Here is a 121,033-nt window from a genome sequence, read left to right on the forward strand (position 1 = left end):
AATATCGAGCATGTATGGGCCGAGAATGTTAAAGACGTTTGAGTATGTAAAGACCGGGATTGTTAAAGCCGTTCGAGAATGTATAGACCGAGATTGTTAAAGCCGTTCGAGCATGTATGGGCCGAGATTGTTAAAGCCGTTCGAGTATGTATAGGCCGGGATTGTTAAAGCCGTTCGAGTATGTATAGGCCGGGATTGGTAAAGCCGTTCGAGTACCTATAGGCCGGGATTGTCAAAGCCGTTCGAGTATGTATGGCCGAGATTGTTAAAGCCGTTCGAGTATGTATGGGACGAGATTGTTAAAGCCGTTCGAGTATGTATAGGCCGGGATTGTTAAAGCCGTTCGAGTATGTATAGGCCGAGATTGTTAAAGCCGTTCGAGCATGTATGGGCCGAGATTGTTAAAGCTGTTCGAGTATGTATAGGCCGGGATTGTTAAAGCCGTTCGAGTATGTATAGGCCGGGATTGTTAAAGCCGTTCCAGTATGTATGGGACGAGATTGTTAAAGCCGTTCGAGTATGTATAGGCAGAGATTGTTGAAGCCGTTCCCTGTTTTCAGAGTCAATATAGTTTAGAAATAAGCTAAAGAACAGTCACGTATATATTTCACAAGCTATAATGATCTTTTTACCGACATAATTGAACGAGCAGCGCTACTATTTTCTGTTCTGTAAAGATATGTCTGTCTGTCTGTCTGTCTGTCAGTCTGTCTGTCTGTCCGTTAGTCCGGAAAATCAGCTTTCCACACTTTTTTCTTCGTTCTTAATTATCATTGATTTAAATTAAATATTTGTTATATGATTTAATCATGACAAGTTTAGATCAAGTTCGAATTTTGTTCCATTCTGATGATTAAGGCCAAAGTTATGGTCCATAAAATAATTCCATATCCAATGTTAGAGTACTATGTTAAACCATATTTCTATGCAATTCATTTTTAAAAGAAGTTCTTTAGTAAATTGAAAAATTTGTGCAAGTTTGTTTGTTTGCTATTTTGTATAAATTTAACCAATTTTCTGATTGCCATATATATATAGATTCTTACATTGATACCAGTGGATTATCGGATTTATCCAATCGAGATAGTTAAATTATCAATTTTAAAGTCCGAGCCGCGTGGCGAGGACTTTAAAATTTATAATTTAACTATCGAAATTGGATAAATCCGATAATCCACGAGTAATTATGTAAGAATCTGTTTCTCTAATGATTAAAAAAACATTTTCTTTTTTTGTTAACCGAAAATCCCCTTCGAGTGCCTTTCAAATTGCACGAAGTTGTCAATTTCATTAACACCTGTTATCAAATTTTGATTCATCCAGTTAGCTAAAAAGTTCATGACCCTTTAGATCATCCAATGATCTTTTGAGATCACCAGCAACCACACGTTGATTAAATTTTTTTATACAATGGGTTCGGAAAGGGATAAATTTCGATAGAATTAGAGAAATATTTTCATGTTTATATATTTTTGAAATTTACTTACGTCAACGAAAGATTAGAACGTGATATAATTATTTAATAAATTGTTTTACTTTATTTGAGGTGTCGTGACTTATAGGTCCATTGGGTCGGGTGTATTACTATTTATCATATTGTATATGTTTATAATCTGTACATAATTTACACATGTCACTATAATAAATAATTTACTTACTTACTTATTTATAGTTAAAAACTAAATATATATGATATTATTAAGTGAAATCCTTTAATTAGATAATAACCCAGTAAACACACGACGTACTCTCAACGTCGGTTAATGGTCGTCTGAACGTCATGTCTTGATTGTACGTCGTACCAACGTTGTGGGAACGTAAAAACCCACCGTTGGCTGCAGACGTAGAGACGACGTTATAAAATTACGTCGAATTTACGTAAATTTAGTACCCTGTCAGGACGTAACATTTTATTACGTTGTGACGACGTACTTATAACTGTCATAATCCGACGTAACATTTTGTTACGTTCTGTCAGCATTATAATAACGTAGTGAACAGACCCTGTAAATACCAGCTAACACATTAAAATCTGGTTTTATGGGAGAATTTTGTGGTTATGAGTCGTATTAGATACATCACTCACCTTCATTGAAATGTGCTAACGATTTTTTCGATTTTCAAAATATCCCCCCTTTTTCCCCGCACAGACATAATTAAAATTATTTGCACCAAAATATCCAAGAAAATATTACAAATTCAAATTAAATGTTCTCAGATAAATATTTTATATGAATATTTATTATTTAATATATACCATTATCAAGTTTTGTCATTTATTATTTTTAATAATTTTATAAAACGTTTTATAATAGTGCACGTTCAGCCGTCCTCGGGTTTTACCACCGCATACTACGAAAACTCTGAGCATGCGCACTTTTACCGCCTGAATTTTGAAAACAGTGATAAAAGTTGCAGTGAAATATTTATCTCGATTCAGATATAATTCAAGAAAATATAACATCTGTTGCCGTGTAGGGCGCCTCGTTCAAATCTGTTGACCCATTGACTGGTTACCGAGTTGAAATATGATACTTCTTCTTTTAATGTCAATATATTATTGCAATGGTACATTGTACAGGATATTTAAGCCAACATATGTGTTATATGAAACCATTTTTCAAACTTCTCCATTAACTTGTGTTGTTTTTTTAAGATATATTAAGCAATTGACTATAGAAAGTAAAAAATGGGGAGGGCAATTGTTTTCTCTCCATGACACCTCCTATAATCCTTATATTTAAAAGCTGTAAGGTTTTTTTTGCACTTATTTTTAAATATTGTTGGAATCAAAAAAAGTCTGATCAATATCTATTCTTATTAAGGAATATATTTAATAACATTACAATGTGTGAGTTGAAGTTGTTGACACCTTTTAAATAAGGGAGCTACCATTTGATTTTTAGGGGGGGGGGGCTAGGATGAAATTTTTGAAAAAAATAGGCAGGACAGGAGTTTTGAGTAAAAAAAAAAAAGGCAGGGATGAGACACTTGCAAAAAAAAAAGTCAGATGACAATTTATGTAAAAAAGTCAGGATAAACTATAAAAAAAAGCAGGACCGGATAGAGTGAAAAATAAAAAGGCAGGACAGAGATTACAAAAAAAAAATGCAGGACAAAATTTTTCATCCTAGCATTGTATTACATCATATCTAATTTTAGAGAACTATTTATCATGACAAGTTACAGATCAAGTTCTTTTTTTTTTGTTGGTCTGAGTCATTTTGTGCATGTAAGCCTGAGGGTCCTTGGACTTGAAAGATTCACTCATAATCAGTTATTCACACTATAACGTTTTTAGTCTTGCTTAAATATAATGACGAAATATGTCATATATTCTGTTTGTTTACATTATGGCAAGTTATATAGAACAAGTTAGCATTTTGTTCCAGTATTTAATGTAAATTATTGCCAGCCGGTAGGGGACTGCATGTGTGCCATGCAATACTCTCAGAATGCTTGTTATTTTTAGCACGGCGTTGTCAGTTTATTTTTAATTTATGAGTTTAAATGCCTTTGGTATCTTTTGTCCTTCGTTTACACAATATCAAAAACACAATGTAAAGTCTATGTAGGAGTGCACTTAAATAAAACGGCGATTTGTATCCGTTGAGGAGGTGTTCCATAATTGGATTGAAATATGCATATGTAAAGATGATAACGTTCGTTTCTTTCCCTTGACTTATATTCTACCTTCAAAAACAAAGTAAGTTTGAGAAGATGACGATTTATCTTAATATTCTTTACAAACTAGATTGTACATTTGTACATGAATCAATACACTAATAAAAAGCACCCATCCATGATAAACAGTTGGAGAAAATATGACTTTGTTCTACATTGATTTGTGCTAAGCCGAAATATTAAGATACTGATAGATTATAATTATTTTGTACACTGAAAAACATACATAATATTATAGTCAAAGATAGTTTTAATAAACATGATGAAGGATACAAATCCATGTTTTAATTGTACTGTCAGAGAGTAAAATTTTTGATGTAAGTAAACACAGCCATATTTGTTAAGATGTGTTTCAGTGGCTAAACAATAGAAAATTCTAATGCAATTTGGATGTAACATTTTATTTCATTGGCTAAAAGTAATAGTTGCCGTCAAATCCACAGTCGACTAGGCGTAACTAAGGAGGGACCCCCATTTTGAATTGATGAATCAACAAATGTTCGATTACTACTATATAATCGAAAATAAAACAACACCTACCTCGAATTCGCTGTTTTAATGTAATTTTATCCGAATTTGAAGCGTACAGGTAACTTAATAACCTCCAGTTGGTAAGTTTTCATTTGTATGATGTCATGTTTAGCCATTACATCTTTGTGCCAAAATCATTCATGAAGTTTCGCGGTTTTATTTTATTTGACAAATTCAGACATTTTTTCAAGTTTTATCGTATTTTTTCTTTTTGTAATGCATTAGAATCGGAATAACAGAACTGTAGTTAAATAGTTACCACCTTCAATTGTTGATACGCGTCGCCAGTAAAACTGCATTTGCGACCATCAAATCTACAATTGACGGTGGCAACTCTTCAACTACAGTACTGCTATTCCTTAATTACCTCTTATGATAAAGTTAACAAAATCAATAGTGAAACAATGCTTTTTACATTGATACAGATTTAAAGGTACATGTATTTCCAGGATAATTCCACCCCATGTAATAATGCTGTATTATGATTGGATGAGAGACATGGTATTTTTTACCAATTTCTATTTATTGAGATTTTCTTTTCTCTGCCGGGAAATTTGTCATTAGGGAATTCCATGTGCCGGGGTATTTGCTAGAAAATACCATGGCAGATGGGGAATACCCTAGCAAATACCATGGCAGATGGGGATCACCATGTCTAAAAATAACTCAATGAATTATTTATATTCTAATATAACAAATTCCTGGTCATTTTAAATAATAGGTTCCAGATGAAATATTTTTAGGATAAAAAGCATCATTTGAATGACGTAAAAATTCCGTGAACCTGTACTTTTAATGACGTCATAAATAAAATTCAACGGAAATGAATTGTCAACTGGTCACATAAACAAGAATCCACTTGTATTACGCTTCACTCAAACTAATGAACTAAGTGTAGTAGTCAGCCGAGAATCAGCAAATTGTCATAAAAAGGTCAGCTAGTGAATGTACATAAAAAAATAATAAGAAATGATTATAGTCACTGCAAGTTGACTGCGCAAATAGCACAGCGGCAGTGTATACAAAAATTATACATTCAAGTAGAAATTACATATGATACCTGATTATAATAAACTTACTGGGGTTGAACATTCGGTGGAATTAAACAATTATATCATGCTTACAAGGGGTATTTGCCAAAAATACCAGTTTCGAGGTATTAAAATTTCCCTCGCCTATCGGCTCTGGAAATTTGTACCTCTCAACCGGTATTTTTGGCAAATACCACTTGTAAGCATGATATATTTGTATAATATACATGTATTTTTACACGACCTAAAAAAAATGAGTCTGTCGAGCTTATTCATGAAGCATCTGTTAACTAACAGACACGTTAACTTAATGGGGACGTTAAAATGGTTAACTGGTGCGTCCTTTAAAGTTTAATGTGGTATTCACAAGTGTCTCCGTAAACCTTGAAGTACATTGTAATGGGTGCACTGTTAAAGGTTGCATTAGTATGTAAATTAGACGTATTTGAAGTGTCGTATGTTTTCATTGGTTTATTTATAAACTAAATGACCAATACCAGTGATATTGTTTGCCTTAAATTAGTGGAGAATACAGGCTTTTTCCCCTGGAGAAGAATCCCAATTTGGAAAAAAAATGGCTCAAAATTATTCCCAAAAAGACAACTTTTTTCCCAAACAGTGCAGTCTCAGTAGTAATTGTGCATGAATAAAAACTGAAAAATACTCATTTAAACATTTTTCATGCCAAAAACTACTATATATGTGCAGATTTGAGGGTCTATTTATCTATTATTACTGACAAAAAGGGGTCTTATGTCAAAGAAGGGTTTGACTCTTGAAAGGGGGTCAGTAAATTGAAGTTTCATTCAAATTCATGATTTATTCTAACTTTCCCAATTAGATGAAAATAACGCATATTTTCCCAATACAAAAGGTAGAGGTAGTTTTGAAAAAAGTCAACAATATCACTGAATACAGAAAAAAATATAGAATGTTTTCATACATGTATCATAATATTGGTATCACACCAGTCATGTCCTTGTCTTTATTAATATTGTGGTCAGTGTTGTCTGAAGACATTTGGTTTCCAACAGTATTTTATTAATAATATTTATGTTTTAAGTAAAAAGAAATCTATGAATTTTAAACACAAGGTTTATAACCACAAAAGGAAGGTTGGGATTGATTTTTGGGGTTATGGTCCTTACAGTTTAGGAATTGAGGGCCAAAAAGGGGCCCAAAGAAGCATTTTATACGCCTGTTTATGGGACGTATTATTGTATAAGGTCTTTGTCTGTCCGTCGTCGTCAACATGTCACACAAAATATAGTGCATTGATCATAACATTCTATACATCCTATCCTTGAACATTTCCATAAATCTTTCGATGTAATACATGTATATGCTCAGATATTCAAGGCACAAAACGATGTTAAACTTGTCAAGAAAATTACATAACTTTTGCAAGGTGCAGGAATCTAATATCTTCTCAAAAAGTATAAATGATGTCCTTGTAAAGTCATCTCAATTTAAAAAATTGGAGTTATCCTTCTTTGTCTAGAATTGCTGTTAAATCAACCTCAACCAATGTAATATTTAATTTTTCTTCCCAGTGATAAATTGAAGCAATCTTTACCCTTCAGAGCTTGGGTGGGGATGGGGCTCAATTTACAACAGCATAGTGTATTGCACAAAAGCAATTTATATTACATTTAATCTTGGCTGCTTATCAATTGATTTTGTTTGAATTATTCCCTTGAACTTCTCTAATCTTGCTAAATACATGTAGGGATAATTGTGTTTTCCAGAGAGGAATATACATTTTTCTTCACTCAAAACTCATGTCCTGCCTTTTTTCAAATTTCGTCCTTAAAGAAGATGTGAGGTATACATCAATGATGCAGTACAGCATATACATGTACTTCTTGTACATGCAGAGAAGGTCAAAAAAGATATGTTTAATATGTGTAATTTGCAAAAACATTGAGAAAGGTATCAGTAGTTTTTATATATGTCTAAATTTGTCTTGGTTCCTTATATAATTACAGAGTCGCACAAGAATTTGCATACTGGAGATACATTATCAATAAGATGTTAGAGGGAGGAGAGGATGTAATCACAATCAACGGTACTCTACAGAGACACATAAACACACATACTGAAGATAAACATTATCAATAAGATGTCAGAGAGAGAAGAGGATTTAATCACAACCAATGGTACTATACAGAAACACATCAACACACAGGCTGATAAAACACGTCATAAATGTGATGTTTGTGGTAGAGAATTTACTAAAGGTAGTCACTTAAAGAGACATGTAAGAACACATACGGGTGACAAACCTTATAAATGTGATGTTTGTGGTAGAGAATTTATTCAAAGTAGTCACTTAAAGCAACATATAAGAACACATACCGGTGAAAAATCTAATGAATGTGATGTTTGTTTTAAAAAATTGAGTCGAAGTAGTGGTATGAAGAGGCATATGAGAACACATACACCTTATATCTGTAATGTATGTGGTAAAGGGTTTAGTCATTCTGGAAGTTTTCAGAGGCACCTGATAATACATACAGGTGTTAAACCCCATACCTGTGATGTATGTGGTAAAGCGTTTAATCAGCTTACTTATTTACAGAGACACATGAGAATACATACAGGTTATAAACCTTATAACTGTGATGTTTGTGGTAAAGGATTTAGTGGTTCTAGTAATTTACAGACTCACATGAGAACACATACAGGTGATAAACCTCATAACTGTAATGTATGTGGTAAATGGTTTAGTCGCCTTGATAGTTTACAGAGACACATGAGAATACATACAGGTGAAAAACCTTATAAATGTGATGTATGTGCTAGAGAATTTACTCACAATAGTAAATTAAAGAGACATATGAGAATACATACTGGAGATGAACCTCATCGCTGTGATGTATGTGGTAAAGGATTTAGTCGCCTTGATAATTTACAGAGACACATGAGACTACATACAGGGGAAAAACCATATGAATGTGATGAATGTGGGAAAGGATTTCGTCAGCCTAGTACTTTAAAGACACACATGAGAACACATACAGGTGATAAACTGTGATGTATGTGATCAACAGTTTAGTCAAGATAGTAGTTTAAAGAGAAATATGAGAACACATACAAGTTATACACCTCATAAATGTTTGTGGGAGTTATAATGGTTTTTTTTTTGACAAAAAATGTTTATTTCCAGGTTGTTGTGAAAAAAATAATTTGTTTTGGAAAAAAAAAAGTTTGCACAGAAAAAACCATAGCCCCCCCCCCCCCCGAAAATCAAATGGTTGCTGCCTTAAATTACTAAGATCATAAAGATGGGGGAGGGGGTTCTATGGGGTTTTTTTTTAAAAAAAGTTTTGTTTCCAGGTTTTTGTGGAAAAGATAATTTGTATTTGACCCTGAGAAAAAAAATTTGTTTGTTTCGACCTCAGCTGCCACTATATATAATGCTATAATTGAAAGACTAAATTGTTTTCTGTTTGTCGCTAAAACAAATAGATAGTTCTTTGCCAAAGGCGAAAAAAAAAGTTTGCACAGAAAAAAAAACATAGCCCCCCTCCCCCGAAAATCAAATGGTTGCTGCCTAAGGAGAGATATGAAAATACAAACAGGTACAACATATAAATCTCATCAATATGGTGTGAGTGTTTAATATTTTACTGGCAGCTAGAACTTATAGAGAGACATGAGTACATATACGGGGAATACACCTTATCAATATGGTGCGAGTGTTTAATATTTTACTGACAGCTAGAACTTATAGAGAGACATGAGTACATATACGGGGAATAAAACCTTATCAATATGGTGTGAGTGTTTAATATTTTACTGACAGCTAGAACTTATAGAGAGACATGAGTACATATACGGGGAATACACCTTATCAATATGGTGCGAGTGTTTAATATTTTACTGACAGCTAGAACTTATAGAGAGACATAAGTACATATACGGGGAATAAAACCTTATCAATATGGTGTGAGTGTTTAATATTTTACTGGCAGCTAGAACTTATAGAGAGCCACGAGTACATTTACGGGGAATACACCTTATCAATATGGTGCGAGTGTTTAATATTTTACTGACAGCTAGAACTTATAGAGAGACATGAGTACATATACGGGGGATAAAACCTTATCAATATGGTGTGAGTGTTCAATATTTTACTGACAACTAGAACTTATAGAGATACATGAGTACATATACGGGGATAAAACCTTATCAATATGGTGTAAGTGTTTAATATTTTACTGACAGCTAGAACTTATAGAGAGACATGAGTACATAAACGGGGAATACACCTTATCAATATGGTGTGAGTGTTTAATATTTTACTGACAGCTAGAACTTATAGAGAGACATGAGTACATAAACGGGGAATACACCTTATCAATATGGTGTGAGTGTTTAATATTTTACTGACAGCTAGAACTTATAGAGAGACATGAGTACATAAACGGGGAATACACCTTATCAATATGGTGTGAGTGTTTAATATTTTACTGACAGCTAGAACTTATAGAGAGACATGAGTACATAAACGGGGAATACACCTTATCAATATGGTGTGAGTGTTTAATATTTTACTGGCAGCTAGAACTTATAGAGAGACATGAGTACATAAACGGGGAATACACCTTATCAATATGGTGTGAGTGTTTAATATTTTACTGACAGCTAGAACTTATAGAGAGACATGAGTACATAAACGGGGAATACACCTTATCAATATGGTGTGAGTGTTTAATATTTTACTGACAGCTAGAACTTATAGAGAGACATGAGTACATAAACGGGGAATACACCTTATCAATATGGTGTGAGTGTTTAATATTTTACTGGCAGCTAGAACTTATAGAGAGACACGAGTACATTTACGGGGATAAAACCTTATCAATATGGTGCGAGTGTTTAATATTTTACTGGCAGCTAGAACTTATAGAGAGACATGAGTACATATACGGGGATAAAACCTTATCAATATGGTGTGAGTGTTTAATATTTTACTGGCAGCTAGAACTTATAGAGAGACATGAGTACATATACGGGGATAAAACCTTATCAATATGGTGTAAGTGTTCAATATTTTACTGACAGCTAGAAAAGAAGGACGAAAGACACCAAAGGGACAGTCAAACTCGTAAGTCCAAAACAAACTGATAACGCCATTGCTAAACATGAAAAAGACAAATAGAAAAACAATAGTACACATGACACAACATAGAAAACTAAAGAATAAACAACACGAACCCCATCAAAACTAGGGGTGATCTCGGGTGCTCCGGAAGGGTTAGCAGATCCTGCTCCACATGCGGCAACCGTCGTGTTGCTTATGTGATTACAAATCCGGTAAATAGTCTAATTCGGTAGGTCAAATTAATGAAATGAAAGGGGATTGTAGTTACGACGTAAGGAACATATCCGATATCATTTGTGAAAGGGTTATTCCATAACGGTCAACCAACTCGTGACGGCGTCCGTAAAATTTACGAAGGGATGATTTCAACTTCACCATTTGGAACTCTTGGTTTAATAGCTTCCTTGTGAGCAGTAACCCTCTATCAAGAAAATCATGATAGGAAACGCAAGCACGAGAATATCGTATCAATTGGGAGATATTGTACTGAATGCCGTCAACCCCCCTTTTTGAATATGCTGTGTTATCAAGTACAAATAATAATACGAAGATGTCTGTGAGATGATATGCTTTGCATATGAATGTATTTGATACGCTGATTACACTAAAATTGATTTAATTCTACTGTGTTTAAAGTGATGTTATGAGTTTAATTTACTCGCGGTGACAAAGTTTGTTCCCGGAGTGCCGGTACCTTTAAATTTAGTTTTGTTGTTTATTTGAGATATTAACCTTTTTCATGTGTTCCTAAGTTATCCTGTTGATGTAATAACCTTCATGATGAATCCATATGTTAGTTCTTAATGAGTTTAAGCTGGAAAACATCTTTATTTACATAAACTGTCCAGTGTTTACATTTTGAATTGCCATTTCGGGAATTCCACTAATTAGAGAGAAGGTTGCTGATTGGTCCGACTTATATAAGAGAGTCGGGGATTGGCTGATTTTCTTATAAAACTAAAATGATCAGCTACGGAAAGCAGTAATTGTTGTGGTTTGGAATAGACCACTTTCGAGTTCATCCGTCACCGTAAAAAACTCGTCAATTATACGCGCCTTTATCACCGTCATTTGTCCGTTTAGGGGCGTCGTCACTTCCCTTCCAATGTTGAGCGAGTGGTTGGAAAACTATAATTCTATATTGTACGAATTATTCGGCAAATTGAATTCTCAAAATTGACAATCAACACTGCTGTCATTAGGGAATTGTCAGTAAGTACCTACAGAGCAACCATTATTTCTAGTTTATCCTGCACAAAGGCGATCACTAAGACGCTTGATGAACGTAAATAGTGCAGGGATACAGGCGAGCCCCTCTATCTGGTAAATGACGTCATAATGGCGTACCTAATTGACGAGTTTTTGCCGGTGACGGATGAACTCGAAAGTGGTCTCAAACACCAAACTTGAAAGCTCGGAGAATTTAGGAGGAAATTAAGGAGACGTATTTGGGAGCTTAAGGAGCTGAGGGAGTAAAGTTAGGAGATAAATTTGGGAGCTTAAGGAGCTGTGGGAGTAAAGTTGGCAGCTTTAGGAGCTGTGGGAGTAAAGTTAGGAGATAAATTTGGGAGCTTAAGGAGCCGTGGGAGTAAAGTTAGGAGATAAATTTGGGAGTAAAGTTGGGAGCTCAAGGAGCTGTGGGATTAAAGTTAGGAGATAAATTTGGGAGCTGAAGGAGGAAAGTTAGGCGACATTTGGGAGCTTAAGGAGGAAATTAAGGAGATAAAGTTGGGAGCCTATATGGGAGTAAATATATTTCTTTAAGTATTAAAGAAATAGATTGTCTTGGTCACAGTAATAACCATTACGGTATTTTTATACAGATAGTTATTTTAAATAGATGTTGTTGAATTAAGGTTACATAATTTTATAGGTGTTCTTTTATTGAGACCCTTTGTAAGCCTGAATGAGCTATATGCTAATGATAGTTTTTAAACTTGTCGACTGAATCTACAGAGTAGTTACTCTGGATTGCTATATATGTAATACGATAGACCAACCATACCAGGAACCCAACCAAACCAGTAACAACTAGAGCTTTCACAGCCATTCTCTCTGCCATTTTAAGATTGTCAAATAAATGATCAAAACTTTTATATGCTTTGTCTTTATTTATAAATAATAATTATATAACATTTGATAGACCTCTGAAGTCTAGGTTAACGAAGCTGTAAAGTGTGTTGGTTCGACGGTATTCCAATTAGACGTCGGGCCGTACATTTTATAGTATTATAATCATACCAGTTAAAGCAATCCCTTTTATTGTAACCTGTTATCTCTGGTGTCCGACTCTACACCATAAAGGCATCGTTATATTTGGTGGCAGCGGTGGGATACATTTATAGAGTCTGTTATTGTTTGTACAATTACACAATTTAATTATAAAACCAAAAATTATAATAAGAATGGATGATTCAAACGTTACGTTTGGCCCACATCTCAATGAGAATGTTGATGCAGATGCAACTATGCATGAATGTTTATTAGAGACACAAAGTTATGAAATTTATAAAAGAACGGAGAAAATGATGGCAGAGGCACGGTCAGAAATGAAACTCCGGATGGACAAATGTTTTTCCGATTTTTCAAATGATATGAACCATATGTTTGCAAAATTTGAAGGGCAAGCTATGAAAAATAGGTCCACCCCAATTTTAGGACGGGGGATTGAAAGTACAGCAAATATCCGGGAACAAATAATCAGGCAAGACAAGACTGATAAAAATAACAGTCATATTTCAGATATCCGACAGTCAAAACCTGATATATCATGCAAAATAAAACCTCAAATCTATGACGGCTCAGATGATTTGGAGGAGTATTTGACACAATTTGATTTATTGGCAGAAATAAATGATTGGGACCCTAAGACTAAGGCTTTAATTTTGGCTAGTAGTTTATCTAGAAGTGCTCGGGCTATATTAAATGAAATCACTGATGGGGAACGGCACGATTTTGAGTGTTTGGTTAATGCTCTAAAAAATCGTTTCGGTTCGATGAATAGGTCAGAAGTTTTTCGGGCTGAGTTGCAAACAAGGGTAAGAATGAAAAATGAAACGCTGCCAGAACTTGCACAAGCTATAAAGAAACTTGCACGTAGGGCTTACCTGGATACTACTGCTCTAGTTATGGACACATTGTCCCTTGATTATTTTATTGATGCAATTCCAGAGACTGATATACGCCTCCGATTGAGAGAGGTTGGACCATCTTCAATAAATGAAGCAGAGAATATTGCTGTTAGACTTGAACCCTTACGTATAGCTGATAGACAGAAAGGACGAAATGTTCGCACGGTCGAGACTGAAACAGTGTAGACCATTGTCTATAAAACAAAACAAAAATCATTAAGTTTTTCTATGTATTAGATTCTTGTTTAACTCTTCAGAATTAACTAAATAAAAGCAGTTTTAGATTTAAAGTTAGATACTCATGTATTTTAAATATGAAGTTTTTTTTATCGGGCGGAAATAAAAGATGTCGCCATTTGTGGAATAGGTTTTATGTATAAATATCATGTTGATATACTTTCACTAAGGATGGCTTATTAGTTATAAAAAAAATATGAGGTTATACCTTGTTCATTTGTTTCAAAATGAGAGTATGAATAGGCCAAGATTGTTAGAGCCGTTCGAGTATGAATAGGCCGAGATTGTTAAAGCCGTTCGAGTATGTATAGACCGAGATTGTTAAAGCCGTTCGAGTATGTATAGGCCAAGATTGTTAACGCCGTTCGAGTATGTATAGGCCGGGATTGTTAAAGCCGTTCGAGTATGTATAGGCCGAGATTGTTAAAGCCGTTCGAGTATGTATGGACCTGGATTGTTGGAGCCGTTCGAGTATGTATAGACCGAGATTGTTAAAGCCGTTCGAGCATGTATAGGCCGAGATTGTTAAAGCCGTTCGAGAATGTATAGACCTGGATTGTTGGAGCCGTTCGAGTATGTATAGACCGAGATTGTTAAAGCCGTTCGAGCATGTATAGGCCGAGATTGTTAAAGCCGTTCGAGTATGTATAGACCTGGATTGTTGGAGCCGTTCGAGTATGTATAGACCGAGATTGTTAGAGCCGTTCGAGTATGTATAGGCCGAGATTGTTAAAGCCGTTCGAGTATGTATAGACCGAGATTGTTAAAGCCGTTCGAGTATGTATAGGCCGAGATTGTTAGAGCCGTTCGAGAATGTATAGACCTGGATTGTTGGAGCCGTTCGAGTATGTATAGACCGAGATTGTTAAAGCCGTTCGAGCATGTATGGGCCGAGATTGTTAAAGCCGTTCGAGTATGTATAGGCCGGGATTGTTAAAGCCGTTCGAGTATGTATGGGACGAGATTGTTAAAGCCGTTCGAGTATGTATAGGCCGAGATTGTTAAAGCCGTTCGAGCATGTATGGGCCGAGATTGTTAAAGCCGTTCGAGTATGTATAGGCCGAGATTGTTAAAGCCGTTAGAGTATGTATGGGCCGGGATTGTTAAAGCCGTTCGAGTATGTATAGGCCGAGATTGTTAAAGCCGTTCGAGTATGTATGGGCCGAGATTGTTAAAGCCGTTCGAGTATGTATAGGCCGGGATTGTTAAAGCCGTTCGAGTATGTATAGGCAGAGATTGTTGAAGCCGCTAGAGTATGTAATGGCCGAGATTGTTAAAGCCGTTCAAGTATGTGTATGTCGAATGAATTGAATGATGCATCACCTGTGTTAAAAAGCCGTTCGAGTATGTATGTATAGGCCGAATGAATTTTATGATGCATCACCTGTTTTCAGAGTCAATATAGTATAGAAATAAGCCTAAAGAACAGTCACGTATATATTTCACAAGCTATAATGATCTTTTTATCGACATAATTGAACGAGCAGCGCTACTATGTTCTGTTCTGTAAAGATCTGTCTGTCTGTCTGTCTGTCTGTCTGTTCTGTTCCGGTCTGTCTGTCTGTATGTATGTCCGTTAGTCCGGAAAATCAGCTTTCAACACTTTTTTCTTCGTTCTTAATTATCATTGATTTAAATTAAATATTTGTTACATGGTTTAATCATGACAAGATATAGATCAAGTTCGAATTTATGGTCCATTCTGATGATTATTAGTCCAAAGTTTAGTCCATAACATAATTCCATATCCAATGTTAGAGTACTATGTTAACCCATATTTCTATGCAATTCATTTTTTAAAGAAATTCTTTAGTAAATTGTTTGAAAAATTTGTGCCAGTTTGTTTGTTTGCTATTTTGTATTAACTAATTTTCTGAATGCCATATATATATTTTTATGTCTATATATTTTTGAAATTTACTTACGTGAACGAAAGATTAGAACGTGATATAATTGTTTAGTAAATTGTTTTACTTTATTTGAGGTGTCGTGACTTATAGGTCCATTGGGTCGGGTGTATTACTATTTATCATATTGTATATGTTTATAATCTGTACATAATTTACACATGTTGCTATAATAAATAATTTACTTACTTACTTATTTATAGTTAAAAACTAAATATATATAATATTATTAAGTGAAATCCTTTAATTAGATAATAATCTATTCTTATTAAGGAATATATTTAATAACATTACATTGTGTGGGTTAAAGTTGTTGACACCTTTTAAATAAGGGAGCTACCATTTGATTTTTATGGGGGGGGGGGGGGTAGGCTAGGATGAAATTTGAAAAAAATAGGCAGGACAGGAGTTTTGAGTAAAAAAAAAAGGCAGGATGAGACTCTTGCAAAAAAAAAGTCAGGATGAGACTCTTGCAAAAAAAAAGTCAGGATAAACAATAAAAAAAAAAGCAGGACCGGATAGAGTGAAAAATAAAAAAGCAGGGCAGAGATTACAAAAAAAAATGCAGGACAAAATTTTTCATCCTAGCCCCCCCCCCCCCCCCCCCCCCCAATAAAAATCAAATGGTAGCTCCCTAAGTTACAAATCTATATTAGTTTGTGACAAATGGAAGAAAAAATATTTGGAACTAATAATTGTATTTGCTTACAATTTGAAAATATATATTCATTGTATTACATCATATCTAATTTTAGCAATGTATTACATCATATCTAATTTTAGAGAACTATTTATCATGACAAGTTACAGATCAAGTTCTTCCTTTTTTTTTTCTTTTTTTTTGGTCTGGGTAATTGTGTGCATGTAATTAAGCCTGATGGTCCTTGGACTTGAAAGATTCACTCATATAATCAGTTATTCACACTGTTTTTAGTCTTGCTTAAATATAATGACGATATATTTCATATATTCTGTTTGTTTACATCATGGCACGTTATATAGAACAAGTTAGGATTTTGTTCCAGTATTTAATGTAAATTATTGCCAGCCGGTAGGGGACTGCATGTGTGCCATGCAATACTCTCAGAATGCTTGTTATTTTTAGCACGGCGTTGTCAGTTTATTTTTAATTTATAAGTTTAAATGCCTTTGGTATCTTTTGTCCTTCGTTTACACAATATCAAAAACACAATATAAAGTCTATGTAGAAGTGCACTTAAATAAAACGGCGATTTGTATCCGTTGAGGAGGTGTTCCATAATTGGATTGAAATATGCATATGTAAAGAAGATAACGTTCGTTTCTTTCCCTTGACTTATATTCTACCTTCAAAAACAAAGTAAGTTTGAGAAGATGATGATTTATCTTAATATTCTTTACAAACTAGAGTGTACATTTGTACATAAATCAATACACTAAAAAAAAAGCACCCATCCATGATAAACAGTTGGAGAAAACATGACGTTGTGCTACACTGATTTGTGCTAAGCCGAAATATTAAGGTTCATCATAAGGAATTGAAAAATATGGCCGTGTTTACACCTCAAAAATTACTATGAGTACAGACAAAAAAAGTAATATGAAGTCTACGTTTCAGAAAATTAAAAACTTTTCTGCATTTTGATGTGCATTTTTTTCTAGTCTGCAGAAGATAGCAAAATAAACAAACACCCGAGTTTCATTTGATACGGTCCACTCAGTTACACAGTTTAAACCTGTTAAATCACCTATTGTTTACAGGTGTCTATTGTCCATCTATTGCCCATTTAAATCAATACTACTCACAACATTGATTATACGAGGGGAGCTTCTCAATCGTTTTCACTACTTAGTTAATTTTTGCACCTTCTGCAGGAACGAAAAAAAATGAATAGCAAAATCTAGAAAAGTTTACAATTTTCTGAAACATAAAATGCATTTAAAATTTATATATATAGTTCCTGCCATCCCTTAAAACTGTTGCAGGTGTATAGGTTAGTCTGTACTCAGAGTAAAATTTGGGGTGTAAATACGGCCATCTTAGCCAAAAGGTTATGTTGAACCTTAAGATACTGATAGATTATAATTATTTTGTACACTGAAAAAAAAAAAAATATTATAGTCCAAGATAGTTTTAATAAACATGATGAAGGATACAAATCCATGTTTTACTTGTACTGTCAGAGAGTAAAATTTTTGATGTAAGTAAACACAGCCATATTTGTTAAGATATGTTTCAGTGGCTAAACAATAGAAAATTCTAATGCATGCAATTTGGATGTAACATTTTATTTCATTGGCTAAAAGTAATAGTTGCCGTCAAATCCACAGTCGACCAGGCGTAACTAAGGAGGGACCCTCATTTTGAATTGATGAATCAACAAATGTTCGATTACTACTATATAATCGAAAATAAAACAACACCTACATGTACCTCGAATTTGCTGTTTTAATGTAATTTTATCCGAATTTGAAGCTTACAGGTAACTTAATAACCTCCAGTTTGTAAGTTTTCATTTGTATGACGTCATGTTTAGCCATTACATCTTTGTGCCAAAATCATTCATGAAGTTTCGCGGTTTTATTTTATTTGACAAATTCAGACATTTTTTCAAGTTTTATTGTATTTTTTCTTTTTGTAATGCATTAGAATCGGAATAACAGTACTGTAGTTAAAGAGTTGCCACTGTCAATTGTTGATTTGACGGTCGCAAATGTCCATTTTACTGTCTATGCTACGCGTCGCCATTAAAACTGCATTTGCGACCATCAAATCTACAATTGACGGTGGCAACTCTTCAACTACAGTACTGCTATTCCTTTATTACCTCTTATGATAAAGTTAACAAAATCAATAGTGAAACTGATTTTTACATTGATACAGATTTAAAGGTACATGTATTTCCAGAAATATATACATGTATTTTTCATTGTTTTTACACGATCTAAAAAAAAAATGAGTCTGTCGAGCTTATTCATAAAGCATCTGTTAACTAACAGACCTGTTAACTTAATGTGGACGTTAAAATGGTTAACTGGTGCGTCCTTTAAAGTTTAATGTCAAATGAATGTGGTAAATTCACAAACGTTTCCGTAAACCTTGAAGTACATTGTAACGGGTGCACTATTAAATGTTGCCTTAGTATGTAAATTAGACGTAATTGAAGTGTCGTATGTTTTCATTGGTTTATTTATAAACTAAATGACCAATACAGAAAAAAATATAGAATGTTTTCATACATGTATCATAATATTGGTATCACACCATTCATGTCCTTGTCCTTATTGTGGTCAGTGTTGTCTGAAGACATTTGGTTTCCGACGGTATTTTATTAATAATATTTATATTTTAAGTAAATAGAAATCTATGAATTTTAAACACAAGGTTTATAACCACAAAAGGAAGGTTGGGATTGATTTTTGGGGTTATGGTCCTGACAGTTTAGGAATTGAGGGCCAAAAAGGGGCCCAAAGAAGCATTTTATACGCCTGTTTATGGGAAGTATTATTGTATAAGGTCTTTGTCTGTCCGTCTTCGTCAACATGTCGCACAAAATATAGTGCATTGATCATAACATTCTATACATCCTATCCTTGAACATTTCCATAAATCTATCAATGTTATACATGTATATGCAGCAATATGCTCAGATATTCAAGGCACAAAATGATGTTAAACTTGTCAAGAAAATTACATAACTTTTGCAAGGTGCAGGAATCTAATATCTTCTCTAGAAATATAAAAGATGTCATTGTAAAGTCATCTCAATTTAAAAATTGAAGTTATCCTTCTTTGTCTGGAATTGCTGTTAAATCAACCTCAACCAATGTAATATTTAATATTACAGTACTTCCCAGTGATAAATTGAAGCAATCTTTACTGTTCAGAGCTTGGGTGGGGATGGGGCTCAATTTACAACAGCATAGTGTATTGCACAAAAGCAATTTATTTTACATTTAATCTTGGCTGCTTATCAATTGATTTCGTTTGAATTATTCCCTTGAACTTCTCTAATCTTGCTAAATACATGTAGGGATAATTTGTGTTTTCCAGAGAGGAATATACATTTTTCTTCACTCAAAACTTGTGTCCTGCCTTTTTTCAAATTTCATCCTTAAAAAAGATGTAAGGTATACATCAATGATACAGTGCATCATATATACTTATATACTTCTTGTACATGTTTGCTATAGTATGGGATTAGAATAGCCTAAACATGCAGAGAATGTCCTAATACATTTGTAGATATGTTATGTGTAATTTGCAGAAACATTGAGAAAGGTATCAGCAGTTTTTATATATGTCTAAATTTGTTTTGGTTCCTTACAGAGTCGCACAAAAATTTGCATACCGGAGATAAAATTACCTTATCAATAAGATGTTAGAGGGAGAAGAGGATTTAATCACGATCAATAGTACACTACAGAGACACATAAACACACATACTGGAGATAAACATTATCAATAAGATGTTAGAGGGAGGAGAGGATGAAGTCACAATCAATGGTACTCTACAGAGATGCCAAAACGCACTGGCTGATAAAACACGTCATAAATGTGATGTGTGTGCTAAAGAATTTTCTCGAGATAGTCACTTAAAGAGACACATGAGAACACATACGGGTGACAAATCTCATAAATGTGATTTTTGTGCTAGTGAATTTAGTCAAAGTAGTCACTTAAAGCAACATATAAGAACACATATGGGTGAAAAATCTAATGAATGTGATGTTTGTTTTAAAAAATTGAGTCGAGGTAGTGATATGAAGAGGCATATTAGAACACATACTGGTGATAAACCTCATAAATGTGATGTTTGTGCTAGTGAATTTTCTCAAGGAAGTCAACTAAAGGCACACATGAGTAAACATAACGGAGATAACCCTTATGGCTGTGATGTATGTGGTAAACGGTTTAGTTATCTTTGTAGTTTAAAACATCACATAAGAACACATACAGGCATAAAACCCCATAACTGTGATGTATGCGGTAAATGGTTTAGTCAGCATAGTAATTTACAGGGTCACATGAGAACACATACAGGTGATAAACCTTATATCTGTGATATATGTGGTAAAGGGTTTAGTCATTCTGGAAGTTTTCAGAGGCACCTGATAATACATACAGGTGTTAAACCCCATACCTGTGATGTATGTGGTAAAGCGTTTAATCAGCTTACTTATTTACAGAGACACATGAGAACTCATACAGGTGATAAACCTTACAACTGTGATGAATGTGGTAAAGGATTTAGTGGTTCTAGTAATTTACAGACTCACATGAGAACGCATACAGGCGATAAACCTCATAACTGTGATGTATGTGGTAAACGGTTTAGTTGTTATAGTAGTTTACAGAGTCACATGAGAATACATACAGGTGAGAAACCTTTTGAATGTGATGTCTGTGGTAAAGGGTTTCGTCAGCCTAGTACTTTAAAGACACACATGAGAACACATACAGGTGATAAACTGTGATGTACATTTGTATGTGATCAACAGTTTAGTCAAGATAGCAGTTAAACGAGACATATGAGAACACATACAGGTTATACACCTCATGAATGTGATGTTTGTGGGAAAGGGTTTAGTGATCTAAGTAATTTCAAGAAACATATGAAAATACATACAGGTAAAACATGTAAACCTCACATTTGAGATGGCAAAGGTTTTAGTCAATTTTAATAGTAGTTTAAAAGAAAGTATGAACATCCATAAGGCCGTACTTTAACCTATAATGGTTTAATTTTTGAATTGTTGTTTGGATGGAGAGTTGTCTCATTGGCACTCACACCACATCTTCCTATATCCATGTACCATGCAATTTACTATATGACACAGACAGAGTTTGACCAGCATTGTAATTTACATATTGACATGAGAACACATAACACATACAAATGTACATGTTACTCAGTTCATGACTATGGTGTATGTGTTAAAGGGTTTAGCTGGCTTAATAATTCAAAGAAACACATGAGAATTTATGATTGTCATGTATGTAACTTGTTGCATATGGTTTAGTCATCTCTATGATCTTAGTAATTTAAGGAGAGATATGAAAATACACACAGGTACACATGACAATTTACAGACATATGAGAACACATACTAGTGATAATTTACAGACATAATTATGAGAACACATACTACATGTACTAGTGATACTTTACATAGATCTATATGCGAACACATACTAGTGATAATTTACATAGACACATGAGAACACATACTAGTGATTATTTACATAGACGCATGAGAACACATACTAGTGATAATTTACATAGACGCATGAGAACACATACTAGTGATTATTTACATAGACGCATGAGAACACATACTAGTGATTATTTTAATACATAGACGCATGAGAACACATACCAGTGATTATTTACATAGACACATGAGAACACATACTAGTGGTTACATGTATTTACATAGACGCATGAGAACACATACTAGTGATAATTTACATAGACGCATGAGAACACATACTAGTGATTATTTACATAGACGCATGAGAACACATACTAGTGATTATTTTAATACATAGACGCACGAGAACAAATACTAGTGATAATTTACATAGACGCATGAGAACACATACTAGTGATTATTTACAAAGACGCATGAGAACACATACTAGTGATTATTTACATAGACACATGAGAACACATACTAGTGATTATTTACATAGACGCATGAGAACACATACTAGTGATTATTTACATAGACACATGAGAACACATACTAGTGATAAGTGATAATTTACATAGACACATGAGAATACATACTAGAAATTAAGTGATAATTTACGTAAACACACACATGAGAACCCATACTAGTGATAAGTGATAATTTACATAGACACATGAGAAATCATATTAGTGATAACTTACATAGATATACAATGATATATGAGAACACATACTAGTTAATAAGTGATAATTTACGTAAACACACACATGAGAACACATACTAGTGATTATTTACATAGACGCATGAGAACACATACTAGTGATTATTTACATAGACACATGAGAACCCATACTAGTGATAAGTGATAATTTACATAGACGCATGAGAACACATACTAGTGATAAGTGATAATTTACATAGACGCATGAGAACACATATCAGCATGATTAGTAAATAATTGATTAATGTCATTCCTCTAGAATACTTGACTGTAGACAAACTATATGTAAATATCTGTTTTTGATTGTATTGTTATGCGTGTGTGGTCTCAGGGAAGATGAGTTTTTTGTAACTAACTATAACTATTTACCCTCTTTAAAAAAAGAATTTATACTATTATTGTTATAATTTTTATTATTATGATTGTATGAGAGTTCATCAGGGTATTTTTCTATGTTCATGATGTTATATACATGATATATATAAATAGAATTAATTGTTTGATGGATTTTGAGTATTTTTCTTCACTTTCATCAAGATCATCACTATCATTGACCTTAATTTCATGGTTCAGTGGCTGCTCGAAATGTGAATTTCTTACTAATTATGCAGTATTATGATAAACTACCAGTATATATATTTGGTATTCTTTGCACCGTCTACATGTCCGTCAGACAGGATTCAACTAACCTCGACCTCATTTCATGGATAATTGCATGATTAAGGTTAAAATTACGTGATTAAAGTATGTCCATTTCTCAAATGCAGTAGGATAACTATATGTGGTGTATAGAATGACTGTAATAGATGCATGTCAGTCTGGCATGTTTCATCTGATATTGACCTTATTTTCTTGGTTCATTGGTTAATGTTTTGTTTGTTTTGGTCTATTTTTTTTTCAAGTACTATAAGCAACAGGTCAACTATAATTGGTGTATTGAATGAATGTATGATGTACATGTCTAGTAGGCATTATCTGACATTGACCTCATTTTCTTGGTTCATTGGTCCATGTTAATGTTTTGTTTGTTTTGGTCTATTTTTTTCAAGTACTATAAGCAATGTTCAGGTCAACTATAATTGGTGTATTGAATGAATGTATGATGTACATCTCTAGTAGGCATTATCTGATATTGACCTTATTTTCTTGGTTCATTGGTCAATGTTAATGTTTTGTTTGCTTTGGTCTATCTTTTCAAGTACTATAAGCAATAGGTCAACTATAATTGGTGTATTGAATGAATGTATGATGTACATGTCTAGTAGGCATTATCTGACATTGACCTCATTTTCATGGTTCATTGCTCAATTATACATTTTATTAATTGTGTCAGTCTATCATATACTATATAAGCAACAGGTTAACTGTTTTTGGTGTATTGAATGATTGTAACATGTGTAAGGCGGATCTAGAAATTTTCATAAGTGGGGGCCCACTGACTGACCTTAAAGGGGGCCCGCTCCAGTCACGCTTCATTGATTCCCTATATAAGCAACACATTTTTTTTCCCAAAAAGGGGGGCGGCGCTCCAGTCACGCTTCATTGATTCCCTATATAAGCAACACATTTTTTTCCCAAAAAAGGGGTGCCCGGGCCTCCTGCCCCCCCCCCCTAAATCCTCCTCTGGTTCTAGCCAGTATCACAACAGTAGGTCAACTATATTTAGTGTATAAAATGATTATATACATTAAGTTCTAGACAGTATCATCTGATCTTGACTTCATTGGTCAATGTTAATTTTTTGTGTTTCGATCTGTTTTTTTCAAATTCTTGATGTAATAGGTCGGCTATATTTGAGGAATGAAATAATTGTAAGGTGAACATGTCTGTTTTGCCTGGGTCATCTGGTCATGATCTCATATAATATCATAGAACATTGATAATGTTAAGCTCCTGTGATACTTGTGGTAAAACCTTCATTTTACAGACTTTCAACATGAATTTAATTAGTGACAAGTAAAACAGGCGAGACTCTGTTATTGGTGGAAGAGGTCTTTGTTCCCGGAATTGACCAATTCAACGACCTTCGGTAGAAAATATAGACACACCTAGTAGTAAATTAAGATTTGAGTGGAATGCATTCTGGTTTTAAACTACTGGTAGTAAAATAGGTGTGTTATTAAGAATTGCGGTTTTATAGAGAACTTATAGTCACGTAAGAGTACACACAGGAATTACGTAACAGCCACTATGTTTCGTCAGTTACTTTGTTCTGGCGGAACTTTTCAACTAGTTATTTCGTTCCGATGGAACTTTCCAACTAGTTGTTTTATTCCGAGTGCAGTCGAAAAGTTCCAGAAAAAAGCAGCTAGTTGAAAAGTTCCGGAACAATATAGTTGAATAGTTCTGCCGGCTGAACAGAGAAGTTAGCATAATTTAAGTTGTATTTCATAGCTTACATAACACAGAATGAGTTGCATTATAATGCAAATTTAGTATTCATATATATCCCCCAAGAGAGGGAAAATACCTCATCATGTGGGTACTTTTAAAAATATCAATTTCAGATTAATGTATAACATTAAAATTGGAACTCATTCCGTTATTTTACTTTGTATCAAATCTTTAAATGGAACGTTGTGCTTGGTTGATAAGTTCTGTTGGAACTTTTAGGCTAGTTTGTTAGTTCCGATTTTGACTAATTTGACAAAAAGGAACTTTCTAACTAGTTGATATGTTCCGATGGAACTTTTCAACTAGTCACTTTGTTCCGGTGGAACTTTTCAACCAGAAGAGGAACAAAGTAACTAGTTAATAAGTTCTTACGGACCTTTTCGGCTAGTTAGTTCTTTCCGCCCTGAACTTTCCAACGTCGGAACAAAAGGGCATTTACAATTACACGTGTGATGAAGGTGTAATCTTATAGTCACTTGGGAGTACACACAGGAATTACACGTGTGATGAAGGTGTAATCTTATAGTCACTTGGGAGTACACACAGGAATTACACATATGATGAAGGTGTGATCTGATAGTCACTTGAGAGTACACACAGGAATTACACGTGTGATGAAGGTGTAATCTGACCGTCGACCGTCAGAACTTACAGCGAAAAGAAAACACATATCTAAGTCACCATACAGCCTCAACAATGAGCAAAACCCATATCGTATAAAAGCCAACTCCACCCATGTGGCAAACTGTAAAAATCAATGCAAACGGTAAAAAGTCCGATCTTTGACAGATATATAGAATATACCGTGGATAGAAACGTTTCTGAACGCCCAACCTTCCTGCTAACCTGGGACAAGTAGTGAAACACTGTTTACAGCAAATACTGGTGATAAAGATAATACATGTGGTGGTATACATATTTAATTAACAGTATAGTCGAAAAGGTGACGTACGTTGCTACATATATCAAATTATTCAAACAATTACTTTTGTAAAATATGAAGTAGCTTGATAAGTCACAGATTATGATGGCTTTTAAAACTAGAGAGAGTTCGTTTCTTGGCTAAGATCTCATACAAATGGGTTAATTGCAGCTTACAAAAGACCTTTGGCTGTAAATGTTGTGTAAATTTTCAATATGTCAATAACAACATTTGAACATCTATAAATGTTACATAAAAAAGCAATGGTTTAATTCATTTCAATTGCGAAACAATTAAGTTTTATCTAAAGTCAATACTCAATAAAAAATAAACTTGAGAACTGAGATGGGGAATGTGTGAAAGAGACAACAACCTGACCAAAGGGTAGAACACAGACGAAAGCCACCAATGGGTCATCATCAATGCGTGAAAAGCCTCATCGCGAGACAGGCTGCAGCTGGCCCCTTAACACGATGTTCAATGAAAGTAAACTACGTAAACACATGTATTTAATATCTAAATAACAGTCAGAAATTACAGACATGTGAACACATATATATAACTGTGTTGCCAATGGTTATTTGATGATGACAGTTAACGCTCAATTACAGACATACGGATAAATGTGCATGGTCAACTGGTAAATAGCAATCAGAGATTACACATATATTAGAGCAGTCCGAACTAACTCAGACATGAGATCAGCCAGAGCTTACATAGACAAGAGAACAGTTAGAGCTTACACAGACATTAGAACACTAAGGACCGCCGTGACCGTCACTTGCATAGAAATGATAATTCAGAATGTACAGAGACATGACATGACAGCTTATATGAATTAAAATAGTCAGGACTTACAGAGGCGATGACAGTTAGAATACAGAGATATGAGAACTGCCAGAACTTACACAGATATGTAAACACGCACTGGTATAATAACCTGAATAATCCAGTACAACCGTTCTTTGATCATGGCTCATCGACTGCCGGGACATATAATGGTAGTATTATATATCTTTGTCTTACATGCATATAGAATTATATGGAATAAGAGTGCAATGTTATACTGAGAGCAAGGAATAACAGAGAGAAATGTAGACACATACTGGTTATAAATTTTATGTGGCATAAGGGTACAAAGTTTTACTGACCATAAGAACTCTCAAGGAGACATGTACATGAGAATATATACTGGTGATTAACATATTAACTAATGTGATACAAGGACTAGTGTTCAATATTTTACTGAGAGGCAGAACTCAGAGTAGACACATGCTTGTGATGGACCTATATAAAGGTGGTGTAAGGGTTCAATGTTTTACGGACTACCAGACTGACCAACAGAGATTTTACGGACAGCTAGAACTTACAGAGAGACGTGAACACATATACTAGAAAGAAACCTTATCAATAGAATGTACAATGTAAGTGTTGAATATTTCACTGACACATAGAACTTATAGAGAGACATGAGTACATATACTGGGGATACACCTTGTCAATATTGGTGTGAGTGTTCAATATTTTACCGACAGCCAGAACTTACAAAAAGACATGTGTACATATACCGGTGATAAACCTATTAAATCATAGTGTATTTCAAAGTTTTCAGTCATTTTTCCTACAGCCCGAACTCTTATAGAGAGACATGTATACACATACCGGTTATACATATAATTCATGTATACACACACCGGTTATACATATAATTCATGTATACACATACCGGTTATACATATAATTCATGTATACACACACCGGTTATACATATAATTCATGTATACACACACCGGTTATACATATAATTCATGTATACACATACCGGTTATACATATAATTAATGTGGTGTGAGTATTCGATGTTTTTAATCAACTGACAGCCAGAGTTTTAAACTTAGAACTAATTTCTTTTACAAAGATATGAAACGAAAATAATGATAAACATATTTAAAGTCCTTGAGGTACGAAATCTTAGTTGCATTGGTCGATAGGGTACGAAATGGTGAATTTTCGGTACGAAATACAAGGCAGGTATCCCTATATTTTATTACCGGCTTTGTTAGTTTTTGTCGAGCCTGCAACTTTTGTTGCAGAAAGTTCTACATAGGGATAGTGATCCGGTGGCGGCGGCGTTAGCTAACTTCTTAAAAGGCTTTATATTTTAGAAGGTAGAAGACCTAGATGCTTCATACTTTGTATATAGATGCCTCATGTTACGAACTTTCCGTCATTCACATGTCCAATGTCCTTGACCTCATTTTCATGGTTCAGTGACTACTTGAAAAAAAGTTAAGATTTTTTGTAATGTTAAATTCTGTCTTATTATAAGTAATTGGATAACTATATTTGGTATGTGCGTACCTTGCAAGGTCTTCATGCCCGTCAGACAGTTTTCACTTGACCTCGGCCTCATTTCATGGACCAGCGAACAAGGTTAAGTTTTGGTGGTCAAGTCCATATCTCAGATACTATAAGCAATAGGTCTAGTATATTTGGTGTATGGAATGATAGTAAGGTGTACATGGCCAACTGGCAGGGGTCATCTGACCTTGACCTCATTTTTATGGTTCAGTGGTTAGAGTTAACTTTTTGTGTTTTGGTCTGTTTTTCTTATACTATATGCTATAGGTCTACTATAGTTGGTGTATGGAATGATTGTAAGGTGTACATGTCTAGCTGACATGTGTCATCTGACCTTGACCTCATTTTCATGGTTCAGTGGTCAAAGTTATGTTTTTTTAGCTTTGCTCTATATTTCTTATACTTTATGCATTTGGTCAACTGTATTTGGTATATGGAAATATCTCATGATCTATATGTCTGTTACGCAGATTTTATTTGACTTTGACCTCATTTTCACGGTCCATTGCTAAGTGGTAAGTGTTTGTGTTTTGGTCTGTTTTTTCTTAATTTATAAGCAATAAGTTAACTATATTTGTTGTATTGAAGAATTGTTAGCTGTACATGTCTGCCTGGCATGGTTCAATCATCTGACCTTGACCTCATTTTCATGGTTCATTGATCAATGTTTCGTTTTCTGGGTTAATGTTGAGTTTATGTGACAGTTGTAATAAAGCTTTATATTTAGGTCTATCAACATAATATCAATGATTAGTAAAGAAGGCGAGACATACCAGCGTGTGCACTCTTGTATGATTAAGACGACGCTTTTTTATCTTGATTTGAAGAAAAATACTTTTTTACCCTATCATATTAAGAATATTGCAAACTGTATTTCCACATTTGTACCTAGTGCTCAAATGTATAGCATTCTGAATGAAAACTGGAATCCAGGCTAGTTCTTTTCCTTTTCGAAAACGTGATATGTACGGGTTAAAAAGATGTTTCTTATATGCGTGGCTGCACTATTTTCCTTGTAACTATTGTCTTTTCAACTTCATAGGACGAAATTTATTGCAAATTTTGCGTTTTGTTCGCTACTGACCATGCCGACGACAACCCCGGACAGTTCAAGTTGTTAAAAAAACCACATCAGAATTGGGTAAAGCAAATGGTGAATGTTATTAATCTCACAAATAAACAAAGGATACCACTAAACAACCTTATTAAATTTACAAAACTTTACCAACACTGATCATGTAAAATATGTTCTGTTCTGTATATGACGTGGCTAGTAAAATAGATGCAAGGGCCGGATGATACGCGGCAAAACGGGTATATACGATCTGTAGTTAAATAATTAAAACTAATGAACAGTTTATTTAGAGTAGCCATATGCCGGATGAACAAAAAATGTGCCATTTATTGAAAAACAAATGGTTTGGTATAACGAGAAAACTTATCTAGTGTGATAATTTGATGGTTTTATGGTTCACCTGGCCTAGGCGAAACTTACAGGTAAGGTAGGTAAGAAGACATGTTGGTTTCTTTCCCTCTACTTATATTCTCCTGGTGAAGAAAAGGTAAGTAAATAAAACATATATACATGATATATATATGTAAAAAGACAATCATTAGACATAAGACTTTAAGCTTTATTAAGGGTCGGTATAAGCATTGCAATTACAAACATTATCTCTAAAGAGCTTTTAAAACCGACGTTACAACAAGTAAAACAAAGTACCGATTATCAGGTTATCTGCATGGGGATATCGTAAAATATCAGCTGCGAGACATAATACAAATATGAAGCTTTTTGTCGAGTGAACGTAGCCAACGAGATCAAAAAGCCTTCATATAATGTCAAGCAGCTGATATTTTACAATATCAATATGCAGATAATCTGATTATCGATTTATCGGGCTATATTTGCGTGTTTCAGAAGTGTTTTCTTTGTTGGCACTGGCTACGGTTACATGGAAATGTAACCAGAATAAAAATATTATTGTTACATTGGAGACTAATTGCCGGAATGCAAAGTTGGGTAAGGAACCGACTAATTACGAATGTAACAATAGTTATTGAGGCTACGGTTACATTGCGTTATTGTTACATGAAAAACAGCAATATACGCTGGATTTATTAAATTTAAGTCTTCTATAGTTTTGTTGCTTATTTTTTTTTCATATGTACAAAATAATACTTGTAATAATAACATATAATTAATATTATTATTCAACAAATTGTGTTTGAATAGTTTTACGTATTAGTGGTTTTGATGTTTTTAAAGATACTGTCCCAAGTCAGGAGCCTCAGGCCTTTATAATCTTATATGATTTTTAATTTAAGTTTCTTGTAAATAATTCGGAGTTTAACGTAGCGTCCATTATCACTGAACTAGTATACATATTTGTTACGGGGCTTGCTGAAGTACGCCTATGGGTGCTCGCTACATTGAAGACCCATTGTTGCCTTCGGTTGTTGTCTGCTCCATAGTCGAGTTGTTGTTGCTTTTAAGTTGACACATTCCCCATTTCCATTCTCAATTGTACCTCAGATACTTAGTGTCAAAGGCGAAAATTATAGTTCAATGGTTTGTTGTTGGATTTGGGTGAAAAATTTAAAACTTTGGATTGGTTTGAAACGAAACTGATTTAATAACAAGACACAAATTTCATACGACTATATACAAACGCAGTTCTGAAAAAAATTTATATAATATTATCAAAAGCCAAGTTTGATAACTGTGAACTTCTGTACATGTATACATGTATCATTGTGTATCCCGCATGGAGGAAGTAATTTCGTTTCGAAATCAGATGGAGCCTAAACCAGAGGTAACTTTTTTCCTTTTTTTTAAATCTTTATACCGTATACAAATATTGTTTGGAGAGGTTTTATAAAAGAAATATGTCGGACTTTGAAATACTCCAAAAACCACTTACTGGATATGTAGAAACTGTCATTGTAACATGTTGTAAATACAAATAAATAAAGAAATTGTTTGTTATAAATGTATGCATTGTAAATATAAAACAAATGTTTTCAACTTTTATTATTTAGTACATATTAGTAGTCCCATCGTACATTGCCGTTTTTTCATGTAACAATAACGCAATGTAACCGTAGCCTCAATATTTATTGTTACATTCGTAATTAATCAGTTCCTTACCCAACTTTGCATTCCGGCAATTAGTTTCCCATGTAACAATAATATTTTTATTATTGTTACATTTCCATGTAACCGTAGCCAGTGCCTTCTTTGTTTCACCAGCACACAAAAGATGACTTGATAAGTTCGGGTCAAATTTATTAACGTCGGTTCAAACATTATGACGTCACTTATATGTCTGGGTCAAAGTTATTAAGGCCGGGTCATCATATTTGACGTCACAAAGACATGATACGGAATAATATTAAGAGCTGAACAGGGTGATCAATATAGACCGTGGGACGACCGATAAATAGAGATTAATACATGGCCTTTTCCATATCAGCCTGAGTATCATCCCGAGACCCCCATATCAGCCCGAGATCAATATAGACTGTGGGACGACCGATAAATAGAGATTAATACATGGCCGTTTCCATATCAACCTGAGTATAATCCCGAGACCCCCATATCAGCCCGAGACGGAGTCCTCCGAACGTAACAAATATGTTGTCAATCAAGAAATCAAGCATCTTGATAAATGAATTTTCCCGCGTTTCGACTAGTAATAGCGGGAAAATGTCTGTATTAACGGTTTGTAAATAAGGTATTGTCCAATCAGGATTTGTTTGTAATCAAAATTGATTACAGGTAAAAGGTGTATCTCACTTTCTAGCCGTCCTTTGAAGTGTACACATCAAAATGGACGCCGAACTTCAAGAGCAGATCAGAATTCAAGTCTCGAATATTCTGACGGTAAACCAAAATGACATGATGAACCAAATGCGTTCGATTATATCCAGTGAAATGGGAGAGATGCATGTGCAACAACAACAGCTTGCAGAAACACAGGTTTCCAAGATAGAAGCTACCTTGACGGATGGACCCAAATTCAAGAAACGAGGGAATGAAGAGCAATTTAAGCAAAACGTGAAGGTGCTCAGCAAAATGAAAGAAGCAGACAGTATATTGGACGGTAACAATCCAACGCCAGATACCGTATGCAAAGCCAAGGAGAAGTTAGCGGAAGGTATTTCTTTAATGAACTATAGACAAAAGTTAATACGTATTGCTGATTCATCCGAGCTGGGCTGGCGAGTTGTACATGAATATGAAACCAACCCGCTTGCAGATGATTCGGAGGATGAAAGGAAATTGTACAAGGCTGAAAACAGAGCGGAAAGAAAGGTGAAAGCTGATAAAACAAAGAAAGCTAGACGAGTGCATCCCTACGTACAACCAGCAGAACAAGCAGTTACTAGTATGACAAGAAAACCAGGCAGATGTTTTAATTGTGGTGTAAAAGGTCATTGGAAACAGGAATGTCCTGAGAAACAGCAAAGAAAAAATGATAAGATAAGTAATATTAATACTTTATATAGGAATAATATAGAAGTACACGTAGATAATTTACGTACAAAGGTTGATACAATTAAATCACCAGTTAATAGTTTGAGAATACACATAAACAAATGGAAAATCATTCAAGCAAGTGATTACATTTTAAATGTTATTGAAAAAGGGTATATGTTACCGTTAAAAACTTTACCTGAGAATGTTTTATTAGATAATAATAGATCAGCTAAAGAAAACAAATCATTTGTAACAGATGAAATCGAGAAATTATTATCTAAAGGGTGTATATCAGAAGTATTTGTAAAGCCTAAGGTTGTTAATCCATTAACGGTTGCAGGTAACAAGTCAAAACTTAGATTAGTGCTTGACTGTCGTCACATCAATCCACATTTATATCAGTTTAGATATAAATATGAAGATGCAACTGTGGCAAGAAAATTGTTTTCTAAGGGTGATTATCTGTTTTCTTTTGATTTGAAGTCAGCTTATCATCATATAATGGTACAGCAGGAAGACAGAACATATTTGGGTTTTCAGTGGGAGTCTAAATTTTACATATTTAATGTTTTGTGTTTCGGTTTGGCTACAGCAGGTTATATATTTTCAAAAGTCTTAAGAGAGCTTATAAAGTATTGGAGATCTAACAGTATTAGGATCCTAATGTATCTTGATGATGGTTTAGGGGGTGCTGACAATTATGATGAATGCACCAAAGATAGCCATAGAATAAGGGCAGACTTAATTGATTTTGGTTTCATTATTGCTGAGGAAAAGTGTAACTGGAACCCGGTTCAGGTGATAACTTTTCTGGGAATGATATGGGACACTTCTGAAGGTAGAATTAGAATAACGGATGAGAGAATTAACAGGATATTAAAATGTATATCCTGCATTTGTAACAGGTTACCAGACAAACGTGTGATATCAGTAAAACTGTTAGCTTCAGTTGTTGGTCAGTTAATATCTACACAAGGTGTGTTGGGTACAACTGTAAGGTTAAGGACTCGGTATGCATATGATTGTGTTCAGGATAGAACATCATGGGAGGCACCGGTCTGGGTTACTCCAGAAGCAGAGGTAGAACTAGAGTTTTGGTTATCAAACATAGTAAGGTTAAATGCGGATGGTGCATTGTTTAGTCAGTTGACAAACGAAGCATGTGATGTAAACATGTTTTCGGATGCCTCAGGTGAAGGCTATGGAGGATATATAGCCGAGGCAGGGAACAGCAAAATGGTAGAAATGTTTGGTGCATGGGATGCACATGAAACAAACATGAGTTCTACTTGGAGAGAACTTGAGGCTGTTCATAGGGTTTTGAAAACTAATTTGCCTACATTGAATGGGCAAAGTGTAAAAATATATACTGATAATAAGAATGTTGAAACTATTTTGAAGGTCGGTAGTAAAAAGACTCACTTGCAAGATATAAATATGGAAATTCAAAATGCATGTGAACAAAGCAATGTTTCGTTTTTTGCGCAATGGATACCAAGAGAAAATAATACACATGCAGACACTTTAAGTAGGTTGAACGATTGCGATGACTGGGGTGTACAAACATGGCTGTTTCGTATGCTAGATAGAGAGTGGGGTTCTCATACAGTAGATCGCTTTGCGGCTTCATATAACAAAAAATGTGATAAATTTAATTCAAAGTTTATGGTGTCAGGGAACGAGCGGTGTTGATGCTTTCAAACAGCACTGGGGTAAAGAAAATAACTGGTTAGTCCCACCTCCTTCGTTAGTTACAGAAACAGTTAAAAAGATGTTGAAAGACGGAGCAGTTGGTACGTTAGTTATACCCGAATGGAAGTCGGCTCCTTATTGGCCGGTCTTGTCAGAGGGTAACAGATTCAAATATTTTGTTGAAAATCATAAGATCTTTCCGGGTTCAGGGATAACTCATAGAAGAAGAGGGCGAAATGGGATATTTGGTATGATTAAACAAAATTTCAATTTCGTTGCTATGCGTATTGAAGTTTAGGTTGTAATATTATCATAGATTGATTTTCTGTTTTCCAGGAATAGGTTTGAGAGACAAAATTAAGGATGATGTTAAAGAAGCCGGAGTAGACGAGGAATCTGAACTTTTCAAGTATGCAGAACATATGTCCAGTTATATTGTGAACAGTAGAAGTGATAATACAGCAAAATCGTACTTTTATGCATTTAAACGTTGGGAAACATTTATTAAAAAACATGGTTTTCAAGCTTTACCAGCACAGCCGGTTCATATAGCTTTATATATAACTTACTTGCTTGACACTGGTGCTACATGTAACACTATTAATTCTGCTATATATAGTATAAAATGGGTGCATGAAATGAGTAATTTTGCAGATCCAACTAAAAATTCATATATTCATTCATTACAAGAATCTGCCAAGAGAGTGGCTACTGTTAAGAAACACAAGAAGGACCCCGTTTCATTAGATATGTTATTGAAATTGTGTAGCATGTTTTCAGATAGCCAAGATTTACTTGTGGTTCGTGATTTAACAATGATTTTACTGTCTTTTGCTGGGTTTTTGCGTTTCGATGAGATTAGCTCTCTTTTGTGTAAAAATGTTGAAGTTAAATCAGATTATTTAATTTTGTATATAGAGAAGAGTAAGACTGACCAGTATCGTAATGGTAATGAGGTTTTAATTTCCAAGGGGGATACCATTGCTTGCCCATATGAGATGTTTTTGAAATATGTAAATCTTTCAGGTGTCATTTTGGAATCAAATTTTTTCCTGTTTAGACCTATTTTTCGTTCTAAAAGTATTTGTAAACTTATATATAAAAACAAAAAGCTTAGTTATACTACAGCCAGAGAAAGCATTATTTCTAGACTGAAACTAGTTTCAAAAGACCTGAAGCTTGGATTGCATTCAATGCGGTCAGGTGGTGCTACTGCTGCAGCAAATTCGGATGTCAATGATAGGGTATGGAAACGACACGGTCGTTGGAAAAGTGACAGTAGCAAGGATGGTTACGTTGTGGATTCAGTTGATAAAAGGCTGCAAGTGACCAAGCATTTGGGGTTGTAAACATTTTTTGTTTTTCATTACTTCCGGTTCCCCCTATATTTGTAAGTTTTCTAGCGTACTTGACGGGCTAGTCGGCAAAATTAATATTGTTCTTAATTTGTATATTAATTATGGTAAACGTACATAGTGTTTATGTACGATATGGTGTAGGCCGGTTAGTAGGTAATAGAGTAAATACATGAATTTTCCCGCGTTTCGACTAGTAATAGCGGGAAAATGTCTGTATTAACGGTTTGTAAATAAGGTATTGTCCAATCAGGATTTGTTTGTAATCAAAATTGATTACAGGTAAAAGGTGTACATGTAAATGTATCTCACTTTCTAGCCGTCCTTTGAAGTGTACACATCAAAATTACATTTTTGATAATAGTTATCAATATCTCAAAGTTGTGGGAGTAGTGTATATTTTTAATTTTTTGAATTTTCAATTTCGAAATGTTATATAGATTATAAGTGTAGTTTTTGATTAGGAATGAAAGTTCATTATCAATGCAGGTTCTCGTGTTGTCCCTATGAGACGGTCTGTCGAAAGATATTTTTGCTGTAGAACACAGGTTTCCAGAGCTTTTATGACCATCAAAGAATGTATGGTTTTATCTCTGGTTTTTCCTGGGCGTGTCTTGGCCGTTGGTACGGGGAAGAACTTTCTTAAGTTAGTTGTAATGATCAATGATTATAAAATGAATGGATGTTTACTTAAACAATGTTTATCATATTTATTACATGTTGTATATCTAAAATAAAATCCGGCGTCCAGCGTACTTGACGGGCTAGTCGGCAAAATTAATATTGTTCTTAATTTGTATATTAATTATGGTAAACGTACATAGTGTTTATGTACGATATGGTGTAGGCCGGTTAGTAGGTAATAGAGTAAATACTATCGGTTTCAGAGAATTTTTTGTTTGAATCAGAGTGATTCTTTACAAAGTAGGATTTATCCCTCCCTAAGACAAGATACTTGTATCTACGTTGGCCATTCTTTTTTTATGAAGCAAAGTAATACCAACTCTTTTAATTTGCCTTTAAGTTTGGAATGTGGAATACTTGTGTAAAGAGTAGATAAGTCAAAATTAATGTTTTAATACTGTTACAAGATGAAAGAGAGTTAGATTGTATGTACTCTAAAAGATCTTTGGAATTTTTAAGTATCCACATCTGACGCCACCTCTAGAATAGGCAGTTTCACAATAACTTTGAAGCCCGTCTTTGATTGCTGATAAAATGGATGTTAATAATTTAGAAAGAGGTTTTGTGGAGCACTTGGAAGACCCAGCAATATACCGCTGTTTGTAAGGACACTTATGTAGTTTAGGTATCCAATACAGTGATGGAAGATCCAGTTCTTCATCTTTGGTTGAAATACCAAAGGAACAAAGAACAGACCTATGATTATCCAGGATTTCCTCTTTGGTAAGTGCCGTGAGGGTCTATGTTGTGTTTCCAAGTGAATTGTCTATACCTAATTCGTTTATCAAGCAATTAATGTAATGACTTTAACAGACAAAAACGATGTTATTTGGGGCTTTGTCTGCGGGGACAACAACATATTTATCATGGAGGTCGGATAGGTGTTTAGCAACATTTGGGTCTTTAAAAATTGATGTAGCATGGGCATTGATGGACCCATTCAGTTTCTTAATTCTGATTTGTATTAAGGACCTCACTGCCTTTATCCATTCGGATAGAGTGTCTACGTCTTCCTTCTCGCGCTTAGCCCATTGCCTGGCATAATCCTCGACTGAATCCATCAAGATTTTAAAGTTGTATTTCCAATTGATGGATTTAGGCTCACGATATTTCGGACCTTTCGATAACACGTTTCGTAGAGAAGTGTTATTAACAATGTTAAGGTCACCGGTAATAACGTGGCCAGCAGGATTATATGTGAATTGGGAACTAGCACAAGTGCAATCAGGAGGTTTAGACTTGAAGTCGTCAATATCGAGATCCTACAAAACGCGTTTGTAATTGAAAATTTTAGTTGCAATAGGTTTGGTATAAGTATAAGAAATTATTGGTACAGACTGGTCTTTGACATAAGGAGGTATTTTCGATTGAACTGATTTATGATGAAGGATATTGCCAAGGTTGACGCCATCGAGACCTTTATTGGCAAAGGAAAGATTTAGAAAAGATCTTTTCTCTTTTTCATCTTTTCCAATGCGAACTGGCTTGAAAAGTCTGTGACTTGCAATATCCGAAATTATAGCTTGAAGTTTGTATTGGTTTGAATGAGGGTTTGTAACAGTGGATTACAAACATAAATTGAACAGAGAATGAAGTTTTGAAAGGGGTAATGAATAAAGTTTCGTGCGAATGTGATGAATACCTAACGATTTTTGTATGAATGGCAGCAAGTCATTAATAGAGACATCATGCAGGGAAGGTGATGTATAATGACGATGACCATGACTGCGTCTACGTCGATGAGTCGAGTTGAAAATATTCACCACATTCACTGAGTTACACGAAGGACTAGATAGAATACCTATACCATCAATTTTATCATTGCAGCCATACGGTGTTGCAGTTCCCAATTGTCTAATCCAGTAGTCTTCTTTTTGTCTATGGAGAGTCGTTGAAAGATTAGGATTGTTAGAGCTATGGTATATCTTTTCGATAATGCGAACTGTCATAGAAACGATGGAATGATCGGGCTGATTGAAATGCTGGTATAGAATGTCGTTAGCATTGAGGTTAATGTCTGATCTATGACCGCACATCCGTTTGTTTAGCCTTCCTTTCGTTTCACCGACGTATACAAATCCGCATAGGTTGCACTCCAATCCGTAGACGACATTTATCGATTTACAATTCAGATCATCGTAACTTCTGGTAAAATATGACTTCTTGGTCAAATTGCTAGTGAATTCAGCATCTGTAATTAAAATAGCACAAGTTTTGCAGCCTTTGGTCTCACATTTTGAAATGCGACAGTGTTGTACTGTGTCATCAAAAACCAAAAAGTCTTTAAGGAGAACTGAACATGGCTGTATATGTGTAATGTTGCTGTTGTCACTAGGACGATGATCTGAATGAGTCGTGTTTGGGATATTTGTCATGTCTGGTGATGAGGGGACACCTGCCGTATCAGACGACACCGTGTCCATGGTGACGTCTGTTTCGGAACTTTTTATACTGGGCGACGTCCGAGCCAGTTTCCTGTTAGTTCTTCGTAAGTTCATGCAATTGTAGTTTTGCTACTGGGCGGATGATGTCCTCGGGGAAAAAATGTCCACCAGCAGAGACATCGACCCAGTGGTACTAAAAGAGGGACGAAAGATACCAAAGGGACAGTCAAACTCATAAATCTAAAACAAACTGACAACGCCATGGCTAAAAATGAAAAAGACAAACAGAAAAACAATAGTACACATGACACAACATAGAAAACTAAAGAATAAACAACACGAACCCCACCAAAAACTAGGGGTGATCTCAGGTGCTTCGGAAGGGTAAGCAGATCCTGCTCCACATGCGGCACCCGTCGTGTTGCTTATGTGATTACAAATCCGGTAAATAGTCAAACAGGCAAGTGCCTGTGTGCAAAAGCTATCATATTAATGCTAAGTTTATGATAAACATACATATCATGCACACAAAATTAAACATATAAAACAAGTATCAGCTTCCGGCTTTCCACAGGCACTTGTTTCTGTCAATGTGGGATTTACTATCCATACCAGTACAAAATTTGTACAGATATAGATATCATAGTAAATCCACATTGACCATGATGACAGAAACAAGTGCCTGTGTCTTCTTCTCAGACTGTACGTAAATTCCTCTGCAATGGAGCAGCAGTGTCACACGGTAAATAAGCCCTTATTTTTGTTTGATATTGTTTAAAAACATGGAACAGACTAGATTGGTATAGATACATGTACAATCCTTACAGAAATATTGTTGTCCTAAAATTATGTAGTAATATACAGTCTATTATAGAAAAAGTAAGTTACACCTACAATTTTATGTACAGCATACATATTGTCTCTTAAAATATATATCTTAAAAGCACAGATTTAAAAGGAGTGAAATAGATTTAATAGTAAAACGCAAAAGGACACACTTGACAGAGAAAATAAAATGATTAATAAGAATATATTATAGATTCGAAGTGGTCCTACTAAAAAGCTCCTGGGAAAAGAAAAAGCGCCCTGAGAAGGAAAATTAGCGCCGGGAGAAAAAAAGTATAATATAATAATATTTTATAGCAATATTTTTTTTCCTGAAAAAAATCATCATTATTTGTTTTTTCCTTAATATAAATGGGGATATATATGTAAGATGCTACATCTAAAGTGACTGTGTTGTTGCACTTTTATTACATTTTGATTTCAAAATTGTATATAAGTAAGTATATAAATACAAATAAGAGAATTTAGAAGAATCATGAACGATATTGTCCTCGATAAAAACGTGTATATTTTGTTATTAAAAAATAATCAGTGCCAGAGGTGTTATATTTTCGCAACTGCAAGCATGGTGAACACTTTTTTTATGCAGATACTGTTACAGATTTATTATATCTTTATATATATATATATATATACTTTATAAGTATAAAACTTAAACTGTTTCAATGGATTTGCTTAACAAGGTTGTAATGCTAAGTTTTAAATTTAAAACAAACTCCTGCTCTTTGTCCCCTTGTTTTAACTACGGTACATGTATAATAGTATTGCTTTATCATGTGTAACTCTTTTAATTGTATTTAAATTAATATTTTTCAGTGAAATTAAAGTTGTTTTTTACATTTTTCATTTTGATATCGTTTTTGAAAAAAAAAAATCTTTTTATGTCATACATTTTAAAAATCATCCGCATAAACTGTGATCCAGTATTGTCTGTCTCTCGAAACAGTATTCATATGTTATTGTTAAAATAGAAACATTCATACCTGTTTTTGTGCTTTATTCATTTATTACAAATGTCTATTATCTGAATTTGCAAAATACTTGTTTAAAATTATTAAAAAACAATGTTCTGCTTCATAACTTATTTCATTGACACAAAAGTGTCTTGCGCCAAGAAAATATTTTTTTTATATTACCCCCAGGCGCTATGAGTGAATGAGTCGACCTCTTTAAATTCGTATTCATGTAAACTTCAATTTAACCCATAGCTAGAGATTGACAACGCATGCATTGTACGTGTACTAGTTATTTAAAGAAAAGAGAAACTACGGTAAATAATTTGATAACTAATTCAATGCACATAAAATCATTCTTATACCATTAAAAGCAATGAGAAACATGTATTTTTAATCTATAAAATAAAATCAAAGAGACCTATCAAAGTCCAATTGAAAGTGTTGGTTTAATCTATTCATATTTATAATTTTCCGCGTTTCGAAGTATAGAAGAAAATTATTAGGTGTTTCCACTTTTCGTGGAAAGACCTTTTGTGTTTTCTTCTGATTATTTTTTCTTCTTCTGCCGTCTGAGATGCTTTTTTGTTTTACAACATATCGAATGGATGTTTGGCCAACAGTGTTGTTCAGTAATGGAGGTTTCAAAACTCACCCTGTGTGAACGAACACTTATTCCTATAGGAGTTATCCCCCCGCATCCACTTTTTCTTGTTATCGCTATATCCATAAAACCGTATAAGATTTTTACAAACTGTTTTCTCCAAATTGTTTGTCTACTTGTAATGCGGGAAAAGGGGGAAGAATCGCTGCTCTGTCGGGTTGTCTCCCCTTTTCCTCGAAAACGTTAGTAAACTTAAATGTCGGGGGACTGGCATCATTTACTGGGGACTATTCTCGCTTATATCGTATTCTCGGATAAGGAATCTAAATTAGCCTCGGACAATATCTTCGCTCTGTAATCTGGGGAATACTAGCTCGCTCATATTCAGGTCTATGTAATACCTTCTGCTGTCGTGTCCCTCATCTCGGACACTTTCTCCTTTCGAGGCCTGGCGCTGGTGAATAAAATACAATGATGTTTCTATTATTTATTCCAAACAGCTATCTACATTTAAGTGTGATATGTGATCTGTGATCAAAATAGTAAACTTTGCTTTAACTTATTTCTGTTAATGAAAATCTTTTATAAATTTAAGTTAAGTTTTAAATACGAAACTAAGTTATTAAATCAGAAGCTAAATTCTTACTTTTAAAATACAATTTGAAATAGTTTATACTTTAATAATTTACATACCTGGTGAATAAAATACAATGATGTTTCAATTATTTATTCCAAACAGCTATCTACATTTAAGTGTGATATGTGATCTGTGATGTTGGGAGTTTGCGGTGTTCCCTTTTTAACCCCAAAATCACGTGCTGATTGGAATTATTTTATTCACCAATGAAATTTAAGCGTCAATTTTGAATATTATAAAGTTACTTTTTATTGGTCAACTATTCTCTTTTTATGTTATAGATTTATATGATTAATATATATTTTATTTAGTTACATAAAAGCAATTAAAGGATTATCAAAATCTTAACTTACTTTACAGAATTATTAAGTGGACAATAGAAACACTTTAAGGGTTATTTTCCTACGGCAAATTACAAACATTTTTATTCTTTTAAAAGATGACAGTTTATTTAATTTATTTCTCAACGTCAGATTAATAGCTTTGATCAAAAGAACTCTAGAAATGAGATTAACTATATTATTTAAAAAAAACGAAACTATTTATAACTTAATCTTACGTCACATACTTTGCCTTGGAGCTTTAGCAATACGATTTAATTCAATTTTATTTATTTATTAGTTTATTTGTCTAAGTTTACTTTATTTTATTTTCCTTTTCCAACATACAATTTTCCATCATTATATATCCCTGTTGTTCGAAAAAAATTGCTCCCGCAATTTTATTTATCAGTTTATATAGCATTATCAATTTTCCATTCATTATATTGTTTTAAGTAAATGATGATTTACATACTTATATTTCTAAGCGCTTTTCATAGGACAGGATTTTACAAAGCTATTTATTTTAAAGATGAATAATTCTATTTATTTTTCTTTCTACGGTGTTCAGTTATTTGACAGGCATAATGGCGTTCGTTCTATGTTCCTTTTATTCATTTTTCATATTTAAGCAGTTTTTATCCTCTATGTATTTAATCAAATTACTAGGTGATAAGCCCACATTCTTGATAGTTTGCTCGAACTCCAAATCTACCTCGGTGTCATACCCATTTTTCGGCGTATGCCCGTTTTCTTTGGTAGTTTGCTCCGACTCCAAATTCTATCGTGAGTCATCCCCTCAAAGTACATGACTTAAATACTCTTTCTCAAATACTACTATACTGCTTTAGTTCTTATTTTAGACACGTTTTTAAACAAAGTGTATTATTACTCTACAACATTTTGATTACCTTGTAAGTTTTTCAATTTATATCAAAATTAATCTTTAAGAGACTATTTATGTTTGATTTGGTCACGTTTTTATATGGATGGCGAATCCATACATAGCACTAATTTTAAGGGTGTCATGAATACCCAAAAATTCTTACGACTTAAACAACCTTTATTTCTCTTGAAGGGAAATTTACATATCAATTTTAACTTAAAATTCAAATAATCGCTGCAGCACACTATGCCAACTTTCAAATTTATTTAACTTTTCTATACAGATGTTTAATTTATGTACTTTTATCTTTTGTAAGTTAAAATTTGAGGCATTATTTTATGGTTATCATCTAAACAAAGGCATTTCTTTTAATCCTTCATAGTTTAATGAATATTAACCGCCTGAACTTTAGCTTCCAAATAATATTACATTTTAAATTCATTAAATGTTCTATTTCATATTTTCATGAACGAATCTTGTTCCTCATTATTTTTCAACGACCATTTACATTATTTGCCTTCCTTGTTTTCTTCGTCTTATTTATTGTTTTCCAACATATTTTTTCATTTTATTTATTTTCATTTACTTATATTTTTCATCATTACTATTTTTAAAGCGTTTTTCTAACCGCTGTTCAGTCCTCACTTATACAAAGGATTTTGCAAATCAACGTTTGCCCATTAAGTAAAAGGAATTTCGACTTCACCTTTTTTTATGAATATGTTATAAGCCTATTTTTAAAACCATTTTCGCTTATTTTACGTTAACTCACATATTATATGATCATTTTCTATTAGTTAAACTAACTTATTCTTTTTAAAGAATTTGAATTATTTTTAAATTTAGCAATTTTTTTTTTTTAACAAATCACACATACCAATACTCACACAATATTTACACATATAAACATTATCAATTCACACAATATTTTGAAAACATAATCACTATGGTCCGAAAATTTCGTTTTTAGTCCAGTTTCTGTATTTTTTTGATTTTTCTCCATATCTTCTCCGCAAGTTTGAATAACGATAGGTTCCGAAAAGCTAATCACATACAACAGGTATAATGTTCCAGGTTCAAACTTTAGAAATTTCCAATTTTTCGGTTTATAACATATTTTCAGGTCCGAATTCTTTTGTAAAGTTTCACTTTAGACTGGTTCTTTGCAATTTTAGTTCACCAAACGCCGGTTTTTGAGTTTTGAGGTACCAAGGATCTTTCCTTTTCCTCCACCATCTGTAATGCGGGAAAAGTTCTGTAATGCAGGAAAAGGGGGAAGAATCGCTGCACTATCGGGTTGTCTCCCCTTTCCCTCCAAAACGTTAGTAACTTTTGAATGTCGGCGGACTGACTTCTTTCACTAGGGGACTTCTTTGACTCGCTTTTATATATATACGAGGCTTCTAGCTTCTCTCGTGAAAATCAGGGGAATAGACTAGCTCACTCATTTCAGGTCTAGGTTATACCTTCTGCTGTCGTGTCCCTCATCTCGGACACTTTCTCCTTACGAGGCCTGGCGCTGGTGAATAAAATACAATGATGTTTCTATTATTTATTCCAAACAGCTATCTACATTTAAGTGTGATATGTGATCTGTGATCAAAATAGTAAACTTTGCTTTAACTTATTTCTGTTAATGAAAATCTTTTATAAATTTAAGTTAAGTTTTAAATACGAAACTAAGTTATTAAATCAGAAGCTAAATTCTTACTTTTAAAATACAATTTGAAATAGTTTATACTTTAATAATTTACATACCTGGTGAATAAAATACAATGATGTTTCAATTATTTATTCCAAACAGCTATCTACATTTAAGTGTGATATGTGATCTGTGATGTTGGGAGTTTGCGGTGTTCCCTTTTTAACCCCAAAATCACGTGCTGATTGGAATTATTTTATTCACCAATGAAATTTAAGCGTCAATTTTGAATATTATAAAGTTACTTTTTATTGGTCAACTATTCTCTTTTTATGTTATAGATTTATATGATTAATATATATTTTATTTAGTTACATAAAAGCAATTAAAGGATTATCAAAATCTTAACTTACTTTACAGAATTATTAAGTGGACAATAGAAACACTTTAAGGGTTATTTTCCTACGGCAAATTACAAACATTTTTATTCTTTTAAAAGATGACAGTTTATTTAATTTATTTCTCAACGTCAGATTAATAGCTTTGATCAAAAGAACTCTAGAAATGAGATTAACTATATTATTTAAAAAAAACGAAACTATTTATAACTTAATCTTACGTCACATACTTTGCCTTGGAGCTTTAGCAATACGATTTAATTCAATTTTATTTATTTATTAGTTTATTTGTCTAAGTTTACTTTATTTTATTTTCCTTTTCCAACATACAATTTTCCATCATTATATACTCTTAAGAATGATTTGTTTTACTTTGACTGAGGTGATCAGAAGACATCTTATGGGAGTTATTTCCCTTTGAAAATTTTAAATAAACGATATGTTGGGTTAATTCATACAGTATAAGTTGTAGAGGCCTACAGTCTTTTGAAATGAAGTCCTTGGTCCATATAAGGGAAATTGAGGTCAAGGTCAAAGGTCACCCTTATAGGAGTGTTCTCCCCTTATGTATTTAAAATCATTATTTCTCCATTATTACTCCACAACCATACAAGTGATTGACCTCAGACTTTGTAATTTGAGTTCACTGAAACATGACCTTGAAATTGAGGTCAAGGTCAAAGGTCAAGGTCATGTTATAAATTTTGAATTTTACTTGTTATCGTTATTTAAAAGAAACTGTAACAGTTAATGATATGATATGTTTGCAAAATCACTGTTTACAATAAGGCACAACTTCGACTTATTCAGTCGAAGTGTTTTTGTTAACCCTTATAGGAGTGTTCTCCCCTTATGTATTTAAAATCATTATTTCTCCATTATTACTCCACAACCATACAAGTGATTGACCTCAGACTTTGTAATTTGAGTTCACTGAAACATGACCTTGAAATTGAGGTCAAGGTCAAAGGTCAAGGTCATGTTATAAATTTTGAATTTTACTTGTTATCGTTATTTAAAAGAAACTGTAACAGTTAATGATACAATGTGTTTTACAACAAGGGGCAACTTCAACCCATCTAAGTCGAAGTGTTTTGGTCAACCCTTTTAGGAGTTTTCTCCCCTTTTGTATTTGAAATCGATATTTCTCTACAACCATACAAGTGATTGACTTGTGGTCTTTTGATTTGAGATCACTGACCTATGACCTTGAAATTGAGGTCAAGGTCAAAGGTCAGCTTGACGTTCTAGATTTTGACCTTTGCTTTAAATTTGTTTTTGTTCATTAAAACACAGTTAAGTCTTCTGCATATACCTATTAATCTTATTTTTCTATATCATTTGAGGTACCAAATTACATGAACAAGGATTGACCCTTTATAACATCTTTTTCTAAATTTTATTTAAATTATCGAGGTGGAAAGACCTTCAATTGTTCTCTGAAGAATTGGTTTTTAATTGTACTAACGGTTCTTTTAATATATGTATGGACGTGATATTAATTATAGTATCACATGAATGGTCATTTTTGGCGGGTAAATTTCCCTATTAGACCATTCTCTCGCCAACTTCGAACAGATCAAGTTCAGATTAAATGTTGGTTCATTAATGTTTGATTTTTTCTTGTTTTTTTTAACTATATATTGGTATTTTTGTTTGCTATTGCACATTTTGATGATATTTTGTCTATGTAAACATGAGCTAACTTTCAGTATTGTCCAAGTACAACTCTCGAGACGATCTTCCGAGCATTAGGGTTTGGACACAGGTTTCCATATCGACTAGGGTAACTTGGTTGTTGATTTTTCTTGGCCGGCGGGTTCGTTTATGACGGAGTCAATGTTTTCATTTCGTATTGAAAGCATTGTTTATATAATTAGATATTATTTGCATAAAATATTATGTTTGTTATGATAGATAATAATAAAATCTGGTGTCCTTCAAGTCTTGTGGGCGATCGGCAATTATAAATTGTGTTTGATATATTTATTGTTATATATGGGCAGGAATTTGCTAATGCTACTTTAGTGTGACATTGTAAGACAAAAATAAAAATCATTATAAGCTTCTAAATTTTTTACAAATTATTGCTACAAATGGTGTCCTTCTATTTGTAACCAAAAAAAATCATTTTTAAACTTGCGTCAGTATGGAACCAAAGCAAATAATGATTTTGGAGCATGTAACATGGATACGTTTTTCAAATTGAGATTATTGATTCCGTAACTCATTCAACATTCAATATCATATATATTGATCACAAAACATTGTCTATCATCTAAACTATAAAATATATATTTTCATTTCTGTCAGAAATTTTGCGAAAACAAGTTTCCTCTTATTTTTTGCCAATGTTACATGCAATGTTTAGAGATAAATACAGTAAGAATCATTTTCTTTCTGAACATGAAAAGGCACGGTTTCATTGTGTTACCCTCACATTAAATAAATGTATCAATATTTTTGCAATTATCTCATTTCTGTCATACAATAGTGACGTAAATGTTGCATGTAACGTGGACACAAAAAATATGAATAATGAACCATGCCAGAATTGACCTTAAAAGATATAAAAAGCCTCCAAACAACCATCTGAATGTAAATTATACAATTATACTCCCACGCTTTTCATATAATATATGATATTATTTAAAAAGTGGTTAATATCGAAACCATTCACCTAAATTTCAGACAGCAGACATATTTTTAACTATACCAGGTCCAGTAGTTATGCTTGTGCATAGTGGTACACTATGGAAGGCTTCAAATGTCAAAATAACCAGAAAAATAAAATTCAGACCAAAGGTAGATCAATTGATGAAGGAGTCATCCAAAATTCCCACAACATTAAACATTTTTATATCAGTAAGTAAGCAACCCATTTTTTTATGCACAGGAATGAGATTGATAAGAAGACAACCACACAAACATCAACATCCACAAGTTTCTCACTCAATAACTAATACTGACAAAGTAAGGGTACAAAATAATTACATGTATCCCTCATTCATGTGACACAGTTACACTTAAAACTAATAGTATGAAAAACCAAGACAAAATATGGACAAATCTATGAGAGGTTGCTACAGCTGCATTTATGGAGAATCTTATTTTCAATGGTTTACATAACTTCTATAAAGAACAATTTGGATTTCATCTTTGGGGTTGTTGTCTGATAGACATATTACCCCTTATCTCGTTTTATTTCTGCTGGTTAATCTTAAAATTGAGAATGGAAATGGGGAATGTGTCAAAGAGACAACAACCCGACCAAATAAAAAAACAACAGCAGAAGGTCACCAACAGGTCTTCAATGTAGCGAGAAATTCCCGCACCCGGAGGCGTCCTTCAGCTGCCCCCTAAACAAATATATACTAGTTCAGTGATAATGAACGCCATACTAATTTCCAAATTGTACACAAGAAACTAAAATTAAAATAATACAAGACTAACAAAGGCCAGAGGCTCCTGACTTGGGACTTACATATATGATAACTTTTTAAGATTTAAACAATAAATTTTATTTCAAACATTCAAATCAAGTTTCTTGTTTCTTGTTTTCTGTCTCCAACATCTTCAACTATCTATCTGAAAAAAAGAAAAAAAACAAAACAGCAATTAACCTACCCTCAATCTGAACCAAATTCCATGCATTGATTATAAAATTTACAATAATATATAGCGTCACTGAAGAGTCTTTTGTAGACGAAAAGCGTTTCAGGCCTACAAAATTTCAATTCTGGTATCCATGATGAGTTTATTATTATTATTTTGAAATCAGGAGGAGCCTGAACCTCTTATAATGCAAAAGATAACCAGAAATGTCAATTATTGGCATAACAATTAAAAAAAATGTAACAAATTGAATTCCTCATGATTTCTATAATGAGCATCAGTAAATACATGTGTTGACTGGTGATTGAAAAGGGATAACTAAACAATTAAGATTTTGAAATAACTATCTCCTACACTGCTGTAGAATGGTCAAATGGAGATCACTAGTATGTCTGCTTACACAGTCATTAGGATTGTCTAGTTTTCTGACACAGACAGACACTACCATCTGACTGGCTGAAAGGACCGTCACCACCTGACTCACTAATAGGGACCTTATCAGACTGGCTAACACAGACATCATAATCTGCCAGGCTGATAGGGTTATCACCATCTGACAGGCTGAAAGGGATATCACCATATGACTGGCTGACAGGGACATCACCATCTGACTGGCTGACAGGGACATAACCATCTGACTGACTGACAGGAACATTACCATATGACTGACTGGCAGGAACATCACCAACTGACTGACTAATATGAACATCACCATCTGCCAGGCTGACTATGTCATCACCATCTGTTGACTGACAGGGACATTACCCTCTGACTGGCTTACAAGAACATCACAGACTGACTGACTGTCAGGAACATCACCAACTAACTGATTGACTGATATGTACATCACCATCTTCCAGGCTGACAGGGACATCACCATCTGTCTGGTTGTCAGGAACATCAACATCTGACTGGTTGACAGGGACAGGTTTTTTTTGCAGCATCTTCCTGAGAATATTCTTCATCACAATTATTGCTGATCATCTTTTTCTTTCTTAGGTTTATATTGCCTGTAGATTTGTTTTATTAAAAATTGCATGTAAATTTTCAAGAACGACACCAATTTTGTTGTCTATGAAGAAAATACACTTCTAAAAAGAATATCTATATTAAGAAAATTATGAAGATGAAGTTTGATGGTGGTAAAACAAGTTAAATTATCAACAATCTCTTTATATAGCAAATAAGTTAGTAAATGCTATCAGTTCGGTTCATGCATGTTACATTGACAGACAGTAAAAGGTTATATGTCAATGTTACATACATGTAGACCATAAGATGAAAGTGGTGTGCTTAATAGTCAACTTTAGAGAAATAATATTATTGCTGCCCAGTTATATCTAATTAATCATTTAGGTTATAAAATGTTATATAAATGTCTGACTTTAAGGAAGTAATACCTTTGCATGTAACAAAATATTGTTGTCAATGTTACTAACTAGTGTTAAAAGACAAACTAAACAGTAAAACATGAAAACGCTTTAATTTTGTAAAATAAAAATAAGATAATAGCTTCATATGGCAGTAAGTTTTGTTTATGGATGAAACACTGGCCTGAAAATGTAAAGGACTAAATATTTAATAGACTCTGTCATTGTTACATACACAATTTCTTAATGAAAAAAAGTTTAATTTGGGTTTACTTTATACATTATTTTTTTTAAATAAGTATCATGATAATAACTTTGAATATTAAAAATTAGATTAACTGTTGATTTCAACACAGTAAAATCTTCTCATGTAACACAAAAAAAGACTTGATACAAAAATTGTTGTCCATGTTACTCATAAAGTTATCATATGAGCATTAAAGAAATTGTGTGATGACAATATTTCAGATGTTAGTCATTTATAAACTCAGATAAATTAATTTTAAAGCTCATAACAGAGGTTTGGAAATCAATGCTTTAATAATTCTTGGTTATGTATTATGTTAATGTAACATTGGCTGGAACACCAACAAATGATGAGGAAAAATGCTAGTCAATCAGGAAAAAGATAAACACAAATAATTAAAACTCATTTATTTCTTTAATATCATTTTTATGAAGCAAATTTTAATTACAACAAGATTTTATTGATTGAATAATTGTATGCACATTTATTAGGTTGTAGCATGTAACCTGGACACAGAAGATGTGTCAATGTTACATGCCTTTAAACAATAAGAATTACAAGTAAATATTGTAAAGTCTAGAAATCAAGAAAGATCAACAACTGTTTCTCTTTTAAGAATTCAGCAAAATTTATATTTGATTTGATATTATGCACTGGCCAATTATGCTTTAAGTGTAATAAAGTAATATAGTTTTTATTCTGGTGTCAATGTTACATTTTATGTTTTCAAATTAAGTGGCCAGTTATCTTTATAATGCTGAGAAAGAATACAAGTACTAGTTAATCAAATTGGCCATCAAATTGGTATTTCATGTAAAAAAATAGATTGATAAGGCAAACCGTACAAAAAAAGCTTTTGCATGTATCATAGACACCTTTCCTTGGTTAAATATTTTCGTGTCAATGTTATGTACAGAAATCTCTCCAGCAATAAAATGAATATCATAAGGGTAAAACCTGTTTAAATACAAGATAAACTTATGTTTTTTGACAAATTTGCAAAGCAAGTCACACATCATTATCAGAGAACCTAATTTACCCAGAAAGTGCATGTAACACTTCATTGTGAGGTCAAATTAACCTGGTCCCACTCTCTTATCATCTGCTTGATCACTGGTAGATGCCAAGTGTGACAGATGACAAAGCCACATTGAATGTTATTGTCAGTGGGTTGAAATGTGGGAAAAATAATTATGGTAAAGCTTTCTTTAAAAAATATACAACTGTTATAAAAAGATGAGTATTATTGGGCAGTTTTGACACGAAAATGAAATAAATTTTCTTACCTTCTATATTTTTCATACTTTAGTTGATTGATGAAAATCATGAAATCCAAGTTGTACCCATTGTTGTCACCTTTCAAAATTTGCCATGCTGGACCAATAACTTGTTTCCAAAGCTAATCAGCTAATGAAAAGGTGCATGTAACATTTGTTGACGGGAAAAGTTACATGAACTTGTCAATTTCGAAACGTATTTTATTTGCAGCAATAATCGGATTCTGTACAAAATGGGGTTTCTAAATGATAGACCTATCATTTTGCAGTTGATTTTCAACTATTATAGTAGAACAATTCTACAGGCATATTCTAAATATGACTAGGGGTTTTGCCACTGAAGAAATGTCACATTTTTTTCTACAGTTTTCAACTGTCAGCACATAAAAAATGCTGATTGTTTGTTGATTTTTTTAATTGGATCCATTTTTTTGCCTGTGGCAATAAAGACTAACCCACTTTGCTATTTAAACAATGTTAATTCTCCATATTTGAATGATTTCTTTATTTCTTTATTGGATAAACCCTATTGACCCTAACATTTCATTAGCGATTTCCTGTTCGTATAAGTATAGTGTGTACCTTTATTTATGTTTACATCGCTTATATGGTCATCTGAGGTCAAATTGATAGTTAATTAGATGGCGTCTGGACTAAAATACAAACGAAACGAACCTTATATATTATCTACCCAATGCTCTGTAAACTGTTTATTTTAGACTTTTGATAGTTTGGATAAATGTTTTACATTGTTATGAATCAAATATGAGAATTTGAGTCAAATCGGTGACCATGAATTTGACAGCTAGTGCCCCTTTAATGGTCTGGGATTTATCATTACTACAAAAATGTATATGACGTACACCACTAAAATAAATATTAATTATTTTACTGAACAGACATGACAGAACATGCAGAATTTATATCAGTATTTTTAGCTCACCGGGTCCGAAGGGCCAAGTGAGCTTTTCTCATCACTTGGCGTCCGGCGTCCGTCGTCCGTCGTCTGTCGTTAACTTTTACAAAAATCTTCTTCTCTGAAACTACTGGGCCAAAGTAATCCAAACTTGGCCACAATCATCATTGATGTATCTAGTTGAAAATTTGTGTTTTGTTACCCGGCCAATCAACCAAGATGGCCGCCATGGCTAAAAATAGAACATAGGGATAAAATACAGTTTTTGGCTTATAACTAAAAAACAAGAGCATTTAGAGCAAATATGACAATGGGTAAAATTGTTTATCTGGTCAAGATCTATCTGTTCTGAAATTTTTAGATGAATCGGACAACTCGTTCTTAGGTTGCTGCCCCTAAATTGGTAATTTTAAGGAAATTTCGATGTTTTGGGTTATTATCCTGAATATTTTTATAGATAGAGATAAACTGTAAACAGCAATAATGTACAGCAATTTAAGACTCAAAAATAAGTCAAATTGACCAAAATGGTCAATTGACCCCCTAAGGAGTTATTGTCCTTTATAATAAATTTTTAACAATTTTCATAAAATTTGGAAATTTTTAACAACATTTTCCACTGAAACTACACGGACAAGTTCATTATAGATAGAGATAGCAAGAGTGTTCAGTAAAGTAAGATGTACAAACACATCACAATCACCTAAACACAATTTTGTCATGAACTGTCTGCTTCCTTTGTTTAATACACATATATCAAGGTGAGCGACACAGGCTCCTTAGAGCCTCTAGTTATATTATGCAAATTGTTCTTTTTTAATTATCCACCAAAATTCAAACGAAGTAGATGTCAATATATTATAATCATATTAGCAATTATAGTCGTTTGAACTTCAACAATGAGAAAAACCTTTGACTTGATCATCAATACACAAATATTCAGACACCCCGCTAGTCCAACACTACACATATAAGTTTCAATACCCAATTGGTCTGACAGCCCAGTAGTCCAACTCTGTCTGTCTGTCCCTTTTCCAGACTTTTTTCCTTTCTGCTTGAAGATATTGATTTGATATTTTTATGTAGTTCACATCATGACAAGACGTGAAGTTATACATGTTATAGATCATGTAGATCAAGTTAGAATTTCGTTCCATTACATTATTCTTTTCAACTGTCACGGCACTATGTATTGTCATGCAATACTCAAAGTTCTGCTTGTTATAAATAAGAAGATGTGATTAGACAGCAACCATTTGATTTTCTGGGGAGGCTATGGTTTTTTTTTTGAAAAAAAGTGTGTTTCCAGGTTGGTGAAAAAAAAAATTGTTTTGGACCCTGAGAAAAAAAATGTGTGTTTCACCCTGAGCTGCCACTATATGTAATGATAAAATTGAAAGAAAAAAATTGTTTTCGGTTTGTCGCTAAATAGATTGTTTCTCGCCGTAGGCGAAAAAAAAAGTTTGCACAGAAAAAAAACCATAGCCCCCCAGAAAATCAATTGGTTGCAGCCTTAGCATGGTTAGTGGTATGAATATAAATGAGACAAATTGGCGGATCCAGAAATTTTCATAAGTGAGTGCCCACTGTCTGCCTTAGAGAGTGGCTGAGATCCCGTTACGTTTTAGTGATTCCCATTATAACCAACCAATTTTTGTCGAGCCTGCAACTTTTGTTGCAGAAAGCTCGACATAGGGATAGTGATCCGGCGGCGGCGGCGGTTTTAGCTCACTTCTTAAAAGATTTATATTTTAGAAGGTGTAAGACCTTGGTGCTTCGTTCTTTGTATATAGAAGCCTCATGTTACGAAGTTTCCGACAGTCACATGTCCAATGTCCTTGACCTCATTTTCATGGTTCAGTGACCACTTGAAAAAAAAGTTCAGAATTTTTGTAATGTTGATTTCTCTCTTATTATAAGTAATAAGATAACTATATTGGGTATGTGCGTACCTTGCAATGTCCTCTTCATGGATCAGTGAACAAGGTTAAGTTTTGGTGGTCAAGTCCATATCTCAGATACTATAAGCAATAGGGCTAGTATATTTGGTGTATGGAAGGACTGTAAGGTGTACATGTCCAACTGGCATAAATCACCTGACCTTGACCTCATTTTCATAGTTCAGTGGTTATAGTTGAGTTTTTGTGATTTGGTCTGTTTTTCTCATACTTTATGCAATAGGTCTACTATATGTGTTGTATGGAATTAGTGCAAGGTGTACATGTCTAGCAGGTAGATGTCATCTGACCTTTTCATGGTTCAGTGGTCAAAGTTATTTTTTTGTAATGTTTATTTCTCTCTTATTATAAGTAATAAGATAACTATATTGGGTATGTGCGTACCTTGCAATGTCCTCTTCATGGATCAGTGAACAAGGTTAAGTTTTGGTGGTCAAGTCCATATCTCAGATACTATAAGCAATAGGGCTAGTATATTTGGTGTATGGAAGGACTGTAAGGTGTACATGTCCAACTGGCAGAAGTCACCTGACCTTGACCTCATTTTCATAGTTCAGTGGTTATAGTTGAGTTTTTGTGATTTGGTCTGTTTTTCTCATACTTTATGCAATAGGTCTACTATATGTGTTGTATGGAATTTTTGCAAGGTGTACATGTCTAGCAGGTAGATGTCATCTGACCTTTTCATGGTTCAGTGGTCAAAGTTATTTTTTTAAGTTTTGGTCTTTTTATCTAATATTATATGCCAAAGGTCAACTATATTTTGTGTACTGAAATATATTATGATCTAAATGTCAGTCCCGCAGGTTTTATTTGACCATGATCTCAATTTCACGGTTCATTGCACAGTGTTAAGTTTATGTGTTTTGGTCTATTTTTCTTAAACTTTTAGTAAAAGGTCAACTATATTTGTTGTATGGAAGCATTGTTAGCTGTACATTTCTTCCTGGCATGGTTCATCTGACCTTGACCTCATTTTCATGGTTCATTGGTCTTTGTGTAGCTATCTTGATTAATGTTGAGTTTATGTGACAGTTGTCATGGTTATAATAAAGCTTTATACTTAGGACTATCAACATAATATCAATGATTAGTAAAGAAGGCGAGACATTTCAGTGTGTGCACTCTTGTTTTTCCCTGGGCTCCTTGAACCCTTAATCTTCCTCTGCATTCACATGATCCAAATCATAATAAATGAAAAGTATTAAAAGTTATGTCATTGTATGTATGTAAAAATATTGCCTTTTAATAGTTAACCATGTTTACATTTACCAACATTATTATTTTATGAATGAAGAAATAGTGAGGTACATGTAGTATGGAATTGAATTACCCAAACAAGTAGATGCATAAAAGATGAATGCAGAGAAAGTCAAAATAAATATTTTATGTGTAATTTGCAGGAAAGCATCAAACGGTTTATGTCTATATTTTATTATTTTGTTCCTTACAGAGTTGTACATTCACATGAAAAAGAGGTAGAAGATTTCGTCACAATCAATGGCAAACACCGTTAACCGAGACACGTAAGAACACAAACCATGCAGACTGACACACTTCATGAATGTGATGTTTGTGGACGAGAATTCAGTAAAAGTGATGATTTCAAGAGACATATTAGAACACATGCTGGTGAAAAACCTCATGACTGTGCTGTTTGTCCTAGAGAATTTGGTCAAAGTAGTGACTTGAAGAGACATGTGAAAACACACACTGGCAAAAATCTTCACAAATGTGATGTATGTGGCAGAGAATTAAGTAAAAGTAAAGACTTAAAGAGACACTTGAGAATACATACAGGTGATAAACCGTATGTCTGTGATGTATGTGGTAAAAGTTTTATTCGGTCTGATAGTTTACAAACACATATGAGAATACATACAGGTGATAAACCTCATAACTGTGATGTATGTGGTAAACGGTTTATTGAACATGGTAATTTACAGAGACACTCGAAAACACATACAGGTGATAAACCTCATAAATGTAAAGTGTGTGGTAAAAGGTTTAGTCAGCTTGGTAATTTAAACAGACACATGAGTACACATACAGGGGATAAACCTCATGAATGTGATATATGTGGTAAGGGGTTTAGTCAGTATAGTGATTTACAGAGACATATAAGAATGCATACAGGCGATAAACCTCACGACTGTGATGTGTGTTGCAAAGAGTTTACACATCCTAGTAATTTAAAACGTCACATGTTAATACATACAGGCGACAAACCTTATGACTGTGATGCATGTGGTAAAGGGTTTAGGCAGCATAGTGATTTAAAGAGACATATAAAGAGAATACATACAGGTGATAAACCACATGACTAATGTATGTTGCCAAAAATTTACACTTCCTAGTAATTTAAAACGTCACATGATAATTTTTTATACATACAGGTGATAAACCTCATTAGTGTGATGTATAGGTGGTAAAGTGTTTAGTCGGCTTGCTTATTTACAAAAACACATTCTAACACATTCAGATGAACAACTTCATGACTGATGTATATGGGAGAGACACATTAGTAAGTCACAACGTCTCATGAAAACACGTACAGGAGATAAAACTCATAAGATAACTGTGATGTCTGTGGTAAACGATTTAGTCGGCTTCGGAATGTCTAGAATCACATGTGAACACATATGGGAGATACACCTTAATTTCTGTGATGTTTGTGGTAAACGATCTAGTCAGCTTTGGAATTTCCAGAATCACATAAGGACACATATATGTATATGAGATAAACCTTATGAATGTGATATGTGTGGCAAGGGTTCAAGTCAGCATAAACCTCATAACTGTGATGTATGTGATAAAGGGTTGAGTAAGCTTGGAAATGTACACAGACACATGAGAAAACATACAGGTGATAACAAAACTCCATGACTGGTTTTTGTGGTGAAGGTTTTAATTCGTCTTTGTAAATTGCAGAATTTACATTAGAACAGAATTGAATCACGTTAATTACATGAAGATACATGTTGTTGTCATATATTGCAGTATTTTTATTATTTTTCGATGAGTGTTTTGTAATAATCAGTATAATGTAAAATCAGTGCGTTAGTTTACTCTATTAAATTGTTTTACACAAATGTTTTACATTTTGACATTTTGTGGCCACTAAAGCTTGCTGTGCGGTTTGTAGTTTGCTCGTTGTTGACCAGTAAATGTAGTTGGAACTGTGCCAGTCAGTAAAATCGTTGTATTATTTTAGTGTGAATTGAAAATAGCTTAGGGATATGAGAACACTAAGTACATGTAAAACATTTCTTAAAATATAAGATTAAGATATTTGAACAGCTGTTAAGACCAGAAGTACCTGTTTCATTCTTATAAACGTCTGGGAATCAGTGCGCGCTTATCGTGCAAATATATGAAATCAAATGTAACTATGTTGAACTTTTCCGTACATGTCAAGGGAAAAAAAACTTGACTCTTTGAACTTAAGACAAAATAGCTATGAATGTTTGAATTGCTAAATTTGACAAAGGAAGCAAGATATATATATATGCAGTCGCTGGTTTTATTTCATAAGATGGTCAAAGGAATAAAAAAATATATAAATTATAATAATGGAACGCATTTGTTTCTGTTTTTCATTTGTCCATGACCTAATTTTTTTGGTTCATCTATTTCTAAAAAAAATAATGAGTATTTCGTCATCTGGATTATTCATTTATTTTGAGTAAAAATAACTGTATTTGGCATAAGTGTCCTTTGCATGGTCTACATATCTGCCCAACAGGGTTTACCAGACCTCATTTCCGTGGTTGATCCAGGGGGAGGATTCCGGGGGTTGGAACCCCTTTCTCGTGGACGATCAGTGCATTTGAATGGGGACATATAGTTGGACCCTCTTTTGTCCTGGGTTGGTACCCCCTTTTTTAAATGACTGAATCCGCCCCTGATTTCATGGTACACGGATGCCCCATCATCACTCAGATCATTTTGTATGTTCTTTGGACCGTGAAATTGGGATAAAAACTGTAATTTGGCATTTAAATAAGGAACATGTGTACTAAGTTTCAAGTTAATTAATTGGATTTGAACTTCATCAAAAACTACCTCAACCAAAAACTTTAACAAATAACTTTGACCTGAAGCGGGACAGACGGACAAAAAATGAACGGTCAGACTGACCAAAAAACATAATATCCATTATTGGACTGAGCATTGGACGTGATTAGGTCCGTCTGTTAACTTCCATAAGCAATTACAGTAGGTTTGGTACATTATAACAAACAAATTACAATTATATGGAACGTCAAAACTGTCTTGATATGCCCAGTTTTGGCCTTCCATACAGTTTAACCAAATAAATATCATCATGACACGGAATAGCCAAAAAATGTATTAAATACATTGCCACACGAGTAAACAATGTTACCATGGTTACAATAATTCCTTCAAATGTGAAATATAAAGTATTTTAATGTACACAAAAGTCATATACTAAAACAAAGAGATAGTTCTCGCACTGAACGGAGTGTGATATGAATAAGTGATAAAAAAAAAACCTCATTATAATATCACTGTGTAACCTGTAACAAGTTGCGAAATTGGGACATCTAGATATTGGCTATATTTTTTGTTCACTAGCGTTTAAACTTTTGGTGTTTTAAAATTAAAAAAAAAAGGCGTCGAATAGCACTTTAGAGAGATGCATTGTTTGGCAAAGTAAGTTTGGAACCATTAATTTTTTATTTAAAGGTCACATTCAAAGGCAACGGATAGTTTGAATTCTCCAGAAAGTAATCAAGTTACTCGGCTGTCATTGTACAATTTCACCTTAAAATGATACGTTTTCAATTCTGAAGCGTACACAATGCTTTAAGTCGGGAGCCCGTAGTTCTGTGGTTGTAATCTTGATGTTTTGCAATATCTTCAATTGTTGTTACTGATTTTAAAAGATTCATATGATCTTTTATGTATGGCGAGATACTTTTAGCACATTCCTTTAGGTCTCTGTTTGGTTTGTTAGCTGGTCAATTTGCTTTCACGGATTGACATAACTAAGACACTTCTTACTCCTGCTACTGTTATCTCTAGATGGTCTATATCATGCGATGGGCTGCCATTTAGTTTTGGTTGACCTGATCATGCTGATGTATGTTCACTCAGTAAAAACAGATACAAATTGATGGTTAAGTGCTTCTACTTTCCCTTTGCTGTCTTCCATTAGTTTTCCATTTGAAATAAGTGGTGCTACATTGCACAGGAGTCTCTTTTGTTTGATTTAACATATTGTCAAAACTTTTTCAAACAACAGCTAAGTGTTTTTTTCTCTCACCCTCTTCGTCTACTTCCAATAGTTGTGATATATAATTTTGATGTGCTTCTTCTAATCTAGTTTAACTTTTTTTCTTCTCATGAGCTTAAATTCTTCCTAGTTTTTTCATTATTGATCATTATTAGTACGTTTTGCCTTGTATTTCATGAACCGGCTATTTCTTGAGAAAAAAAAGATAGTATTTTTGTCATGTGGATTGTTCACTTATTGTTATTAAATATAACTGTATTTGATAGGTTTAACTCACAGAGATCCACGTGGACACATGATGGTTTAAATGTCTTAGAATAACAAATCAAATCTAATCAAATATTTTATTGTCGTATAAACTTTAGTTTGTGACCAACATATATTAACACAATAAACATATAAATATAGTAGGTGGTTTTCTATGCGTTAATGAATAACACCAACAAGAGCTAAGGGTTCTGATGCTTTATTGTACCAGTATGTAAACAAGTCTGAAATAGCAATACAACATATATAAATAACAAGCTATTTCATATAACATAAATATAATACTTTTCAAATATCACAGGTTATAAAATGCAGAAATATTATATAGAATACCTTGAACTGTTATTAACAAAGTAGCAAGTAAAATGTATTGCAAGTAGACAATGTTCAATGTTTACATTCTATGAAATTTACATCGAGTGTCACATTTACTTTTACAAATGCTTGACCTTTGAATATACACTAAATCGGAATGTGATACGTAATTTACGTGTATCTGTGTATTCGTATTCAATACTGGTTTACCTTACTCTGTCGTCTGTCGTCGTCTGTCGTCGTAAACTATTTCAAGAATCTTCTCCTCTGAAACTACTAGGCCAAATACTTCCAAACTTTAACTGAATGTTCCTTAGGGTATCTAGTTTATAAATTGTATCAGAAGTTTTGATCTATCAACAAACATGGTCGCCATTGCTAAAAATAGAACATAGGGGTCAAATGCAGTTGTTGGCTTATATCTCAAAAACGAAAGCATTTAGAGCAAATCTGACAGGGGTAAAAATGTTCATTAGGTCAAGATCTATCAGCCCTGAAATTTTCAGATGAATCAAACAACCCATTGTTGGGTTGCTGCCACTTAATTGGTAATTTTAAGGAAATTTTGCAGTTTTTGGTCATTATCTTGAATATTATTATAGATAAAGATAAACTGTAAACAGCAAAAATGATCCGCAAAGTAAGATCTACAAATAAGTTAATATGACCAAAATTGTCAATTGACCCCTTAAGGGGTTATTGTCCTTTAATGACAATTTTTCACAATTTGTTCATCATATTTGCTAACTTTAAAAATCTTCTCCTCTAAGACTACTCAACCAAATTCAACCAAACTGAATGATCAGTAGGGTGTATAAAATAAAGTTTGTGTTTTATTTTCTATTTCGTCAAAAAACATGGCCGTCATGGCTAAAAATAGAACACAGGGTAAAATGCAGTTTTTGGCTTATATCTAAAAAAATCCAGCATTTAGAGCAAATAAGACAAGAAGTTAAAGTATTTATTAGGTCAAGGTCTACCTGTCCTGAAATTTTCAGCCGAGTTGGGTAACTGGTTTTTCAGGTATAATGCCCTAAATTGATGATTTTAAAGAAATTTTGCAGTTTTTGGTTATTATCTTGAATATTATTATAGATACAGATAAACTGTTATAGCAAAAATGTTAAGCGAAGTAAGATCTACAAATAAGTCAATTTGACCAAAATTGTCAATTGACCCCTTAAGGAGTTATTGCCCTTTAAAGACTTTTTTCACAATACATTGTATGTTCATCATGTTGACTTACTTTAAAAAATCTTCTCCTTTGAAACTGCTGTATCAATTTCAGCCAAACTTAGGCTAAATGAGTTTCAGAGTATTTAGTATAAATTTTATATTTTATTTCCTTGTATGTCAAGAAACATAGCTCCTATGGCTAAAATAGAACAAAGGAGAAAAGATTTTTTTTTTTGCTTTTGAAGAAAATAGGACGATTCAAAGAACATTTAAATAAATTGAAAAGCCAAAATAATCATTGATGAGAGATTTAACCAAAAAAATTAAGGTGAGCGATTCAGGCTCTTGAGAGCCTCTTGTTTAATATAACAGTAAGAAGTGAGTATTAATATTTCGCTAACGTGAATGTCAACTAGCCCCACTTATGAATAGTACAAGTATGAATAGAGTTAAAGGCTACCAACTAGCCCCACTTACGAATAAAATAATTAAACTGAAATGTGTGTTGGCTTTCCAATTGGTCCCACTTATGAGAATGTTTGAAATGCTTCCTTTTCTTTGGTTCTTTTCTTCTGCATAGTTGAAATAAAACAAATAGAAGGTTAGGAACAGCATTTTTGTGACGTGTTTGTCATGGTAAGTATATTTTTAATTTCATATTAATCTAAATATTACCGTTTTCCATTAAGTGGGGCGAGTTGGCAGGAGTAATATTAAACATGATTTTACCAATTTCACATGTGGGGCGATTTTTTAAAAAGTGGGGAGAGTTGGTGATCCAGGTTGGGGCGGTTTTTTTTTAAAGTGAGGCGAGTTGGTGAAAAAGTGGGGCGATTAGGTGGGGCGACTTGCCATTTGGGTGACTTGTCCTGCTTCCTGGTCAAAGTAAGTATTTTGTAAAAATTTTATGAAAATTAAACGAGCCAAATAAATTTTAGTCAAGGTGTTGGGTACCACCTTAAGAGTTTTATTATAATCACAATAGACAAAAGAACCCATTTAATACCCGTGTTATTATTATTTAATCCACATGATTTAATGTTTGCTGGGCTATAGCAGAGACACATAATACAATATGAGAGCTTCATGCTAATTTCCCTGCAACTGATCTGGTACAGTTCAACTGTTTGCAAATTTCGGTATCTGTACAGCTAAGGATATATGTACATGTATCATTGATGCTAACTTGTAATAAATTGCATAAAGTCTGAAACTCAAAGGGATAATGGGAGAAAGGCAAGGTTCTTCATGTTCATTGTGTGTCTCATTCACCGCAAATATCTCAATTATTGTGTAATCAGTTGCTCTGTGCCTTCCAGTGGTGCAAGAAAAAAATCAGCATGACAATCAAATTCAAGTGTACTTATTTTTTCATTCTGAAATGGCTGTTCTTTTGCTGCATAAGTGTGGTCAGAGTGTTCATCTAACAAGAGTTCTCCTTTGTCTTCTTCTGATGTAATAGAAATTTCCTCAGAACGTACAAACTCGACCAGAGATGTGTCATAATAGACCACTTTCGAGTTCATCCGTCACCGGCAAAAACTCGTCAATTATACACGCCTTTATGACGTCATTTACCAGATAGAGGGGCTCGCCTGTATCCCTGCACTATTTACGTTCGTCAAGCGTCTTAGTTATCGTCTTTGTGCAGGATGAACTAGAAATAATGGTTGCTCTGTAGGTACTTACTGACATTTCCCTAATGACAGCAGTGTTGATTGTCAATTTTGAGAATTCAATCTGCCGAATAATTCGTACAATATAGAATTATAGTTTTCCAACCACTCGCTCAACATTTGAAGGAAGTGATGACGCCCCTAAACGCACAAATGACGATGATAAAGGCGCGTATAATTGACGAGTTTTTTTCCGGTGACGGATGAACTCGAAAGTGGTCTATTGGATGATCCTTTTCATCTTCAGTGTGGATTGAGACTGCAAGCCAACATATATCTCCTCCATAATGGTTTCAACAGCTGTCCTTGGTCGAGGATTACCTTTCTTTTTAACTCCTTTTGTTAACTTACTACATCTTTTCCTCTTTTGGCATTCTGAATTAAAAAAAAAAAAAAGTTGAAAAGAAATTTGAATTTGTAGAGCCTATTATACAACATCTATTTGTCTTACTTTAAAACTTTACTTCCTACACGTATGTCATACAACATTCTGCAGGTTTTTATTATGCTAAAACTATTTTAAATTTCATTTTGTCATGTATGGACCTTTCAAGCTTGCTATTAGCAGAGACATATAATATTATATGTCTCTGGCTATAGGCAGTAGAATTTTATGCATAATGCCATTTTCTGTCTACTTATAAAAAATCTTACCCTATATTACATAAATCCTTGATAAAATGAATAATGCACTCGTTTGTTCTGTATCGAATCCCTATCTTCACCGTTATTGTTGTTCGCCTGACATAGGAGGAACTTACAGATAATTAAGGTAGGGAATCTGGAAAGATAACGTTGGTCCACTGAATATTGCGATAAACACGTTGTTTGTTTATGTGTTAACACTGTTTTTTGTTGTTGTTTTTTTTTTATATATAAGTATGGCAGTCAGTTCGTTTTCTCGTTTGAATTGTTTTACATGGTCATTTTATAGCTGACTATGTGGTATGGGTGGGCTTTGCTCATGGTTGAAGACTGTTCGATTACCTATAGTTGTTCATTTCTGTGTCATTTTTGGTCTCTTGTGAAGAATCTTTCTGCATGTACGTTTGCACAATATTTTAAAATGTATATTTCATCACAATACTACTATCATTTATATACGTATTGACATCAATTATACAGTAGCACATTTGGATTGTAAAAGTATAAAAGTTAAAATAAAAATTAAGCCAATACATGGACCCAATAACAGGATTAGGGAAAAATATTATTGAGATACACAATATATCGAAAGTTTGCATGGAACATGTGGAATACAACATAATACTTTTTTCTGTTATATATTTGACTACATTTCTAAAAGGATATATATAAAATTACAATTATACTTCAATTTCAAACAATCAATTCTAAGGAATATTAATGATTATAACGATTAGCATTTTATAAGCTTATTTAAAACAATTATGATTGCATTTTATTAACAATGAAAGTTGTTTTTTTATTTGTATTTTGCTATATAGTGATATACAAAAGAAAGTTACAATAACTATGCATATAAAATAGATAAATAATATCAAATAAAACATGGTTACGAGTTGGTAAAAATAGGGTACGAGTTGGTTGAGTACGACTTGCCGAAAGTACGAGTTGTCGTGTACCCATATTATCCACGTAAAGAAAACGTATAAAGTAAATGAGAAGACAATGACATGAATGATTTAAATTATATTTTTACAAACCGGAGTGAATAATATATGGATAGACTTGATGATGTTATATAACGTGAAAGCCAAACAAGATAGTACTCACTCGTACAGACTTATATTAACTAACTAAGTAGTAAGTACATTATTGCCAAAATTGACTGTTTATTATAAACCCAAACTGGGCTTAATATACAGACAAACTGGACATTAATACAGGGCCATTACAGAAAAACAAGGCCATTATAGAAAAACAGGGCCATTACAGAAAAACAGGGCCATTACAGAAAAAACGGCCATTACAGAAAAACAGACTGAGTGTTAATATCAAATATAATAAGTTTAACATGGCCGCTGATTTTCAAATATAGGGATCACTGTTCATCCAGTTTTTCAACACATAACATCTGTCAACTTAATATCTTGGATATTTGATATATTTAAAGCTTTATGATGGTGAAGTACAAATTATTTTTTCCAACTACACTGTCATTAAAAGAGTAGAGAGTACATCAAGTTGACAGCAAAACATACACTTTTGTGAATCCGGGTCCGTTCGCCCTGATTCTTGTTCGCCATGTTCGCCCTGGTATCTGTTCGCCCTGAATCCTGTTCGCCCAGGGTCCATTCGCCCTGATTTTTATTTTTTTCTAATTGTTCTGATTTCCTAATTTTAAGTATTTGAACAAAATATGTTAAAGTTTGTTGAAAAATTGACAGAATATTTATATTCCCGCAATCAATTTATAATTTTCCCTTTGATTTTCTCTTTATTGATGACTACTCTCAGAGTATAATACTAAATGAACTTGTAAACAAACATGTTTCATGATTAACAGTTGGTATATCATTGTTTTTATTAATTTCAAGCTGAATATTTTATCAAAACAAAACATTTGATTTTTATTAATAATCCATCAAAAGACAAATATCAAAATAATCAGTGATCCGAATTATTTTGTCATTGAACAATTATAATGATCCTAAACAAGCCATACACTTTTAAATATTTCGCTGTTTCCATAAATTTCAAGAATATATATACCATAGAAATATCTGAATAAGTTTATTCAACTTCAATGCCCTGAATATTAATATTTTTTTAATAGGGCAAACAGACTCTATGGGCGAATGAACTCAAGGCGAACATACCCAGGGCGAACATGTTATTAGGGCGAACGGTCCCGATACCCACTTTTGTTCAGCATGTTCAGTTGGATAATAAATGTATTAATGCATGGGTGTTTTTATCATGGCCCTGTTATATGTCCTTGGTAAGTAATAATGGTCTTGGTCGGGCCATTACAGACTTCCTGGACCATTATTACAGACCTTGGACATACATAACAGGGCCATTATAAAAACACCCATGCATTAATACTATAATATATTTGCTATTTGAAGATGGTAAATGATCGTAAATAAACCATTCAATGTTATGACAGAAAGAAACATATTATATGTATCTATAATACTAAAATTACGAGGTCCAATTTGTCAGCCGTCATCACGTAATAACGACGAATCAAAGAATTCAACTTTATATATAACTAATATAGTACAAAGGTGTAGATTAAAAATTACACCACTCCAGGCCCTTTTGTTTTCCACGTAATTAATATTGCCAATAATTAAGAAGTTTCGGGTCGAGTCTGATACCGATACCAATAGTATATTCACCTGTTAATACCTATTACCTTATCTGTACGTTCCGCATCTAACAGGCGCACCAACAAACGGCGTATTCAGGATTAATATGCTATAAACACGGGTCATACTCACAGGGTTGACACTGCTAAATTGTCAAATTGTTACCTATTGTAGTATTTAAATCAGTAAGACTTTCTAAGATTACAATACGAATACTAAAAATCTGGACTAAAAATATAGGTACAGTTTTCAATTGTTTCAGTCACGGGACCCGCGATATCACGGGTGTGTTCTAGTTTATATGTATTTATATGTCAAATGTATGTATATATATGTATTTATCATGTTTATATTTTGCTGGTTATGATTGCAAAATTATAAAACCAACAGTTTATAAGAACATGTGCCATGTGTGCCAATAAGATAACTTTCCATCCAAGTTACAATGCATGAACAGTTAACAAATGATTATCATGATTATCATTATTTAAATGATTAAAGGTCGAATTAGTCCAAATAGTTTAAATACATGTATTATGACGTCTGTCAATGGTATTTTTTTTTCTATTTTTTTTGGGGGGAAAAGGGGGGGGGGGCAGCAATACAATTTTTTCTGGCATGTCTGGGACAGAATCATAATTATTTGGATTTCTTTGACCTGTATTCTTGATTTTAATTAAATTATCAAGATAGTTACTAAATCAAAATAATTATGACATCTGAAAAAGTTACATGTATTTAAGTTTTTCTGTGACAGCTTCTCAGAAAAAAAATAACCATGCCAGACGTCATGATTATTTGGACTAAGGTCTAAGTACAGCGGCCTTCAGTCATGTCAACACTGAGCCCAGTAAATAATGTTGACATTAACATAGACCAGCATTCTTGTCCTTATGAACAATGATGAATAAAGAAGATGTGAGGTATATACATCAATGGGGGCCGGGCAGTAAGCATATGATAAATGTATGCTTCTTATACATATTGTATATCATATATATCATGATAAACAGTTTATCTTATATAATTTTCTTGATTAGATATCCCATAATCTTAAAGATATCTTAAAAACTATCTTATAAACTATCTTATAAACTATCTTATAAACTTTATAAGATATCTTAAATATATATATATACTGTATATCTCATAAACTACAAAATGTATATAAGATATCTAATCTGAAATATATTCATAAGATATCTTAATAACTTTAGGAGATATCTTATCAAGTATATAAGATATCTTATAAAATATATAGTTTATAAGATATCTTGTATAATTTCCTTTATATAAGACATCTTATATAATTTTCTTTATAAGATATCCCATAAACTATATAAGATATCTTAGAAACTATATGAAAATTCTTATCAATTATATAAGATATCTTTTAAATTATAAAAGATATTTATAAGATATCTCATATACTTCATGAGATCTCTAATAAACTTATGAAATATTTCATATAATACATTTGTTATATATATAAGATATCTCATATAATATACATGTATAACACATCTTATGTAAATGAAATTATAGAAGATATCTTATATATTAAATGAGATATCTTATATATACAACATGAGATATCTTGACATTTGATTGAATAGTAAAACGGCTTGCCATAGATTAATGTTAGCTGGTATATATGTTTATGAATATTTATCATATATCATGTATATATAGCGTATAGTACAAAATACAGCAATTTTGTATGTCTAATAAAGGTTCTTTTTTCCAGTCTGTATCACCTACCCTGTATCGCATAATCCGTATCGCATACATGGCGCGACGTCATAATTAGAATGACGTCAAGGTTTGACCTATGACGTCCAGTTGCTGCATTTTAAGGCTTAGTGGAAAAAATAATTTCGATAAGAAAAAAACGTCCTATCACTTCAACTAAAATCGATTTTTTTCCAAATAATTATTACCCAGTAACTGGACGAGCGATGTACAAAAAGATGTAGAAATATGTTTATTTGGTCATAATTTTCGTGAAGTTTGTTTCTGCACAAATGCATTTTTTTACGATTTTAATTTGGTTTTAAAAAATATATAATAAACAGATTAATATTACATGGCACAATCCGTATCACACGCTGTATCACCCTCGATCAATATCATCCCTCGGGCTGATATTGGTATCTCGGGATGATACGGCACATGATACGGATTTTGCCATGTATTATTCTCTATATGATATGCCTAGGTTACTTCGAAGTAAGGGGTCAAAGAAAAAAAAATATAATAGCCTTTCAAGACGTCATAATTATTTGAACTAGTGCATCATGTGCAATGATATTCATGTAATACAACTTCCTTGGTCTCAATCCAATATCTTTCAAAAAATCTGGTGATCTTATCTATGAGATCAGAATCATATATTATTTATCATAATCAGTAGCACATCCATAATTATTCAAAATGTTACAACTTCTTAAATCAGTGTAGAAGTTAAAATTAATATACATTTTCCGTTTTTACAGGAAAGTGATATGATTACGTCTTTGATTTTATGCATAAAAATTTCCCAATAGGGATAAAAATTCCCAATTTGATGTTCAAGGGACCCATTTGAAAACACCTGGAATCATTCCTGTAAACATGTAGATGTCATATATAGTATTGAAGTAGAACTACCCTAACACGTAGATGTCATATAAAGTATTGAAGTAAATGTAGAACTACCCTAACACGTAGATGTCATATATAGTATTGAAGTAGAACTACTATAACGTTACACGTAGATGTGTCATATATAGTATTGAAGTAGAACTACCCTAACACGTAGATGTCATATATAGTATTGAAGTAGAACTACCCTTACACGTAGATGTCATATATGGTATTGAAGTAGAACTACCCTAACACGTAGATGTCATATATAGTATTGAAGTAGAACTACCCTAACACGTAGATGTCATATATAGTATTGAAGTAGAACTACCCCAAAACGTAGATGTCATATATAGTATTGAAGTAGAACTACCTTAACACGTAGATGTCATATATAGTATTGAAGTAGAACTACCCTAACACGTAGATGTCATATATATAGTATTGAAGTAGAACTACCCAAACACGTAGATTTCATATATACTAGTATTGAAGTAGAACTACCCTAACGCGTAGATGTCATATATAGTATTGAAGTAGAACTACCCAAACATGTAGATGTCATATATAGTATTGAAGGAGAACAACCCTAACACGTTGTTGTCATATATAGTATTGAAGTAGAACTACCCTAACATGTAGATGTCATATATAGTATTGAAGCAGAACTACCCCAAGAAGTAGAACTACCCTAACACGTAGATGTCATATATATAGTATTGAAGTAGAACTACCCTAACACGTAGATGTCATATATAGTATTGAAGTAGAACTACCCTAACACGTAGATGTCATATATATAGTATTGAAGTAGATACCCCAATGTTCACGTAGATGTCATATATATAGTATTGAAGTAGAACTACCCTAACACGTAGATGTCATATATAGTATTGAAGTAGAACTACCCTTACACGTAGATGTCATATATATATATATATATATATAGTAGTGAAGTAAAACTACCCTAACACGTAGATGTCATATATATAGTAATTAAGTAGAACTACCCTTACACGTAGATGTCATATATATATATATAGTATTGAAGTAAAACTACCCTAACACGTAGATGTCATATATATAGTAATTAAGTAGAACTACCCTTACACGTAGATGTCATATATATATAGTATTGAAGTAAAACTACCCTTACACGTAGATGTCATATATAATATGTATAGTATTGAAGTAGAACTACCCTAACACGTAGATGTCATATATAGTATTGAAGTAGAACTACCTTAACACGTAGATGTCATATATAGTATTGAAGTAGAACTACCCTAACACGTAGATGTCATATATATAGTATTGAAGTAGAACTACCCAAACACGTAGATTTCATATATAGTATTGAAGTAGAACTACCCTAACGCGTAGATGTCATATATATAGTATTGAAGTAGAACTACCCAAACACGTAGATTTCATATATAGTATTGAAGTAGAACTACCCTAACGCGTAGATGTCATATATAGTATTGAAGTAGAACTACCCAAACATGTAGATGTCATATATAGTATTGAAGGAGAACAACCCTAACACGTAGTTGTCATATATAGTATTGAAGTAGAACTACCCTAACATGTAGATGTCATATATAGTATTGAAGCAGAACTACCCCAAGAAGTAGAACTACCCCAACACGTAGATGTCATATATGGTATTGAAGGAAAACTACCTTAACACGTAGATGTCATATATAGTATTGAAGTAGAACTACCCTAACACGTAGATGTCATATATATATAGTATTGAAGTAGAACTACCCAAACACGTAGATGTCATATAAAGTATTGAAGTAGAACTACCCTAACGCGTAGATGTCATATATATAGTATTGAAGTAGAACTACCCAAACATGTAGATGTCATATATAGTATTGAAGGAGAACAACCCTAACACGTAGTTGTCATATATAGTATTGAAGTAGAACTACCCTAACATGTAGATGTCATATATATAGTATTGAAGTAGAACTACCCTAACACGTAGATGTCATATATAGTATTGAAGTAGAACTACCCTAACACGTAGATGTCATATATATAGTATTGAAGTAAAACTACCCTAACACGTAGATGTCATATAAATAGTATTGAAGTAGATACCCCAATGTTCACGTAGATGTCATATATATAGTATTGAAGTAGAACTACCCTTACACGTAGATGTCATATATATATATATATATATATAGTAGTAAAGTAAAACTACCCTAACACGTAGATGTCATATATATAGTAATTAAGTAGAACTACCCTTACACGTAGATGTCATATATATATATAGTATTGAAGTAAAACTACCCTAACACGTAGATGTCATATATATAGTAATTAAGTAGAACTACCCTTACACGTAGATGTCATATACATGTATATATAGTATTGAAGTAAAACTACCCTTACACGTAGATGTCATATATAGTATGTATAGTATTGAAGTAGAACTACCCTAACACGTAGATGTCATATATGGTATTGAAGTAGAACTACCTCAACACGTAGATGTCATATATAGTATTGAAGTAGAACTACCCTAACACGTAGATGTCATATATAGAATTGAAGTAAAACATGTAGAATTATCCCAACCCCTATTGTCTTGGATTGGGAACCCCCCTTTTTTCAAATGGCTGGATCCGCCACTGCATGTAGATGTCATATATAGTATTGAAGTAGAACTACCCTAACACGTAGATGTCATATATAGTATTGAGGTAGAACTACGGTAACATGTAGATACCATATTTAAGTATCGAAGTAGAACTTATCTAACATGTAAAATGGTAGATGTCAACTCCTATATCATGTATATAGTGTAGTCCGAGATTACTCTGACGTCCAACGGCTGTTTTGCACGACAAGCTGGGGTCGTGGGACACCAGCTTGTCTGGCAAAACAGCCGTTGGACGTCAGAGTAATCTCGGACTAGTATATAGTGTTGAAGTGGAACTACCCCAACACGTAAATGACATACAAAGTGAAGAAGTAGATTTACCCTATACACATGATACACATTTAAATACATAAATGCGAAATATGTTGTGATACACCAAAACAGTGTATACAATATAGATAAACCTTATATCTGTGATGTATGTGGTAACAGGTTTAGCAATGTTTAGTCAGCATAGTAGTTTAAAGAGTCACATGAGAACACATACAGGTGATAAACCTCATGAGTGTGATGTATGTGGTAAAGGGTTTAGTCAACAAAGTAATTTACAGACACACATGAGAATACATTACGATGAAAAACCTTATGACTGTAATATATGTGGTAAATGGTTTAATAGTCATAGTAGTTTACAGAGACACAAGAAAATACATATACAGGTGACAAACCTTTTGACTGTGATGTATGTGGTAAAGGGTTTAGTGAGCAAGGCACTTAACACAAACACTCGAGAATTCATACAGGTAATAAACCTTATATCTGTGATGTATGTGGTAAAGGGTTTAGTTATCCTGGTAATTTACAGACACACATGAGAATACATTACGATGAGAAACCTTATGACTGTAATATATGTGGTAAACGGTTTAAAAGTCATAGTAGTTTACATAGACACAAGAAAATACATACAGGTGATAATCCTTATGACTGTGACGTATGCGGTAAAGGGTTTACTCATCATGGTAATTTACAGATTCACACGAGAACACATACAGGTGATAAACCTCATGACTGTGATGTATGTGGTAAACGGTTTAGTCAGCTTGGTGCTTTACAGAGACACATGAGAATACATACAGGTGACAAACCTTTTGACTGTGATGTATGTGGTAAAGGGTTTAGTGAGCAAGGCACTTTACACAAACACTCGAGAATACATACAGGTAATAAACCTTATATCTGTGATGTATGTGGTAAAGGGTTTAGTTATCCTGGTAATTTACAGACACACATGAGAATACATTACGATGAGAAACCTTATGACTGTAATATATGTGGTAAACGGTTAAAAAGTCATAGCAGTTTACAGAGACACAAGAAAATACATACAGGTGATAATCCTCATGACTGTGATGTATGCGGTAAAGGGTTTACTCACAAACATGTTTAACCCCGCCGCATTTTTGCGCCTGTCCCAAGTCAGGAGCCTCTGGCCTTTGTTAGTCTTGTATTATTTAAATTTTAGTTTCTTGTGTACAATTTGGAAATTAGTATGGCGTTCATTATCACTGAACTAGTATATATTTGTTTAGGGGCCAGCTGAAGGACGCCTCCGGGTGCGGGAATTTCTCGCTACATTGAAGACCTGTTGGTGACCTTCTGCTGTTGTGTTTTTTTATTTTGGTCGGGTTGTTGTCTCTTTGACACATTCCCCATTTCCATTCTCAATTTTACTCATCATGGTAGTTTACAGATTCACATGAGAATACATACAGGCGATAAACCTCATGACTGTGATGTATGTTGTAAACGGTTTAGTCAGCTTGGTAATTTACAGAGACACATAAGAACACATACGGGTGATAAACCTTATGACTGACAGTGTGTGATGTATGTGCATGGTAAAGGGTTTAGTGATCCTGGTAATTTCAAGAAATATTTAAAAATACATACAGGTTAAACATGTAAACCTGACATTTGAGATCACAAAGAATTTAGTCAATTTAGTAGTTTAAAAGTATGTATGAACATCCATACCATTCAATTTACCTGATGACCATGATGACAGTGGTATATATGGTACAGAGTTTGGTCAGCATTGTAATTTACTTATTGACATGAGAACACATACATTTTATTAAGTTCACGACTATGGTGTATGCATGTACATGTATGTGGTAACGTTGAGCTAACTTTTTAATATAAAGAAACACATGAAAACACGTACCTTGTACATGTGATAAACGCCATCAGTGTTGATGTATTTGATAAACAGTGATAAAGGTTTGAGTTTACTAAATGTGATTTACAGGGACACACGAGAACACACACAGCGATAAACCTCAGGACTGTAATGTATGTGGGAACGGGTTTCAGTTTACTAAATGTGATTTACAGGGACACACGAGAACACACACAGGCGATAAACCTCAGAACTGTAATGTATGTGGGAACGGGTTTAGTGATGTTATTGATTCAAATAGGCATTTGAAAATGCATATATAGGCAAAAGGGCAAATCTCACACTCATGACATTCAGTGTGTGATGTGTAACACACAAATGTATACAAATCATCGTATGACTGTAATGTATGTGGTACAGGGTTTTGATGGCATTTTCAGTCACATATTAACACGAAAACATTGAAACTAATAAATACGTTATAATATGGACAATTTACAAAGACAGATGAGAACACATACTAGTGATAATTTACACAGACATATGAGAACACATACCAGTGATAATTGACACAGACACATAACACATACTTGTGATAATTAACATAAACACACGACAACACATACTAGTGATGATTTACGTTAACATGTTTTATAACACATATTAGTGATAATTTATATAGACAAATGAGAACATTTACTAGTAAATAAGTGATATACAATGTATCTTCCGTTGACACATGATAAACTTACATGTACATAGACACATGAGAACACATATTAGTTGATAATTAACCGACTCATGAGAACACATACTAGTGATAACCAGGGTTTCCCCTGGATCAATTATTTTTTTCGCCACCTCTTTCGCAAGAACAATATATTTTTCGCCACTTTATATACTCATAGATGTATGTAAATTAATCACAATTTACATGCGTATATGAGACCCATATTAGCAAGATTAGAAAATCAAATATATTTCATTTATCTAGAATACTAGTAATAGAATACTTGACTGTAAATAAACTTTTTGTAAATATCTGTTTTTGATTGTATTGTGATGTGTGTGTGGTCTCAGGAGAGATATATATTTTGTAAAAAATATAATTGTTTAGCCTCTTTAAATAAAATAAAGAATTTATGCTATTGTTATTTTTTTTTTTAGTGTATGAGAGTTCGTCGCGGTATTTTACTATGTTATAACTACGTGGGACCCCAGCTTGTCTGGCAAAACAGCCGTTGGACGTCAGAGTAATCTCGGACTAGTATATAGTGTTGAAGTAGAACTACCCCAACACGTAAATGACATATATAGTGAAGAAGTAGATTTACCCTATACACATGGTACACATTTAGATACATAAATGCGAAATATGTTGTGATACACCAAAACAGTGTATACAATATAGATATTTTATACGGTAATTTAATTGGGGAGTTTTAAAATGGTTTTACATGTAGCCCTAACTTTTTTTTTGTTTCTTACAATGATAAACCTTATTATACATGTTATAAGTATGAATGTGATAGAGGATCAATCTATGGTATTCTACACAGCCATGTAAGAACAGAGTAATACACTGCGGGAATGGGATGTTTGTGTTAGAAAAAGTAGGGACTTAAAGCTACACCTGAGAATGGAAAATGCCGAAAAATGTGATATGTGTGACAGAGAATTTTCTAGAGATAGTGACCTAAAGATACACATGAGAACACATATAGGTGATAAACCTTATTATTGTGGTGTATGTGGTAAGGGGTTTAGTTATATTAGTAATTTACAGAATCACATGAGGACACATTCAGCCAAAAAACCTAATTTCTGTGAAGTATGTGGTAAAGGATTTAGTAGGGTTGGACTTTTACAGATTCACATGAGAACTCATACAGGTGATAAACCTCATGACTGTAATGTATGTGGTAACAGGTTTAGTCAGCATAGTAGTTTACAGAGTCACATGAGAACACATACAGGTGATAATCCTTATGACTGTGATGTATGCGGTAAAGGGTTTACTCATCATGGTAATTTACAGATTCACATGAGAACACATACAGGTGATAAACCTCATGACTGTGATGTATGTGGTAAACGGTTTAGTCAGCTTGGTGCTTTACAGAGACACATGAGAATACATACAGGTGACAAACCTTTTGACTGTGATGTATGTGGTAAAGGGTTTAGTGAGCAAGGCACTTTACACAAACACTCGAGAATTCATACAGGTAATAAACCTTATATCTGTGATGTATGTGGTAAAGGGTTCAGTCATCCTGGTAATTTACAGACACACATGAGAATACATTACGATGAGAAACCTTATGACTGTAATATATGTGGTAAACGGTTTAAAAGTCATAGTAGTTTACAGAGACACAAAAAAATACATACAGGTGATAATCCATATGACTGTGACGTATGCGGTAAAGGGTTTACTCATCATGGTAATTTACAGATTCACATGAGAACACATACAGGTGATAAACCTCATGACTGTGATGTATGTGGTAAACGGTTTAGTCAGCTTGGTGCTTTACAGAGACACATGAGAATACATACAGGTGACAAACCTTTTGACTGTGATGTATGTGGTAAAGGGTTTAGTGAGCAAGGCACTTTACACAAACACTCGAGAATTCATACAGGTAATAAACCTTATATCTGTGATGTATGTGGTAAAGGGTTCAGTTATCCTGGTAATCTACAGACACACATGAGAATACATTACGATGAGAAACCTTATGACTGTAATATATGTGGTAAACGGTTTAAAAGTCATAGCAGTTTACAGAGACACAAAAAAATACATACAGGTGATAATCCTCATGACTGTGATGTATGCGGTAAAGGGTTTACTCATCATGGTAATTTACAGAGACACATGAGAACACATACGGGTGATAAACCTCATGACTGTGATGTATGTTGTAAACGGTTTAGTCAGCTTGGTAATTTACAGAGACACATGAGAACACATACGGGTGATAAACCTTATGACTGACAGTGTGTGATGTATGTGGTAAAGGGTTTAGTGATCCTGGTAATTTCAAGAAATATTTAAAAATACATACAGGTTAAACATGTAAACCTGACATTTGAGATCACAAAGAATTTAGTCAATTTAGTAGTTTAAAAGCATGTATGAACATCCATACCATTCAATTTACCTGATGACCATGATGACAGTGGTATATATGGTACAGAGTTTGGTCAGCATTGTAATTTACTTATTGACATGAGAACACATACATTTTATTAAGTTCACGACTATGGTGTATGCATGTACATGTATGTGGTAACGTTGAGCTAACTTTTTAATACAAAGAAACACATGAAAACACGTACCTTGTACATGTGATAAACATCATCAGTGTTGATGTATTTGGTAAACAGTGATAAAGGTTTGAGTTTACTTAATGTGATATACAGGGACACACGAGAACACACACAGCGATAAACCTCAGGACTGTAATGTATGTGGGAACGGGTTTAGTGATGTTATTGATTCAAATAGGCATTTGAAAATACATATATAGGCAAAAGGGCAAATCTCACACTCATGACATTCAGTGTGTGATGTGTAACACACAAATGTATACAAATCATCGTATGACTGTAATGTATGTGGTACAGGGTTTTGTTGGCATTTTCAGTCACATATTAAAACGAAAACATTGAAACTAATAAATACGTTATAATATGGACAATTAACAAAGACAGATGAGAACACATACTAGTGATAATTTACACAGACATATGAGAACACATACCAGTGATAATTGACACAGACACATGATAACACATACTTGTGATAATTAACATAAACACACGACAACACATACTAGTGATGATTTACGTTAACATGTTTTATAACACATATTAGTGATAATTTATATAGACAAATGAGAACATTTACTAGTAAATAAGTGATATACAATGTATCTTCCGTTGACACATGATAAACTTACATGTACATAGACACATGCATGAGAACACATATTAGTTGATAATTAACCGACTCATGAGAACACATACTAGTGATAACCAGGGTTTCCCCTGGATCAATTATTTTTTTCGCCACCTCTTTCGCCAAAAAAAAATTTTTTTCGCCACTTTATATACTCATAGATGTATGTAAATTAATCACAATTTACATGCGTATATGAGACCCATATTAGCATGATTAGAAAATCAAATATATTTCATTTATCTAGAATACTAGTAATAGAATACTTGACTGTAAATAAACTTTTTGTAAATATCTGTTTTTGATTGTATTGTGATGTGTGTGTGGTCTCAGGAGAGATATATATTTTGTAAAAAATATAATTGTTTAGCCTCTTTAAATAAAATAAAGAATTTATGCTATTGTTATTATTATTTTTTTAGTGTATGAGAGTTCGTCGCGGTATTTTACTATGTTATAGCATAAATTGATTGATCAGTGTATGTTTCGTCAATTTCATCATGTTCATCAGTACGAAGTCCATTTTGGTCGAATGTCGCAGTATACAGGACTGACATAGGTATTACTATCAGGCGGCAGCGTTAACTATTTGATTAAAGCTTTATATTTCAGATGGTAGAAGACCTGGATGCTTCATATCTTACGAAGATTCCGTCTGTCATAATTATGTTCACATTTTCATGGTTCAGTCTGGTCAATAACTGACCAGTGATCAAGGTTAAAGTTACGTGAAGTTGGGTCATTTTCTCAAATACTGTAAGCAGTAGAGTAACTATATATGCGGTGTATGGAAATACTGTAACAGGTATATGGCGGGTCCGTTTTATCTGATACTGACCTTATTTTCATGGTTCATTGTTCAGTGTATGTTTAGTTTTTTGTATTTTTTTTTTAAGTACGATAAGCAACAATTCAACTATAATTAGTGTACTGAATGACTGTAAGGTATGCATGCCTGTTTGGCAGGCATTATCTGACTTGAACTAATTTTCATGCCCATTGGTTGGTCAATGAATAATTTTCGTAATTTTGTCAGTCTATTAGATACTATAATCAACAAGTCAACTATATATCATCATGGTGAATTGAATGATTGTATGGTTTACATGAATTGCTTGCCAGTATCACATGACCTTGACCTGCTGATTCTCATGATTCTTTGGTCAATTTTAGGTTTTGTCTGTTTTTCAAGTACTATTACATGTAGTATTAGATAAACTATGTTCAGTGTGTACAACTAGTATATACATGAAGTTCTAGGCAGTATCTTCTGACCTTGACCTCATTCCCATGGTTTATTAGCAAATGTTTTTTGTTTTTCGGTTTTTTTTTCAAATTCTTGTAAAAGATCATCTATATATGGGGAATGAAATAATTGTAAGGGTAAACATGTCTGTCTGGCATGTATTATCTGACATTGGCCTCAATTTTGTCGAGCCTGCAACTTTTGTTGCAGAAAGCTCGCCATAGGGATAGTGATCCGGCGGCGGCGTTAGCTAAGTTCTTAAAAGCTTTATATTTTAGAAGGTAGAAGACCTGGATGCTTCATACTTTGTATATAGATGCCTCATGTTACGAACTTTCCGTCAGTCACATGTCCAATGTCCTTGACCTCATTTTCATGGTTCAGTGACTACTTGAAAAAAAAGTTAAGATTTTTTGTAATGTTAAATTCGCTCTTATTATAAGTAATTGGATAACTATATTTAGTATGTGCGTACCTTGCAAGGTCATCATGCCCATCAGACAATTTTTACTTGACCTCGACCTCATTTCATGGATCAGTGAACAAGGTTAAGTTTTGGTGGTTAAGTCCATATCTCAGATCCTATAAGCAATAGGTCTAGTATATTCGGTGTATGGAAGGACTGTAAGGTGTACATGTCCAACTGGCAGGTGTCATTTGACCTTGACCTCATTTTTATGGTTCAGTGGTTATAGTTAAGTTTTTGTGTTTTGGTCTGTTTTTCTTATACTATATGCAATAGGTCTACTATATTTGGTGTATGGAATGATTATAAGGTGTACATGTCTAGCTGACAGGTGTCATCTGACCTTGACCTCATTTGCATGGTTCTGTGGTAAAAGTTAAGTTTTTGAGTTTTGGTCTATTTTTCTAATTCTTTATGCATTAGGTCAACTATATTTGGTGTATAGAAACATTTTATGATCTATGTCTGTTACGCAGGTTTTATTTGACCTTGACCTCATTTTCACGGTCCATTGCTAAGTGTTAAGTGTTTGTGCTTTGGTCTGTTTTTCTTTATTTTTAAGCAATAAGTCAACTATATTTGTTGTATTGAAGAATTGTTAGCTGTACCTGTCTGTCTGGCATGGTTCATCTGACGTTGACCTAATTTTCATGGTTCATTGATCAATGTTTCGTTTTTTTTTTTTGGTTAATGTTGAGTTTATGTGAAAGTTATAATAAAGCTTTATATTTAGGTCTATCAACATAATATCAATGATTAGTAAAAAAGGCGAGACATTTCAGCGTGTGCAGTCTTGTCATTGGTAAACGATACATTTTGGTAATTTTGTCAGTCTATCAGATACTATAAAAGTATCATCAACATGTCAACTATATTTGATGTATTGAATGATTGTAAGGTTTACACGTCTGCCTTGTCTGTGTTATCTGACCATGACCTCATTATCATAGAACATTGATAATGTTTAGCTCATGTGATACTTGTGGTAAAACCTTCATGTTAAAGACTTTCAACATTACGTCTCTTAACAACTCTCTCTCTTACACACAGAAACATACTTCGACCATACATAATGATCATATATATAACAATTGTACAATGTATGTACATGTGACAAGAGCAGACCGGTGTGTTCGATAACTTAGGAGTTTAAAAATACGCATAGTTTGGGAAAGTATAGCATGTTAACGAAATTTTTGGAACACTCAGAAAATTGGTGACCCGGAAAAATCTCTTTAAGATGTACACTTATCATTTAGAAATAACTTTTAATCAGTATGTCACCGGTATTGTGTTATCAACTTACTTGACTCTATTATAAATAATAACTCGAATAAATCAGCGCCCTCTATTCACTACTGTTCTCGAGGAGTGATCGTAATTTAACGACTGGATTATTCGGGTTATCATATATACGTTACAGTGAGTTTGTATACTCAGGGATTTTGAAGATCTATATCAAAAGTAGTGAAAACTAGTTTAAACTAGATATACAGAAACAAAAGTATCATTTATCATATTTACATTTTATAATATTTGTCGTCTCGTCACAGTTGGTATACTACTGTTTTGATTAAGTGCGGACACCCCAACTCAACCCCCAAAGAAAGAGGAATATATTTGTGCAGAAGTGGTTTTTATACAAAAATATGGTTTATCATTTGAAACGTACCTCTCATAAAAGGATTCACAATATATGTCGCAAAATATTGACCACACAACATGGTATCCTGCACAGGATTTTTAAAACACAAGGTTGACTGCTGTACCGTACTCCCTTTTTGACATTTTTACCTATTATGACTTTTTTGTTTTGTTCACACATCGTTGTGAATATAAAGGAATTTTAAATTTATGCCACTGTCATGCAAGTGAAAGATTAATCTAGCTTTGAAAGTAGGTTTAATCCATTATTTCTCCTTTTTGAATTTTCCTCGGAGTTCAGTATTTTTGTGACTTTACTTATACAAGAATTCTGGTTGAGGTTCCTGATTTCCTTTTTTAGTACCTTCAAATATTTGTGAATTTCTTTTGGATGTGCCATCAAAATCTAATTTGATATGTGTAGAACAAAGTTTTTTTAAAATGTGGATGTTGTGGTAAAAGCAGATGTGAATCAAATAGAATAAAAAGATGTGCCTGTAGAAAGCTAATGGTGGGGACTTTAATTTAGGAAACATCAATTGGGAAACAACAAGTGTCATCCCTGGAAAAGCAAACCAAAAACAACATCAACAATTTTTAGATATAATAAATGACCATTCATTAGCACAAGTTGTACACATACCAAAACATACTCGAAATGATAAAACTTTAGATCTTGTGTTAACAAATTATTCAGCCATCATTGGAAAAACTGAAACCATGCCACCATTAGGGGAGGCAGACCATGATATTGTATATATAGAATATTTACTATCACTAAAAAGATGCCAAACCAAGCCACGAAAAGTATATAAATATAAAAATGCAAACTGGCAAAAAATAAAAGAGGATATAGATAACATTTATCAAAAGATCATACATAAAAAAGATAGTGAAGATACAAACACACTTTGATTAATATTCAAAAACTCATTACAAAACACTATCACTGAGAACATACCACAGAAAATGATGAGAAACAGCAAAAATTTTCCTTGGATAACAGACAGTATTAGACGGCAAATGAAAAAGTACAAGAACAAATATCAAAAGTACAAATTGAAAGGCAATGGGAAACTAAACCGACTTAAAAAATTAAAACATGATATACAAAAAACAACCAAGAACATCTTAATGGAAATTCGTTGTATACCAGTTGATGACAACCCTACTGCTATATCAAAAAGCTTCTGTTCAGTTATATAAAAACACAAAAGTCTGAAAGCTCTTACATACCACCACTCTGAAAAGAAGGCTCACTAACATCTGACTCAAAAGCGAAAGCTAACATTTTAAATGAACAGTCCAAAAAAGCATTAACACCTGTAACAGATGACCCAATAACAGATAAGGGCATCAGTAAACATCTACAGATGCCTGATATAAAGATACAAAAACAAGGCATAGAAAAACTCCTAAATAATAACATCAACAAAGCAGCTGGGCCTGATCTCATCCATGGAAAAATTTTAAAAGAGTAAATCTACCACTCCCATCTTATCAATCATATTCCAAACATCACTGAACTCTGGAAAGATTCCAAATGACTGGCGTCACGCAAGTGTATATCCAGCATTCAAAAAAGGTGACAAACACGATCCCATAAACTATCGCCCAATATCATTGACTTGCATCTGCTGCAAACTATTAGAACATATTGTATCTAGTAGCATATTGAAACATCTGGAAAAAAATAAAATACTATATGACTTACAACATGGTTTTTGATCCTCCTGCTCCTGTGAAACTCAGCTAATATCATTTATTCAAGATCTTGCAAATTCAAATAATAAAAACATTCAAATAGACATCATAATAATGGATTTTGCAAAAGCATTCGATAAAGTCTCACACCACTACCTCATGTATAAAATTGGTTTCTACGGTATAAATTGTAATGCATATTATTTGATTCAAGATTTCTTACAAACAGAACACAAACAGTAGTCCTTGTATAGGTAAAACATCAAATAAAATTCCTGTAACATCTGGGGTACCTGAAGGCATAGTGCTTGGTCCAATTTTATTTTTAATCTTTATTAATGATTTGGCAGAATATATTGAACATAGCACATTAAGATTGTTTGCAGATGATAGTATTATTTATAGGGAAATTAAAAAAACAGATGACACATATAAATTACAGTCTGACTTAGAAGCGGCTGGCAGGTGGGAGCAGGACTGGCTCATGCATTTTCATCCTGATAAGTGCAACATTCTCAGTGTAACTCAAAAACGCAAACCTTTAGACTTCACTTATAAATTACACAATCACTCTCTAGAAAAAGTTGACTACGTTCCCTTGTCACCATCTTACGGTGTTTATATATCTCAACTTGTACGATTCGCTCGTGTATGTAACAATGTTTTAGATTTTAACGAGAGAAATTTATGTATTACTGAAAAATTATTACACCAGGGTTTTCGATATCACAAACTAGTCAAAACATTTACTAAATTTTATCATCGGTATAAAGACATCATTCGTAAATATAGCTCAACATGCAGACTTTTTATACGTTCAGGTATTTCACATCCAATTTTTTATGGAAATATTCTTTATAAAGCACAAAGGTGTCAGTATTCACCTCATAAACTTACAAAACCTTTGAATAGACTTATTAAGAAGGGATATAATTACGATACTGTTGTCAAGTCATTAAAGATTGCATATTTTGGCGTTAATATTGAGTCACTGATAAGGTCTTTGCGTCGGAACTAAACACATTTATTCTAAAAACAGTTGTTGGCATGACACGGGTTATGTTCTTCTCATATATGTTATGATGGTATGATACTAAACCCCTTACGGGAAGGATTGTGCCTGATGTTCATATGATGAAATCATAATCTTTCAGTCAGTTTAATTGAAGTCTGGAGCTGGCATGTCAGTTAACTGCTAGTAGTCTGTTGTTATTTATGTATTATTGTCATTTTGTTTATTTTCTTTGGTTACATCTTCTGACATCAGACTCGGACTTCTCTTGAACTGAATTTTAATGTGCGTATTGTTATGCTTTTACTTTTCTACACTGGTTAGAGGTATAGGGGGAGGGTTGAGATCTCACAAACATGTTTAACCCCGCCGCATTTTTGCGCCTGTCCCAAGTCAGGAGCCTCTGGCCTTTGTTAGTCTTGTATTATTTAAATTTTAGTTTCTTGTGTACAATTTGGAAATTAGTATGGCGTTCATTATCACTGAACTAGTATATATTTGTTTAGGGGCCAGCTGAAGGACGCCTCCGGGTGCGGGAATTTCTCGCTACATTGAAGACCTGTTGGTGACCTTCTGCTGTTGTTTTTTTTTTTTTTTTTTTATTTTGGTCGGGTTGTTGTCTCTTTGACACATTCCCCATTTCCATTCTCAATTTTATCTACAAAATATTTAGGCCTAACTCTTCAATCAAATTTAAAATGGGACAAACATATAGATAACATGACATCAAAAGCAAATCAGTCCCTTGGATTTATTCGTAGAAACCTAAAAATAGCCTCTCCAAAAGTTAAAGCACATGCATATAAAGCTCTTGTACGACCAAAATTAGAGTACTGCTCAACAATCTGGGATCCGCATCAAAAACAACAAATTACACAAATCGAAAAAGTTCAGAGAAGAGCTAGCAGCACGCTTCTCATGCAATCGCTTCCATAACACCAGCTCAGTTACTGAAATGATGACAGACCTAAAATGGTACCCACTTGAAATTAGGGGCTTACGTTACAGACTTGTTTTCTTCTACAAAATTATTCATGAAATTGTTGCAGTCCCTACACATAACCTTTTGATACCACTAGACAATAGAACCAGACATAGCAATCCGCACTCATTTAGGCAAATACAAACATCTAAAGACAGTTATAAATATTCTTTTTATCCACGAACAATTATAAATTGGAACTATCTGCCACAACAAATAGTATCATGCAGTACAGTAGAGGGATTTAAGAGTATGATCACAGAATCTGCTCTCATCCCCATATTCTATCCCTAACTACTCTGTTATCAAATGTATATAGTTTTATCAAAATTTATTTTTTTGAATGTACATACGTTATTTTGTTTTTTTTCTTGATATTGTTATTTTTGATTTTTTCCTGCTAAAATGTAAATTATAAATTTTATAGTCGACGCCCGGCGAATAATCTTCAATAATTGAAGGATCGCTAGAAACCTAAAGAAGAAGTCTGCTACAACATTCCATTATCAGTGAGGTCAAAACAAATCACCTAAATAATAACAGGTACCCCATTTAAAAGTCACAAAATCATAGTAAACGATAACATATTTAGTGTAAAAGTTCCGTCCAGTCATGGGAACACAGTAAAAAACTCTGCAAGTAATACATTTCGGATTTTTTTTTTATAATGGCTATGCGGCTTGCGGGGTAGACTCCAGTGCACCGGTTGTGGTTGACCATGACTACTTATGTTCACCTGCCACATAATTCCCCATACCAAAGAACAGTGATAATGACGTTGGTTAAACTGTTGATCACGGTAAGTCATAAAACCCACAGACTAATTCAAAACTAATGATTACCCCCCCCCCCCCCCCCCCCGCCCCATAATTCACAATCTGCACATGTCTGGTTTTTTTTAAGTTGGTTAAAAAACTAACAATAAATGTGCAATTTGGGTACTCTCCGCCAGTAAGCAGAGAAAACATAACACATGTGATCGTTAGAAGGCACATTTAATAATGATCATGAGGCGGTAAACAGTAAAGGGAAATAACCCATCAATCATACATGTATAATCATGACACATGGAGTAAGGGAGATAATACAGATTAATACATGTGACAATCAATACAATACATTGGCGCAACTTCTTTTCTCCTTTAAAGTCTCTCTCTCTCTCTCTCTTTACAATTGTCAACTAATAATCTCTGTTATTATAAGAACATGAATGAAAATAAATGTTATCAATACGCGTAAACTAAACACATAGCTATCAATAAGAAACAAAATATTTCTGACATTTTTTCCTTCTCCTTTAAAGTCTCTCTATCTTCATCAAATGCATATTACTATATAAGTAGTTAAGCAAAAAAATACTTTGCATATACATTGTAGTAAACATAAAAATAAGCAGTAAATGAAAAACAACGTACATTTTGTTGTATCTCTTAAACAATTTACCCAAGGTGACGAGTGAGCATTACATTTAAAAGGAAATGAAATCTTTAAACCGCGCTGGCTTTTTCAATTCGGAACGCTTACGGAGTACGCGCTTATCTTGTTCAGTACTCGAGTTACTAAGTGTCAAGTCATGTTCGAGACTATTATCATGTTGCGCAGTCGGCTCGTCCAGACTTTCAACGTCGTCGATATTTTCGCAAATAAGAATAGGCGGGGGCTCCGCGCGATCTGGTGGTAGGTCACGGATAGGCACAGGAAGGCTATCTTCGTCATGGCCATCTGAATCAGACTCCTGATTGTAGACATTCTGAGAATATCTTGGATTTTGCTGGGCACTAATAGTGTTTAAAACTTTATAACATTCCGAAAGTTTTACTTTGTAGGACGAGGCGCGGAGTTGATTGCCTGAGAATTTTTTGATGAAACACCATTCGCCATCACGGGCTACAACAAGGTATCGATCTCGCGATTGGGTCTTTGATCTGTCGGTATAAAGGTAAACCAAATCCCCTATATTAATATCAGGGGTCGGACGACCGGGTCGACTACATTTAGACTTTTCGCTAAATCCGTGATTTTTATTTCGAGCCTCGTGTTGTGCGCGAATAAGGTTCATGTCAGAAATTGGCAACTGTTCATGAGTAAACTGACTTCTTTGAGTCCATAGTTCGCGGGAGGACAATCCACGCTGGCGAAGCCTAGAATTAAGTCTCGTAGTAGCTATAACTAGTGTATTTTCAGATAGAGGAGAATGATCGCGTTCCTCACGAAGTAACTCGTCTTCGAGCTCAGCGATGGCTTTATCGGCAACTGGATTTTTGTTCCGATTTTTAACACGGCCAATTTCAATTGATATGTTGAGTTGCTTTAAGTATGAATCGTCACATAAAGGGCGAAAACCCGGGGCCGGGTCAACTCGAACGACAACACTTGGACCGTTTAAAGGCTTTAAAGGTATCAATAAGTGTATGAGCCCATCTCGCAAGCTACCAAGTTTTTCGTCTTTGATAAAGCATGTACTAGTGTACGACGTTACAGTTTCTCTGACGACCAGTATGAGTTGACGGTTGCGCTTAAGAACGTCGGCCACGTAAGATATGCCAACCAAGTCCGGTGGGTCTTCTGAAGACTGCTCGACGAGGCTCTTAGGGAACCGTTTTAAAGACGCGCACGTGTGACAGGAGTCACTAGCCTGTTCGGCCGCCTTTGGCATGTCCAAAGCGTAAAAGTGACGCTTTAAGACGAGATTTAATTGGTGTTTTGACGGATGGTCCAACTTAATATGTAGAGCGGTGACGAGTCCGTCAAGAACGTTACGTGGAACAATGATCAATTCGTTGGGTGGAGCAAGAGGATCACAACGCCGAACAACTAACAAACCGTCTTTGGCGATTGATGCAACATTCAGGTAACGTTTGACGTCTTTGATGTTTGTCAGTTTTTTGGAGGGCCGAGTGCCTTGTTTTAAATGAGCGTGAGTGCGTCTAAGATCAGGGCATTCTGATTGAATATTAATCCAGGCCGACCTGGTGGTGAAAGGTAAGCGAAATTCGTCATTGAGAACGTCTTGAATGCTTACGACTCGAACGACAGAATCTTCGGTACGCGATATAACGCAACAAACCTGACAATTAGGCTCTGTACAAACGGGTGCGTTTCTGCTTGCAAAGTCGGATGGAATATTTGCACGACCGGATAAATGGTTGACGCTGACCTGATATCGGCTTACAACAGAAAGAAACGATGTGACACGCGGACTGGCCGAAAATTCACCGCGACATAGTTTTTCAAATCCCTGTACGCATGGTTTACTATCTGTCAACACATTAGCTTGCAGTTTTGACTGAATAATAAAGGGACTGAAATGTTTGACACTAGCGGCAATGGAAAGCGCTTCGATTTCACACGGTAGCCACAACACTTGATGTTTACGCAACTTAGCACTGAAAAATCCTGCTAAGGACACTTTACCGTCACGATTTATGTATAGGGTCGCTCCGATACCGAGTTTAGTGACGGAACCGTCTGTGACTATCCACAGTTGATCACTGCATTTAGGTAGCGTGATGGCTTTACGGGAGCTCAGAGACTTTTGGGCAAACTCGAAATGTTCTCTTAGCGTGTCGGACCAAATAATTTTGTCAGCTGATTTCATACCACTTATTTTCTCTTCTAATGGGGCAATTAAGTTGGAACAATTCGGAATGACGCGGCTTAGCATCTTGTACGCACCGATAAATGATCGAAGACCCCGCACAGTGTCTGGTACGGGACACGAGGCTAGTGTTGCTACTCTGTGTGTGCTAGCGGAAATCGAACCCTGTGACCAAATCCAACCTAGGATTGTTATCGATTTTGGGCAAATAACAGTTTTGCTAGGTGATAGGCAAATTCCTGATTTTTGTAGTGACCGAAGAACGCACTCCCAATTGTATAAAAGCTCCTCCGGGGTATTACCGCCACAAAATAAGTCATCTGCCAACTTAGCTACGCAACCTTTTTGTAAGAAATCCCCCACTATACGACACATTAGTTCTTCAAGAGCCGTTTCGGAACCAGGCATTCCCATCGCACAACGTGTATATACGCGAACTCCACGGTAAGGGGTCGCGACTCCGCAATACTTCATCGAATCTTTTGCCAATGGGATTTGGTAAAATGCGCTCGTAAGATCAGACTTGATTATATATTTCCACTGTGCGATCGTACGGAGTGTGGAATCCACGTCAGGCATAAGAGAGGGTTGCGGCTTACTATATCTGCCAACATCGGCAAATGCTGTTACAAGTCGGAAACCACCGGAAGCTTTTTTGACAAGAAATGAAGGGTTAATATACTCGACTGAAATTCCGACGTCTTCGGGTTTACGGAACACTCCTTTAAATTCCAATTCGTCAAATTTGTTTTGGAGTTCTACCAAATTATTTTTTGAATACTGTGGCATTCTACCTTTACGTTGGGGAGGCTGGACAGGACCCATATTAACAGATGCTTCAAAAGGACCTATTTCCCCATTATAACCTTCAAAGTTGGGACTAAAAACTTCACTGTACTTTCGAAGAAGTTCATTGAACTGGGTTTGGAGATCTGGACTAAGTAAATTATCTGGGTCTACAGAGACTTGTTTGAAAAATTGGGAAGTATGTTTGGAGTCTATGTAGTTTGCTGTTTTTATGTCACGGATATTGTCCGGAGCCTCTGGTGCGTTGTCTATGGTAGTCGTAAGTCGTACTCGACAGAAATGTTCATTTCGTTGTATGAACTGCGGTACCGACGTGTTATTCACGATGCGTATTTTGCCTGCGACGGACAGAGCAATTTGGGGACTGGGCCAATCTTTCGTACGAGAAGCGTCAGTGTGAGGCTCGACCGCGAGAATGCAATCCGCTTCTATTTCCGATGGGATGTCGTATTCGCCGTAACATCCTGGCCAAACTACTGAACTTGCTGATGGAGCCCGGATAAGAAAGGCCTGTGTTCTACGTACACGAGTATTACTAGAGTTAAGTTCCTCGTTTGGGCTACCATACATAACAGTTACCTTGTCGCGTATTACGATTTTATGTTTGCTAGGGAAAATCGCGATATCGTTCGATGACATGAAAGGAATACCGGCGAGTATATCAACGTCCAAGTCGTTCACTACTAGGGCCTCCAACTGTAACTCGATTCCGTCTCTCGAAAGTGTGAAATGACATTCACCAACTATATTTAACGGGGTAACACCGTCAGCTTGTAAAGCGGAATGGTTGCTCTTCTTGATTGTTACGCCGATGTAATCCGCGGAAGAAGCTTTTATCATACTCACCTCAGCGCCCGTATCTAGTGTTAGCTCAAGCGGGAAATGTTTATAAAATGCCTTAAAGTAAGGGGACTGTTTAGTGCTCACCCGTCTTAAAGCAGATACAACTCTAAGCTTACTAGGACCTACATTATCATTTAAAAATGAGACTTGTTCATTATCAACATTGTCCTCAGACTCATTATCACCTACTTCTGTACAATGAGATTGCCTTACTCTGGACATATATTGTTTGTCTTCATCAGGTAAATATTTACAAGTACTTAAAAAATGTTGGGATGGACGACCTGCTTGCTTACATAAAATACAACACTTTATTTGACGACCAGTTCTTATACTACCTGTCTTTTTTGCACTTCTGTCAAAATGTTTGTCTTTTATTGACGCCCGTAAAACCTTGGCATCAGTGGCTGAATGAATTTCGTCAAGTAAACTATCAAGTGCCTGTGAAATTTCAGGTTTCAAAGAAGCTAATGTTTTTGACCGTAACTCAGTTCCATATCGCTGCTTCACTAGGTTGGGCAAGTCACGATTAATAAGTCTTAACCAAGTTAGTACAATCAGGTTTTCCAAAGAAGGCGATAGTTCTTCGTCGGCTTCAGGTACTTCTCCGTGGTGATGAATATTGCCACCGGCACGAAGCATATTGTCTTCAATAAAACTAGCCAATCGCTGAAATAAATCCTCAGGACGCTCGTCTGGTTCCAAAAAGATGCTATTAAAGTCAAGAAAGTGTCCACCAGTAGACTGAAATCCGTAGTGTAGACGAATTGACTGCCAAATAGAATTAATGGATGTCGAATTTTTAATTATAGTGTTTCTTGAAATAATCGGACAGTAATTTGCTATTTGCCCAAGCATAAGGTCCAAATGTGTGCACTTTTTGGGCTGCTGTTCGTCGGTTAGCTTCGGCAACCGCCTCGCCATCGTCAACAATGCCACGTAAAGGATTGGCGTTGGTTTTCTTCAGCCAGGTAAATCCATCTACAAGGAACGCTGCGAAGTTTTGATCAAGGGACAAGGTATATTGTAAGTTTTGTCTCCATGCTTCAAACGATGTTATTGTTTCAACTTTTGAGAGTGACCATTGTTTTGGAGCACGTGTGCCTGCCATTTTGTAAAGATCAGTTAAGTCCAACAATAGAAAATGTTGTCGTGTTAGTCAGAATAAATGACAAATTTTCCTGCTCACCTTTTACTTTTAGAGTGGAATAATGTTCAAATTGTTGAGTTATTTGAGATGTGGGTTTCTTAAACCGCTGCCGCCACGCCAGTAAGCAGAGAAAACATAACACATGTGATCGTTAGAAAGGCACATTTAATAATGATCATGAGGCGGTAAACAGTAAAGGGAAATAACCCATCAATCATACATGTATAATCATGACACATGGAGTAAGGGAGATAATACAGATTAATACATGTGACAATCAATACAATACATTGGCGCTCATGTTAGCAACTTCACAGCTACAAATTTATTTTCATAACTTCCTTTGGCAAACTCTCAACAAATCTTTTCACTGATTATGTCACATAGATCCCTTTAATAGATACAGTCCCAGGAGATGGAAACTGTTTTGTTTTCTCTTTCTAAGTTCAATCATAAAAGGAGACTTGGAGACTTGAGTCTGAGTAGTACATTTAAGTACAAACTATATATTGTATGCTCTCATATTGTCCAAAATTGGATTTATGGGAAGATGGGAGTTAATTTCATAATATAACCCATGATAATACCATGACTTTGATAGGTATATACATGTACAGGGCATACATTACTTTGGAGATTATCATATTTGTGGGCTACATCCTTAAACATTCAAGCTGCAACAGTCACCTGTATATTTTATGCATCAGTTTAAACCTGATCAAAAAACATTTTCACTCTACCAAGTACTTTATCACCATATCACTATCAAGTTCACATTTGAACCTATTTAGCAATACACACTTATGGTTATATAACATTACAGTACCAAAACTGTACTCTGTCTCAGTAACTAAAATTGTACCTATTCAACAAAAAAACCTGGAAATCTTACAAGTTATCTAATTATCATCTTCTTAAAATGAGTAAATTAAATTTGTTACCAGCATCCTTTTCTTCAAAACATAAAGTTTAAGCATGGTATAATGTCAAATTTATTGAAATATTTGAAGAAATAAATTAATAAAACAAAATATTTGTTTAATTCCAGTTTTAAGGATTTGAAATAAAATGTAATGATGTATGAAATTTGGGTACTGACCTCATTACAGAATCATGGAATGTTTGGAGGTCAGTTGAAACCCATTTTTCTATGACTCTGGATGAACTCAAAATTAAATTGGTGACCGTGTAACTATATTGTAAACAAGGATATTCTAAAAAATAAGCACAAAATAAACTTTTGTCTGGTTCATAGAAAAAGTTGGTGAAAAAAACTCACAATATAGATGCAATTTGTGTACTTTCATGTTAGCAACTTCACAACAGAACTGCAAATTTATTTTCATGACCAAAACAAACAAAAAAGTACAAACTTAAAGGCAATAAAATGCTTTGCCATGCACAGCCTGATACGACCGCAGATGTATATTGAGCATATAAGGGAGTCGACATCAAAAGATCAATGAAGGATAAAAAACTGAATTCAAATAGTTTGGGGGTGGGGGGTTAAACTTGCTGCAAGTTTTGTTTAACCTACATTGATTTTACATATATCCATATGGGTCAATCAATGTTTACCAAATTAAGTTTAGAGGGGGGATGGGGGTCAGTAAATAAAACTATCTGAATTAAGTTTTTTATCCTACATTAAACTTTTGATGTTGTCCCTAAATAACACAATTTTTTTTGTCAGTTGAAATCAAACATATTTTAATTTTGGATCCTATGGACTAATTTGAAAACAGGTAGCAGGTATAGACCCAAATATTTCTATTCAGCAGAAGTCTCTAACTACATATCTCCTTAAATTCATATGATAATACGTCCTACAAAAATATTGAAAATGTGTACATTTAATTTTTTTTGTAGCTTCTCTCATGTGAAAGCAGTACCTTTTTGGTCACTATTTATGTGTTACGTCTAAATAAGAATTGTAACACTTCATAGTGACCGAACAGGTTAAACAAATACTTCTGAAGAAACCGAAAAAGAAGACAACTTGAAACAGCACCAGCCATGCCAGTATACATGTATGTATGAATAAAAACTCAGATCAGAATAGCATGGACAATACAGGGGCGGATCCAGCAATTTTTAAAAAGGGGGGTTCCCAACACAGGACAAAGGGGGGAGGGGGGGGGCCCATTCAAATGCATTGATTGGCCAAAAAAAGGGGGGTTCTGACCCCTGGAACCCCCCCTTTCAATTTCAATACAATATGTTAGTTATATGTCCTTGTGAATATATCTTGAGGAAAGTTATCAATAAATCTGCAGATAATGCGATTTTATCAAGAGTTTTGTACATTTTCTGTTATAATTTTCATACAATCAGTGAAACATTTAAACAGGCTAAACTAAATTTTTATTGCTGAAAGTGTCAAACAATGACAAGTGTTTTATTTACCACTCATGTGTTTTTGTGAGAGAAAAAAATCTTGTGCAATATTTGGAATTAAAGGGAAAGAAGATCCTTTTTGCCTCGCACTGGCGCATGTCAATTGTGAATATATACTTACCAAATATATTTTCTTTATCTTGATACTCACAGAGACATTATCAAGAAGTACATATCATAGGAAAAATACACAAATTACAGATAAAATATTAAAAACACCCTATTTTAAGTGCATCTCCTGCCAAATCAGTATTTGTTGTATCTATATATATACTAGATAAGTATAATCAATGTAAATAAGGTAATTTTTGGAAGAAAATCCCAAAATAAAAAAAAAAAAATACCCCCAATAATAATGTACCATAACCCCAAAATCAATTCTAATCTTCCTTTTGTGTATTGAACCTCCTAGTGAAATTTCATGGAGATCCATTATCTTATACTCAAGTTATTGTCTAAAACCAAATGTGTCTTCTTGAAAACAACTATGACATGATTAAGCATTACTGGAAAGCAAATTTTTGACATGCTTGTATTTCCCATTTCCATTCTCAATTTTATTTTGCTGTCATATAAGAACTTGAAAAGTAAGCTACATCATGTACATGTATAAACAAAAACAAATATATGCAAGAAAGGACATAAAACCATATTGGGCCGTAGTTTTTTTATTTTTAGTTTTACGAACACTCCTACCCTAATTTTTGCCAAATAGGAAAAAAAATAAAATTAAAAATATTTTTTGATTTTTATTTTTTTTCTCCTCCGACCCAGTGTTTTTCATGCAAAAAAAGTTCATAACTGCATGAAAGAATCTAAATTTCTGCTCTTGGTGATTTAGTAAGCTGTTGCACATTGATTTTCAATTCAAATTTTGTCAAGAAAAGAAAAAATAGTTGTTACACAAGTAGAAAATCTCCTGGTGAAATAATAAAAAAAAAAATTGATATTGACGGTTGGTATTAAAAAAAAAATCAGCAGCAGCATTTTTTTTTTTTTTTTTTTTCGTCCTCCTACCCATTGGTTTTGTCAAAAAATTTCGTAAAACTAAAAATATAATAACTATGGCCTAAAACAGACTCAGAATTTAATAGTACATGATATTTATGTAGAACTCACAAACTTGAGATGATCATAAATACAAATGGTTTTTATTCGAGTCAGATTTTTATTACCGAAACCCTTCAGTGATATCAATTAAAATTATTTAGTCAAAATTTAACACTAGTATTAAGGTTTATCATAACAGTCAAATTGGCAAATATGACCTTAATAATAATTATCACCTAAAAAAATACTGTGTACAAACTGACATATGTGCGGTTTGGGAAGTTTTTATGTTTTTAGATATATATATATATATAAAAGTTAAATTAATTTTGCATACCTGATAGATAAAATCATTTTTGGTAAAGATCTGGATTCAAAAGATTTTTTATTCATCAATTTTGGAATCAGAATATTTTTTCAGGAAAAATAGCATAACCCCTCATGCCTTTTCAAGTTCTATGTTTGTTCCTTAAACATTTTCCACCTGAACTTTCTTTTAGACATAAACAATACGTAAATGTGTCGTACTTGACTTTCAGCCTATGTCGTCTGGACTTTAGCTGGCCTGGTAAAAACGAAGAATTCCAAAATAACTATATTTTATTACAACTGAGATCTCATGGCAACTCTATAATACAATTTTAAATAAATGCATACAATATATTTCACAATATTTATAGTTCATCATACGTAGATAATGTCCAGCTGTAATATATTAAATGTTTCTTGCTATTACGTAATACGCAAATATTTCTGTTCTGGAGATAAATCCTGCATCGGTACGATTTCAATATACATAAAACAACAAATATTTTCTTTGTGTTCTGTTGCGTTGTCAAGGAAAATCAAAGTAACAAACAAAGATTTCTCTAAACTTCGTTGAACATTAAATATAACCAAATAACAGAATTAAACTTTACTACGAATAAATTATGTGTCGAATTCACAAATCTCCTGTAAACAAATTTGCATGTAATAATGAAAATTAATGAAATAAATAACATTTACGGAATTTATGTTTACTGTATATTTCACTTAAAAAATCATCTATTTAATCGTAATGTAATAAACTAAAAACGCTCATTTCAAATAAATAAAACTGAATAAATAAAACTAAATTAAAAAGTAAATGTGAAATGTAATTTTCTTTAAAAGTATGCTTTAAAATGTTAAATATGAATTACCTGGTAAAAACGAAGAATTCCAAAATAACTATATTTTATTACAACTGAGATCTCATGGCAACTGACGAATAGCCCAAAACACTAGCTTAAAAAGGTCGTTGCTCACGTGCTTAGAGATCCCAGGTTTTCTTCGTTTTACCAATGAAAATTATCGTTACATAATTTCATAACTGACCACAACATTTTAATTGGTCACTCAATTTTGTCTTGTCAACCAAGCTGACACTTTAATCTAAATTATTGATTTTCGTATACCTATGTTGCGATAATCTATGTAATTTTGACAATAGGTCTAATTGCCTATACTCTTTCTTTTATTCAAAATATAGCATGTATAATTTATGAATGAATAATTATCAATATTTGTCAAACATCTGTAAAATATATTTTCTTCTAAAAATAGAATAATTAATAAAATAAAGTTTGCAAAGCGTTACACGGACCGTTTAATGGTAATCGTAAATTCCCCTTTGTCTATTTTCAGATATCATATATATATAGTTGTCCAGTGACTTTTTCGCGGGGAACGGGTTTCTCGTGCTTGAGACTCAATGTCGAGACTTGGGTATTTAAACATCGTCTGGACAATATTACTTCAGATTAGGGAAAACTATCTCACTGGTAAGTTGTACTTTTAAGTTTCATGTTATTCATATTTCCATGTTTGACTTAAAGTCATATGAAACGAGTGACCGGTGAAAAAAATGTTTATCCAATTCTTGAACCAATGCATATGTATCATAAACTTAGTCTTCTGTGCTCGATTTTATCATATTTTTCGCAAAAATGTTGTATAATCGTCAATTTTGTTTATCTCTGTTTTGATTGAACAAATATGGCTGCTCATCAAATGCAGTGTTTTGAAGCCGAAGTTTACCGATTGTCACCTTATAGTAAACAACCATCAAAAAGCATGGGTATTGAGCACGTGTTTATGTACAATCAGATAATTGTTTATTTTAATGACAGATCCATGCGTATTGCGATTACCGGATTTTTACGAGGAAGGGCACGCTTATAAAGGTCACTTTGCATACGGAAAATATGTCGGCGATTAACTTCCTGGAAGCAAGCAATTAGATATAGGTAAATTTCTTCTAAATGTGGACAGACTAAAGAATTGTCTTTAGAAAAAAAAGTACATATATATGTAGTGGAGTCCCCGGTGTCCGCGCGGCCCGTGATATCGCGCATCAGCTGATTTCGTCATATCAACACAGTAACACATACAAAATCGTTCTTGTTATTGTTTTAGCCTTCTGAAGGGATAAAAAAGAATAAAATTGATAAGTTCAAGAATTAATGAATAACTGCAATCCCGTGATTTACCATATTTGGCCAATTTCCATTAAAAAAATTACATCATCAGATTATTTTTGTTTTATTTAAGTCAAATTAATATCAGATTGAAATATTTTTTGCTCTGCATCCTTGGAAGTGTGTTTGGTACAAACCCAGCTATATTTCGTAGTATAACATCTTTCCTTTATTTCAAATAAGCTATTTTTGGAAGGCATGCGCGAAATCACCGGACATTGGAGGAACTCTCAGAACAGGGGTTTTCCTAATTTTGGACACACATTACACAAAATCTAAAGGATGAAACCATACAAACAGAAAATTTTATGAAATAAAAGTATGTTATGAATGTGTTCACACAAATTTATCCAATTATTGGTTTTATCAGTTGAATGAAGTGAAGTCATAAGTCTTAGGTGCGCGGATACACCGGACTGCATCGTACATAAGTTGTATAATGAAAACTATCCATTTATTTATGTAAAACATGTGCATATTTTTATTGGATTTGAGGTTTCATATGACTTTAAATATTTAGTACTTTACGTTTGAGAATTGTTTTCGATTTTCAAATCAAACATTTCTAAATTTATTATTTGTTTCCGTTCCAAAAGATAGATGGAATTGAACACTGGCTAGATATATTAGGATTTCGGGTTAATAAAGAGATGGGTTCATTTTGCTAGCAATATTTAAAAAGCAGGGTCGAATCCAGCAATATTTTTTTTAAAAGAGGAGTTCCCAAACCATGATGAAGGGGGTTCCAACCATAGGTCCCTATTGAAATGCATTGATCGTCCAAAAATTGAGGAGTTTACGAATGGACTGCATTTTTTAATTATTAAATCGTCCGTTTTCGAACGTCTGTCGGATGAGCAAAGCAACAGTTGAATTAGACAATGATTTTGTTATTGTATTTATATAACCGGAAGAAAAGTGACATTGGGAACTTTTACTATAATTTGCAAAGTGCTTTTTTAGGAACTCTCGTTTTGAATTGAATATGTATATGAACTCTCGTTTTGAATAATTATATGAACTCTCGTTTTGAATATTTATATGAACTTTCGCTTTTAATTGATTATTTCTCGTTTTAGTTTTAAGTTGAATATTTCTTGTTTTAAATGATTCTTTATTCTGAAATATAATGTTTCTTATTTCAAATATCCAAAGAGATTATAGATTTACTATTTTACAACTTAATCCGATGGCTGTCCAGAGTGTGAGAGATAATACATGTATCTAACACTTGAACTACAAAAGCAATTATCGCTATTTTATAAAGTTAAGCCGGAGGACAATGAGCAGCTTATTATTACATAACATTGGACAACTATATTTATATTTTATGAGAACCTTTTATAATGTTTTAATACCCTTATCTTCGAATTAATTTATGTTTTGTAAACTGTTGCTGGAGCAATCTTCCCCTAGCTTTCGAACTGTAAACTTGTGTTAATAAATTTGTATATATTTATACGGTCTTGCGTTTAAAGCAGCCATAGTGTCGATTATAGACCTACAGACTTTAATGTAACCCGTGCCGAACTTCACGGACTCATGCCGCAAGTTCACGGGGTTATATTTACACAGTATCTAGATACAAACAAAAAACGAAAAAAAATTAGCCAAATTCAGCCAATCAGAAGATGGTAACATTTAAAAATGAAATTGTATACATAATACTATTATTGAGGGGGGATAGGACCTTTATCAGGACACCGGGACTGGGTGTTTTTAAGCTCGGGATTTCGGGATTGACCCTTTCGGGATCCGGAAATCCTTTTTTCGAAATTTGGGACCTCGACATTTCGTATTTTTAAGCCCAGTATTTCGGTATTTCGTCTTTTTAAGCTCGGGATTTCGGGATCAAGACCCCTCCTGTTAAACCCCCTCAATTATTTACTTTCAGTAAACCATTAACTGACGATGTTGATGTTATCTATTATATTTTTGATTTGCACACTAAACTTTGTGGTCGGATGGGACTATGTTAACAAGTTTGATGAGCGAATAGATTTTTCGTGTCCAAGTGGTCAAGCCATCTCTTTTATACACAGTGAACATCACAACTATTATGAAGATCGTAAATGGTCTTTAGGATGTAGATCTACGGTTGGACAACACGTAGATTGCTACTGGACACGTAAGTATTATATAACATGTTAAATATAAACGCTTCAGGCCGAATAAAAAAGTATATATGTGTTCACTGTACCCCTGATCATTAAATGATCCATTTTGGTTGAATAAGTGTATGATTTGGGTTATTGTAGGGGCTAAAACTTCAGTCTTCTCGCAATTGTATGCTGTGAAAGGCTTCATTGGATCATTCCCAAAACTGCATGTCGCATGTCGTTGGTTGTCAGAAAGTGCTGGCATTAACTTGGATATTTATTGCAGTTTTTTCACAATAAGGGCGGAGATATTTATTGAAGTTTTTTTACAATAAGGGCGGCAAAATTCATGACATTAGCCAAGCTTTAAATGACAAAATCGTGAAAATGGTGCATATGTTGAAAAGTGGTGAACATGGTTTATGTCCGTTCAAAATAACCCTTACTTCGCATTTGTTCCAAAAATCATAAAACCGTAAAGTTGTCGACAATTGTCTCAAGTAATTTTCAACCAAATATAAAAAGTTCTAATATAAATTAAAAAAAATATAAGATTTTTTTGAAAAACAAAAGTGTTGCGTTTTCATTGGCTCTCGGTATATAAACTTGTTTGTATGAGGCTGAGAAACTTGAATGGAGAGGTTGTCGTACCGAGTTCTTCCGAAGTTTTGTGCCGAATCCACAAAAGTTTATATTTCTATGACATTGACCTTATATTGTTTTATACTGCAACTTAAAAATTAGTAGATTGATATCGGTTTAAATTGTAACACAAACTTATTTTCATACCTTCATGAAGCCCTGATTGTGGAGAAAGTGATTCCTGGTGAAATTGACATTGCACAAAGTATAGCTATGCTACTATATTAAGGAAATATATAAAAAAAAAAAGAAAAGAAATTATGTGATCTACAGTTTGGTAGGTGTCTTTTTGATATCCATATCTCATTGGTATTTGTCGTCTTTTAATAACTACATAAAATATAATAACAGCGGCATCTTCTCTAGAGAGTTTCATTTATTCGACGACTTGTAAATATCAATTTAAGGTCTTCTTAATTACATACAATGCATTTATTTCTGTAAACTGCAGTCAGTTATACACAACTTTTAGTCGTATTAGATTGGCTTTTATTATCTTGGCAGCCAGGTGTTATTGGTGCTAAAAACCCGAAGTGCTCGAGGACTACCATCGACATTCGGAAATCCTTATCGATTAAATCGCATGACGCGTACAATATTCGAACTCACAACCGCAGTGTTTAGAGGCTATTATATTTTCTATCTTATTTGCTTTAACCTCTCGACCATTTTAAAATGTCTATATGAAAATGACACTGAAGTTACACCAGGGCGTCTGAATATGTAAATTAATGCAAGTGACTACTGCTGTACATTGTCACATGACAATGAATCGAGAGTCGATTCGAACTTGTCTCATTGGCACTCATACCACATGGTCCAATTGATAAATATGCAATTAAAACAAATTCTAGTCTATATTGTTTCGGTTACAAGATACCAAACAGTGGTGGCGCGGAGCCAGCCATTTCAAACGGGGAGTTCCAACTATATGTCGCCATTCAAATGCATTGATTGTCCAAAATAGGGGGTGTTCCAACAACCTGATTTGCCCCTCCTGGATCCACCACTGCTAAATATTATTTGTATTTTGTATATCAGCTTCTTTTGTGAACGACTGGGATGAATACTTCAACTTTGAATGCAGCCATAATGGATTTATAACTGGTATAAGGAGTGTCCATGACAACGGAAAAGAGGACAGAAGGTTCATGTTTAAATGTTGTGGAATTTCTGGTAATAGTTTAATTGATGTTAAGCATTTATTTTTTTAACTTTGTCATATAAATAATTTGATATATCAAATTGTAAGATCCCACAAAACATAAGTCACATGGTAAACGCAAAAATCGTAATCAGCGTATTAAGCAACGTATAAATTATACACTTGCTGATCTGTTATCTATAATAAAAAATAATGGTTCACAACAAGTATTATGCAAACTGGGTCAGGACTTCAAGGTTTGGTACCATCAAAACGTTTAATCCTGCTGCAAATGTTTGCACCTGTCCGAAGTCGGGAATCTGATGTACAGTAGTTGTTGTTCGTTATTTATACATGTTTCTCGTGGTTTTTTTTTATATATATTCAAAGTTTTATTTCATTTCAAAGATATATAGATTAGACCGTTGGTTTTCTTGTTTGTAAGGTTTTCCAGTTAGTGGTTTTGGGGCCCTTTTTAGCATGTTGTTCGGTGTTGAAGGCCTTACCTTGATCTATTATAAGTTATATGGTTCGCTACTGACCCCCTACGGATCCATAGAGGGTTAGTAAAATTCATAGGGGGTGAGGCCGAAGGCCGAGTCCCCTATGAATTTTATTCACCCTCTATGGATCCGTAGGGGGTCAGTAGTTAACCGTATAACGAATTTATCGGACGTTGGACTTTTCCTGCGGCGTTTTGTTGAAAAATAAACAATGAAACACAACAACATTAATAGATGACGTCGCCATTAACGCGTCACGAACCCCATATGAAACTTACTAACCCCATACGGTCTCATAGGGGGTCACCACCTGACGGCGTTTAACCAATAACAACGTGATAATTCATCTGTGGTCCGATAAAAAACAATAGAAATTGGACCAATGACGTAACGTTATTTTAAAAGTTTTGGTCAACTAGCAATAAAATTACTCATAAGTCCTTAACATTCTGAAAAGGTCAATAAGATTCAATGAAACCTTATTCACGATAGATGTTTAAATAATTATACACTCCTAGTCCTAACAACGCGTTGAAGTATTTACGAAGCATTATCCAATCGATAATATTTATCCTTGTTTGTCTTTATCAAACTTTTATTTACAAATAAGCAGCTTATTCAATATGTATTTCATTTAGGAAAGGAAGCTAGGCAGTGTGAAAATACTATGAAGAATAACTTTGACAAAGCCGATACAGTGAGGGTACCAGAAGGTTCCGTTGTAAAAGGTGTTTCCAGTAGCCATTCCAACTACTACGAGTAAGACTAAGTTTAGAAAGTTCAATGAGTATATATAGAATATCAAATTGTTACGTAAGGGGCGACATAAAAAAAATCGAGAAAGAATGAAAAAAACTTAATTCAAATACTCTGGGGTGGGGCGGGGTGAAAATTACTGCAAGTGTTAATTGCAATCGATTTTATTCTGATCCTCATTGGTCAATAGGTTATTGAAAAGGGAGGGGGTAGGTGGGTAAGGGAAAAAAATATGAATTGAAGTTTGTTTTACCCTACATTGAACTTTTGATGTCGTCCCTTATTAAAGCTGTTTTCAGTACAGACAACTTTTGTGTGCAAATTTGAATATTTTTTTTTCAGTACACACAACTTTTGTGTGCAAGTTTGACTATTTTTATTTTTTAGTACACACAACTTTTGTGTGCAAGTTTGAATATTTTAATAAGTGTGTACCACAATATTCTTTTACTAGGAATGATGTCAATACACATAACGTAACGGTCAGACACTATGAGTAAGTTAAAAAAAATCCCCACGAGTTTGCACCAAATTATTCCTTTACTAGAGATGACACCAATACTCTTTTAACCACAGCAAACAATGAACAAAACCCATACCGCAAAGCAACTTATACAATGCATTGACTTTATAAATGTATGGTATAATTCAAGCAAGAAAAAGTAAAAAAAAGTTTAATTTTATTTCAGAGATCGACAATACAGCTGGAAAATATGCAACTTGGTTGATAGTAGTTACGGTAGATAGTTTCCCCTAATTTGAGGGTTTGAAGAGGTTGAAGACTTGAAACAAAAGCCAATTTTATGATGAAAAGGTTGAAGACTTGAAACAAATAGCCAATTTTATGAGTACTTCGATTCTGTATAACGTGGTTTTTCATAATTTGGGATTTGGAGAGTCTTAAAACTTCAACACAAAGAGCCAATTTTATGAAAAAAAATCTTTTGTATTTACGTCATACATAATAAAATTGTTTGGCTAGTTAAACGTCTTATTCAGAAAATCATAACACGCTTACTTGTAAGTACGAACTCCGACTTAATAGTTCAATAATATACTCCCTTGTGCGAGAGTATAACGCTCTATACACATGAAACCATCGAAAGAATGGATCAACATATAATTTATTGCTAGTTCACACGTTTCCGCTATTTAGCATTCCATGACGTTCTGTTCATGACTAGATTTCCCGCATTGAACGTCAAATTAAGACTTGTTTTCCGATGTTCATAGGTTCAAATATCTAATGGTTCGTTTCTACATACAAAAAAACCCAGATATCGTATGATTGCCAATGATACAACTCTCCACAAGAGTCCAAATGACGCAGAAAGTAACAACTATATGTCGCCATACGGCCTTTAACTATAAGCCCATACCGCATAACATGCCAAAAAAAGGCCCCGAAATGACTAATGCCACACATTACGATCGAGGAAAGTATCGGCGTAATAGAACGAAAAACAAATATTTACTACATCAACTAGAGGCTCTTACGAGCCTGTATCGCTCACCTGATTCAACTTTCAAATTGGTTTTTGAAATCATATGAAAAAAAAAAAAAATTGGCTTTAAGTAACAACACAAACTCGCAAGGAAAGGAACATTCAGGCTATGTTTGATTTCATTCAAAAGTCCCCCACTGGCGGCCATCTTGGATGATGGATCGGCTACAAAGAAACAACACTTGGTCAGAACCTCATAAGGAACATTCATGCCATGTTTGGTTTCAATCCATTCAGTGGTTCTCTAAAAGAAGACATTTGTATATATTTCCATCATACAATCAATCCATACCAAATATAGTAGAACTATTGCTTACAGCATCTGAGATATGGACTTGGACACGAAAACTTAACCTTATTCACTGTAATATTAAATGAGAACGAGGTCAGATGAAAACTGATGAAAACTGCCTGACAGACACTTAAACTTTGTAAGGTACACACATACTAAATATAGTTATCCTATTATCCATCATAAGAGAAATTAAGATTATAAAAAAAACCGTTTTTTTCAAGTAGTCCATGAACCATGAAAATGAGGTCAAGGACAATGTACGTATGACAGACGGAAACTTCATAACATAAGGCATCTATATACACGATATATAAAGAATGAAGCATCCAGGTCTTCCACCTTCTAAAATATAAAGCTTTTCGGTAATAAGCTAACGCCGCCGCCACCTGATCACTATTCCTATGCTGAGCTGTCTCCGACAGAAGTCGCAGGCTTACCAAAAACCATTGTACTGGAACACCTTATTCTATTTTGGTTTTTGAAATCGTGTAAAAATAGGTTGAAACATGACCGATAATATGATAATGATTTGAGGCCAAATGGGGTTTAATATTGGCCCAATAATTCAATAAATATCCTGGTAGCCATCTTTAACAGTGCAGCACTACTTCACCAGCACCCCATAAGGAACATTTATTATAACATGTCTGGTTTTTCGCTAAGTGCTTTTTTGAAAGAACGCATACCTAGTATTGTTCATCGGGTCCTGTTATATAAAGTCCTCCCGCTGACGGCCATCTTGGATTATGGATCGGCCTCAAAATAACGACACTTGGTCACCACTTATTAAGGAACATTCTTGACATGCTTGGCTTCATTCAATTCTGTAGTTCTTATACATGAAGTTCTTAATGTAAAAATAGAACGACGACGACGAAGGACTCTAAGTGATTAGAAAAGCTCAGTTGACCCTCCGTGCCAGATGAGCTAAAAAGGTTTGCAAAACTTATTATTGCAATGAATTTCCGAAGACCAAGCATCAGACTGGAACAAAATTCACACGTGATCTGAACTTTCCTTTGACAATCAATACCTTTATACGCGATGTAAAAAGTGTTAAAAACCAGACCGACAGACTTCGACGATAGGAAACTAATAAAAACGTTAAGATCATCACATTTACTTATCTATCAGAATATAAAATAAAAGAATAAAGAAAATGGCTTAGAAAATAGAAATGTAGGACACCCCATCCTAATACTGACACGCGTTAGTTACTAGATGTATATAATCAGATTTGCCCGTTACATGTGTAAGTTTCTTTTATTACATTTTATTGCATCTTCTATATTTCTACTTCATACAAAACATCTTAAAGGGATTTATAGTTGTTATCAGTAGGTGTCCTCGTGCATCTCTTTATAGGGATTTATAGTTATTATCAGAAGTTGTCTACGTGCGTCTCTTCACAGGGATTGATAGTTATTATCAGTAGGTGTCCACGTGCGTCTCTTTATAGGGATTTATAGTTATTATCAGTAGGTGTCCTCGTGCGTCTCTTTATAGGGTTTCATTGTAATTTAAATAAGGTGTTCTCGTGTCTCTTGTTAAGGTTTTATAGTTATTTCAAATGGCCTAGGTAATCTCATGTGTCTTTTTATAAGGATTTTATCTAAAACAAAAAGAACATTTTTGCCAATAAGACAACTCTCCACAAGAGACCAAATGACACAAAAATCAAAATAGTTATTTTCAGTTTCTGTTCTCGTGTGTCTGTTTAGAATATTGTGCAGTTATTTCCAATTCGTGTTCTTATGGGTCTCTAAAGACGCTTCTTCTAAAGCACCTCACATCATTTGCTCATTATCTGTTTGTCATAAGTATGATTGTGTCCTCTGTAACATATGCAAGACTGAAGCCACTTCTTCGTGAACATTCTTACATGTATACAGAATCTTTAAGGGATTTGTTCAACATTAATCTTTAGAACAAAATCCGATTTAGGAGTTTTAAACCCTCATATGAATTTTAATGAGTTTCTTTAAAATTAATAAAATTGAGAATGGAAATGGGGAATGTGTCAAAGAGACAACAACCCGACCAAATAAAAAACAAACAACAAAGTTACTACTGTAATTTCAATAAAGGCTTTACCACATTCATCACAGTTATGGGGTTTGTCATGATCACCTGTATGTGTTCTCATGTGAATCTGTAAACTACCATGCTACTGTAACTAAACTTTTGACCACATACATCAGAGTTATGGGGTCTGTAAACTACCATGCTAACTAAACTTTTGACCACATACATCAGAGTTATGGGGTCTGTAAACTACCATGCTAACTAAACTTTTGACCACATACATCAGAGTTATGGGGTCTGTAAACTACCATGCTAACTAAACTTTTGACCACATACATCAGAGTTATGGGGTCTATAAACTACCATGCTAACTAAACTTTTGACCACATACATCAGAGTTATGGGGTCTGTAAACTACCATGCTAACTAATCTTTTGACCACCTACATCAGAGTTATGGGGTCTGTAAACTACCATGCTAACTAAACTTTTGACCACATACATCAGAGCTATGGGGTCTATAAACTACCATGCTAACTAAACTTTTGACCACATACATCAGAGTTATGGGGTCTGTAAACTACCATGCTAACTAAACTTTTGACCACATACATCACAGGCATCCGGTTTATCACTGTATGTTTTCTTACATGTCTTTTTTTTCAATCACAAAGATGATAAAACACTTTACCACTTTAATACAATACAGTCATAAGGTTAAACATGTGAATGACTTTTCATGTGTCTTTTTATACTAGTAATTTGACTAAACCTTTTACCACATTCACAACAGTCATCAGGTTTTAATATCACCTGTATGTATTCTCATGTGAGTCTGTAAATCACCCTGCTCACTAAACCTTTTACCACATACATTACAGTCATGAGGTTTATCTCCTGTGTGTGTTCTCCTATGGGTCTTTAAATTACTAGGGTGACTAAACTTTTTACCACATACATCACAGTCATAAGGTTTCTCACCTGTATGTGTTCTCATGTGAAATTGTAAATAACGAAGGCGACTAAATCCTTTACCACATTCTCCACAGGCATAAGGTTTATCCCCTGCATGTGTTTTCATGTGAGCCTTTAAATTACCAAGCAGTCTAAACCCTTTACCACATACATCACAGTTATACAGTTTATCAGCTGTATGTGTTGTCATGTGTATCTTTAAATTACCAGACTGACTAAACCCTTTACCACATACATCACAGTCATAAGGTTTATCTCCAGTATGTGTAGTCATGTGTGCCGTTAAGTTACTTCTACGAGCAAAATCTCTACCACACACATCACATTTATGAGGGTTTTCACCAGTATGTGTTCTCACATGTTTCTTTAAGTCATCACTTCGAGAAAATTCACTAGCACAAACATCACATTTATAAGGTGTTTCACCAGTATGCATTCTCATGTGTGTTTTTAAGGAACTTCTTTGAGTAAATTTTCTAAAACAAACATCACACTTGTGAGGTTTTTCGCCAGTATGTGTTCTCACGTGTCTGTTTAAGTGACTACTTTGTGTAAATTTTCTAAAACAAACATCACATTCATAAGGTGTCTCGTCAGTATGCATTCTCATGTGTGTTTTTAAGTAACTTCTTTGACTAAATTTTCTAAAACAAACATCACACTTGTAAGGTTTTTCGCCAGTATGTGTTCTCAAGTGTTTCTTTAAGTGACTATCTCGAGAAAATTCTTTAGCACAGACATCACATTTAAGATGTGTTTTACCAGCCTGTGTGTTTATGTGTCTCTGTAGAGTACCATTGGTTGTGACTACTTCCTCTTCTCCCTCTGACATCTTATTGTCAATGTTTATCTCCATTATGTAAGTTCTTTGACTTGTACAACTCTACAAGGAACAAACAAATATAAAGACATATTTTGATACCTTTCTGCAATTTACACTTTGATCATATATATAGCACATGTAGCACATCTATTTTGACATTCCTTCTATTAAATAATGCATCTGTATGTTTTAATATGTAATTCTACTATATACAACATGTAAAAGAAGCCCACATTTATAACCATAAGATGTACTGCCCTATTCACTGCTATTGGTGTATACCCCACATCTTCTTGGTTTGACTAATTCTAATTTTGAATCTATACTATAAACAACATGTAAAAGAAGCATATATATATGCTTACTGCCCCATTTATATATATATACCTCACATCTTCTTCATTCATAGAACATGAAGGACAAGAATGCTGGTACATGTATATATGTAAATGTCAACATTATTTACAGGGCTCAGTGTTCACATGATTGAAGTGGCGTTTAACATTTCCACAATTTGGCACTACGATCATGACGATTCCGCATAAAAATTTCCACGTTTCCACATTTTTGCAGTACTCTTTTCAGCATTGTTTTCACATTGATTTTTTTAAAGTTTATTTACGTTTCTGTATTTTTCTTTTTAATCTATGCCCTTCAATTTAATAGCCGGGTAAACATTGGGCGTGTTTTGCGTTTTATTGTAAAGTCGTTTATATATGAGGGGGTAAAGGACCTCTAGATTTCGTGTTTTTAAGCCCAGGATTTTGGGATCAGGACCCCTCCTACATGTATATCCCCTCATATATATAGAAAAGGCCCCGACATGAGTGTGAAATAATTCAAACAAAAAACTATATGTAAGGGTTGATATAAAAACAAAGATGGTGTATGATATTAATGTGATAACTCTTCGCAAGAGACCAAATCACACAGAAATTAACAGCTATACAATGCTATAGGTCATCCTTCGGCCTTCAACAATAAAAATTTGTAAGGGTTCCACGGAACCCGGTGTCTCGCCTACTTTTGATGTAAATTGCAGGCTCAACAAAAGTGAGGAAAATAATTAATAAAAATATATCTTTTGATTGTAAGAAGCTTCTGTCCAAGTTTGGTAAAAATGCAGGATAGTTTTTGAATCTAATAAATATTTGAAAAACTTTAACTGCAGACTGTACATGTATTTAGCACATACTTACAACTTTTCGTCCAATCAAATTACTTGAATTAGTCCTCTAACTTTCATAGTACATACTTTTTCGTGTACTAAGTAACTACATAAAATTGAGAATGGAAATGGGGAATGTGTCAAAGAGACAACAACCCGACCAAATAAAAAAACAACAGCAGAAGGTCACCAACAGGTCTTCAATGTAGCGAGAAATTCCCACACCAGGAGGCGTCCTTCAGCTGGCCCCAAGTTCAGTGATAATGAACACCATACTAATTTCCAAATTGTACACAAGAAACTAAAATTAAAATAATACAAGACTTACAAAGGCCAGAGGCTCCTGACTTGGGACAGGCGCAAAAATGCGGCGGGGTTAAACATGTTTGTGAGATCTCAACCCTCCCCTATACCTCTAACCAATGTAGAAAAGTAAACGCATAACAATACGCACATTAAAATTCAGTTCAAGAGAAGTCCGAGTCTGATGTCAGAAGATGTAAGCAAAGAAAATAAACAAACTGACAATAATACATAAATAACAACAGACTACTAGCAGTTAACTGACATGCCAGCTCCAGACTTCAATTAAACATGTTAAACTGACTGAAGGATTATGATTTCATCAAATGAACATCAGGCATAATCCTTCCCGTTAGGGGTTTAGTATCATACCATCATAACATATATGAGAAGAACATAACCCGTGTCATGCCAACAACTGTTTTTAGAATAAATGTGTATGAATGACCACAAGGTCATACTACTTAGTCAGCTATAAACATGATAAAAGGCCAAAAATTCACTATTACAAAAATTATTATTACCATTTTTAACAGGTGAAATACAGGTAAAAATGCAGAAATGTAATATACTTTTTTTTTCTGAAAAGTATTAAATGCACAAAAATACTGACTGAAACGTAAAACATGTAAAACTAGATTTTTGCTAAAATTGCAGAAAAGAAATACGCCTGATTGAAGGCTGTACTTAAAACATGCTTAAGTCCAAATAATTATGACGTCTTTATAGGTAAAAAAGTTTAAATTATAATTAAGAGGCCATTCCAGAATTTTTATTTTAAATACAATGTATGCCAGTCAGAAATTTTTTGTCAGACTCATATTTATTAGACTATTTCAACCTTAGACCTTGATAATTGATAATTGTTAACTTTTCATGCATTACAATTAGGTCTAACTTGGAAGGAGAGTTGTCTTATTGGCACACATGTCACATTTAAGAATTGAACGCTTTTTTTCATGTGTTTTTGTAACTTTTATATTGGGGTGTAAAAGCATTGACAGAATTACATTTACGTGCTTCATTCTAAAAATGGGTGCACGTTCTGACATCGCTTTAACAACCCTATGAATGATAAGTTTTATTGTGTAATGCAATTGCTAAAATGCTAAACATCTATACTATTCAGCAAATGTTCAGTCAGAGCTCAGACATAAATAAGTCTGAACTGCTTTTGAAGTCTAAATTTTCAAGTATTAGGATTTGTCTCCCTTTCATGCCTTTAATGCAAGACAAAATACTACTTTAATAACTTAACCAATCAGAATAACGTATTATAATGAAACATACATCTTATGTAATTATATTCTTATGTACAGTAAATAAACTGTTATTTTATAATTTTGCAATCTGTCATAACACAACAGTTGAACGTGTTATTTACGATCATTTACAGTCTCAAAATAGCAAATAAAAGTGTGTACAAGTGAGCACTATCTTGTTTCGCTTTCACGGTTTAAACAGCATCAAGTCTACCCATATATCATTCACTCCGGTTTGTAAAATTATAAATTAAATCATTGTCTTCTCATTACTTACTTTTTCTTTACAGGGATAATATAGGTAGAGGGAAAGAAATCAACGTTATAATTCCAGATCCCTTACCTAAATTATCTGTAAGTTCCTCCTATGTCAGGCGAACCACAATAACGGCGAAGAGTGGGATTCGATACAAAACAAATGCGTGCATTATTCATTTTATCAAGTATTGATGTAATATTATATAGAGTAAGATATTATATGAGTAGACAGAAAATGGCATTATGCATAAAATTCTTCTGCTTTAGTATAGCACAGCAAGCATTAAAAGAGAGACGAAAGATATCGATATACCAGAGGGACAGTCAATCTCATAAATAGAAAATAAACTGACAACTCCATGGCTAAAAAGGAAAAGGACAAACAGACAAACAATAGTTCTTCTGACGCAACATAGAAAACTAAGGCAGCAACCAGGGGGGGGGGCGGGGGGGGGGGGGGGGGGGGGGGGGGCTATGGATTTTTGTTTTCTGGACAAACTTGTTTTTTTGCGAAAAGTCGAAAAAAAAAAAAATCTTTCAATTTTAGCATTACATATAGTGGCAGCTGAGGGTGAAACAAACAATTTTTTTTTCTCAGAATCAAAAACAAATTATTTTTTCTTCAAAAACTGGAAACAAACTTTTTTTTCAAAAAAAACTATAGCCCCCCCCCCCCCCCCCCCCCCCCATGCCTAAAGAATAAACAACACGAACCCCACCAAAGACATGGGGTGGTCTCAGGTGCTCCGGAAGGGTAAACAGATATTATGTGGATTGAATAATAATAGCACGGGTATTAAATGGGTTCTTTTGTTTAATCTAAGACATGCAGGGCGCAGCTTTATACGACCGCAGAGGTTGAACCCTGAACGGTTGGGGCAAGTATGGACACAACATTCAAACTGGATTCAGCTCTAAATTTGAATTGTGATTAAATAGTTGACACAGCATAGGTTTCTGACACAGAATGAATGTTGTCTAATGAACTTAAAATTTGTGTTTTGCCTTTGAGCAATTCACTATGCTGTTGAATATTAATTTAATCCTCTCAAAAAAATGTTTGAAGAAATTTTCTTTTTATTTATGAAATTTCAACTGAGAATTTTTTTTTTCACATCCCCCTTTCCTTTATTCCAAAACCAATCTCAATTCAAATTTCCAATGGAGTTTGCAACAATAATTACTCATTCAAATACATCATAAAATATTAAAATGTAAAAAAAAAAATGCTTGTTATCACTAAATGGTAAAGATTGTTTTAATTTATCAGTTGGTAGTAAAAGTTAATATATATTGTATAGTGAAGAAAACAGTTATTTAAGTTGATTAAACTACTATTCTGGACAAAGACAAATAACTCCAATTGAAATTTCTTGCTATTGCATAATATTGTGCAATTAGATATTTCGTGCTATTGCGCAATACTGTGCAATTGAAAATACTTGCTATTGTACAATACTGTGCAATTTAAGATTTCTTGCTATTGCGCAATACTGTGCAATTGAAAATTTCTTGCTATTGCACAATGCTTAATATAATAATTTTGGATCCTGATTTGGACCAACTTGAAAACTGGGCCCATAACACAGGCACTTGTCTCAGAAAAAAAATTCCTATATACCTTATGTTATAATAAGGTATATAGGAATTTTTTTTAGTGCCTGTGGCCCATAATCAAAAATCTAAGTACATGTTTGGATTCAGAATATCAAAGAACCCCAAGAATTCAATTTTTGTTAAAATCAAACTAAGTTTAATTTTGGACCCTTTGGACTTTAATGTAGACCAATTTGAAAACAGGACCAAACATTAAGAATCTACATACACAGTTAGATTTGGCTTATCAAAGAACCCAATTTTTTAAATTTTTGATGAAATCAAACAAAGTTTAATTTTGGACCCTGATTTGTACCAACTTGAAAACTGGGCCAATAATAAAAATTGTCGCTATTTTTCCTTTGATCTTTTTTTGAGATAATTTTCATATCATGCTTCTCGCTTGAGATGGAAAAATTATCACCAGAAACTAAGGAGGCCACGTGGCGTTGCTAACGAAATTGACATTGAAATTGACAACGTCGTCATAGGTAAAATAGCGATTTTTAAATTGTTATTTGGATGGAGAGTTGTCTCATTGGCACTCACACCACATCTTCCTATATCTATAAACAGATTATCATTGGTCATCTCAACTCGATTGCTTTTCTCAATTTCGCTGTTCCAGCTCAAGCGAAAAAATCAATCTCGTTGAGATAAATCAACGATAATCTATAAATCTAAATACATTTTTAGATTCAGCTTATCAAAGAACCCCAAAGGATTCAATTTTTGTCAAAAATCAAACTAAGTTTAATGTTGGACCCTTTGGACCTTAATGTAGACCAATTTGAAAACGGGACCAAAAATTAAGAATCTACATACACAATTAGATTCGGCATATCAAAGAACCCCAATAATTCAATTTTTGATGAAATCAAACAATGTTTAATTTTAGACCCTTTGGGCCCCTTATTACTAAACTGTTTGGACCAAAACTCCAAAAAATCAATACCAACCTTCCTTTTATGGTCATAAATCTTGTGATTAAATTTCATAGATTTCTATTTACTTGAACTAAAGTTATTGTGCGAAAACCAAGAAAATGATTATTTTGGGCCTTTTTTGGCCTCTAATTCCTAAAATGTTTGGATCAAAACTCCCAAAATCAATCCCAACCTTTCTTTTGTGGTCATTAACCTTGTGTTAAAATTTCATAGATTTCTATTCACTTTTACTAAAGTTAGAGTGCGAAAACTAAAAGTATTCGGACGTTGACGACGACGACGACGCCATCGTGATAGCAATATACGACGAACATTTTTTCAATTTTTGCGGTCGTATAAAAAATGGTATATACATTTACATATATATTTATAAATGTATAAAACAAATTAAAAGTATACAAATGTTAAGAACAACATAAAACAAATTAAAAGTATACAAATGTTAAGAATATACATTTTATTTTCAGTAAAATATCATAGCAGATTTTGGCAGTATAAAAGTAAACATTTCATCACTAAATAAAAATACAAATTTATCGTCATCTGACATACTATTAAAATCATGACAAAAAGTGAAGAATTAGCATGACTAAACAACACAGCACGAAAATCTGCATATAGTGGACATTTCAAAATTACATGTTTCTCATCTTCAATGGTATCATTACAACTAAAACATATTCTTTCATTAATAGGTAAGTTCTGATACCGGCCCGTTTCAATTTTTAAGGGCGCAACACCGTAGCGAAATTTTGCAAAAGCACTTCTATATTTCCCTGCAATTGTTTTAAAAATGTAATTTTCTACCTTAAATTTTGTTTTAAATATGGTTATTTAAACTCACTTACAATACCTTCTGATTAAGAATAGGCTTTAATTTTGAATAGATATTATCACAATAGTTTAAGATATAGATACAATGGATAAGCGTTGATTCATGAAAAAGAAACCATTCGCCCTGCAGGCTCATGGTTTCTTTTAAGAATCCACGCTTATCCATTGTATCTATATCACGTAGGTTTATTAATTGGTAACCCATTTTCATTACTGTTACCCTGTATTAGGTTTCTTTCATATAAAACATGTAAATGTCTCAACGACTGTATCGAAATTGAAAGTGGGTGTTGACTTTCACAACTATTTGCACATGAACAAGTTAATTGTTCTTATTTGAATATCAAAGTTGTTTTATGAAAAGGAAAAAAATCTATGCTAAAATTATTTGGGAGCATGAATTTCAAATATTGAGAAATGTGCATTGAATATTGATAAAGAAAAACAAAGATTTTGGTTACCTTGTAAGGCCAAAATCGAGCATGCCCGCTTGCTTAGCTATATCCGGTGTACTGATGATTTCTATTTTTGAGGTCGTATAAAAATGAAATTAAATTAATAATAGTATAAATTCATTATTTAATTTAAAGAGGCTAAACAATTATATTTGTTAAAAATATCTCTCTCCAGAGGCGGATCGGGCCCGTCCTTTTTGGGAAAAAAATTGGATGCTTATATAGGGAATCACTGAAGCGTGACCCCTCTTAGGTCAGTCAGTGGGCCCCAACTTATAAAAAATCCTGGATATGCCACTGCTCTCCTGAGACCACACACACATCACAAATATACACAATGATACAATCAAAAACAGATATCATGCTTAAATATATACATTTTTTTATGTCTCGGATGTCTATGCAAATTATCACTAGTGTGTGTTCTATGTACATGTAAGTTATCACTAATGATTTATCATGCGTCTATGAAAACTATCACGTATTTACTAGTATGTGTTCTCATGTGTCCATGTAAATTATAGACCATTATAATTTTCACAAATGTGAGGTGATCATGTTTTGCCTGTATGCATTGTCATGTGTCTCTTTAAATCACTTAGATGATGATACCCTTTCCCACATATCACAGTCGATCATGAGGTTTATTGCCTGAATGTGTTCTCGTGAGCCTCTGTAAATCACATATAGTAAACTGAAACTTTTATCGGATTTGGCTGTACTTTTTGGACCTTTCGGATTATAGCTCTTCATCTTTTATATAAGCTTTGGATTTCAAATATTTTGGCCACGAGCATCACTGAAGAGACATGTATATTGTCGAAATGCGCATCTGGTGCAAGACAATTGGTACTGTTAATTTTATTTTATCACTGCTGTACCACATGATACATCACCAGTGGTGATTTTTATGCCTCACCTACGATAGTTGAGGGGCATTAGGTTTTCTGGTCTGTGGCTCCGTTCGTTCGTCTGTGCGTCCGTTCGTTCAGGTTAAAGTTTTTGGTCAAGGTAGTTTTTGACGAAGCTGAAATCCAATCAACTTGAAACTTAGTATACTTGTTGCTTATGATATGATCTGTCTAATTTTAAAGCCAAATTAGACTTTTGACTTCAATTTCACGGTCCACTGAACATAAAAAATGAAAGTTGAAGTTTCAGGTTAAAGTTTTTCGTCAAGGTAGTTTTTGATGACATTGAAGTCCAATCAACTTGAAACTTAGTACATATGTTCACTATAGTATAATCTTTCTAATTTTATGCCAAATTAGATTATTACCCAATTTCACGGTCCATGGAACATGCAAAAGGATAGTGCGAGTGGGGCATCCGTGTACTTTGGACACATTCTTGTTATCCCCTTCATGTGTTCCCATATATGCGTTTCTTTGAATTTATACCAAGCTAGTTAAATCCTTTACCACGTACATGTACAATACAAATGTGAGATTTAAATGTTTCGCTTGTATGTATTTTCATATCATATATCTCCTTAAATTACTCAGCATTAAGAGCTTGAAGATATGGCTAAACCATATGTAACGAACATCACAATCATGTGATGTGTTCTAATGTGTTTCTCGGAATTACAAAGTTAGCTTAACCTGTCACCTATATACCATGGTCATGAACTTAATAAAACGTACGTGCTCTCATGTCAATATTCAAATTACAATGCTGACCAAACTCTGTACAATATATACCAATGCCATAAACGAGGGTTTGGATGGGGTTAAATGATTGAAAAATAATGCCCTTAAAAATGAAGATTAGAGAAAAAAAGGGTTAATTTCTTAAAGATTAGAGAAAAAAGGGGTGAAAACTAAATGTTTACAGAATAACAGACACCCCCATCCAGACCCTCATATACTTAATTGCATACTTCCCTTTAAATTATTAAATTGATTAAACCTTAGCCACACACATCTCAAATGTAAGGTTTATATGTTTTGTTTGTATGTGTTTTTATATGTCTCTTGAAACTAGTAAGATCATTAAAACCCTTTCCAAAAACATTACACTAAATTAATGAGGTTTATCACCGGTATGTATTTTCAAGTGTTTCTGTTAATTTCCAAGCAGACTAAACCTTTTACCACATACATCACAGTCATAAGGTTTGTCACCTGTATGTGTTTTTATGTGTCTTTGTAAATCACTATGCTGACTAAACCCTTTACCACATACATCACAGTCATAAGGTTTGCCACCTGTATGTATTCTCATATGTCTCTGTATTACACCATGATGACTAAACCGTTTACTACATAATTCACAGTTATACGGTTTATCACCTGTATGTGTTCTCATGTGCCTTTGTAAATTACCATGCTGACTAAACAGTTTACCACATATATTACAATTATGAGGTTTCACATCTGTGTGTATTCTCATGTGTCTCTGTAAAATACCAAGGAGACTAAACGCTTTACCACATACATCACACTCATGAGGTTTATCACCAAATTGTGTTCTCACGTGAATCTACTCTGACTATTGAGTAAGTTCTCTAGCACAAATGTGTCTCTGTAAACTGGAAAGCTGACTAAACCTTTTACCACATTCACAACAGTCATAAGGTTTATCACCTGTATGTGTTCTCATGTGAATCTGTAATAGTGCATGACTTCTAAATCCTTTACCACATACATCACAGACATGAGGTTTTTCTGATGTATGTGTTCTCATGTGATCCCGTAAACTGTTTAAATGACTAAACCCTTTACCACATACATCACAGTCATGAGGTTTATCTCCAATATGTATTCTCATGTGTCTCTATATGCTACTATCCCTAGAGATTTCTTTCCCACACACATCACATGTATAAGGTTTTTCGCCCGTGTGTATTCTTAGGTGTTTTTTAAGTCACTTTTTCGACAAAATTCTCTTGAACAAACCTCACATTTATGAAGTATAGTATTAATATGTGCGTTTATGTGTCTCTGTAGCGTACCGTTGATTGTGACTAAATCCTCTCCTCCCTCTAACATCTTATTGATAATGTTTATCTATAGTGTGTGTGTGTTTATGTGTCTCTGTATTGTACCATTGATTGTGACTAAATCCTCTCCTCCCTCTAACATCTTATTGATAATGTTTATCTCCAGTATGTGTGTTTATGTGTCTCTGTAGTGTACCATTGAGTGTGACTAAATCCCTTCCTCCCTCTAACATCTTATTGTTAATGTTTATCTATAGTGTGTGTGTGTTTATGTGTCTCTGTATTGTACCATTGATTGTGACTTAATCCTCTCCTCCCTCTAACATCTTATTGATAATGTTTATCTATAGTGTGTGTGTGTTTATGTGTCTCTGTATTGTACCATTGGTTGTGACTAAATCCTCTCCTACCTCTGACATCTTATTGATAATGTTTATCTCCAGTATGTGCGTTAATGTACAACTCTGTAAGGAAAGAAAAAAAAGACATATACATCATATGTACATGTACAATGTATATAAACCTTTTGATACCTTTCTGCACTTTACATATATATCATTTACAGTAAAACCTTGCATACCAGAATCCTGCAAAAAAAAACGAAAGTCTATATAAACTAATCATGTTCTAATGCACTATCATCTCAAAATGTATATATGCGTTATGAAACCTGATAAAACCTAACATCGGCCAAAACAGAAAACAAATTGAGTTCTGAAGAGGTTCGCTTTAGCCAGGTTTCACTGTATATAGCATATCTATTTTGCCATTAAAACCTGTGGTAAAATCATGGCATATTCAAGCCCCCGTGAATTATTTCGGTTCTGAATAGGACAAAACCGGCAGTAGTAATTGCAGTAAGGAGGGAGCAAACTTAATTAGTGACAAGCTGAAACCATTTACCATAACGTATTAAGATAATTTTTGGATGAATTTTATTTTAAATGATAATTTACTATATATCTTATATATGTATTAAAAAAAATATGGCTTATAACACACTTTAGCATCGTTTGTTTAAATGTTTCCTTGTTGTGATGATTTTCGGTTTCACAAGCGTGTATTTTCCCGTAAAATGCTTATATTCTTACGTCATCGTTCTATGACGCTGGGTACCTCCTTCTTAATCAAAGAGCTGAAGAGCTCTGAGGGAAAAGACGGCCATTGTTTCTAATTAATTTTTTTTTTTTTTGGGGGGGGGGGGGTATCTTTTGATAGTCTAAATACAAGAATGAGCAAAAGAACAGCTAGAACATATAGCAAGGTTGACAATTATGAAACTAATTGTTGTTTATTGTTATTTCATTTCCTTAGCCAGGAATTCATCATAGAGACAATTTGGACCAATGAGATCTGTAACTTCTAAATCAAAACATTTGATTAAAGTTGGGAGTTAATTATCTAAAATTCAAATGAATTTAACAACTACTACAATATATTTTAGAATTTTCATTATGTACCACTGAACGGCAGACTAGGACCATTCTCAATTTCTTTGTGACAGTTCTCTCAAGATTTTTTAATTTTTCTCATTAAAATCGGGGACTGAAAAATCTATTCAGTTTTAATTTTTCTTTAATAAAGTTCCCAGTTACAACTCTCATCACAGGGAATCCCGGATACATGTACTTATAAAATTCAATATGATTGATATAAGGTGTGTGAAGTTTGTTTCCAGATCCCACATTTTGTTATATTTGTAAATTTCATGAATAAATAGTTTAATTAAACTACAAAAAGCAACATTAAAAAAAAAATGAAAATGAATTTACCATTACAATAATTATGTTGGTCCACAAAAGTATTCTTTAATTGAAGAGTACTTATCATATACTTAATGTCACATATATAGTGTTCAGATACATTAACTTTCGTTTTAGTGGGTAATTACTCATCAATTGAGGTGCTCCTGAATTGGAGAAAGATTCTAAAACATAACTTTGCAGAAAGAATAAAAACTGCAGTTGCTCTCCCCGATCTGAATAAGTATAAACTATAAAAAGCAACGTTTTTTTTTAACCATTACAATAATATGTTGGTACACAAAATTTTGTTCTAATAGAAGACTACTTATCATATACTAAATGTCAAATTTTTTAAGTGTTCAGATACATTTACTGAGATTTTAGTGGATAATTACTCATCAATTGAGATGCTCCTGAATTAGAGGAAGATCCTAAAATCAGAACTTTGCAGAAAGAATAAAAACTGCAGTTGCTCTCCCCGATCTGAATAAGTATAAACTATAAAAAGCAACGTTTTTTTTTAACCATTACAATAATTATGTTGGTACACAAAATTTTGTTCTAATAGAAGACTACTTATCATATACTAAATGTCAATTTTTTTAAGTGTTCAGATACATTTACTGAGATTTTAGTGGATAATTACTCATCAATTGAGATGCTCCTGAATTGGAGGAAGATTCTAAAAACAGAACTTTATAAAAAGAATGAAAACTGCCGTTTCTCTCCCCAATCTCATGTATCCCCATTGAAATTGTTTTCCGCGAAAGTTGACCTACAAACTATAGCCTCAGATTAAAGCATTGCATGCAGGTGTGTGAATCCTTTACACTACAGCAAACATCATTAGGTTTATTAAACAAATACGGAGTTTAAAGTAGTATACAAATACTGTGAATGCTTTTAATAATGAATAAAGGATATCCCTTTGTACTGTGGCATTCCAACAAAGACGTCACTAGGTTAGATATATTTAGAATATTTCGTAGTACTGATTTTTCCGGACTGTAAAAGGAACGTATATAGTGTAAGGGAAAGCTCAATATATGATAATTTCACGAGAAACAGAAGTGAAATGTGTAAAATAAGTGTTTAAAGTCAATCTGTTCTCCTTGTCATCAATTTCAGTATGACATTTTAAGGGGGTTTCCAAACTATTAAAACAAAATGATTGACGTGAGGGCATGGAACTCTGGCCAACCACATTAGGGAATTGACGGTTTGAAGCCGTCTTTTCCCAAAAAAGCATATGACGTGGGAGTACAAACTGAACAGTCTAGACAGTATATTTATATTTCACCACAGGTGTGTACTCAAAGCGTTTGGAGGACGTCATTTTAGAATTAAGAAATAATTCATGGGGGCTTGAATAGGTTACACGCCATTATTCCGACAGCCCATTAGCATTATTTATTTTCTCTCCATAATCACTAAAATCGTTGAACATGTACATAATTCTATTTTATTCAAAACACTGTTCTCATATC

General features: G+C 33.8%; 8 protein-coding genes and 1 pseudogene across 9 annotated transcripts; 7 read left to right on the forward strand and 2 right to left on the reverse strand.

Moving 5' to 3' along the window:
* Nucleotides 1–3,613: 3,613 nt before the first annotated feature.
* On the forward strand, nucleotides 3,614–23,036 carry LOC134700863 (zinc finger protein 665-like). Its single transcript, XM_063562021.1, has 4 exons — nucleotides 3,614–3,706; nucleotides 7,235–8,279; nucleotides 12,761–13,643; nucleotides 20,054–23,036. Exons 2-4 carry the CDS (start codon nucleotides 7,369–7,371, stop codon nucleotides 21,086–21,088), a joined length of 2,829 nt encoding a protein of 942 aa, XP_063418091.1. The 5' UTR covers nucleotides 3,614–3,706; nucleotides 7,235–7,368; the 3' UTR covers nucleotides 21,089–23,036.
* Nucleotides 23,037–29,710: 6,674 nt separating this feature from the next.
* Nucleotides 29,711–57,196, forward strand: LOC134700899 (zinc finger protein 596-like). Of its 2 annotated transcripts, none has more exons than XM_063562054.1 (2): nucleotides 29,711–29,767; nucleotides 55,926–57,196. In XM_063562054.1, the coding sequence occupies exon 2, from the start codon at nucleotides 56,014–56,016 to the stop codon at nucleotides 56,797–56,799; it is 786 nt and encodes a 261-aa protein (XP_063418124.1). In that variant the 5' UTR covers nucleotides 29,711–29,767; nucleotides 55,926–56,013; the 3' UTR covers nucleotides 56,800–57,196. The 2 variants fall into 2 exon arrangements, with proteins under 2 accessions (XP_063418124.1, XP_063418125.1); XM_063562055.1 differs by lacking the exon at nucleotides 29,711–29,767 and adding an exon at nucleotides 39,841–39,922.
* On the forward strand, nucleotides 32,012–36,597 carry LOC134700889 (uncharacterized). The gene is made up of 2 exons (XM_063562041.1): nucleotides 32,012–33,028; nucleotides 34,717–36,597. Exons 1-2 carry the CDS (start codon nucleotides 32,038–32,040, stop codon nucleotides 35,727–35,729), a joined length of 2,004 nt encoding a protein of 667 aa, XP_063418111.1. The 5' UTR covers nucleotides 32,012–32,037; the 3' UTR covers nucleotides 35,730–36,597.
* On the forward strand, nucleotides 57,014–72,494 carry LOC134700864 (zinc finger protein 226-like; annotated as a pseudogene).
* LOC134700902 (zinc finger protein 239-like) lies at nucleotides 72,453–73,605 on the forward strand. The gene is made up of 2 exons (XM_063562057.1): nucleotides 72,453–73,159; nucleotides 73,460–73,605. The coding sequence occupies exons 1-2, from the start codon at nucleotides 72,588–72,590 to the stop codon at nucleotides 73,593–73,595; spliced, it is 708 nt and encodes a 235-aa protein (XP_063418127.1). The 5' UTR covers nucleotides 72,453–72,587; the 3' UTR covers nucleotides 73,596–73,605.
* A 1,787-nt stretch (nucleotides 73,606–75,392) lies between these two features.
* Nucleotides 75,393–78,230, forward strand: LOC134700892 (zinc finger protein 234-like). The gene has a single exon (XM_063562044.1). It carries the CDS (start codon nucleotides 75,538–75,540, stop codon nucleotides 76,900–76,902), a length of 1,365 nt encoding a protein of 454 aa, XP_063418114.1. The 5' UTR covers nucleotides 75,393–75,537; the 3' UTR covers nucleotides 76,903–78,230.
* Nucleotides 78,231–96,459: 18,229 nt separating this feature from the next.
* LOC134700901 (millepora cytotoxin-1-like) lies at nucleotides 96,460–103,399 on the forward strand. The gene is made up of 6 exons (XM_063562056.1): nucleotides 96,460–96,572; nucleotides 99,163–99,396; nucleotides 101,051–101,185; nucleotides 102,295–102,415; nucleotides 103,102–103,186; nucleotides 103,227–103,399. The coding sequence occupies exons 2-5, from the start codon at nucleotides 99,180–99,182 to the stop codon at nucleotides 103,157–103,159; spliced, it is 531 nt and encodes a 176-aa protein (XP_063418126.1). The 5' UTR covers nucleotides 96,460–96,572; nucleotides 99,163–99,179; the 3' UTR covers nucleotides 103,160–103,186; nucleotides 103,227–103,399.
* Nucleotides 103,400–106,914: 3,515 nt separating this feature from the next.
* Nucleotides 106,915–111,101, reverse strand: LOC134700897 (zinc finger protein 239-like). Its single transcript, XM_063562050.1, has 2 exons — nucleotides 111,045–111,101; nucleotides 106,915–108,094 (listed from the first exon to the last, which is right to left on the reverse strand). The coding sequence occupies exon 2, from the start codon at nucleotides 108,065–108,067 to the stop codon at nucleotides 107,033–107,035; it is 1,035 nt and encodes a 344-aa protein (XP_063418120.1). The 5' UTR covers nucleotides 108,068–108,094; nucleotides 111,045–111,101; the 3' UTR covers nucleotides 106,915–107,032.
* Nucleotides 111,102–116,924: 5,823 nt separating this feature from the next.
* LOC134700865 (early growth response protein 1-like) lies at nucleotides 116,925–117,251 on the reverse strand. Its single transcript, XM_063562022.1, has one exon. It carries the CDS (start codon nucleotides 117,249–117,251, stop codon nucleotides 116,925–116,927), a length of 327 nt encoding a protein of 108 aa, XP_063418092.1.
* Between the last annotated feature and the right edge of the window lie 3,782 nt (nucleotides 117,252–121,033).

Source organism: Mytilus trossulus, unplaced genomic scaffold (assembly GCF_036588685.1).
Source record: "Mytilus trossulus isolate FHL-02 unplaced genomic scaffold, PNRI_Mtr1.1.1.hap1 h1tg000187l__unscaffolded, whole genome shotgun sequence".
Classification (NCBI taxonomy): Eukaryota; Metazoa; Mollusca; class Bivalvia; order Mytilida; family Mytilidae; genus Mytilus; species Mytilus trossulus.

Excerpts from the sequence above, each read along its gene's own strand:
- LOC134700863 (XM_063562021.1), top strand. The coding sequence starts at position 7,369 with ATGTCAGAGAGAGAAGAGGATTTAATCACAACCAATGGTACTATACAG. Across the intron at positions 8,280-12,760 it reads ACACATACAGGTGATAAACT|AATGGATGATTCAAACGTTA; the intron begins GTGATGTATGTG and ends AATTATAATAAG. Across the intron at positions 13,644-20,053 it reads ATAGACAGAAAGGACGAAAT|ATACTGGAGATAAACATTAT; the intron begins GTTCGCACGGTC and ends ACATAAACACAC.
- LOC134700889 (XM_063562041.1), top strand. The coding sequence starts at position 32,038 with ATGGACGCCGAACTTCAAGAGCAGATCAGAATTCAAGTCTCGAATATT. Across the intron at positions 33,029-34,716 it reads TAATCCATTAACGGTTGCAG|GAATAGGTTTGAGAGACAAA; the intron begins GTAACAAGTCAA and ends TCTGTTTTCCAG.
- LOC134700899 (XM_063562054.1), top strand. The coding sequence starts at position 56,014 with ATGCAGACTGACACACTTCATGAATGTGATGTTTGTGGACGAGAATTC.
- LOC134700902 (XM_063562057.1), top strand. The coding sequence starts at position 72,588 with ATGAGAATACATTACGATGAGAAACCTTATGACTGTAATATATGTGGT. Across the intron at positions 73,160-73,459 it reads AAAGGGTTTACTCACAAACA|TAGTTTACAGATTCACATGA; the intron begins TGTTTAACCCCG and ends TACTCATCATGG.
- LOC134700892 (XM_063562044.1), top strand. The coding sequence starts at position 75,538 with ATGGAAAATGCCGAAAAATGTGATATGTGTGACAGAGAATTTTCTAGA.
- LOC134700901 (XM_063562056.1), top strand. The coding sequence starts at position 99,180 with ATGTTGATGTTATCTATTATATTTTTGATTTGCACACTAAACTTTGTG. Across the intron at positions 99,397-101,050 it reads CGTAGATTGCTACTGGACAC|CTTCTTTTGTGAACGACTGG; the intron begins GTAAGTATTATA and ends TTTGTATATCAG. Across the intron at positions 101,186-102,294 it reads TAAATGTTGTGGAATTTCTG|GAAAGGAAGCTAGGCAGTGT; the intron begins GTAATAGTTTAA and ends TATTTCATTTAG.
- LOC134700897 (XM_063562050.1), bottom strand. The coding sequence starts at position 108,067 with ATGGAGATAAACATTGACAATAAGATGTCAGAGGGAGAAGAGGAAGTA.
- LOC134700865 (XM_063562022.1), bottom strand. The coding sequence starts at position 117,251 with ATGAGAATACACACAGATGTGAAACCTCATAATTGTAATATATGTGGT.